This window comes from Drosophila ananassae, chromosome 3R (assembly GCF_017639315.1).
Source record: "Drosophila ananassae strain 14024-0371.13 chromosome 3R, ASM1763931v2, whole genome shotgun sequence".
Taxonomy (NCBI): Eukaryota; Metazoa; Arthropoda; class Insecta; order Diptera; family Drosophilidae; genus Drosophila; species Drosophila ananassae.
The window spans coordinates 25,022,681-25,164,738 of NC_057930.1; the positions used below are offsets into that span (position 1 = coordinate 25,022,681).

Genomic DNA, 142,058 nt, shown 5'->3' on the forward strand with positions numbered 1-142,058 from the left:
AGATGAAATAGTAAGGGTCGTCTTCACGTTTTCCATTTCCGAGAAAGAGCTGAAAACTTTTTTGGTTTAATTAAATATTCCCTACAAAGGGCATCCTGCCTTCTTCGCTCGGCCAGATTATCTTCAATTTCCTTGTACTTCTTGCTCAGCCCGGCTGCTTGATGGGCGCGCTTTTTTCTTGGCTCCAGTTCGGGTGGTGTATTGTATTTTTGGCCTATGCATGTTTAAAATTTTATGTTTGCCAATGTGTTTGGCATAAATGCGCGCCCCTTCCCGACCAGTGGTGTGTGCGCGCTTGTGTGTCTGTTGTTGTCTAAGCAAATGTTTGGCACCATGTGGCATGCGGCAACATGCGCCTTGCATATAAATTCCCCACCAGCTGCCTGACAATTTTTTCAAAGAAGGCTTTCCCCCGAAATCTTCTTTAAATTCCATAGCCGGCCCTGAACCCTGGCAGCTTTGATTTCTCTCACTTAATTTCCCCGGCATTGATTATGCGACCTTTAAGTGGCCCTAATTAAATTTGGCTAATTAATTTCGGCCAACAGCTTTGATATCGCCTGAATGATTCTGACCTACCCTCCCAAACAATATCTCAAAACTGTCAACGCATTCTGACCAGCAAATGCCCGAATTATGATGTCAACTTTCGAGTCAACACACGGCTGAGGGAACATTTGAACATTCATGTGAGTACGTGTGCACCCACCTTACCGCCACCCGCCCACACATGCAGCCATGCCACCCACGCACACGTTCATTAATCATTACCAAAAAGCTGTCCCCAGCGCGAACAAATTTTGTTCGATATAATTGTCATGCATGTGGCATAAGTATCTAAGACAGCAGACAACAAACAGCGCCAGTAGGACGAAAGAATTATATTTCATTTCGTGTTAAATTGCGCATAAATACTTTTATTACGTGTGTGTGTGCATGTTTCTTGTGTTTAGGTTGTGGACAGTAGTGTGTGGTGTGTGGGCTGGGTTGTTAGTTTTTGATGAGGGCAGTGACCCAGTTAAGTAGGGCTTGAGATTAGCTTTTTTATTTTTTCTAAATTATGAAAGGGATTTAAGGACATTCTGGCAAGACATAGTAGTATGGCATGCCAGCTAATGGAAAGTTTAATATTACGTATACGCATATGTCAGGATTCTGAGAAATTATACGACTATGAGATAAAGAATTCTTTGAATATATTTAGTAGCAGAGATAATGTTTCAGGTTTTCTCAAAACTCAAACTATTTTATTATCCTTAAAAAAAATCCGCAAAATGAAGTCTCGAATTCGCTAAATCGACGCCAAAATCGAGACTGACGTTGGACCCGATTTCGGAGGAGGCCGAGGGAAATCGAGGGAGCCGAAGCCGAAACGAGAGCAAGTCCGAAGCCGAGAGAAAGGACTTTCGAGAATCGTTTTCTCTCGCACTTGCTCACTTCATGCTCTGGAGAAGCTTTCGGCGTCGGAAAAGCGCCGAGTTGAAACAAGCGGCATTGAAACGCCACTCGTCTCATATTATCGCGGCTTTCCTTGAATTATCCTTTTTGCCAAAAACAAAAGTCACCTGGAGCCGCAACATTTCTGCAGTTGCACAGCCAAAAAACATGCCACTGTTATGTTGCAACTGGAGAATAAAATGTGGCAAGTACTCAAGGTTTAAGAAGGACATATGAGCTTAGTCTTCTGAAGAATAGAACTCATTTTATTATAATTTTAGTTATACATTATATGTTTTAATTATTATAATGTTTACTATTATGGAGACTTTTTTTAATTCCAGCTTAATTTGTGGTTTAATTCTTCTCCCCATTTTTTTTTCAAGTGATCTGCTGCACGGCAGGTAACCAAGTTTTAGGTTCTTCTTTTCGTTGGGGGCTTGAAATATATTCACTTAATGCACGCCCGTGTCCGTTTTGCTTGATGCGCCACGTTCTCAGTTGGCTGTGTGTCCCACCCCCTGGCCGCCTCTGCTTTTTTATTGGCCCTTGCCCCCTTGCTCCCCTCTTGGCCGGCTGGTGGGGTGTGTTTGTATTTGTGTGCTCTGCCGGTACCGTTAACGCGTGACTTCGAGTGCCCTTAATGCTGTAAATGAATATTTAATGTTAAAAGCACTTGTCGAAAATGCAGCAGTAACGATACCAGTGCCAGTGGTAGCCTCAGCCGTAGGACCAAACACCAGAGAAACAACAACTGCAGTCCGGTTTGGATGACTGGGAAAAGCAAAGGGCCAAAACGGTGCTGGTTGAGGGATGTGGTAAGGGACGCGGGCGCCGATGCGGACGCGGACGCGGACGCGGACACGGACGGAGAGGGCCTGTGTGCCGCTTCACTTAACGAGCAAGTTGATTTTAAATTGTTTTTGCAATTGGAGCATGCGATTAAATATAAATAGTTGCAGTCCGGTCCGGACCAACTTTAAAGGCCCCTTTTGCAAATTAGCCTCAACTTTAACTGCTCCTCTCTTTGGCCAACTGAATCCCAGACTCGCCAGGCCAGGCCAGCTGACATAAATAATGTTGTGTAGGCTCGGAGTTCGGGGCTCGAAACTGCCTTGTGGCACACTACCAGAAATTCCCATAAAGTATCAAGTTACTTGCTTGTGCTAACACTGCGTATACGTAATATTTACCCTTGACATTAAAAAAATGAATAAATTCCAAATGCCAAATCTTTTCACAGAATAAAGGACAAACAAATCCCTTAAATTTAAACGATTCCCTCTTTCCTTTGTTAATTGTTTTCACCCTCTATTCCTTACTCAGGCTGGAATATTTGAATTTCTTAGTGTACTTTTCCCACTTAACGTTGTCTGAGACAAATGTTTATAAACCGCTTAATTATTCACTTGGCCTTTTTCCTTCCTCACCCTCTCTGGGCCGTAAGCAGCGCCTTTTCATACTTTTCTCTTGTTTAGACGGCGGTGCGTGAGTCAGTTACTGTCTTGTGCTGCTCGGTGGCACGCAAAACAAATTGACACAAAGGCTCAGATTTTGCGGTGTTAAGTCGAGGCCGCATAAATCACGGAACTCTCGGGTTCACTGCCTGCTTTTCCTCTTGCTTGTCTTCTGCGACTGCTGCTTAAGCAGTTCTGCTCTATATTTCATAATTTCCCTCCACAAGGCCCCCAACTCGGCCATGTCTTTTTCGGCTAATGAAAAATTTCGCAGTGCTGAAAGGGCACTCATTTGGGCCCATATAAATATATTGCCCATATAAATAATACTGAAGGGAAATTGGCAGGGGAAAAGGGTGCAGGCTAAATGTAGACCATTAAAGTTATCAGTTTGTTCAGGGAAATGTTGTGTCCCTTTTCAGCAAAAAAGTATGCTATGAAAATTTTAGAATCTTGTAAAGTGTGTCGGGGGAGACATTTTTAGTGATGTTCACGGTTGGTTTTTAGAACATGTACATTTTTAATATTTGTTTCTGAATCCTTGAATTTTTTACTATACAAAATTTGATAAAAATGGCAACAAGTGCGTGGGAAGATTGTTTTATTCTCCTCTCTTTAACATTCAGCCATCTTCTTCTCTATCCTGCCTGGGGTCCTTCACTCCCAACCGAGACTCATGCTTATTTGCAAGTTGACCCGATTTTCTGCTGCACATGCATCATATCGTCTTAACGGAACACCAGCTTCACAATGCCTTAATAACTATCTTATAACTATTATCTTTATTATTTTGAGAGCTTTCTTAAAACAACTTCTATCGTTAGAAAAGCAGCTTTTATATATTTGTTATAAAAAAAAGTTATAAGCTGTGTGAACATAGCGTTAAAGTTCCACCGCAGAGGCAGCATCCAGTCAGTCATTGTGTGGTAGACTAAATATAAACTGCACTTCAAATGATGGGGCAACTTCTGTCTGCATTCGCCTCTGTGTGCGTTCCATTTTGCCTCGCTGTCAGCGCAATTGCTGTCATTGCACTTAACGCACTTGCGCCCATTCAGGGGCGGCGGCCAGGGGGCTGGTGACAAAAATTGAGGCGAGGGGTTGCTGACTGGGGGACATCCTCGTGCAGCATCCAGCAGCAACTGGCTGCAATTATGGCGTCTCAATGCGTTTTGTGCGTGGCTTTGGCAGTTAGCCTGGAAGCCTGCCGGTGCATATTTGCTGCACCACCCGAGTTGAGGATTGAGTGAAAAACTACACTGTCAAAAAATAAACATATTTTCATTCTAAAACTACAAATTATTTACAAAATGAACCATTTTATTTCCAAAAACTGTGCCTGGAAAAAGCTTGGAAAACTAGGGATACGCATTTCTGTAAAGAAAAAAGATCGAATCAGAATATTAAATATCGTTATCGATCGTCTTAGTGTTGGAAAGTGATAACACCTACGTATATTTTAAAGATTCAAGGTATACGAAACATATAAAATACAGTTCATTTGCTCACCATGTCCTTCACCATGACTCCTTGTCTTTCTTCCAATAAACCTACGATCCGCAGCTTCCATGAATGCCTGATTGCATGTCCATATATATTCTTCTATTATGTCTTCCGATTTATCAAGGCAACCCCAACCTGGATCACCTAGATTCTGCTTCCATAATCCAGATTATTTACCATACTAATTCTTCTTTTTGCTTATTCCAACTTCGTTGCGAAGTAAAAACTGGAAAGCTTGGAAAGTGGAGATGCACAAAAGTGCACTAAAATAAATCGAATGCAATCGGAATTACTTATGGAAAATCGATTATGTTCTAATTTTAGTGTTGAAAAGGTCTAACACTTTTAATTTGACAGCAATTGTTATAAAGAATAACACTAGTTTTTAGCTTTAAAAAAAGGTATATTAGTATTCTGTGCACATGAAATAGGGATGGCGATATGGGGAGCTGGTATGGGCAGAGGGACAGTGGCGGACAAAAGCGTTTTGCTTAGACACAAAAGCTTTGAATGCCCTCGGGGCAGCCATTAGCCTAATAACGCCATGCACCAACACACAGGCCGACGCACTGACACGCACACTCGTCCACAAACACACCAACCGCATATACCAGACTCCTCCACTTATGCTAGCAAAACTACTCATCAGGCACAGTGGAAAACAGAGCACAAAAGTGGACAACCAATATATTGGTAGAATAGTAACGGTTGGAAAATATAAAACTTTTCAATAAACACAAGAATATTTAATTTTTTAACATTTATATATATTTTTTTAGATTTCCTCGGAAGAATCACGGACCCATTGCCTCGCATTGCGTTTCTGGGCGGCTGTCACGTGTGCAGCCCTGCCACAGTCCTGGCAACAACAACGACAATAATGCCACAATAGTTGCAACAAACAGTGGGTGACAGACACGGGACTGGGAGGAGACTGAGATGGACAGACAGAGCGACAGCGTGATGAACGTCGCCCCAGCTTCGTTACAATTAACATAAATAATAGCCAAGTGGTCGCTTGCTGTCGTTGTTCTCGTTATGCTCTTTGTTCCTGATGTGGTTGTTGCTACTGTTACGCTTATTGTTGTTGTTGCTGAAAAGTGGAAATATATTTTTCACTTTTCATTTCTAATTATGACGCCTGGGACATGCTCCAAATGCCACAAACAAAATGTTTTGTTTTCTGCATTTTGTTGTGCGGTCACAGAGTGAAAGGTGCGTTAAAATTGTAAAACGTATACTGGCATGGTAATTAGTTTTGATAGGCCTCTTATGTCCTGCCGCCCTTTAATTGGCGGTCAAATTTGAAACCGTGTAAATGGACTTTTGGAAAACAGTGCATTGTGGAAGCATTATATTTTACAATTTGGACCGCATGTGCTTCCGCCATATACATAAATTTGAATTTCAAGTTCTATTTTAGGGCGCCCAAACAATGTAGCTCCACTCTCGCACTTCCCATTGACGTCTCGCCTTTTTCCAATTCCGATTTAGCTGTTCGTTCGGCTTAAAGAGACAATTGTGGGCCACACGCCCAAAAACAGTTACTCGAAAGCCGCCCAGAAAAACATTTTCGTCGCTGTCCAAACTCCGTTTGAAGAGTTACCCCAAGCAGTCAAAAGCTTTACTGCTTTTCCCCGTCCTTCGTCCTGATTTTCTCCCAGCCCCTCTGCTCGTCGTCCTGTAATGCCGCTCATTCCTCAAAATGTATGTGGCAACGTATGGTGGAAGCATTTTGTGGCATTCCATTGCTGATGCAGTAAGAGCAGCTTACGTTACGTATACGCAACGTCTGAGGTTTGGCAATAAAATTGCACATTGTTGTCCCCAACTTGTTGTTGCCGCGGCCGCTGCTGCCTTGCTGCCTGCTTTTGCTCCTGCTCCTGTTTCTGCTCTTGTTGTTGCTGTGAAAATTCCAACCATTGCAAGATTTATATGTTCCAGCCCTCTTAAGTGGTAGTCAGACATTGGTTTTAGGACCCCACGCCTTTCTCCCCTGCGTCGTCCTGCGTATTTTGTGCCCTGGATAAGACGACTTTATAAGTCTAGACGAGATGGAGTTGGGTGTGCTTGGTGACATTCAAATGCCGAGTTAAATTTCCCGCCAGCTGCCGAGATTTATGCGGGCTGGCAGCCTCTTCCGAAATCCCAAACCGAATCCCCGTCCAGGGTCAAGCATTTCTGAGGCTGCATAGTTTTCGGGTCGGGTGGCCAATGAACAAGGAAAGCAAAAAAATACCAAACTTTCTGCCAACATTTCCTACATATAAAATTCTGCTGTCTTCTGCTATATTTATATTTATTTCTTTTGGCCAGATTATTGAGCAAGTTTTCTGGTATTTTGAGCACAACTTATGGTGCAAAAATTGAATTGAATTGGGTACTCAGGAGGCAGAAAGGCTCTGCACCAGAAGCGGGTCCAAGTCGGAGTTTCTCGTGCCAACTTCCTACCAACCGAGCGGGCTAAAGGAGCGATTAGGGAGGGCCAGGACATCGGGCCAGAGGAGCGGAGGAGCTAAGGAAGTCGCAGACTGTGCGGACGAAAACTTTTATGCTTTTACACTCAACTTCCGTTCCACACACAAAATTTGTTTAATTAAAATTTTTGTGCAAAATCTGTAAATTGTTTCTGGGTTCGTTTCGTTTGCGCATCGCTTCTCCTGGTTTTCGTTCTTAGTTTTCTTTCCCAAAAAATAGTTTTGACAACACACAAAATTATTGCCACCAACTATGGAAATTGTTTAATTATGGCACAAGGGTCGAAATCAATGAAGTGAACTGCCGAAGGACGAAGGACTAGGACAAAGTCTATAGTTCTACTGAAGGACTTCAGTTTATAAAGTTCGAAGACTCGTTCTCTATTCGATTAATAGATAATATCCCTCTGATTGTCTAACAAATTTCATTGTATCCTTCAATCTGTTGCCCCATTCTCCCCAGTCTGTTTATCAATCCGGGATACCTTCTTCATCAATTATTCACTAATGCGCGCATAATATAGTTATATAATTGTGACACGAACTGCCATTGTTTTTGTTTTGGAAGTATCTCCCCTGCGCCCCACGAATGTCGCAGAAAATCCATCAATTTATCATGCCAAACGAGGGGGAGTTGGACACAGAGACAGAGGTGTGGAAACTATCCACGAATTCCCCCAAAAAGCGACAACGCACAAAATTATTCAAGTCAATGAACAATTTAATTTATCATTAATATAAAATCCGCCACAACCCAGGACCAGGAGTGGGGCGACCGTGGAGGGGAGACGTGTCGCCTTGGCGTGCTGCCATCGCATGGCACTTGAGCTAATCTCATATATCATCATCGCCGGGATCTGGTAACGAATGACAGGAAACCGAACCGAACAGAACAGACCAGAACCAGAACCGAGCCACACTAAAGCGACCCCACTCGCTTCTCGTTTTTCGCATTTCGTCCTGTCTCTCTGGCTCGTCGAACAATTTTTCTAATATGTTTGATTTTACTTTCAAATGGGCGACCTCTGCGCTGAGGCCATATCCGATCCCCCGCACTCAGACCCTCGGTGTGCCATAATTCTGGCCGGGAAAGTTGCTGGCATCAGCAGCAGAACCGGAAAATGCACTGCGAAAATTATGTTTCCCTCCGAGTAAAATGTGAGTAATGTATAGTCATAGATGGGTTAATAAATGTCCTTCATTGCAGGCTACAGGACTAGAAAATTCTACAACTTTGTATATTTAGGAACTATATTTTTTCCAAGTGATGGCAAGCTGGGTGGCCTGCAGAAGTCTGACCATTAATACTCAATTGGCTGTGCTTCCCGTGTGGATTGTGGTCGTGGTTGTAACTGGCCTCGCCCCCAGGACCGCCGGCTCCCCCGCAATTCCTCAATTTCCTCGAGTCTCGCCCTATCTATTCTATAGGATACTCTACTGGGCTGGCTGCCGTCGTCATCTTTGTCGTCTTGTGCTGACACTTGAATTGAATCGAAATTGGTTATTAGCAATTCTTACGAGAATCCCAACGACTCCGGCGACATCGGGAAGAAAACTGGAAGCAGAATGCCGGTGCGAAGACACCGAAGACCGAAGAGGATGGCCGGCTCCTCTTGAAAGGCGAATATGTTGAAAAAATGAAATTGGACAAGTTGGTAGAACGGTGTTTCAATTGGCCACGACCGGAATGGGTGTCCCTTTTGATGGTGGTCCGGAAAATCTTTGAAAATTATTATAAAATTATAATAATATAGGTACTTTTTCCTTTCATCCTTCTTATGTTTAGAGAACGAAACTATGTCTTATGTCACTGAAGCATTGATTATTTTGGGGACACAAGTAACACAGTCTCACCCGATTCATGGCCAACACATAAAGCTGGCAAGGAGCTTGTATGAGGATATATTGTGCCGGATGTGGACGTGTGGGTATCTGCTACGCAATATTTATTTGCCACCTTATTTTTTATAGCCGCAAGTTGATAGCGAGTCGGACGGACGGACAAAGCCTGCCAAAGGCAAGTCAACTTTTGCCAGTTTGATAGCCGCTCCGTGTCAATGCAAACAATGCAGTGGATAGCACGCAGATGGAGGCGTGGCAGTGACAGAGATAGAAACAGAAACAGGGACAGGAGCAGGAGCAGGAGCAGGAGCAGGAGCAGGAGCTGGAGCAGGACCAGACCAGGCCAGGGCAGGATAACAGGAAGCATCGAACAGAGAGCGGACATATCAATGGTTATTTTGGAGCAAAATGAAATCGTTTTTGTGTGCAAGTGGAAGTGTGAGAGTATGTGAATTTCCCGTGGAATGGCAGTCATGTTTACGATTCGATCGCATTCGCACACGATTTTGATTTTGATTTGTTTGCAGAAAACTCACTGTGGCGAAGGAAAGAGTGAGAGAGAGTGCATTCGCTTGGAATATCTAAGTTTTGCTAGAATCCCTCCCATCCTGCCCCCCTGCCAATGGTGGCCCAATCCTCCTTCCTGTACCCACACCCGATGCGATATGCGATGCTCCTGCTTCTGGCTCAGTGGGTTCCTGCTGATGCTCGCACAAAAGCCAGCTTCGAATCGCATGCTTTATGCATAAATAAACAAATCACTGAAATCAAAAACATTGAAAATGACTTCAAAACTCAACGCAATGTGCATCCAAGGACGAGAGCATGCATTCGCATTCGCATATTCCCATCGAATTGCAGCCGTTGGACATGTTTGCTCAACGTTTTTCCGCTTGCATTTATTTTCTAGGGGTTTCGCTTCCTGCCCTGTGATTTACTTTCAGTATGTGGATGTTGGCTTACGCTAGAGTTAAAGCTTTTCTTAAATTCATATGTTTTGGAGAGTTGTTTAAGCTCATATTAAATCTGAATAGAAGTAACTACTTCTGCAGTAAATGATCGAATGAAATTTATGTATTGTTGTCTGGAAATTGGAACTAGTGGTAATGATAACTTTCACTCTCGCCAAGGCTGAATGAAGGTTATGCCTTGGCCTTTTAACTCACACGCCCATTCCTCAAATATCCCGCCCTCGGCGTCTCCTTATCCTCATGCATATTCATGGCCGACACACATACGGCCTAAACGATGTCGGCCCAATCATCATCCAATTAGAACTGTAAAATTATACTAATTACAACTTTGAAATTAGAAATATGCAAATCTCCGGCCCCCGCCCGTCTCTGTTGTGTCTACGGCAAAGTTTGGCCTGATTAAAAATTTCATCAAAACTGTATAATACTCTATGTATTATGTGGTCGTGGGTGCCAGTGAGTGTGTTTGTGTGTGTGGAGGGGTTCGTCCGAGAGAGCTGCATATATTTGCTTAAATTATATTGACATCCAGCGGTCGCCGTGCAAGGTGACGGCTGCAAGACTCCTGATAAGTGAGCAAAGCTCTCCACGGCGAAGGCCTTAAAAAGTCACAGCTTAGAGAGTCAGCCAGGCGAGTCCACATACGGTCAACGGGGAGCGGAGAGATGGGATTGGGGGCTGGGGGAGCCAGAGACAACACTCATGAAAGCCAAGCCAAGACCGTAATGCATAAATTATGACAAAGCGCAAGCTCAAAAGTCACCAACTATATGTGTCACACATAAATATATGAATAAAAATTATAAATGCACAAAGGAAAAATTAGCACATTAAAAAGGAAACAGGACAGGACTCTCAACAGTATCTTCGCCTTCAGAGGAATACCTTAAAAGGTTTGTGGATTAATTCTTCATTCATTTTTTCGATTTTTTCTATATCTTTAGATTTTTTTCCTATATGGCCCACAGGGAAGTCTATATCTTTGTCAGTTTTCATCAGATCCTGGAGCGGAATACCTTAATCGAATTGTTGATTTCCTACCAATCTGCATCAAAACCTGAGGGCGAAATATTTTTTCGATTTTTCTTCCAAAATAAGATAAGCTTGCTTATAAAGTATTAGTTAAAAATTTCCGAATAGTCTTAATTGAAATGTTGGGAATCATGTGACCTTTATATATAGACATATAGTTCTAATGCAAGTGTTGTCAAATTTTTTTAAACTGTAATGTAATGGCTATAAAGACACTTTGTTGGCCAATTAGCGAACCCATTTCGGGAGAGTCTTTCAGAGGTACTTTACAACCCTATCGTGGCATTCATTGCTGGCATCTCAGATATGCCAAACACGCGTCGAAAGGAGTGGCCAGCGTTGGTCACGTGCCCGGAGAGTAAATTCAATCAATTTGCGATGACGACACAAGCTAGTGACAATTGCAGCTAGTCCTGGGAAAGGGCATTCGCCTAATTGGACGCTAATTGTAATGCAATTTACCAGCAGCGCTGAAAGGTCACCTAGGGAGGGCAGTGCGAAGCTTTAAGTCAGGGCTTACAGTGCAAACAAAAATGAAATAGAGTAGTGTGTGAGCTGAAATAGTTTCCAGGATGTCGGGCTCAGATAAGTTTTCCGAACTTCCTTTAATTCTCAGCCTGCCTATTTCCATCTACGCATTACTTGATCATTTTCCAATTGACGGGCCACAGCTGTTCCCTATTCTTTCGACTACTGCCTGACTGTCTGTTTTCGAATTGTCAAATTAAAACGGAAAAATGTTGAATTTGATTAGCGAAGCGTTAAAGGAAAAGACACAGCTCTCTGAAAAGGAAGCTAAGGAGGCAAGGGAACTAAGAAGAGCAGTGGAAGGCCAAGATAATGAGCCAGTGTTGGGGCATCGTTTAAGCGAAACTTTCCCCATCTTTTCGGCTCTGTTCTCAAGGCTGCTCATACATTTTCAGGGATGGAGAAGCAGCTAAAATAATTAATATTATGGGATAGTATTTGGGCATACTCCTACTAGAATTATTTAATACAATGTTCAGACACACAAGGGTCTTGGAATGAGGGTCTTAATTGATACCCAGCCCTAGCAAAATAGTTATTCAGTCAAGTGGGAGGCAGCTATCATTGGCAGCTACAAGCCAAGTACAAGAGCAACTGCAGCTGCTATTCCGGCCACGCCCAAAGGAACCTCCGTTCTAAAAAGAAATGGGTGCTCAGGGGCGGGTAGTCACTCCTTTGGCGGATAATTTTGTAATTATTTAACTTAATGGAAAACAAACTTAATTTCGTGCGGGAGAACGGGATAATAGTGATGAAAAAAGTTTTAAAAATCCAGACTCAAATGCAATTAACTTGGAGCAGCCCTGAAATGGAGAAAACCTGCCAATTGGTTGTAAATAAAAACCATTTCTTCACCGGTTCATTAGATACCAGAAGACTGGCAGCTGGAGCTCATCTCTGAAGAAGGAATTGAATAGTGCATTTGTTTAATTATTTGTTTATTGTTTGGTCTGAGGGCCTGGCTAATTGACAGCGAGAAGCGCTCAAGGAGCGGGAAACAGTGGCATCGAAAAGGGCAAGACTTGCTACCCAACTTATTGTGCAAAGTTCAAAGGTTGCCGAAACGTAGAGCTAACGGAAAATTGATAATCCGTCTGGCCCCCTCGAGTTTCCCCCGACCTGCCGGAGTGGATAAAGTTTTGTGGGCTGTCTGAGAGATCCGGTTATTAAGTGCTGCAAAAGTTGCCAGCCCCGAAAATGATAATTGGGCATTGAGAAGACAACCAAGCGAAGGACACCCACTACCAACCGCCTTTCGATCTGCTCGCCGAAAGAAGCATAATTAACACAAAATAATGATAAAGTTGCTGGCAACCCGCGCTTTCCTATCGCAGCCCATTCAATTACGTAAGTGTTCCCTCCTCGAGTTCCCGGGAGTAAAAGATTTACAGCCAAACTTAGCAGGAGTTGCAACTGCTCCTCTGGCTGGCAGTTGGGGATTTCTACTGACCCTTCAGTGGCTAGTTGGAAAATGGTTAAATAATCCACTTTTGAACAGCTCAAATCTGTGGAAATCGAGCCTGCAGGAGAAAAATATTTAGCTCCAAGAGGAGTTTAAATGAAAAGATTAGTCACTTTTTTAGTCCGGGCCTTTGAAAAACTAATTCCATATGTGCTCTCAACCACTCAGGGTTTAAAAAGAAAGAGTCAAGCCGAAAAAGAAATCCTCATTGCGCAAAAATTCAATTATGGCCAAGAAAAACATAAATGCAAATCTTGTGCAAAAAAAAAGCGCCAACGGCAAAAAAGTCCTGGCAGAAGGAGGTGATGGAAAATATGTTTAGAAAAGTGCGGAATTAAATGAGTTTCTGCACTCCTGCCATGTTTGCACTCATTTGTTCCTTGGCTCGTGCATGTTTATTTAGTCAATGGCAATTAAAGTCGCGCCACGCAAATTAAATGAAAACCATTTGCGAGCATTTCAAGCAGAATAATATAATACAAACTCTAATTTATACGGAGCTGCGTCGTCCTCCTCCGTTTTGTGCTTGTTTTGCCTATTTTATTTTATTTTTTCGTTAATTTTTCTTGCCTTTTTGTAGCAATATTTTATTTTAGTTGGCGCTAGTTTTTTAAATCAAAGTGAGTGAACGTGGGAAGGAGCGTAAGCGATAAGGGGCGAAGCAGCCAAGGAGCGGAGGAGCAGGGCGAGTGCCTGGTTAGGGTCGGGGCCAGTCCATTCCATTTCCAGCTAAATAAATAAAAAGTGAATTTTTAATTAAAAGTTAAGTGGCAACTCATTTAAATTAATGTTGACTCAAGCGTCATAGCAACACAGTTGGAGAGCCAAGCGGGCCACAAGGGGCGACGCAGTGTTTTTGGGTGCTTGGGTTGGGGGTGCCTGCGGAAAGAGGAAAATAGTGCAAGGGGTTTGGGAGGGCTCTGTACTCCTTAATAAGCATAATGCATTGCAGGACCTTGACTGCAAGAACCTCAATTGGAGCTGGAAAAGGAGAGAAAAATACGAAATAGCACAATAGATGTACCAATGAATATTTTCCAAAGCACTTACGATCTGCAGGACATTGAAAAGCAAATTTATGATGGTTAAGCTTTGTCCTAGAAACCCCAAAATACTCCTAATACAACTCCTAATCAACTTAATATATAAACCTTATTATTACCAAGTGATTAATCTCGAATGGAAGTACTAAAGACCTAAAATCTTGCAAATCAATTCTAGACTGCCAATGCCAATATCCGGACGATGAGAGCGGGCTAAATGTTTCTGCAAATTTGTTTGATCACTATGTGTTAATTTTGATTGCCAGACATTGGCAATTAATTACAATTGAAGCTGCCCCACACAACTGCACACTGCCGGTGGCATGCAGGTAAAGTTTGGAACTCGGCCCGAGTTGTCAGGAGTTGTCAGCTCACTGTCCACGCATATTAAATTTGTTTGCCGAGCTTTATTGAACTGTTTGCCATGGTGGGGCGCCTCCAGCCCGCAGGGGGATCGAGGGGCACACACTTAGACCATTGACTGCTCGCCAATTTGAATTGATGTATTTACGTCCGCCTGCAATTTGGAACGTGTGCATGGAATATAGATTTCGCCCCCGAAATGCTCTCCAATGATGCAGTCAACCGATTCCCATTCTGGTTCGAGTACCAGACTCAGCCAGTCGCTCATTTTGCCAGTTGTGTCTCTACATGCACTGTGAGAAAATAAAAAGGGATAATGGTATCATTATTAAATAACTTAAATACTTAAATACAATTTATATCAAACTAGTGACATTTTCATATACTTTTTATATATTTTTATATATACTTTTTATATATTCTGCTTTCTTTAAACGAAGGATAATCTTCTAATAAATACAATACGTTTTCTTGGTGTATGCACACACTCCAGAGTACATCCCAGGGCAGTTGTATTGCTTTAATTTCATCATCACACCCGCTCGTGCCTCGAATGCATGCAAATTTTGCCACCTTTCCACAAATTTTCCCCCAGTCTGGCCGTGTGTGCAGGTAGGTGTGTGGAAGGAGTGTGTGTGCCGGAGAATTCCCACAGCTCAGTCAATATTATTGATCAGGCGTCAGATTTTGTGAGGCCTCAATCGGAGTCAGTTGCACACACCAATTGTGGCAAATTTTCATAGCTCGGTCCTCCTCACAGTCCCCGCTCGTCGGTTGTGCAATTTCCGACTGAAAGCCTTAAGCCATGAGACGGGGCAGTAATCGCCCCCGGCGAGGGACTTACGAGCAATTAGCGTTGGCCCCGATGGGAAGAAATCAATGGACACCAGAATTTATAGAGTTCCCATGGAGGTTTACGTATAAAACGTAAACTAAACGAGTACCTATACGACTATGCTTTCAATCTTGGTATCCAGAATTTTCCTATAGCTACTGAGACTGAGAGTTAAAGCCACCGACGCGATATGAAATAACCTTAGCCCCAACCACCTCCAGTCCACCATTTTTCTCCGGGGGCGTTTCGATTGCGTAGTTGGTAGTAAAAATGAGTTGGCATTTTTTTGCTCTATTAATTTTTGTTGCCCCTAACTAGCGGCAGGCAGAGGCCTAAGCCCGAGGCCTTAAGGCCTGTAAAATTTAATTGAGAGCGGGCCAGAGGCCCAGGGCCTCGGGAAAGTGACGCCGAGGACAAGGCTGGGAAAGTGAGAAATAGAGAAATGGAGAAGAGAAACAGAAATAGAGTAAGCCAAGCCAGACCACTTCCGCACGCACATCTACACACACCACTCGGAATTTGCGAAGGTTCCTTATTAATAAAACAAATACCGGAAGGAACCAGAAAGAATTCGCTTCAGCGTCGAAAGTTTAAATACTCTGCAAAGGATAAAATAAATGATGGGGAAAAATTTACCATTCCTCAGGAAGAATATAAAAAATAGGAAAGAAAACGGAGACGAAGAAAGTAGAATTTTTTCTTGGTATTGCTTTATAAGCCATATTTTCAATAACCCAGAACCGAGAGATGGCAGCACAGAACTGACAAAGTTTCTTGTGCTTTTCGCAACTTTCTTCTACTCATTCAGCCTTAAGCCCACTTTCTCCACCCCCCCAACTGACTGTCTTTTGGCATTCGCCTGGGTTCGCCTATTATTTGCGCATTTTATTTCCATTGAACATTTCATTGACACTTTGACAGCAGCATTGACATTTGCGTGACTCGGGTGATTAGAATATGCGCCTCCCAAGCTCCTTTCTTTCTGCCGTCTCTTTCACTAGCAGTCCTGCCGTCTCTTTCAGCCCATTCGCCATTCAATCTTATTATGCTTCGACTTAGTTTTTCATTGCTGCGCCATTTTATGGCCAAGGGACTTAGTGTGTGCAATTAATTTTATTTCACTAACAATGAAATTTAAGTATGGGGCGAGGGAACTTTAAAATTAACTTTTTTGTTCAAGTAGCTGTCTATAATAGGATGTAGTTTTAAATAACAAAGGTTATCCTTGTAATCTTCTAATAATACATGCCAAAAATTTAAAGCCATTTAAAGTGATTCTTCTTTAAGTTTTTTGTGTCAATAAGTACCCATACCCCTACATAACTTTCCTCAAATCGATTCAGCCTCGAACGCCTCGAGAATACACATCTGCTGTTGTTCTCTGAAATTTATCTGACTTGTAATCCAATTCGCTTTGCATGTCGCCCCGTGTCGCCAATTTAATGGTGCCACATCTATACATTCGTGTAGGTACAACTATATATACCCGGCATATCCCGGAATAGAAGCTGCTTCAACCTGGCCTAGAGATAAACGATTGTCGCTTAGAGTCCTTGATGTGCCAATTTTCATAGCTGATGTCGTTCTTTGGTTGCCACTTCATGACTGCCTGCGAAATCGCCTCAAGATGTTGACAGTCTTTGCATCTTATTGCAAGTTGCAGAGCCAGTCGCTTATGCAGACAAATGTTGTGCTTTAAGGCGAATGACCGACGCGAAAAGGAAACCACAATTTTTCCGGCTTATTTAATTTGTTGCAACAAAGTGTACCTCGAAATCGAGTTATTATAACTCGGTTTCCGGCTGTTGCTTCAGAATTTTATTGCGTTTTTGGCAGGCTGCTTCAAATCTACTTTGGCCGGGCTAACCAAATAAAAAACCAATATGAACTTAATAAATGAAATCAAGAGCGGAATTGTTTGTATTTTACAAACAGCTTTGGTTGCTTTTTTGGGGGAGATGGGTGGCCATCTAAGTCTAAGTTAAATTACTGGACAGAAGCACCCTTATTACCAAAGTTAAATACTTTAGTAATGACTCATTTAACTTTCAGTGCCACCTGACAAGCCATTTTGCCACAATCAGCCAACTAATTGCCCAACTCCCGACTCATTGGAACATTTGCAGATGTGTCATAACCCCAGGACTGTCTTTGTTCTCCACCGACAATACAGAAGCTAATGCAGTGACATAACCAGCCATCCATCCATCCATCTATCCATCCAACCATCATGCATCCATCCAAGCCATTCATCTCTTGTTAACTAAACACAATCGAATGACGGACAAAAGGCGTTGGGAGAATGGAATTGCAATATTACGTATACGCTACGTGGTCTGCCTGGCACACTGACTGACTGACTGACTGCCTGACTGACTATCTGTTTATCTGCCTTTGCACTTTAGTTTTTTATGCTCCAGCCGTAAGCCTGGGGCATTTAATTGAACAAGTGAGCACTTTATTAAAATGTCACTCAACTGTGTTTAGTGAGCTCCGAAAAGCAGGAGGACTGTTGTGGAGCAAGCTGACTTGGGGATTGCCGACGACGTGGTCTGTGCAAATTTTATTACAGCTGTGTCAGGCATTTTGACAGCAGGTTTCACCTACATTTAACACCGGGAGCACAAAAAACAATCATATTTTCAATTTCGACTCAATGGTTACTCTGTACTGTAAGTTTTCATTTAAAATGTTTGAATCTCATTGCTAGAATAAGAATTCCTACTCTTTGTAGCTGACTCTTTGTGCCTTTGGAATACAACTTTTAATAGCACGGCCTGCTGTGACTAATTTCCTTTGAAAACCTGGCATACCCTTGTAGCTTCACGGATTACCTCTTCTAGAAAAAAAAGTGGAAACAACAACTAACCGGAACGGGAGCAGTTGCAGTCACGGATGCCGCAGTCGACTTGGACTGCATTTAGCGTATGCATATTTAATATTTCCCAGGCAAGTTGCAACCAACAACAAATACAACAACGGCTGAAAAAACTCCAGAAACTCTCCAGCCAAAGCCAAGGAACAGTAGCGAAAAAAGGGTTCCAAACTGGAGTACAAAAAACGGGGGGAACACAGCTCATACTCGTATATCATTTGACCCTGCTGGCAGTCACCCTCTCTAGTCCTCCCTCTTCGCGTATCCTTTTTCCTGCTAACAAGAAGCAAACAACAGGAAACCAAAGCGGGAGAGGTGGCGGGCAGGAGCAGGAGCAGGATCAGGAGCAGGAGCGGCTGGGGTGGGACGTGGGAGTGAAAAAAGTTTTGAAATGAAAAAGCAGTCAGCATATGAAATGAGTTTATTACTCAAAATGCTCCGCTGTGTGTGCGTGTGTGTGTGAATGCGGCACGCTTTAAGTGGCATGCATGCACCATGTGATGAAGGGCGTGAGGCAAGGCGCGGGGCGTGGCCGGTGCCAAGTCCCAGCCCAGGAAGGAGCTGACGTCCTACGCCGCTGACGTCGCCACCGCCGGGTTGCAGGCGAATAGTTAGCTGGATTTATTTATAAATAATTTCCAAACATAAATCGCTGCGCAGCTTAATCAAATTTACGGCAGACAGTGAGTGGCAAAGCTACGGGGCCGCGGTGCTACAAAGACACATAATCTGTGCAAGGACATAAGCGAGATTTGCAATTAATATTTCAACTGTCTCTACAGTATTTTCAATATAACAAACCGCCAGGATTTTCTTGTCATCGCGGGAAATGAAAAGGAAATGCTCTAAAAATACCCATTTGTGTTAATTGAGCTCGACAGGACCTGGTACAACAATAACAAATTGCATAATGCACAGTCGCAGGCAACAACAGGAACAGGATGCACTGCAAAGCGGATGGTGCGCCGGAAATTGGCTTATAGATGCCGGGCCATAGATATTTAGCCACGCTTCCCGTTCGGCCAAATGGCAGATTGAAGATGCAAATTCAGACGTGGATTGCATATGTCCCATTAAAGGAAGTGTTGCCTCGAAATGTCTGCGAACTTGTGCTTCTAAGTACCTCTTTAAATGGCTTTCGATGTGGCAAGGTATGCGGCTAATAATGGGTAGTAACCAAACTTGAAAAAAATTTGGGGCAAAAAGTAATTTGTAATTTTGCAGGCCTTACCAACTGTTCTCTAAAATCTAATCTAATAATCAAATTTTCTCAGTCAAATAAATTAATTGCTCAGATTCATGCATTTTCATTGAGCCCTCAAACTCCCCTCTTGACCTTCAAACACTCGAGTAAGCGCATTAGTTTTAGCTTTTAGCATTTTTTGCCTTACCAGCTCTTGGCCAGAGAAAAGAAACTTTCCCGGGTAGGAAGCGCATAAAAGGGGGCCGCTTGGCAGAAGGTCGCCTGGCTGCATTAGCCGGCTTGCTGGCGGCTCAAGTGCAAAATCGAATTTAGGTAACGAAATTTTATCCTGCTTGCCAAGGATCCCCCTGCGAGCCCTATTTTTTTTTTTCTAAACACCTATCAGCCAGCTTCCCACTTGGCTGGCAACATTTTCCCTGGCTGCGTCCTGAAAAAATCCACCTTTTCTAACCACTCTTAACAGCAGTCGACGATGCGACGATGGCGATAAGCGCCTGGAACATGCGTGCTAAAAACACACACACTCGCATCCAAGCAGAGAAAGAAATATTTTATTTTAAATAAAAATAAATTGTATTTATTTTTTTTAGAACTTTAGACTTATAGAAGAGATCCAGAAAACTATAAAATAATATCTAATATTTTAACAAATAAATAAACCTTTTTAGTTCAGTGCACTCATGCACCTGTGCTCGCCCTAATGCTGGTCACAAAAACAAAGGCAAGGACTAGGCTAAAGGGGGTGGAAAGAGGGCCGGGCGGCCTTGGTGGGAGGTGCTGCTTAGCTCGGGGTCAAAGGGTGTTGCAAATTCAGCTGGAGCAGCAGCAGCAACAGCAGCAGCATCAGCACCTTTGCCATTAACCCAACTCGGTTCGTTTTGGTTCGGTTTTTGCTGGATGCAGCTTCTTCCTTTTTGCTATTAGTTTTCGCCACATGTTTGTGTGTGCCATCCCTCCTTTCTGTCCACTTCCCCAGTTCCTAGTCCTCAGTCCCTAGTCCCCAGCCCCTAGCCCTTCACTCCGAGCATACCCGCACTCACCTGTTCGTTTTTTGTTTTAAGTGCAACATGAAATGTGCATACCAAGGAGCAGGCCAACCCGACACGGACATGGGCCTGGACAGACTCCCGGCTCTCCTCATCCGCATTTTGCTTGGCTCATCCTTGGATGGCACCTCCCCCAGCCTTCCAGGCTACCCCCGATCTACCGCAGAGTAATACACTCCCAGTGGCTAAGCCAGGGTGTGCATGTAAGCATGTTACTATTGCCAAGCCCCTCCATGTGCTACCGATGTTTTCGTAGTCTAGTTTTGGGCCTGGAAACTAAGATATATGGCAGCTGCCAAAAGATGCAAAACATGCACACACCCTAGTTGAGTTAGTCAACGAATACCAATGCCGAATACAGCGGACTCTTAGCTAAGATGTAATAATGTATGATTAATGCTTAAATTGTACAATAATCTCTCGAATTCTAAAAATTGATTTTCACTCTGCTCCCACTGATTTACTATTGTTTCTGCTTCTCATCTGGGGTAATAAGGAAATTCCTGACATAAAACTAGACTCGTGAGCTCCCTTTTCCACCGCTGTCAGCCTACGCTCCAGGCGGTCGTGTTCGAGCCGTAGCTTCCTCACGACCTTCCTCTTGTGTTTTGAAAAGTCAACGCACTCATCGTAGTCCTTCAGCAAGGCTGGATAGTGCATCAGGCAGCCCAACCTGCGCAGGTTCTGTTGCTCCTTTTTCAGCTTGTTGTGGTGCAGAACTTCCTTGTGAAGCCGATCCCGGCACTTTTTTCTAACATCTTGCTGCTCGAGGAGCCTGGACGCCAACTGGCTAAGCATATTTCTGGCCATCGTCTCCTTATTCTTCCAGTGCGCCATTGCGTGCATGTTGTAGGTGACGATCTCACTGAGACGCCTCAGTTCGATGTCCTTTTCTTTGGGTGCAAGGATATAAGGAGGGTTTCAAAAATTAAGACTAACTTACCTTGTATTTTGATGAGCAGGGAGTGGTTGTGCGCCTGATTAGACAGATATGCGTTCACCGACAGGCCCCCATCAGTACATTCCATTTTCTCTGCCAACTGAAGGACAACGAATCAAAAACCTATAAGGAAAAATATCGAAAAGGCTTACGGTAGAAAACATCGCGTATCGATGTTGTATGTAGAGCAAGTTTCGCCGCACCGCAGACACCTCGTCCCGGGTCCTGTTCATTTTCTTCATTATGTCGTCGATAACGCCCTTTAGGCGGTCGAAACCATCCTTGAGCAGAGTTTCCTTGACCTTGGACTCGAATTTCCTTTTCTTTTCTTCCATTACAGCCTCGGCGGCCAGTTCTTCCTCCCTCAGTTTGGCTATGAGTTTCTTCTTGGTAGCGTTTAGGGCGCGCATATACTCCAGTCGATAGTCCAGTTCCTCGAGTACGGCCCTATGGCGCATCTGGCTCATCGTCTGGGTTCGTTTTGATTCAGTGATGAAGGGGAGGACCTTTCTACGCGCATAGTACTCAGTGACCAGTCGGTCGAGGCTCTGATTCTTGTATATCTCCTCCTGATAGTCCTGAGCTAGCACTGCCAAGCGCTTGTGCAGTCTTTTCTTGTCCAGATACCGGCGCAAAACGGCATCCGGGTGCTCTTCCAAATCAACAATTTGGTTGATCATGGTGTCCAGGAAGTTTTCGACGGCCTCGAGAGTGGCTACATGCATGCGATATTCAAGTGAACTAGACGTGGAGCCATCGTAGTCTATCCTCGTGTGGCGAGGCTCAATCTTCATCATACTCCGGGACACATCCTCGACAGATGATTTCCCCTCAACTATAACCTCGATATCGCTGTCAGTCAGGCTGCTCAGACTGATTTCCGAGATCTGGCTTGAGCTTCCAGAATACTTGGCAGATTCTGCTTCCGCCTCTAGGTGCCAGTCTGTAGATTCTTCCAATGCGGTGGATTCTCGAAAATCTACCAGCGTGTTCATTGAGACCTGCTTTTTTCGAATGGACTCCTTTTTAGTATATATAGGCACCTCCACACTTGATGAGGACGAAAGTTCCTCTATTTTCGGAACTCTTCTGAATTGCTGCAGAAAATTATATCGCAGCTCTTGTATATCCTCCTCAGCATCATCGTCTTCCGGAATTAGTGACTCGGCTATACTTGGAAGCTCCTCCTCAGTATCCTTACGCGAAGCGGGTGAAGGCCGTTTTGAGCTCTTTGATGAAATCGGTTCAAGATTATCTAAGGATTCTGACAGCTCGTCAAAATGAAGTGGGTCTGCCTCACTAATAGCAGGCGTTTCTTCCGCAAGGTTTTGAAGATGCTTCAAATAATATATTTTGTAGGGTTCCGGATTTTTCGATATTAACTCGTTTCTTTTGCTTTTGCGACCTTTGACACTGGACACCCTGGACGAAGTAGTTGATATAACACTTGGCATTGAGTCCGAACTATCCACACTCATCAAGTCGAAGGGGTATCCTTTAGAGAAACGTGCCCGGTACGATACTCGACTCTGTCTCCGTGACGATTCTTTAGAGCCCTTTGCGGATACCAGGTTGGGTACAGATTTGCGTGAAATTGTAGATCTAGTACTACGTGCTGATCTAGAAGAAGTTACTGATCTAGCAGACACAGATCTAGGTACAGATCTACCTACAGATCTGGCAGAGCCAGATCTAGGTATAGTTCTCGAAGATACAGTTGTTAGATTTGACATCGGTTTTTGGGAGCTGGTCGAGGTTTTATCTTTATTCCCCTTATTATGTTGCATTCGGAGGGGTGGTGCAATCGCGGCGACCACGGTCTTTTTGGGTTCCTTTTTTAGCCCCTTCTTCTTAGTTTTCTTCTTTGTGTGCGCACTCTTCTGGGAGCCTTCGGGGGAAAATGATTTCCTTTGGGAATGGAAGTTAGTAATTTTTTCCTTTAAAGATCTTTCGTCGTGCGAGGAAACTGATTGTGAGCCAGAGTTGGCAGTTACCTCAGATAGTCTTACATTTTGCTCAATATCCGGTTTTGATTCATTTTGCAACACTTCCGGTTCTGTTTCAAAATGCAACATATCCGGTTCTTTTGCATTTTGCAATGCAACTGGTTCTGTTACATTTTGCAACACACCCGGATCTGTTCCATTTTGCATCATATTCGGTTTTGAGCCATTTTGCACCATACCCGATTCTGTTCCACTTTGCAGCATATCCGGTTTTGATCCATTCTGCTGGATAAACGGTTCTGTTCCCTTCTGCATCGTATCTGGTTTTGTTTCATTTTGCAACAACTCCGGTTCGGTTCCACTTTGCAACAGAACCGGTTTTGTTCCATTTTGCATCCCATCCGGTTCTGTTCCTCTTTTCAACGTTTCCGGTTCTGTTCCCTCCTGCAACATATCCGGCAATTCTGGAGCTGTTACGATCTCACTCATGGCAATACTAATAAGCAATCAACACTCAAGGAGAACGAGGAATAATTGCGAAATAAACAGCTAAGGAAAACAAGAACGTCAACCCAACGGATGTGTGAAAGTGTGATATTTGAATGAAAGCCAACTAGTCCCAATACTTTTCCAGCAAACGCTTTCACTTTTAAACTTTTCCGACTTTATTTCGCACCTATAACATCAATTCCAACACCCTGCGCAGGCACTCGGCAGCCTCTTGCGGCTCAGAGCAGTTACCTGGCCAAGAAAAATAGAAAAAAACCCAATATCTGATTCTCCCTTTTTGGCTGACTAACTTGTCTGTGTCGTTCCCGCCTCAGTCCCCTGAGGCAGCTGCCTGTTGTTGGTTAATATCATCACTCATGTATGCCGCATACTAAAGAGAATTTATCATGTCTGTTGCTGCCGCTGCTGCTGCTTCTTCTACTTCTTCTACTGCAGCTATAAAAAATAGAAGGATCTGGGGACGAGTGCCGGAAAATGCGGAAGGGGAAGGGAGTGCGGAAAACTCAGAGGTTCGAGGCTTCTGGGCTTTCGTCTGCATTGCTTGCCCCGGGGCCGTGGCGCCACCCATTGTCGCTCAAGTGTTTCGGCAAACTGGCTTGCCATCTGTAAGGAAAGTGATGGCAAACGAGAGAACTAGTCTGTGGAAGCGGCAGAAGAGGGATTGGCCAGAAGGATATCTGTCTATATGGAGAAAGGGGTAGCCTGCAACAACAGATCATGACGGACTTGAGATTCAGAAATAATGGCAATTGAACCATTAGATGTATTAACTAAAAAGAGAAATAAATCAGAAACGAATCAGGGAACAAATAATATAATAATGTTCTCCTATCACTGGGTAGCTGCCATTCGGTAACGCCTCAGTGACACCTTTTTGTGGCCTTTAGTTTAGTTTGATGCTGCTGCCACGGCTGCTGGTGCATATTCGTAAATTCGTTTACGTTTACCTAGCTCGCTGGCACCCCTCCGTCCGCCCGCGCTGCCGTTGCCGTCCCTTTGGGCCACCGCCATCAGCTAAGTAGATTTGGGCAACCTGCATGCAGCCATGTTGCAGCTGCATCGTTTGAGTGCGATATATATGCGAATATATATAGTGATTTTTTGGGGAAGTGCGGGTGGTGACTGGGCGGTTGGGGGAAGCGGGCAAAGCGATGCAGGGCCAGCTGCCCTCTCTCTGGGATTTTTGGCAAATTGCCTAAAACTTTCTTTATATTTCGTGTAATGAATTCCAGCGAGAGACGGCTGCGGACGAGAGTTTGAAGCGAAGAGAGTAGGAAAACGTTGGTCCTGCTGGCCGCAAAAAAAAAAAGGAAAGTGTAATGGAGGAGAGTGTGGGAAGTGGTGCATACATTGCGTATGCGTAATGTGTAACAGATATTCCACATACGCCATGTGGTCGGGTGGTGTGTGCGAGTTCCGTTTCCGCAATTAAAATGTTGATTACATGAAGTACGACTGCCGCTTGTTTCTTTCCTTTTTGCCACGCCCCTCTCCTCTCGCCCGCGTCACTGAGCTGTTGGTGCCACAAAGGAAAACGGAAATTATGTGTAGATGCGGGCGTTGGCGCTTAGCTAAGCTTTTCATTCAGCATTAACAGCGGCAACAATGAGCAGAACACATAAATTGCAAACATTTGACTGGGACGCGATAAGGAGTCCGATAGGATGGCAACCGCGGGGCGGGAAGTCTGCAGAGGCGGTGGGCGGGTTTAATGACTTACCTCAGTGGCAAAGACGAGACAAACGACAAACAAAAGCCCGTTCCCAAGGATTCGCTAAAGTTGAAAACAAAAATAGCCTGAAAAAAGCGACCAAATTATTTTTAACCACAAGGTATTTAAAAAGAGGCATGGCTAATATTATAAACGGTTGGTTAAATTGTACAATAAACCGAAATAAGAGGTATCTTGTAGAAAAGGGCTCAGGTAGATTTGGAAGATTTTTTTACTCTAGAAGTACATTGTCCTTGCTTACAGGATCTTCCAAGTATAGAGTGGATTGTAGTTAATTTGCAAGATAAAGCCCCAGTGCTGCGTGGAAAAATAAAAATAATGCGTACTTGGCAAAGTTGAATGCTCCAGCGGCTGACAAAAAACATGCCTTACACCGTAATTAAATCAATCATACGACCTGTTGGTAAGGAGCTGAGACAGAAACAGAAGCGAAAGGAGCAGCCAGAAGGGAGCAGGAGCTGGAGCAGGGCTGGGCAGATAGATGGGAGGCAACAGGCGCGACGAAGGCAACGCCCCCGCACACACCTGGAGAAATTCACGGCCCTGCCCCTCACTCAACCCCTCCAGCCACGGTCCACTTTCTGCCCCCTTGTTTAGCATAAATGAATATTTATAATTCAAACGCCTTTGCCCGTGCCAGCTCTTGCCATTCCTTCAGTATGCAAAGCAGTGGCGGCGACTGAAGATCCGCAAAGTGCCTTTTTTTTGGGGGAGGGCAGCGGAGAAAGTATCGAAGAAAGGTAGAAAGAGTGAGAGAAAGGGGGGAAACAGGTGGGTAAGCGTGAAAGAAGGAATAATTTTTTATGAATATTTATTTGTTTTTACGAAATCGAAGTTATGCATTTGCTGTTCGCTGCTCGCTCCTTCATGCTGGAAATAATGCTCTGTTAGACATGTGCCCCGCCCCATCCGACCACCATTTTGCGCCCTTCGAAGTGCCATCAAAGTTTTCCCCTCTTCGACTGCTGAAAGGTGCGTAAGACAATTTAATTTATTTGATGCATTAAAGCAGAAATATTAACGCTATAAATCAATGAGAACAAAAGTTTTTCTTCTCTCTGTTGTTTTTGCCGTCCCACGCCGCTCTTGTTTAAGTGTATTTCGTATTAATTTATGTGTATGCCCTTAACCCTACCCCCTGCTCATATCCTGTCCCTTTGGGCCTGGCCGAAAAATTTTCGCTCCGTTTTTTCCTTTGCGCGTATTTTTTATGACAGCTGCGGGCAAAGTTATGGGACTAAAAGTTGACATTTGGAGGTGGGGTGGGGCTGGATTCTGATTTGGGGTAGGAGAGACGGTCTTCGAAGGCCATCGATACATTTATGAATTCATACGAAGTCCTTACCAAGGACGAGACTTAAATTATTTTAATCTATCAAATATTATTTCCGATTATAATTGCTTATTCATTTAAGAAGGTCTGATATAGATATATATTTTTACTTTACTCGGGATTTGGGCGTTTTAGCCACAAACGTTTTGGTTGCCAAAGGAATCCGATTCAGTTAAGCCAGACTGCACCATTAGCTAAGCAAACAAAATGTGCAGAGTCCTCAGATCTCTGTGCCCCCAACTTGCCTCTTTAACCCCTTATTTTTTGCAGAGACCCTCACTGGTCTTTGCCGAGCTGAGAACCACATATAAGCTTAAAAATTTCAAGTGCTGCACCGATTTCGACCCATTCCCAAAAATGAAGTAAAATGCCACTGACCCAGGACGAATTTTTAGATAGAACACGAGTCGGAGGAGTTAACACTGAAAGAAATTAACCCATATTTTCCATTCCTTACTAGGAATTGTAATATTTTTATAGCCTCTAAGATTTTTCCAGTGTAGAGGGAATGCACAAGCAATGGCAGTGGTCAGCATTTGCATATGGAGGAAGAGAAAGCCCGGAGCAGAGAAAGGATACTAGGTTGAATCCTACCAAAACCTACATTTGAACCCTTAAAGCCTTACCCAGTTGTGAACGAAAAATTGCCTCGACTTTAACTCGATTAATGCACACAAAATGCAATTATTTGCTTTATTTCTCATTTTCAATTTGAAATTGCATTTTAACTCATTGTCATTACAGTTGGGCAAAAAAGTCGCTCAGTTAACCCCCCAACTTTCGGTTGCGTGCATCGCATAGATAAAGTCATATATCAGGGATAATTTTAAAAGTCCTTCCTGTAACCCCACTCCGCCCTATTCCACTGACGTCATCAGTTGAAGTTTGGCTTTCTGGTCTGTTGGTTCATTAAATATTGTGATAATTTTTCATATTTATTTTTAAGTGGTTTACTGTGACAGTTAAATTTACATTTTATTTCATTAAGCAAGGGCCATTTATATTTGATTTTCACATCCACGCTCATTTGTATTTATGTATTCCGCTGCGTTTGTGGATTTGTGTATGCGGGTGTATTCTTTTATTTCGTCTTCCATTTAATTGTGCTTAATTAAGCGCCAAAAATAATATTTTGTTTTTCGTTGTTTTCCTTGAAACTACGGCTGGCCAACAGGGCGGATGTGTGATGTGTGAGGGGTTTAATCAAGTGTCCTTGAATATTTAAAATAATTAAGTGCCGTCTCACTGCAACGTTTAATATTATGGACTTAAATACTCCAGAAACAGTACTCGAAGGTCTTTAATAAAGTTTATGTGTAAAAGGAAGCATTTAAATAGAATCTTAACCAGTTTTTGGATTGTTTTTTAAATTAGCTTTAAGAAATGAACTAAAATTAGTTTATAAAGAAATATGTTACCTAACATTTATAATGGCACTTTTAAATTAACATTGTTCTGGTCATGATACAAGAACTACTGGTATAGGTACTTATATAGTAAAATATCCCATTATTTTTGGGCTTTTATGTTAACTAACCTGCCCAACACAATAACAGTTGTGACTTTGCATAAAAGTAGTTTCTATGAAAAGGAACAAGTATTTATACTATATTATTGCAGGTTCTAATATTTCATGACAAGGGATAGCCAAGGATATCTGCTAAATGAATGTGAATAAAAGACTTGGTTTTTGATTCTTTTGTTCCATATTATTTTTTAAACGCTAACATCCTTTTATGAAACTACCTCTGATTCTGTTAAGTCCTGATAGCAGATCCTAACTGACCTGGGACATGGTCCTGCTAACAGCCCCATCTTAAAGGAACGTTTTGGAAACGAATCAAACAAGAGCGCCAGAAAGCACTGCTCTCCCAGCTTTGTCCTCGAGGACGAGCTTTCTCGCACTTTCTCTCGGTGAAAGGCGCCCCAGCAGGGTAGGTTCCCGCCTTGGCCGTGCGAGGGCGCCACGACGCACAAGGCACTGCGAAGTACCAGTTTTTTTTAGTCAACATTTCAACGCTGAGTCGAACGCACGTCGTTTTTGCCGCGCGCGGACTTGAGGTCCGCTCTTTTGAAAGCGTTTCCCGAATCCGATACGAAACTCAAAACTGAACCAGGCGACGCCACACACTCGGACACACACACACGTGGCCCACAGAGACTGCGGTTGTGTGAGTGGGCACTAAAAGTAATTTCGTGTTTACAAAAAACAAAACCCAGAAGGAGGAAGGCAAAAATATACAAAATAGAAACGAAAAAGTGCAAGTGTGGCAAAAATAATAACAGAATCGTACAAACATACATATTCGAAGCAGTGCTTTGGGAAAATATGCAGGTCCCGAAAATAAAAGTGGACGCGAAATCTGTAGTGGAAATACTTTGAACCTGGCATGCGGCATTTGTTGCGTGCCACAAACATTTGTCAAGCATTTGCTGTTGTTTTTGAAACTGAGAAAACGGTTGCGGTTGCGGTTAATTAAAGCGCAAAAAGTGGAACACAAGAAGTAATCATCAGGCAACCTCAAAGTAACCAAAATTAAAATAATGCGAGCAGAAGCAGGGACTCGGGGAGAATAAATAAAACTTCTAAGCAAAAAAAATTCGGCTTCAGTGGAATTTGAAGCTTATGTTCTTTAAGCATAAAATAGTGTCCAGTTGAGAGACAGTCTTTAGATTCTCAACAACCACAAGCTAACATGGTTAAAAATGCCAACCAGAAATAGCTTCATAAATTCCACTTTCGGCCAAAGAATATTTAATCTTTAATTATATTTTTTCATTTTGTTGGCTTTCTCCTCTCTCTCTCGCTTACTTTCTTTTTTAGCGCTCCTCTTTCTCCTTCCGCTTCAATTTAGGCTAATTATGTTGCTTGGCTAGCTGGGATTTTAAGTCCGCTTAGAGTGGGGGCGAGGCAGGTCACCCTGTCCTATATTTCCTATAAGGCAGGGTCTCGGCCATCCACGTCGTTCTGCATACTTCTGCGGGCAGTCCTGATTTCATTGTCCTTATTTTCGCGAATGCTCTCGCCAGTATTGTTGTAATTATAATAACAGCTCCGGGTGTTGTTGCTTTATTATCTGCACCTGACTTGTTAGCTATTTATTTGTGTTTATTGCGCCATTGTTTGTTTTGAGCCAAATGGAGGGACGCAAAAAACCAGGAGGAGATATTTTTGCTGGTTGTCAGGGTCTGACATGCATATTTATATTTATAAATATTTATAACTATTTGTTAATTGCTCTTGTTGTCGCTAGATTTGTGAATGTCCATAAATAATGTCCGACTATGGCAAAAATCATATTCGCATATTTAACAACGTTTTTTTGTATTAAGGCCTGAAGGCCTTTGTGTAAAAGTAGATCACGTTCATTAATAAAAGTGCGAGTTTTTATCGTTTGCTGCTTAAAAAGATAATTATAAATAATGTTCAAACAAAAAGTTTTTACCGAGGCACTTTATTCTAGATTGTTCAGATGAACAGTCCATTTAAAAAAAATTCAATTATCAAATGAGGTTATAAATTCACTTATTTTATATAAGAGTATAGATGTGTTATTTTCTAGAATATACATAGATCACAAATCATACTTTACTAGGCAGCTTCATGAAGTATGATATAGTGAGAAAAATAAATTGTATCCTCTTGAAAAAGTTGATCCAATTTTGAGTTAAAGTGACCAACCCAATTGCCTGGCAACCGTCTTCCGAAACCCCTAAATCAGGAAAAGGGTTGAGGACCGAAGGACCTTAAATTTATATGGCAAGGTCTCCGTTCCGTTTTGGCGCTTTCCACGCTTTTCCCGCATCGGAACCGAGAAAACGGCTGCTGTGTAATTAATCTTTGCCCGAAATGCTTGAAAATTTATGTCTTTAACTTGACTGCAGCCCAGCTCCATATGATGGAAGGCAGAGCACCGAAGGAAAGTGGCGAAATTTTGGCGAGGGAGAGGAGAGAAGGTCGTTTAATAGTTTTTGCCTTTAACTTTTCCGTTGTTTTCGTTCGCGTCGCGATTAAAAGTGATTAATAGCCAACATTTTATTACCGAACAGAGGCAGCACTAAAAGGGAAGCCCCAAAACAACTTAATGTCCAAATGAAATAAGTGAAATTTTCACACCGAAATTAATAAAGACATTAGTGCGTGTGGGCGTGGCTCATTTAGGGCATTTAACCGAGGCAAAAATGTGCGCACTGGATCCCTACAGCCAGCACCAGCTGCCGCACCACCATAAAACCGAGACCCGCCACCGCCACCACCACGCCTCGCCCCACCAGCACGGGCAGCTGGCGGCGGAGCAACAGGCTCCGGGAACTAGGAAGTCGGCCACGGGACATGGAGCCGGTCGAAGGACAGCGGCGTCAAATCTGCAGATTTGGTATATCCTGCATGTGATACTCGTCCTAATCGGTGAGTTATAAATCTTACTCTCGTTTTACATATTTTCTGGTGAGTCCTGGAGGGCCTGCTCTATTTTTCTCCTTTCTAGGCACATTTTAAATGGCCCATAATTAATGCAGGGCTTTTGGCTAGTTTTTCATTACAAATTTTTTGCAAAAGGGTTCGCCCAAAACACTAATGGGCGCAAGTATGAGGGAATTCATTTTAAGTGGGGTCATAAACACGAGCAAGTTTACCCAAGAGATAATTATATTGTATTTTTAATCGTTGCCCTAACTGGAAAAATCGTTAAACTTTATTACTGAGTCACACTAGCTTTCAAGCAGAATAACAAAGACCTCAAGAGTGGGCCAGGATTTCCCAAAAATCCTACTGCAACCAAGAATTCTACACACTTCATAATCAAATGTTTTTTCAACATCTTTCCGAGAAGGAAACGCAAGTTCCCCCCACAACAAATTCCAACAGAAAATCCCAAGAAAAACAATCAACAAATTGAACGCCAAAGAGCAAAACAATCAAACAGGACCTATGTCCGAAAACAAAGGAGTCGAGTCGTTCAGGACAAATTGTGGAACGCAGACGGAATAGAAATTAATAAATTGAACAAGTCCCTTCTTGGGGCTCACTTTGGTTGTTTTTTTTTTGTACTCTGTACATTTTTGATTGAAAAGTATGTTCGAACATGCTATATTTTGGTATGACATTCATAAAGAAATCTTCCAAAAGTTCTGTTTATAGGAAACTTCCTCTCAGAAGAGGTAGTTGCCACTTCCTAAGACAAAATGTTTCTCTTTTTATCGCATTTTTCGGGGGTTCAAGCAAGTTAAATTGACATTTCCGCCCAGACCGACTCGTGAGGAAGCCACTAATATCGTGGTCTGGTAGGAGGGAAGGACTGTTACTGTCTTTTCATTATTTTCAAATCATATCACAAAGGCAGAGGGAGGACGGCTGCCGGAGATAGAGACTGCTGAGAAGCGGAAACGGATATGGTTCCAAGTGAATGTTTGCACACCAGCGGGAATCTCCTGGTCGTCCCAGTCCCGCCCACTCTCTGATCTGCTGTGTGTGTGTGTGTGTGTGCGTTGGCTTAATTCAACGTCTCATTTGCATACATTAAAATGTCACATTTTACATGTCGTTTGTGCGTCTCGCCTTAAGCCTAACAGCAGGAACAGCATCAGCATCAGCAGTAGCAGTGGCAGTGGCAGAGGCAGGAGCCAACGCCCGTCAGTTAACGTTAAGGATCCTCCCCGGCCTCCGGCCTCCAGCCACCACCACCCACTACTCCCTCGGCCTACACATAAACTACATTAGCAATTGGAGGCGAGCAGCCAAAGGCAGCCATGTAAAAATGGCTTAACGCGCAAATCTTTCAACTAAACATTAATCCTAATGGTTTTCAATTTTGTTGCGCCTTCTGTGGCAAGTCAAGTTTGGTTTTTTTTTTCGCATTTTTTTTTGCTTCGGCAGCCCCTGCCCCCGTTTGCCATCCTCACTCTTCATTTTTGCGCTTTGGCTTCGGTTGTGGGTCCTGCTTTGCATGTTAATACGCTCTTTGATATTGCCGAGTTGCGCCTGCAGCCTGATTGCTTCTGACAGCGTCTCCCCAGTCAAGCTGCTCAGCCGCCAAGCCACGAAGCCACCAAGCCTCCATCGGCCCGCCCCCATCTACAATTCGCCCCTCATCCGCAGGCTAACTGTAAATTTGAAATTCGTTGAAATTTCATTGGAAATTCAGCTCGTTCTCATTGAATTTTGCCAAAAATAATGCAAAACGAAAAGCCAAACACAAATAAAGGAGCTCCACCTGCTCTCACTTTCGCCGGCCAACATCTATATGTGACTATGAATATAGGCCGCTATTTTCCCATTTTTTCCGCATCCAGCTCATTAGCTGGCAACACCAATCGCCATTATTCAAGTCGAGAGGACAGGGGTCAAAATAATCACATAGTATCTGCTTACTTTCATGCACATTATTTTCAAGGATATTGATGGTGAGCCAACTGGACCGAAAAAGTATGCTACGCTTTTTGGCACACACCATGCATCCTTGATTTATCATTTAAACTTATACTTATTTAAAAAGAAATACATTTAATCTAAGCTTAAACTAAGATTTCAGATTCCAAGAACATCTTTTAGTGCTCCGAGAAGAGCACCCGGCAGATGATGCATATGTGGGCATTATGGCCTACATATGTAGGCGCTTAAACGGATACTGTGTGTTTATCCACCGCCCCTCCTACCCACACAAAACACCATTAAATTGTTGCTCGCAAACTGAGCAAAAGCTCAAGTAGGCTTTTGTTTAAATAAAATTGTGTCGCCACAATGGCCGAGGCAACTGAGGCTCTGTGGGCATGCATGCTAGTGTTTTTTCTCCCGTTGTTGTTTATTTTGATTATTCACACACGCATACACAGATTGCTGCCACAGATAAAATACGCACACATACAATATATATAACATACACACTCGTATCAATGTCATGTGTTTGCCAGACAAAAACATTTTGAGCCACTAAGCTTTTGTTGAAGTTTATCTCTACATTTGCCCAATTGATGGAAGCTCCTAGATTGTTTCTATTTTCTTCCTGATGCTTTTTATTTTATTGCCATTGACACAAGGACACGGCAGCCGAGGTGTCTCAAACACAAATAAATAATAAGGAAATGTGGAGCGGGACGTCCATCAACAGTAATCCAGAGCCTTCCGCATATTTCACGACACTCTTCGATAACATCGTTTTGATGAAGCAAATTGCTTAAAACGCATTCGTTGTCAGAAAAATACAGTCATTATTGCAGGTGAGAGGTAAAATCAGTGCTGTACTCTAAGAAGGCCTCCACTAGATGTTTTTGGGAAAAATTGTAGCATTTTAATTAAAAGTAAGAGCCGAAAACCAGACGAAAAAAGCTGAAACGCACAGTAAAGACAAACAAAGGAGGGAAGGTCCGAAGTGACCCATAAGGTCCTGTCCGGTTTTTCACTTCAGTTCGGCCCAATTCAGTCCGATCCGGTCCGAAAACGCCCCTAAGCAAATTGAAACAAAATGAAAGTCTCCGTGTGCTGACTTCTTGCGGCTGTTTTTTTTCTATACGTCTTTATTGAAATCATTAGAGCGAGGACGAGGCAGCAAGTATATATTGGGGCTCGGGCGGGATTGGGCATTAGTGTCTAACGAGGCTCAGACGAACGACCGACGGCCGCCTATTAATCATGCAGACTTCACGTTCCATTAAGCAGTCAACGAGTGAATGGAAGTTTCGGGGGGACTCGTGGCTCGAGCGGCAGGAGTGGTGGATGAGGGGCAGTGTGTTGGTTTGTGCCCAAAAATGTTTGAAGCATAATTCCTCAACTTGATCGGATTACGATTGGGTCAACCTAGGTCATTGCCTAAACAAACTGGGCAAGTCAGAGAGTCTATAGAATTTAAGCGCACTCTGGAAAATATATAAACTAAACAAAAAACAGATGTTTGTTTTATAAATTAAGCTCAATTAATATTTATCTTTTACGAAATAAAAAATAAATTAAAAAAGTGCACTTTTCATGAGTTTATTTATCCCTGATATCCATTAATTTTCAATACTCGATTCACCCGAACAAAAAGGTTGTGCGAACATGTAAATAAAAACCCTGAAGTTCACAGGAGACGTGGCAGGATGGAAAACGAGGGCTGAGAAAGGACATGCTGCTCCTGAAAAGTACAAACATTGCGAGGCAAACAAAGTCAGTGGCCACTGGGTGCACCATTTGCCTGTTTCGAACTTCTGGCTCCTAATGGTGAAAATATTGTATTACAAAAATTTGTGGAGCTATCCCGAAAAAAGAGCAAGTAAAAAAGAGCAACGTCGGAGGGAAGAAAAACACCCTTTAAAACGGATCCAGAAAAGGTCTTGCTTCTCGTGTTTCTCCGACTGCTGCTAACGATATGGAAAATTTATCAAAAAATACAAGGGCCGGCAACAACATGACACCATCTGACCGACCGTCCAGGCATAAAATAATCAGCCCGGCCAAGGATGACCGGGACGGGTGCGGCAAATGGGGCACGAGTGGAGGGCGTAGAAAAGGCAAATGTTGGACTAAAAGGCTTTTCAGGTCAGAACCTGGCAACCTCAACCTCAAGGGCGTTGATGGCCAGCAAATTGATTTGGATTCGCAGTCAAAAATTATCAAATGTGCAAATCGAAAGGAGGAATCTGTGCGGAGTCATTTGATTAATTTGCTTACAAGATCTCCGATGAGATTGAGTTCGATGGGAGCAATAAAGAAACCCAAATTCTCAAGGGAATCTATATTACATTATCAAAATTCCGCTCATCCAATCACTGACCTTCGAAGAGTGTTTTTTTTAAGAAATTTTTTATGCACTCTGTACGGAAGAAAGCACTTGATTAGGAGAAAGTGCAGACAAGCGAGAGAAAAGGCTTGAGACACTCGAGCGGATAAGGCCGTTGTCGGTGTGAGTAAATAAGACTCTCACGCCCACAATCCCACAATCAGAGCTCCGGCTAAGTCGTGTAAGCCGCTCACCAAAGCGTAAAGACAATTCAATCGATGGCCCACACCCGGCAAAGTTTCTTCCACTTCTCCGCCGCCTTCGGGCCAACTATGTATTTGAAATATTTTCACTTGTGTCATTTCCTCGAACACTTTCCCTCGGAATGCGCTTCGGAAGTTTAGGGATGGGCCCGTGTCTGGCCAAGGAAACATTAGTTACATGTGCCTGCAGCTCGGGCTGATTTATTCACGCATCATTTGCCACGCCCCCCGCCTGTCACGCGCCCATCGCTGCCAAGACGCACTCTCGAGCCTGGTCCTGGCAAATGGCAAGTGGCAGCTCAATGTTGGTTTTAAAGTCCACTAAGTGGAGTGTTTTTTTGCTCCTCGAAGGACACAGCCAAACGAATCATTGCGAAAGTATTTTTTCAGATTTAAAATAATATTTAAGAAATATTAAATAAAATAAAATAATATAAGAACTTGCCATCTCGAGGGGCTCTTTTGTTAAAGTGTATTTTGGTCTCCTAGTCTGCTGCCTTTTGTTAGGCGCCTGCAGTGGATTTTTGGCAGTGACTGTGCGGCGCAAATAGAGCGGAAAAATTCCGCCTCCGGCTCCTTCCTTGGCTTCGGCTCCCGCTTCCACGCCCAAAGTGAAAGTTGCAGGCGAAAGTTTGCCATTTGACTGGACCAGAGCTCTGAGTTGTCGTAATTTATTTGGGCCGCTGGTAATCAATGCCTCCACTGAGTGTTCGGATGGGTTAAGCTTATCGCATCCGTTTTTCGGCCCCGTTCCATGGACTTTAACTTGTAAAGGGCCGGAGGGAGTGGGCCGACGGGCAGGACAGTTTTATGGGCGGCAGTTGAAAGGTCACTGCAGATGGTCGATTTGTGGCCCATCCCGCCGCCTTGCCCCTCACGGTTCTGGTACTGGTGCCACTCCAGCCAGAATTTATGACGAACATGCTGCAACATCCTGTTAACATACCCATTTGCATATCCACATGCACATGAGCCCAGTCCGCTGTCCGTTGGTTTGTTTGTTTGCGAAAGATCTGTGGAAGGCCAAAAAAAATAAATAAAGAAGGGAGAAAGTACTGGCACATCCATAACAATAAAGCCGCATTAGCAGCTGGCCCTGCTACAAAACAATGCCAGCCAAATTGTTGGCTAAATTATAACCATCATTTTAATGGTTATATTCGTTTTATTCCGCTTTGGCCCAAAAACCAAGAGCTCAGCACAAAAATCGCCACGCAAATGATGCTCAAGATGGCCAACAACAATAATGGCTGCACAAAAAATGGTTAGAATGTCATTGCTGGTGTTTGGCGCTGGACTAGACCGGACTACGCATCTCCTACATTTTTAATATTTTTTCCAATAGCTTAGAACATAGTTGTTGAAGACTCATGTAGTAAATATTTGATGGACTTCTGTGAACATTGTAAGCTTTTACCTCCTCAGCTCAATGGAATTTTTATTGTCCTTCCTCGAACGCAGTATACCCGGTGGCTTGTGGGTAGGGTATTCATAAATTTATATCAAAATGCGCAGCACTTGTGTGCAGTTGGCGCGGCCACAAAGTAAAGAGAGGGGCGGAGAAAGCAGTGAAAGCGGCGCGGGGGATGAGTGGCATCAGAGAAAAGAGAACAGCGGCATCCCAAACTTCCAATGGCCTGAATGAGTGTTTGAGTGAGCATGTGTGTGTGTGTGTGTGTGAGCTTTAGTGCAATGGCGGTCGTGTGAGTGTGTGAGTGAGCGTGCAGCTGCTTTCATTATGACAGTTGAGTGTCGGCGAATTTTCCACTCCCCCGAAGGGCAAAACTTTCCTTTTCAGGACAGCGTGAAAAAAATATGAAAAAAGCCATGTCCTGAATATAAATGTGGCTTTTTTTCAGTGTAATTCTGGACTCCCTTCAAAGTCGCTGCTTTTTGTTGCTTTGAGCGTATCATAAAATTTTAATTGAATCCTGACATTCGCCATGTGGGCGAATGGGTGGCCGGCGCGTAGAGATTACACCAACTTTACAGTTGTCAATAACTTTGATGTCGCCAAAGTCGCTGTGGCATCTTTTATTTATACGCCTCGTTTCATTATTTTCCATGAAAATGGGCGTACTACTTTTCGGCTTTTGGCGTTGTTAACATTTCATTTCTGCCGCATTTCATGCCCCATCCTCCTCTTGCGATGCGTTTTATGAATTCAGTTATTCTGTTGGCTGCATATTCAATTTTTTATACGCTGTCCCACCGCAGTGCATCTTGTTTTTTCACCACCCCCACCCAACCCAGGGGTTTTCACGGATTAATTCGGATGTGGAAAAAATAGCGTTTCTGTGACATTCTTAATGCAATTTTAATATGCGCGCGCAGCTTGATTAAATATTTAAAAGTCATGCTTCAAAAGTTAATATAATATAATGTACACATGTCTGCGCTGCACTTAATAAATTGAATAAATTCCATTAAGCGATATTTTCCTTCTGCGTGGCTGTCTCAAAGGGGGAATAAACTAATTGTATTTACCTTTCATGAATGGTTTTTGTCGCTTCTCTGATCAGTCTTTCAAGAACATCTTCATTAGATGCTATTTGATGCCTTTTTCCGAATCCAAGTCCCATTTATCTGTTGACATATTCTCGCACACAAGTCCCCCACCCCAAATGGCAAATATCTATTTTATTATGCATTTGGCGCCTAATTAAAATAACGCATGAAAAGAAGGGACAACAAACTCCCGAAGAAGTAATATAAAAATGTAAAATAAGAGCCAAGTAGCAGAACAAAAATCATAAAAACAATAACAAAAAGTAATCAAAAAGTGGAGCACTTTACTTTTGTTTGCCCTTACCACACAGGGAGCATAAAGGGGAAGATAGCGAGTCGAGGAGTATGGGGGATGGGGTAAGTCCGCTCGGGCAGATGTTTTTATAGCTCATAAATTCGTAAGATGCTGTGCGGAATTGCCAAGAACTGGCAAAGAACCGATGGCCAGGGACGAGGGGGATGGAGGACGCGAGGCAGCAACAAAACATCAGAATTCATTGGCTTCTGCCAAGTTTTGTTTATCCTTTCGTTGCCTTGGCATATAAATGCTTTCTCTCCTTAGTCCGACCCGCCAGCTCCCCGCCAGCCAAATCAATACAAAATTGATGAATACAAATGATCATAAAAAACAATAAAAAGCAATGCCAAAAAAGCAGCTGTATCTCCGGGTGGGAGTGCTCGTCCTGATTTGGTTATAAAAATCCCAACCACGTACTCCAAGCTTTGTTCTACTTTCGCCCAACAATGTGGGCAGATATTTTTTGATGGTGCAAATCGGAAAGTGAGAGGCGCTACGATTTCCAGACAAATGCACTCTCATTTATTATTCATATATGAATCTATATAATGCCAGACAGCCACTCATTTAAAATTAATTTCGCGGAATAGCGCAGTAACTCAAAGAGGGGCAATATAAATTATAGGAACGCGGTTCTCGGAAGGAGTAGCACTCCCGGAGATGGTGAAAATTTGGAGTAGGTGGCATCGGGCTAAACAAGTCGTTTGTCTGCACTCAGTGTCTATGACAACCCCAGTGCAGGAATTTCCAAGTTGTGGCAACAGAGAAAGTCTTGACTTCAAGCGTATCGCTATAAACAGTGTTTCTCATACACTGAGAATATTTCAATTGATAAAAGTGTTCTTAAATATTTAAAATTTTCATACAACCTCTAAGGCTGAAATATAAAGATGCATGAGAACTTTTATGAATTTCTAACATTTGTATAACTTTTTGTACTTTTTTCCCAGTGTTTCTATTCCATGGAGTAACCAAGCTACAACAAATATATGCAGAAATACAAACAACCCCAGCACACACACTCCGCCACAACTCACAGATGTCTCTGACGGGAAATTGATTTCAATCAATCAAATGTTGTGATTACTTTGCTAGCGAGCGCCTCCCTTATCGGGATTCTAGACTTTGTGTGAAAGCCATTAGCAATAATTTACTTAAAGGCTTAAAGGGAACTGAGGACACAAGTGTCAACTAGTTAATAGGAGCATTTTAGAGACAGTAATTTTCTTTGCGGTTTGCCAATAGCATGTGAAATGTGGATATACGTTGCGTATGCGCAATGTGTGATATTCATTTCGTATACGCAGTGTGTGACGGATAAAATAGATATTATTTGGTATTTCATTAATAATGCATCCAATTACCCTTCCTTTCGTTAGCTTTTATAAGTTTTCTCCATTGCATTGCAGCCAGAACTGCAGTCTACTCCTTCCTGTTTTCCTGCTTTTGACTAGCGCCGTTGTCGACTCTTCCGGTTCTTTTTATGATAAATTGATTGATATTTGAATTTAATGATAAACGGGGATGCAGTATGGCGGGAAGGGAAGACAGCCAGACGACCAGTTGCCAATTCAATTTTCCTGGCCTTTCATTTTTCAACTTCAACGACAGTAGCAGCCGCGTGTCTTCGGTCTGGGCCTTGTAATATGCAAATTTCTTGCCACATTTTTTTAGAATTTCTTGTTTCCATTCTATCCTGTTGCTGTTGTCGGAGTCATCTTTGATAAGCAAACTTTTGCACTGATAATGATATTTTTATAGTGCGTTGACGAGCTCGAAAGGCATTAGGAGCGTGTCGTGCCTGAATTGGGTGACGAAGAAATATTTTAACATTGATATTTATGGCTCAAAAAAAGTAAAAAACATAAAGAAAAAAGTAGGTATTACTTTTATCCCACGATTATTCAATCAAAACATTTAAAAATCAATGTTTGTTTAGGAACTTTTTTGTTTTCATGGCTATCCAGCTAAACTAGCGCTATTTACGTTGATGCCACCGATTCCGAATCGATTTATAGGCCAATTTGCATAATCATTAAGTTCACATGCCGCCATATGCCACACGCACACACCCCCCCCAAGCACACACTCGCCCGATAACTTTGACTTAAGCTCCAGGAGAAACATCGGCTGGAAAAAAGGTTGGCATACAATTTTTGCCTGAATTTTTTATGCGAAATTGATTTTTGCCAACGCATTGCGGCAGCCTGCCTCCTTGCTTCCCTCGCCCTGGTCTACTTCCGCCCCAGACGGGCCTCGCCCACATTTGGATATGTCATGTATATTTACCTTTATCAGCTACCTTTGCTTTCCACTCAGACTTTCGATCCTGTGGATAAGAGTGAGACACGTACCACCTGAACTTAAAATTTTTTTAAAACGCAAATCTTTGCTCTTATTTGTACCTTTTCAGTGCACATCAGAATAATATTTAATATTTGAGACATTTATTTATTATTTCTCCAAGTGTCATTGTAAAGCACAATCCAAAAAAAAAAGTGAAAGCATTGCCGTGAGTTAAATTTTCATAAATATTTCTACCTTTACCTGGCTACGAAAATTGCTTAAACTCATGATGGCAAAAGTCCGTTTTGGCCTCATTAAAGCGCCTCCGGTCAGAACCGGGCCACTGAATTATTTATAATACTCTGGTCGGTCCAAGACATGGCATGGTAATGTACCAGGGCCAAGTTGTCTTTATAAATATATATATATATATGTCGTAGAATGGTTAGTTTGCCCATTGTACATGTGCGTACAGCTTTGGTGTGGCGACACATTGTCTAGTAGTTGTGCGTCATGTGCGTACAGCTTTGGTGTGGCGACACATTGTCTAGTAGTGTTAGAATGCACAGTAGCTGAGGAAAAGGGACACACTCTGCTGCTGAGCATGGTCTGGTCGGAGAGCGCGGACTGAATGCAAGTAACCGAGATGGCAATAGACTTTGCAGAAATGAGACAGAACTCTGGGTTACGCAGGTCAGTTTGGATGCGTCTCTTGCAACGAGCAGAACTTGCTGTGCAGACAGACTAGAAAAATGGAATCTTTGGAGGAATCTCCGTCATCAGAAGTGGGATCTGCTTTGCCTACTGATCGTGCCACCGATCCGTATTTGTTGGCATTGGAGCTGCAAAACCGCAACCTACTGGAAATCATCAAAAACATGCAGACACCAAGGGCACCGCCAACCGATGGAAAAGTGTCACATGTAACTCTTCCAAAATTCAATCCTGACAGTGCTGGAGCAGATGCTTCCTCGTGGTGTTCAACAGTGGACCTAATTTTTGCGGATAACGTGCTCGAGGGTAGCAATCTGGTGATCGCCCTAAGCAAGGCACTAGAAGGCGGCGCATCACAGTGGCTTTCCCAAATTTGCTTTGCCGGCATCACTTGGGCGCAGTTCAAGGAGCTGTTTATACAACGCTTTGTTGGAATTGAGACTTCTGCCGCCACGCTATTAAGTGTTTTGAATGGTCGACCAAAGCCGGAGGAGGGCTTCGCTGAATACGGTAGCCGTATTGTGACGCTACTTATGTCAAAATGGAAAACCAAGGATTTGGAAGAAATAGCGGTATCTGTGACTCTGGCTCACATGGCACAAATAGATAACAAGTTGACACACTGGATTTTTACAAACAACGTGAAAACTCGCAATGAGCTACAACAACAGCTACACGCACACTCTTTCAAAAAGCGCAGCATGGACGACGATTCAACTGGCTCGGAGCGCAAGAAGTACAAGTTTCCGACCCCGATGAAATGTAATTACTGTGGAAAGGGTGGCCATAAATACGCCGAATGCCGTGCTCGCTTGGAAAAGGGCCAGAGCAAAGGGAAAATCCACAGCGGCAGCAACGTGACTGGACTGAAGGATCGGTCAAGCATTAAATGCTTCAAGTGCGACGAATTGGGACATTTTGCATCTGCTTGTCCAAAAGGCCGAACGTATGAGAAGCGGGTAGATATCTGCACAGTAGCTCCACCGACTGGAATAATAAGGGCATCCGGTGAGTCTGTTCCATTTTGTTTTGATTCGGGTGCTGAATGCTCCTTAGTGAAGGAAAGCGTCGTGGATAAATTTAAGGGAAAAAGAATAAATAACATTGTAAAACTTAACGGTTTAAGTAATGATTCCATTTGTAGTACTCAGCAAGTATTATGTAATATAAATATTGAACAATATTGCTTTGAAATTTTGTTACACGTAATTATGGATAAGTATCTGAAATACGATGTGTTGGTTGGTCGTGAAATCCTTAGCTTGGGCTTTGGAGTAACAATAGACGCCGAAAAATTCCAAATTTATAAAACAAAAAGGGTAGATGTTTTGACTGTAACTGATTACAAAGATATTTTAAATGCGGATATTGATTTAGTCGAATCCGATAAAATGGCCTTAACAAATATCCTAAAGTGTTACTCTGATTGGTTTATCAGCGGTATTCCAAAAACTCGAGTCTCGACAGGGCAGTTGGAAATTAATTTAATAGATCCACTAAAGACGGTGCAACGACGTCCTTACAGGCTAAGTGAAGAAGAGAAAAACCATGTGCGTTGTAAAATTAATGAATTATTGAAAGCTAATGTTATTCGTCCAAGTTCCTCACCTTTCGCTAGCCCTATGATGTTGGTAAAGAAGAAAAACGGCACTGATCGTCTTTGTGTGGACTATAGGATATTAAATGAGAATACCATTGCTGATAGGTATCCGTTGCCCCTTATCGCAGACCAGATTGCCAGGCTTCGCGGTGCCAAATATTTTTCGAGCTTAGATATGGCTAGTGGCTTCTACCAAATTCCAGTACATGAAAATTCGATTGAGCGAACAGCGTTTGTAACACCAGAAGGACAGTACGAGTTTTTGACCATGCCTTTTGGCTTGAAAAATGCACCTTCTGTGTTCCAGAGGGCCATAATAAAGGCATTAGGAACCCTAGCACACACATATGCTATCGTTTATATTGATGATGTGTTGGTTATAGCCGAAACCAAAGAAGAGGCGTTGGAACGGTTGCGTACTGTGCTAGAAACACTAAGTAAGGCCGGATTTTCGTTTAATGTAACTAAGTGCTCCTTTCTTAAAACTCGTATAGAGTATCTGGGGTTCGAAATAAGCAACGGGGAAATTAGGCCAAACCCACGTAAAATAAAAGCATTAATTGATTTACCGCCTCCACAATCTGTGTCGCAGTTACGACAATTTATTGGATTGGCTTCATATTTCAGACAGTTCGTTCCAAAATTTTCGGAAACGCTTAAGCCTTTGTATCACCTAACGTCAAAGAAGATTGCAACTTTCACCTGGCTACCAGAACACGAGCAAATACGAACTAAAATCATATCAGTGTTGACACAGGCCCCCGTTTTGATCATATTCGACCCGCAATACGCAATAGAGTTGCACACTGACGCCAGTTCAATCGGCTATGGAGCTATATTATTGCACAAAATTGACAAAAAACCCCATGTCATCGAGTATTATAGTAAATGTACGTCTCCTGCCGAGTCTAAATACCATTCTTATGAATTAGAGACGCTAGCGGTTGTTAACAGTATCCAATATTTCCGCCATTACTTGCAGGGACGTAAATTTGTCGTATATACAGATTGCAATTCATTGAAGGCCAGTCGCACAAAACTTTATTTAACGCCGAGGGTACATAGGTGGTGGGGATTTTTGCAATCGTTTAAGTTCGACTTAGAATACAGAAAGGGTGAACGAATGGCGCACGTAGATTGTCTATCTCGGAATCCAGTGCCTGAGAAAAATAATGATCAAAATAAAACACCTGTGGAAAATAGTGGTCAGAATAGGATACCTGAGAAGCGAATAAATCTGACTGAGGTAACCGACAATTGGTTAATTTCGGAACAGCAGCGTGATAGCGAGATTTTAGAAATATCAACTAAATTAAGAAATAATGAATTACCAGATAATTTAGATAAAACCTACGAATTACGTAAAGGTATTTTGCATAGAAAAATACAGCGAAATGGTAAAACTAAATGTCTACCGGTAATTCCAAGGTCATTTCGGTGGGCAATTATCAATCATGTCCACGAATCAATAATGCATTTGGGTTGGGAAAAGACATTGGATAAGGTTTATAGCTATTATTGGTTTGAAAACATGTCAAAATATGTGCGTCGGTTCGTAGAAAACTGTATCACTTGTAAATTGTCGAAGCCACCTGTAGGAAAAGTACAGGCAGAGTTACATTCTATTCCTAAAATAGATATTCCGTGGCACACTGTACATATTGACATAACAGGAAAATTGAGTGGTAAAAACGACTTAAAAGAATATGTTATCGTCTTAATAGACGCATTTACAAAATTTGTTTATTTTTACCACACTTTGAAAATAGATACGGAAAGTTGTATTAAGGCCGTAAGATCAGTTGTCTCTTTATTTGGCTTGCCTACCCGTATTATAGCGGATCAAGGTCGTTGTTTTGCAAGTTCAGATTTTCGTGAGTTTTGTTCTTCTCAAAAAATTAATTTGCATTTAATTGCCACCGGTGCGAGTAGGGCCAACGGTCAGGTCGAGCGAGTAATGAGCACACTCAAAAGTATGTTGACGGCTGTGGAAACCGGTCAGAGGTCGTGGCAGGATGCGTTGGCCGAGGTGCAATTGGCAATGAATTGTACGGCGAATAGAGTTACTAAGTTTAGCCCATTAGAATTGTTAATTGGTAAAGAAGCTAGACCTTTTGGCTTACTACCAATAGATGAGGAAGTTGATGACAAAATAGACAGAGAAAATCTAAGAAAAGAAGCAAAACAGAATATGGAAGACGGCGCACGATATGATAAGCGCAGGTTTGATAGTAATAAGGCGAAAATTGTTAAACATAGTTTAGGCGATCATGTTTTGCTTAAGAACGAAGAGCGTCATCAAACTAAGCTTGACCCTAAATTTAAAGGGCCGTTTGAGATTGTCAAAATACTAGATGGAGATAGATATCTGTTAAAGTCTTTAACAAGCAAGCGAACTTACAAATATTCCCATGAATTCTTAAGAGCTTTGCCAAATAATCAGTTAATACACGAAGACAGAGACGGCATGATGGAAAATGCGTCTGACAATGAAGAAAGAGATTCATAAAAAAAAGGGGGGGGGGGGCATAAATTAACGTATAGAGATATTCTGAAAAAGAATTTAATGTTATTGTAAAGTGTTAAAGGAACTACACTAATTTTATTTTAATGTGTTAAAGGAACTACACAAATGTTAAAAAGTGTTAAAGGAACTACACAAATGTTAAAAAGTGTTAAAGGAACTACACTAATGTTATATCGTAAGACGTGTAAAAGGAATTACACAATTGTTAAAATGTGCCAAAGGAAATGCACAAAGGTTTTATTTTACAAAAGAGAATAATGTTATTAAAGAATAACAAAATGAATTAATAAGATTATGTTTAATTGAAGAAATGTAATGAATACAGAAGATTTGATATTTATGTAAGTGATTTTTATTTTTGAAAGCTTTTGTCCAATACATGAAGTAAAAAGAAAGAAAAGAAATATCTGTTTAAGAATAAAGAAAAGTTTAAAGAGAAATTGAGTCTCGTGGTATTGAAAACAAAACACACGAGGACGTGTGAGTTGTCAGGAAGGCCGTGTCGTAGAATGGTTAGTTTGCCCATTGTACATGTGCGTACAGCTTTGGTGTGGCGACACATTGTCTAGTAGTTGTGCGTCATGTGCGTACAGCTTTGGTGTGGCGACACATTGTCTAGTAGTGTTAGAATGCACAGTAGCTGAGGAAAAGGGACACACTCTGCTGCTGAGCATGGTCTGGTCGGAGAGCGCGGACTGAATGCAAGTAACCGAGATGGCAATAGACTTTGCAGAAATGAGACAGAACTCTGGGTTACGCAGGTCAGTTTGGATGCGTCTCTTGCAACGAGCAGAACTTGCTGTGCAGACAGACTAGAAAAATGGAATCTTTGGAGGAATCTCCGTCATATATATATCCCGAAAACGCTCTGCCACTGCTCCCTTGTAAGGTGTAAGCCCATACCCCCGGGCTGGCCGGCAAAAGTTGAATAGGAAGTTCTTCAAATTATGCCAGAAGCAGTCAAAAATACAGAAAAAGGAAAGAGAGAAACGTAAAATAAAGAAAATTGGTTGCAGGGAAGCCAGCTTGTGGGCTTTTATTTTAAATTCTCTTCTATGTATTTAGGCACATATTCTACGGCCGGCTGAAGAACGCCTATGAGCCAATATTTTAGCCAAACTTTGCTCTCGGCCTCGGGGCACATGGAAATTTTTCCGGGCTAGTATTCAAAATGCTGGTATTCAAAGGAGGCTTGAATTGGGAGCGGTAATCAAATATTAATGTGGTCGGAATGGTAGAAGGCCAGCTGTAACGTGGATTTTGGTCAATGATTGCCCAAGATTTAAGCCAGCACAGGATATAGTCTGAATAAATCATATAGGATCAATTAACTAAAGTACAACTGGAGCCTCTCTAAAAATATTAAAGAATATCATATACCATCTCGTATAGCTCAAAACAATTTTCTTACACATTAACCTCTTTAAGAACTTGAACCGATTTTCATCTCGTGTAACTCTCCACACACCCGCCCGGCTTAACTGCATAATTTATACGGCAAAGGGTCGGGTACAAAGTAAAAGTTTCTCTGCCTGCAAGTTGGCTCAAAGAGCCCGGCACTTGGCATCGCCTTAAGCCGCCTTTTCAGTGCCGCAAATTGCATTTAGCGCATTAATTTGACGCCTTCACTGCGCCTCCGGTGGCAGCGGGGTCCAAAGAAAGGAATTAACTCGTACCATTCCTTTAATTATGCCGGAAGATGATCTAGTTCCTCTTCACCGCACATTGTTTTTTTTTTTTCAATTTGCAAAGGGCTGGGTGCCAATTGAAATATTATCATTTAATAATAGGGGGCATTAAGTGCGAGTCAAGGTTATACCACGATCTTATCCTCATTGATTTATAGTCATGGGAATAATATATTTATTTCAATAGAAAATTAATTTAAAGCCAGAATAGGAATAATGAGTTCCCTTTGGCTTGTTTGAAGGATTTTTTTGCAAGGGCTCCTGCTCACTGCCCACGCCGTGGCTTAATCTCTCGTTCCTCACCTGACTCGCGATGACTTTTGGCCCTCGGTGTGTGCGCTTTGATGTCTTGCGGTTGCTTTTCCGCCCCGGAAAATCTCCCGGGAAGGCGGCCGAGGTGGCGACCTGACCCCAACCCGGGCGCGGAAATTGTGCGCCGCAATCTCTTAAGACCGGCGACAAATATACTTGGTCTGGCGTTTGTATTTCAGATTCGGGCGGCGGAGCTGGAGCGGGAGTGGGAGGTGGGAGGTGGCCCGGTGCTTTAGGCATTACCAAGATTTAACAACAACTTCTGGGCTTTTGTCGTCGGCTGTCTGCGGGTTAAACGACGCGAGTGAACTCAGGTAGCAGAGGACACGGCGCTCGTAAATAATTAATCTGCCCGCAAAGTGCGATTATCAAAGTGTTGGAAAAATGTTAAATAGCTCCCCAGGGCTGAGATGCCGCCAACAACATTAAAATGTGGCGACATTTGAAAAAGAGGCACAGGAAAAATTAAGGTAGTTCTATCTGCTATACCACGATGGACATCCGTCCTTAGAACCATTGACAGTTTAATTTTTTAAGTGTATTCCTCTTCTTGTTTTGTCTCCTTGGACATGCGCCCGCCAGCCATTCTGGGGGGCTCTTGAAATTTTTTTTACTGCCGCCGTTGATGTTTTTCAATTATGCAAATAAAGGGATTAATTTGTTGCGGCTCTCTAGAAAGGATGAAGAGGAGCTAGGCGGTGGGTGTGGCAGACACTGGAAATTGTTTTAAAGAATGCGCCGGGCCATGATAAAACTTTGTCCCAGCAGTGCTTACCCCTTTCCAGTTTCCTTTTCGGGGAAGACGGCAACTGCGCGACAACTATAAAAATTTCAATTACAAAAAGGGCGCAGTAGATATTCCGGGGGAGTGAAACAGGATACGCAGGACGAGGTGCGGGAGCTTCGGAGGCAACTTCCAAAATTAACTTCATTAAAGTCGAAACAATTTTTGCTGCGGACAAGTTGTCTCTTTGGACGTGTGAGAATGGCAGCGAAATTGTTCGCCAAGAGGTTATGGGGTGTGTCCTTAGAGGAAGTTTCAGAAAGGAGTTTCAGAATGGCATTCTGGGAAGGAAGAGACTTATAACTAGAGATTTGTTATGGCTGGGATTTAGAATCTGGGATGGTTTTGCTTCGATCTGAATGGTTTCTAGACAACCTGAGCCTTCTTCGATTTGGGGAAATGCTACAAAGGCCCAAGTAAGAAGACTCACAAAGCAACGCTTCATTTAATTTTATTTGCCTGAAAATTTGGCTGGTGTGGATTTCAGCTGTGCTTGTGGGTTGTTGTGCCTCGTAGCCCCAACATTTGTTTTACCCCTTCGGCCCGCCATTTTATTTGCTGTTTCAATTGTCAGCTGAGCTGGAAGTGGCTGTTGAGTATTAGGTCTAAATGGGGAATTACAAACATTCAAACATTCCGGGAGGAGAGCGCAACAAAACACCAAAACAACGAAAGGGTGGAAGTGCCATCCTGGAACTCTTTACGGTGATATGGTGAGAATGGTGGGAGCGGAACGGCAACGGCAGCGGCAACGAGAGGGTTGTGATGGGGGGCGTTGCACAAATTAAACCCGAATGAAAATTAAACGATGCATGAAATTACTTTGCTTCTTTTTTCGACTTTTTTTTTGTAGGCAAAGTTCTTTTACAGCTGCCTCCCGCGCCCCCAGCCTGCTGCTTCGAGTTTGGCTTTAGCTCTTGGCCTTTGACTCCGGGCCACCCTATTCCGGGCTGCCTTCCGAGCACCTCGACTCAAGTTTCCTTGCCGTTTTGTTGGCTTTTTTAATTTTTAATGTGCAGTCAGTTGGCGGTGCCACAGTCTACCGTAAAGAAAAAGGACACACACCATTTACGCAGAGTGTCCTGCACGACGAGCCGGAGATGGAGAGCGTGGAGGAAACTGAGGAGCAAAGTCCCAGGCCAATTTGCCAAGTCAAATGTCAGTCAACTGCAATTATGGGCACTGAAAGCGCCGGGCGTGTCCTTAGACAAGACATAGGAGAGCAGTGGCTTTAAGCTTTATGGGATCATGTTATTAAAGATATGCGAAGGGAACTCTACACCTCGATTAGCACGCGTATCCGTCATCTATTTTAATGGAGTTTATGATTTCTATTTAGCTCACGGCTCAGCTCTTTATTGTCCTGGGCACCTCTCGTGTGCACAATTGAATCCATAAATGGAGCAACTGCCCCATAAAATATTCTAAAACACTAAAATTTATACGACAGGGGCCGCCTTCACTCAGCCCAGCGACACAAATCCTCGGCTTATTAGCACATTTTATTGGGCCATCTACTCTGTTTATTTCCCCTTCTTCTGGTGGGATAACAAAAGTATGCCGACACGAAAATGAATTTATAATGCATGGCTTTTTTTTTGTTTGCTTTGGCAGTTGGGACTATAAAATATTCGAGTCCAAACTGCCGAACCGACTGCATGTACATATGATAGTGATTTTTATCCTTTTTTTGTTGTGTTTTTGGGACAGCAAAAAGGCGCTCCTGGAAAGGCAAACAGCTAACTCATTTTGTGGCTGCCATCGCTGTACCTTCTTCATTTTTTTATGCCAATTGTCTGGCAGCAGCACACACACAGGCCAATACCTATCAGCCCACACACACAGGCACGTGGAAAAACACGCTGAAAGCATTCAACGTATTTTTTATTGAAGGCGCGACTGCCACTGAGACTCTGATTCCGATTGCGACTTCACCCTCTCGTGTCTTTTTCTGACAAAGCCTACACTTGAAAAATATGTTTCAGAAAAAAATACTATGAGGTTTGAAGTTTAAAGGGCGAAAAGCTCACCCACTACCCTTTAAGAACTATTTAATTTGACATAACTATATATTTTAACTACGAGTCCTGGGGATTCGTGCGGAAGGGGGAATTTTTTTTTATATGCACTTCACATTTTCCTCTAACGTTTGTGTGCACATTGTTCAATAGCATAGATGCTACAGTGTCGGTGTGCTGACGTGTCTTTGTGTGCATAACCTCCGGCTTGGCTTTTTTTATAGTTGGTCGTGTGACAACTCAATATATTCGCCATTTGTCGCTGCATGAGCCCCATTCCCATCCACGTCCTCTTCTGATTTTTTTTCTTTGCCACTTAAGGTGTGTTACCCGCTCCGCTTTCCGGCACTGCCACAGCCACCAGTCGTCATATAAATGTGGCTTGCTGAATGTCGCAAAACTGTTGAACGATGCCAAAGACAACAGGAGGTCTACCTGCCGCACTCGGCACCGCTCATCCACAAATCAAACCTCAGGGAGCAGGACAGTGGTTCAAAACTGTGATTAAGTAGTTCTATCATTTTGTGATATTTATGGAGAATAATCCCTAGAAAAAAACCTCCTAATGATAAAGGTACAGTTTTTGATCCTTTAGATTCTTCGAGGAGTTAAGGACTTTTAATATCCAAATAAAATATCTAAACTATTCTCAATGGCTTACCTCACATTACGGCTCCTTAGTTTACCCATTTAAATGATCGTGTAAGTTACACATTTCCGTGTAGTAATTCATTTTCCTTATCAGGTAACCACTGTGCCTCCAGATCCTGCTGCACGAGCTCCTTGCCTTCTCTGCGCCCCCTTCTTCCTTATTCGCCGCCCCTGCTGTGGTTGTAGTTGTAGTTGGCGGAGCAAATGCAGGAAAATCAATTTCGTTCTCCATTTGCAGTTGGCAATTTGCATAATAAGGTCGTTTGGCGCAATTTGCATGTGAATGTGATAAATTCAATGGCGGCGCTGCACGTTACACCGCACACATATGCACTGCCGTCTGCGACAGTGTGCGTGTGACACACTGTCAGTGTAAGAGTGCGCCATGTGTGTGCGTGAGTATTTGTTTTTCCGCTTGCCCACAGAACGAACTCACTTTTTCACGTTTGACGTTTGGAAAAATGAAAAGTGTAGCGGTGTGTTTAATAGGTGGGTGTCCCTCCATCCCAGTTCCACAGTAAATACAACGTTTTCTGTTCTGGCTACTGTCCCCGAATCCTTTTGTAAATTGGGGCACACCGAAAATTTACCAAAATTACCCGAAAAATAAATATGTCAATTAATTTAATTAATTTTCCACTTGGAGCATGACAATCCATAACATCCAGGGAAAACGTTTGTTCAGGTCCTTGGTCAGACACTTTAGATATGATTGTTTCCCAATTTCTTACTGTGTTTCGGTTTTAGTTTTTTCTCCGTGCCACCTTACACGTGAATTGTGGACTGCAGTGACATGGACTGGACGTGGATTTACCGGGATCCGAAAGCCCGGAGTCCAGCAGAACAAGTCAAAATTCATGTGACACGGCCCAAAAGGTTTTTTGTGTTTTCTGGCCAGTAACTGGCCAGGTGTGTACGAGTACATGTGTGTGTGCAGGAGCCGAATGGAATCATAACCGTTGAAATATGAAAGTGGGTTAGAGCATAAGAATTAAGGGGATAGCCTCTGTTGGCGTTGAAATGGAAATGGCCTGGCCAGTGGGTTCACATTAAAAATAATTTCGCCGCACTAACGTCCCAACTTCTATTTCTTTATCCGCTAATTGCAGACATTAGCAGCTCGCTGACAATGACCGAAGTGAACATACCCAATCACATAATGCGCTTGAAGAGCGCCACCCTGGGCTGTCGGTATGCCCTCAACGGAGAGTCCCTCTACTCGGTGAAGTGGTACAAGGATGGCCACGAGATCTACCGCTACGTGCCGAGGGACAAGCCCCCAGGACAGGCGTTCCCTCTGCCAGGAGTCAACATCGATGTAAGTCCACAAAAATATAACACAAAATATATAATACCATGATAATCAAAAAAGGCCAAGGACTTTTTGAAGTTTCCAGGAATCTCTATGGCAGATAAAGCCATGAGTCCCAAATGGACAACAAAAAATATGGCATAAAATATTCTAACGCTTCCTCATTTATGTATTTTTATTTCAACAATGCTGAGATAAGAGAGCAACAGGTGCTGCTTTTCGGAAAAAAAAAGCGGAAGAAGCGAAATTTAATTTAAAATTTTATTAGAATTTATGTTGCTGATTTCAAAAATGGAGTGGTGGGGTATGTGCCCGGGATTTAGTGTTACGACCCGATCATAATGATTATTTTAAAACATGTAATTGCCCCAATGGCAAAGGGAACCCTCGAAGCTTTCAGCGAATCCCTGCTGCAGCCCCGCGTGTCTCGTGCCACACTCTAATGTTTTTCCCAGCTTGTTGCTGATTACGTCGTCGCTGGAATGAAAATTGCTGCCACGTAGTTTTGCCATTTAACTTTAATTTAATGTGGATGTAACCTTCCTTTGTTGCCCATAAAAATGTGTGTCTGTGCGGGTTGCTGCCTTGGCCTGCACCTCCCACTGCTAAGCGCTATCGCTGGCTTGCCATTTCCTGCTCATTTTGGCTTAGCTAAGGTCACGTGTTGGTCTGCTTGCCCTGCGATTGAAAAGGTTAACGGAAATCACTTAAAGCTGTCAATATCCCAGACAAAGTTGATACTCCTCGTCTGGGCCAACAAGCCGTTCTAATAATAATAATTTGCCAGAAGCACTTAAGTACGTCTACTTTGTAGAGCGGCCAGTCGAGGCAGAGTCAGAGAAAAAGGCCAGGACACCGCTAAAAAAAGCTTTTCTAGACTCATAATACACAATTTTATTTACTTAGTCTCAACGTATTTCTCTCTCTGTGCCGTCAAAGTAAATCCCGTCAATTGTCGGGGCTAACGTGGCGTATGAGCAATGTGCCAGCGTATTTTATGGCCTGTGTGCGTGCGGCCAAGCGGCTGGAAGGGGCCTCCGAGGGCAAAACAAGACTTGGGAAAAGGGGAGCCGAGCAGAGTCCTTCGGTGGAAACATAATGCGTAATGCGGCATAATTTTCGTTCGGCTTCAATTTCTGCATTTGGTCTCCGCCCGCTCGAAAAAGGGTTGAAGGCCGGTTCGAGTGGAGGGAAATGATTAGAACAAAAGACGGGCTCTTCTGGAGGTGGGGCGGTGGGTGAGTCACTTACTGAATGAGTGAGTATGCTCTAGTCGGAAAAGGCAAGATAAAGTGGGAATATTTTCATAAGAGCTTTGCGGGTGGCACCGAATAAAGAAATTACTTTGTATAATTGCAGGATTTCAAGAGGAGAACAATTCCCCAAAGGTGGCTTTAAGCTTATGAATAGAGATTTAGGAAGTGTGTATATTATTCGAGTGGCATCACAATTTCCATTTATATTGTATGCCAACTCTTCAGTAGACCAGAGTAATCAGGGCGGCATTAACAAGGTTAGCGCAGATTCTGTTTGGTCAAACCGAATTTTGAATTACAAATAACAACTTGAAGTTGGAGGGACCGAGAAGCAATAAAGGGCGACTGCAATTTGAATTGTGGCTGGATTTGGTTTTTTGGCGAGCTAACAATTCCCTCGCAACTGGCCAACAAGCCCCTTCTTATCCCGCACCACAAACCAGTCGGAAACATTTTTTGAGGGTGTGCTGACAACTTGAGCGTGCCGAAAGAATTGGCAAAAGAACGACGACGAAGACTGAGCTGCTGGCCGGGATGGGGCTTGGGTATGGGGAGAAGAATCAGCTTAAGTACTGCCAAGAAGGCAGCAAACAAAAGCCAGTCCAAAGTCATTGTAAAAGGACGAGGGCCGAGCTGGAGGGCGAGGACTGTGGGGAAGTCAAAAACAAGCAACAAACCAAAAATAATGTTGAACGTGACTTTTGTGATTGTTTACGCCGAAGAAAGGGCCGAAAGGGGCGAATCGGGCGGAGAAATGTGGGCGAGCGAAAGCATAAAGCGAGAGCAAAGAATTTTCATAAAAATTTGCTCGAATCAAATGAAACTTTCTCGTTTCTTACATGCGCGTGTGTGTGGGTGTGTGTGTGTGATAATAAAACTGCAACTTAAGGAACTTGACTGCAATTGTTGCCCAGGGAGAAAGTCAGAAGCCGAACGAACACTTTGAGTGACTTTTACAGCATTCCGCCCTCACATGCGTACGAGAGTATCTTCAATCTTTTATTCCGGGCTCCTCTTCCCTGGGCTTTTATGCGATTGTTTCTACAATCTAGATATTTCATTTGCTTGTTTGGTTTTTCGGGCTTCGCTCTTCAGACTTCTTGGCTTATGACTTTTGTTTTCCTTTCTGTATTCTTCATGTCCTTCTGAAGAAATTAAATTTCTTGCCTGCTGTCAGAAGGACAAGAAGAACCAGGATACCCTAAACTAATAATAAACTGTTTGCTGTGGGCACGGCCTCCTCCATCATCAATCTTCATTTCGTGGCGAATTTGTGAATGTTAAAAATCATCCATAGAAAAATCTCGAACTCTAATTGCGTTTGATTTTCTGCCGATTCATGGACATGCCATTTATTTTGTTTGCTTTCGGCATTTCCAAGATTTGGAAGTGGGGATTGGCAACGAAAGCTTTTTATTTGAAAAAGAATTTGTTTAAGTTCCATTTAAAAATAAGTTTAAACATTATTTTCATATAGATACATATCTCAAAAACATCTTATTTCCTTTGCAGCTGCGTAACTCCTCGGACACACAGATTCTCCTGCGGCGAGTTACGCTCCAGAGTTCCGGACTTTATCGGTGCGAGGTGTCCGGCGAGGCGCCCGCATTCAACACCGTTGCCGAATCGGAGACCATGACCGTTGTGGGTGAGTTTAACATAAAGGGGCGGAGGTATCGGGGCGGGCTGCTGGGCAGTAAAGAAAAATAAAGAGTACGAATACGGCACACTTGGACGACGGGCGACAGCAGAAAATTTAATTAAAATGGTAATAGTGCCGGACGGCCAACAATGTTGTGAATGGCAGTGGCAAGTGATGCGGCATCTGAAGTTGCAAAATGCCGACTGCAGAATACGGAATGCCGGCACAGAGCGATGTGCAACATAATTGTTGGCAGTGGATAAGGAGCGAGGCCAAGAAGAGGCCGGCGACAAGGATTGACAGCGGCAAGTTGAAGGATAACAGGACGAGCAGCAGGACTCCGGCCAGCAGGTCTTCAGGCAGTCGGCAGAACTCTGATTGTAAAAAAGCTTTTAAGAACACATTCGAGAAAACCGAAATCTGAGGCTGCCGAATGCAAATTGCATGCAGGTTGTCAGCTCCTTGTCAAGTAGTCCTTGATGGGGTGGCCCAAACGTCAGGACTTGCCATCGGAAATGCGGGGAGGCTACTGTGGGGATAAAACAAAAGGCAGATTTCTTTAATTGGATAAAAAAACACAAATGGAGGTATTGGATGTTAAACAGTTTATCGTGAAATACTTGAGAATTCCTTTAGGAATATACTTTTAAAAAGGATTATTAAAGCATTCCTTATACTTTTGTGTAATAGGTACATCCTTAAAGGAAATTTGGGCAAAATAGTAATCATTTTAATGAAATTAAACTGCAAACAATTCATGTTTCGGGAAGACATTTTAACTCCCAGCCATTGCGAATTCCGTAGGTGGCGACGCAGGTGACCCCACCTGGTCGAGGTCTCCGGTCTCCGGACTCGGGTCTCAGCTCTCCAGTTTCAGTCGCAGTTGTACTACCGTAAATGGAATTCATGCAACATGGCAATGCGTTGCAAATGGCATTGTCGAGTCGTCTCAACTCCCAGGCTCCTTGTAAACTCAGTCGCTTTTCTCTTGTTCACTGCTTTTTTAAGGATTTCGAGCTGCTCTCGGATTTTTTCTCAGCTTTTCTTTGCGATTCGCCTTGGCAACCCTAGAGCCCGCCTGTATGCCCCGCTCCGTCCGTCCTCCTGCCTCATTTTGTGTGCGCCACCCCACTCTTAATACAACTGCATAATCTAAGCAAACAATTGAAATGGAATTTTTGCAGTCGACGACGCGGCCAGCGTCAACGCAGCCCCAACAAAAGGCACACATGTGGGTACAGTGAAGGGGCGTGGCCGAGGGCCGAGGCGGGGCTGGGCTGGGCTGCCACTGTCATTGCGAAATTGAAGTAAAATTATGTTTTCATGTCCGACTCTCAAATGGGGAAAAACTGGGCTAAGACAAAGCGCCATCTGGCGGAGGCAGGCCGGCAAGAAAAAGCGTTTATCCTATCGCCATTTGCATACATATGTGTGGGAGGGATAAGAAAAGCCGGAAGTACACTTGAAAATAATCCCTCCAAGCAGATTAGAATTCTTTTCAGACAATTTCGCTTTCTTTAAATTTATTTCTGGATTCCATCTCCCAAGATTCTATTCCCAGCATTGTATTCCTGGGAAGTCCTCACGCAACGCAATCAAGTCGGCCGACTGGGCCTGAAGTTAATCACAATTTTATAAACTCATAAAAGAATCAAGCGGTTATCAATATGTGCGGGGGAGCACTGGGGAAATCCCCCTGGGGACAGAGAAAGCACCACCGAACCACTGAGCCACCGAGGAAGGCAGGGCCACCAACCAACATCATCAATAGCTGCCGAGGCCCCGGGGCCAGGAACCTGCATTAACTTATGGCAACAAGGAGCAGGACATCGCCACGCCCCACCCCTTCTCCCTCCAATCCGCCCACGCAGCCAGCACATTTCATGCTGATTTTGCTTTCGGCCATTCCCCAGCGCACCGCCCCTTCGAAGACGCATTGGCATGCCGGGGAAATGGGAAATGGTTTTGCATATTAAACAATGTGTCTGGGCAGCCAAATTGAACGATATTCGAGCCGAGGAGGAAAAGTGGTTGGGGGCAGGACTAGAAGGATACAGTGGTCCCTGACACACGCGACTTTTGGTTTTTAAATTGTGTTTCAAGTAGTCCATAAGCGTCTTTCCTTCTTCTATCCCCCAAAACTTAAGCTTTGAAACATTTCAAAGAAGCTCCTTTATCGGGTTGCTGCTGTGGGACAACTCAGGACGTTGCACATCGCATCGGAGAAAAGGAAGAAAAATTGTGAAAGGAAAACAAAGTGAAGCTGAGTGGGATGAATCCTTCGTCATCAAGAACTGTGTCAGCTTCGCCGGAGAGGCCGACCATAAAGGGAGAGGGGGTGGGTCTAAGGAGCTCCACTAATGCAAGCGAACCATAAAATATGCTCCAGTGAAAGCCGATTGTCCCCAAAGGGAGTTCGCAATGTTAATTTCGCGATCGTAAAGGGCCAGCGGCTGAATTGGAAAGGACACGAAATAGAAAAATATTTCACAAAATATGCAGTTCGAATAATAGGAAAGGACATAGCTGTGTGTTCAGTAGTTTAGTTTTGAATATCCGTGTGCTCATTAAAGAGTTCCTTGAAATGGCCTATTAACGGTGGGAGTCCTATGTGGAAAACTTTAATGAAAGCCTTTGGCCTCCTTTGGATAATTTACAGCTCATTAGGGTGACCAGGCCAAGGAGCAACAATAAATATTATGGCAGAGTGCCCCCCACCCCGGCTTCCTTTGCCTCTCAGTCCCCGCCCCTGAGCCTGCCTCATAGCTCATAAAAATCACATTTAACTTTGCTTGCCAGTGGGAGGCTGTCTGCTGTTGGGATGTCTTCGTCCTTTATGCAGGCAATTGCTTTTTTATATTGTAAAATCGATAAGCGATCACATTATATGTCCTTACGTGTGACTGTGTGTGTCCAATGAGAGAGAAAGAGCCAAAATAAAAGGGAGATAGAAAGAAGAACGAAGAAACTCGCCGGGAAAGTGAGTTATATATGTGTTTGTCCTTTAAAGTGCACTTAACCATAAATTCAGGAACAGGATGAGGACCCAAAGAGACAGAATCAAAGGAAGCAGGAGAAGGAGCGCAGGACATGTGCCCTGTGCTGAGAGCCTTGCGTGCTCATTAATTATAAAAAAAAACGCGATACGCAACAGCTGCACTTGGAGAAAACTTTTAATTGTGTTGCCCATTGTGTGCTTTCAACTACAAAGCCCTAAAATAGCAGCCAAAGATATCTCTCTGTGTACTTCGAAACACGCTCACACACTAAGGACAACAGAGACCGATGCAGATGAGGATACAAGGATACGGAAGAGCCGCGGAAATAACGGTAACAGTAATGTTGTCTTAACTCAAACATGCCGCAACCCGACTGGAGGATCCTGCGGAGGAGCCCGGCCTCTGGTATCGTGCATTAAAAATCGTTGCCATATGCAAAATTAAAGATAACAAACGAGGATTTTCAGGGGTCCTGGGAATGTCGGAAACGAAACGGGGTAGGAGCGAGTGGAGTATATTTTTAAGAGCTATGACGTTGGGAGGTACTTCCCATTTTACAGTCTATCGTACTCCATATTGTAAAAAAACATTCAATCTTAAATTGAAACATTTAGTAAAAAGTCCTTTGAACAGACATATTACTTAAAGAAAGCAAGAAAACTGGGTGGAAATAGGTACTTTACATAATTTTATTACTCTTTTGCCCAGAGTCTACTGTCACCTGCAATTCAATTGAATAAATTTTTTATAACAGAGTGTAAATCATGTCGGGAAATGCTTATTAAAAAAATTCAGTAGCAGATAGCTGCACAAAAAGCCCAAATAATTGGGGGATCGCCCGCCTGGAAGGGGAGCTGGGAAAAACACTTTTGCCAAGGACTCAACATGTGCATAATCCAAACTCGCACACAAGTACATACCCGAAAGCTAAAATGGTTTTGCAAATAGAGCAGGTGGATGCCCAGGGGGTGGTCTTTGCACCTCGCTCCCCCGCCGCGGCCCTTGACAACCCTCATTGCCAAAATCCCAAGCACCTGACCTGGCTTATCGTCTGCCAAGAAGATGCTGCGAAGTGCGCTCCTGGCGAAACGGAGGAGTGGCCGGGGGAGACATTCTCAGGTTGGAGAAAACATACCGCAGCATATTAAAAGAAGACCACCAACGGAGAAGACCCAATGAAAAAAAAAACGTATACAGAACGCCCACTTGGAGTACTTACTGTAGTCCTATTCTTGGTGTCCCACTAAAGCAAACAATTTTTAAAGAGCTTATATCTGGGTTTCTGAGAGGCTCAGAAACTCTATTTTGGTGTACATTTTATTTAAAATATATTAACAATTTGATTCTTATTCTAAAAAACTCCAAAATTTCTAGGGAATCAGAATATTCGGCTTTATTTTCTGGTTTTCAAGGAGCTGTTACTATTCTTGTACTTTTTGTTGCGGCAGACTGCCTCACACAATTGACATTTTTTCCGGCTACTGCAGAAAAAGGTGTAAGCACATACTGCCATCTACTGTACCCTGGCTCCCCTCATTTCCCTTCACCAAGAAAAACTGCTTAGTCATAGGAAAATGCCGAAAATATTCTTGAAGTACTTGGCCATTCGACATTCGGTCATTTCCCTTTCAGCTTTTAGTGCTCGGCTTATTGCAGGTCCTCTGACCGGGGGCTCTCCCAGTCCTGTATTCTTCCCCTCCTCTATGGCATGTCCTTTATCGTTGCGTGCTAAGTCTGGCCAAAATATATTGCCAACTCATACAGACATACGTGTCCTTTTTCATCCGCCGTCATCTCCCCTTCTCTTTACGGCTGTGTCTCTAGATTTATGCCGCAAAATAAAACCCAAGTGCGACAATATGGCGTTGCCTTAAAAAATGTGCACGTAATATATATAAACAATTATACGAACATCGTCCAACACCACAGGCTATCAGAGGGTTAAAAGAGACAGTTTTTTGCGAAAGGATTTGATTGCAAGGCGAATAGGTTGGCAATAAATGCTGACCAAGGATAACACTATATTTTATGGCGGTTCTTCAGGTAAAGATTTAATTTAAGACCGGCCAATATAAAAGGCATTCGATGACCATTTTTAAATTTTAAAAAAAGGTTGTCTTGTTTTTATGCCGATTTGTGGGGAATCGATTAAGGTATTCCAGTTAAGAATCGGATGCGAATTGGCAAAGATATAGCCACCGGCAGGGGTCCTTTAAGGAAATCCAGGAATTCACGATCAGAAAATTCGATCAGAAAAATGTGAAAAAATTTCAAAAAATATTTTGTTCTCAGGTTTTTATGCAGATTTGTGGCAAATCGGCGTACAAATTGATTGAGGTATTCCGCTTGTGAATCGAATGCGAATTGGAAAAGATATAGCCACCGGCAGGGGTCCTTTAAGGAAATCCAGGAATTCACAAGGGGTACCATCAGAAAAAATGTGAAAAAATTTCAAAAATATTTTGTTCTCAGGTTTTGCTGCAGATTTGTGGGGAATCGACGTACAAATTGATTGACGTATTCCGCTTGAGAATCGGACGGGAATTGGCAAAGATATAGCCACCGGTAGGGGTCCTTTATGGAAATCCAGGAATTAACAAGGGGTACGATCAGAAAAATGTGAAAAAATTTCAAAAAATATTTCGTTCTCAGGTTTTGATGCAGATTTGTCGGAAATCGGCGCACAAATTGATTGAGGTATTCTGCTCGAGAATCGGATGCGAATTGGCAAAGATATAGACTTCGCAAGAGGTCATAGTGACGTTAAATTTGAACAAATATGTAAAATATAAAATAAAATAGAGAATTGATATACAAGTCGCTTACATATAAAAATAGTTGGTGTGAGGATGGTCTTCTTAATACATTCTTTTAAATTTCAGAGATTCTTTTCTTCCGATTAAGATTGGAAAAAATTGTAATAGCCTCTGCAAGAGCATAGAGTATAATACAAAATATTTCCTATTTGTTTACAATTTTTTCTTGGGATTCTATTTTTGTGTACCTAGGCGTTAGAAAAGGAAAGAATGAGAAATAGGATATGAAATAATACTTTGAATCTGAAAAAATAGGTTTATCAAAAATGCATTTCATCAAGTTGCATTTTTAGATTACTTCAAGGAAGCCTTTGTGCGTCTCTTTTGCACTCTCCCTCAACGTGCACCCTCCCATTTCTAGTTAGCTAGTAAGCTAGTTGCATGCTGCAAGTAGGGTGGGAAGGGTGGAGAACCAAAGCAAAGTAAACTCCACTTTATAAATTACAAATAAGCAAACGAAGAAGGCAAATCTAATCCAGAAAAAGGGCAAAATGACCGAGAATCCAGTGCCCAACACTCGGAAAAGCTAATAAAGTGAATAAGTATTGTAAACTGTTCTCAGTGTGGCACACATTTTGGGCTGGCTATGAATAAACGGGAATAATTTTTTCAAGTGTATGGACTGGACTCTACTGATTCCATATCCAAGTTCCCATAACCACATGGAAACAAAAGCAAATCCAGCAGAAACACCCTAAGGTGTTCTAAGGGAAATTAATTTTTTGAAAACCATTAAAAATTAATTTTATTTTATGGCACATCCACATGCAGAGGTAAATTCTGTATGATATCCATTCTCTTTCCCTTTTTCTGGTGTGGGCATGAACGAATATTTTTAATGCATACAGAGAATGGCTTGCAGGACGAGGGGCCAAACGATAAAGGGCCATGGGGAAGTGCCTGGAATGGAGTCCTGATGTCGGTGCTGCTCCCAATTGACTTGGTTTTTGTTTTTACACATTCATAGGGAATATTTTAGAGTATGAGGAGAGAATGAGCCCTATTCTATTTCTGTGCTGGTTGGAAAAATAATTACTAGGATATATCTGGCATTACACAAATTACAAGTTTGTTTTCTTTAACTTCCTTCCAATGAAAACAGAAGTAACCTGTGTCTTTCAGGATAACTGAGACATTCCACCTTAAATCATTCATTCCATTAAAGTTTCGTTGTGATACTTCTATTATGGTCCAAAAATAAGCTCGAAAGGGCAGAACCATGAATGAAAACCTGCCCGGAGGTCGTACAGCCCCACCCTCTCTTGAGGGTTTCCGACTCATTCCCATAAATATGCACCCACGGATATGGTACATGTGCCAAAATAAAAACACCCACATGCGCGGGCACACATGGCCAAATAAACTTTGAATAAGCATTTCGTGTTCACAACGAAAGCTGCTTTCTCTCAATGGCTGGCCTTCTTGGACTACACCCTCCACAATGGTTTCCCGACAGACTCACCATAAATCGTTGGACTGTTTGGCCAGCCTCCTCCAGGAAGAAGCCGTCCCGCCTTCCTCCATACTTTAGTTAAGGGGAAGGCAGTGGGCCAAATAAGCGAAGCTGCATATAAAATAATAAAACTGAACCTCTTGGGGGAGGAAAGGCTGTAACGTGGCACAAAATGGCCAGTTAGTTCTCGTCTAGGAAATATTCAATTTCCACGGCTCATTAAAATTAAATAACTAAGCTCGGATGATGGTGGAATAAAGGCATAGCCGTTGTCTGGCTTTATGAATCTGTAGAAAGAGAAACTTTAATTGAAGTATAACAAATCTAGAACACTGTGGCCATAAAAATCATAAATCTGCAAGAGATTCAAATGCTTGAAATTAAAATGAATTAACTACCCCAATTATACAACGTATATCAAAAGAAAAACATAAAACAAATAAATAAAACTAATTATATTGATCATTTTTGCAGTGACTCCCAACCACGGACCGAAAATTACTGGAGGACAGCCCCGATACCAAATTGGAGACACCGTCCGGGTGAACTGCACCTCGTCGCCGTCCAAGCCTGCCTGTCAGCTGAACTGGTTTATCAACGGGGAGCCAGTGCAGAAGATGCATCTGCGGCACTTTGACAAGATTGTGGTTAATCGCGATGGACTGGAGATGTCCCGACTGGGTTTGGAATTTCGGGTGCGAGGCTATCACTTTAAACATGGCGATATGAAGCTAAAAGTATATCTTAGAACCTCCTTTCCCTTTATGAAAAATACTAATGCTATTTTGTTTATAGTGCGTGGCCAAGATCAGTTCCCTGTATCTGCAGAGCAATGAGGAGAGCGTGGAGAGCGATCGTCAGCAGCGGGCACCGGCTCTGGAATCTCGGGAAACTGTAGCAGCCAAGTCTAGCACGATTGGTATACAAAAATTATGATAATAAGACTAACTATACCCCTTAGAACATCTACTCACCACAATTGTCTTCCAGGCGCCGCTACTTCGATGGAGTCTTCTCAACTCGTTTCAATTCTGTCTCCCATCTTTGTGCTGCTGTTGTTGCACATCTGGACCGGGCCCAGGAATAGTTAACTATCTTGCGAATAAGAACCACGAAAAAAATCACTTTAAGCTAAGAGCCGTTTGAAAAAGCAGACATATCCTATGCCAAAATCTATGAGACATAAACCAAAGAGAACACTTTAAATTCCGACTTTGGTTAAATTCAAAAATCAATCGATGTGTGTGCGTGTGCATAAAAGGGGGCGTATTCCCCAAATAAAATATCAAAATGGTAACTACTCAACGCGAGCATTTAAGCAGAGGCTAAGAATTGTACATATTTATCCGTAATCCTAGGAAATTATTACTAGTGTTAAGCATACCGTTGATTAGGCAAAACATTCGTTGATCTTTTGTGATATTTTCTGTATTTTGAAGCAAAGGGAAAGTAAAAAGTAGACACCATCTGGATCTTGTTTCGTTGGCCCCCCACTTGTCCATTCATTTTAAATAAACCCCAACTTCCGGTCATATCAAAAAGAGTATAAGCATTTCGATTTCGATTGTATAAATACATATTAGCTCTTCGACTTAAATATGAAAGAATCTAAGCCTAATCCAAGCAAACGTTGCTTAACTCTATAGTATTGCTAAGCTAAGAACCTAAGTGTACGAAAGTTGTAAAGACTCGAGGAAATCTTAACCGAAGAAGGACGTTAGTAAAATAATAATGACAAAATATCATTCACATTGTAAGCTATGCTAGGTTAAGGCATTAAACTAACTTTAAATTCGCATTTCAAAAATTCCTCAAAGAGAAAGATCGCATGTAAGGTTATTCGACTAGAAAAATGTAAATACTCAAAAATAAAGCCAAGGTTTACATAAGTTAAAAACTTTGAATTTTGGCCAATGTCTCGATGTGAAGGATAAATACTTAATGTGTGTATGGGATAATACTCAAAGCCCAGTCGATTAATGCCAAGCTCCGAGAATATTGATGAGAAACAATTAATTAGCATAACCTCCGAAAAATACTTTACAAAATGTAGTTGACTTTTTCAATTCCCTCAGTTACAATTTGAGTTCAAACAATTACACAAAGAAACTTAAAAAGTTAAAAAAAAATATTTAAAGCATGAAAGGTTACGAGGAGGTGATCTTCACCGACCAGCTGTTGCACCACCGATGTGTGGGCCAACAGATCCAGGCAACTCGAGAAGCCTGGGAAAGAAACTGTGCGTGGTTTCCAGTTGCTCAAAGGAAAATGTATGCCAGGTACCCGGAGATCTATGAAGAGTGTTTGGAAAAGTACGGCAACGATCACTTTGAGTACTATGCGAACCGGATTCGGATGAGAGGCCAGTACCGGGTCAAAACCAAATCGTACTTGGAGCGACAGCTTAAGGAATCGGAGATATCGATGGACCACATAAAAGACTACGTGGTTTCCCCTACGACGAACGGGGAATACGGCAGTATCCTGCCTATGAAGCTCTTCTATTGCTTATAGACCTTTATGTGGTCTATCGGTAGCTTCGAATCCTTTCACTGTCGAATCAAACTGCAACTTCATGCAATAAATCCAGGTTCTCCTGGGGTATTCAGTATCTTTGCGTGTTTCGTACTCATTTCTGAGGAAATTTTAGAGTCAAGATGCTAATTTATTTGTACAAAGTTTAGTAAAATTCTCGTCATTAGTACAGTAAACGCTATAAAAGCCTTTTCGGGCTGAGTCACCTCGACTCGTCCCTTTTAAATGTAACCATGCATGATACTAATCCTTTGGCTTATGCTAATTTTCTCAGAATGAGTCAGGCCCTGTGAGGTCCAGGTCCAACACCCCTTATCCGACCTATTGAGCTGTTTATGGCAAAACGAAAACAGAAGGAGATGGTGAAAATTGTAAGAGACATGCTATAGGAAAAATGCGCAACAAACCGCAACTGAATGCATTCAAGTCCAAACAGAGTTGGCAACAAACAAACAAAAGACCGAAAGCAGTTCATGACTCATGCGAGGGGGTGGCAGGGGCCTTGCATGTCTCTCGGGCTCACCTGGGCGTGAGAAATGCAATCCATTGGGCCCGGCTCATTTGCATACAAAGCCATTCGATTGTGGGCCAACGCCAAGAGCCGGACAAATGGCCAACACTTGGGCTCTGGGTCTTGGCCGAATTTATCTCGGACATGTCTCTGATAGCTGGTGGTCAGCTTGGCATTGATCGACTGCTGGGAGGAGCGCTTTGCCCTCAAACTTAGCCAAACTGAATGTTTTTTGTACATAGCCAGCGGTGTTTGAACTCACACTTACTTAGGATCTAAGCAGGACACCCATGGCAACTCTCTAAGCATAATCTCCATTCGAATCTAAGCAAATCTTGTGCGTGTTGTAAATTAAAGTATGTCACTAAACGAAAAGTTAAACTCAAAGGTTCAACGAGATCTAACAAGTGGCGGAAACAAGTATGTGGAGCCCCTTGTAGGCTAATAGCTAATTCAAGAAACTAAACCTTCCTTCATTAATCTTCATCGAGAAACTGTTATCCATTCATTCTACATTTATTTCTTTTTTTTACTAATCAAATGTTTTAAAAAAGAATAACAAAAATGAATTAGTTTGTACAACTGAACATGAAAATGATAAATAAACTAAGTGGAAAATAAAAACCAAGCCGAGTGTTTGTTTCAAAAAGGGTTATAGTTTGAAGAATCTGAAAAGCAGGCTAGATAATCATGTCGTTAGTACTTTTATTAAAGTAAGCCGAGTCAGTTGGACTCTCAAAAAACACAAAAAATTCAAAACGTAAAAATTACATAAAAACTTAAAAAGTAATGAAATTTCCACGATTTTTATAAAAGCCCTCGTTAATCACCTTTCTTTGATTCAGATTTATATCCCCCGTTGAGTGTTCAAAAAAATAAAAATGAAGGTGTACGATGAGGTGGTTTTTATGGACCAGCTTTTGCACTACCGCTGCGTGGCCAGTCAGATCGAGGAGACTCGACAAACATGGCAGAAGCGGAGCTCATGGTTCCCGGCCGCCCAACGGGAGCACTACTCCCGGTATGCAGAAATCTATAACGAGAGCATAGAGCAGTACGGGGCTGATCGGTTCAAGTTTTACTCAAAAAGAAATCGATTGAACGGCCAATTCAAGGCATCCAAAATAGGCAAGGAAGATTCGGAAGTCAAGGATCGGTTGATACCCATGGATCACCTGAAGGGCTACAGGGTTCCGCTTACCACTAACGCTACGTATGGTCGCGTCAAGCCATCGGCCCTCTTCTATTGCTTCGCAAAACAAGTTTCGATTTAGAATTTTAGTTTGTTGGGGAATAAGCCAAAGACAAATAAATCTTCTTCGTTAAGTGTCCAAATCCATGGATATTGTGGATGTTCTTCGAGTTCTACCCTTCATTTAAATGCCACAACAATACATATATAAAAACGAATTGCGGAAGCATTTAGGCATTTAACGATTCGTTGACAGTAAAAACTACATTAAACGATGGAGTATCCGCTGAAATGGCCTCACAAGCGGAGTCTGGGGTTGGGCCACCCATGTTTTAAATTAATTTTATATACAATACATATTGCCCCATAATACGCCCCCAGGACGGCACTTTGGCGGAACTGCCGAGCAGTGGGCTCGTAAATTGGTAATGTTTGTAAGCCCTGTTTTATGGGTCGGCAATGGCCCAGTCTGTTTACCATAATTACCTGTTTATAATTAATTAAAATGCAATAAGCGTAAATTTGATAAAAGTGCCATGCACATGCTTACGCGGCAGCGATAATTTCGTACATAAAGCCCGACTCCGATTCCATCATCCAGTTTCAGCAGTTTTAATAAATGGAATACCTTTGTTCATAGGTGGACAACAACTAATGAAATATTTCGGTAAATAAATCTTAATACCTCTATCGAATATTTTTATTAAAATAATCCACAAATATTTCAGAGTGTAGTTATGACTACCTGGCGCGAGATGGAAATAAATTGATCAACTAAATTACAATCGAATAGATAAAGCGCAATAATGCGCGGCCGGATAAATGCATAAATTATTCAATGCCCCGGCGGAGAAGGAGTAGCCCTTAACCCCTTCCGGTCCAAAGAGTTGCGGGGGCAACCGCGTGAAATTGCTGCATAAACACATTGGTTAATGCAATAAACCAGCAGTTGGGATTTCGGTGTGTTTGTGTTGTTTTTCGCCCCGTCCGAGCCACGCTTATTGACCATGAATAACTAACGGAAATGCAACACGAACTGTGGTTACTCCGCCCTTGCCCCGTGTCCACGACACGTGCCCCAAATGCTTCCACCCTCAATCGATGATTCATAGAGGGGTTCTGCACAAGTGAAGGTTGATATGTGTGAAGTTTAATTGCGGCGACATTTTGATTTACGACTTCAAAGGGGAAATCTAAATGACTCAACCCGCACTTGGGGTTGTCTTTTGCAATAATTGTTTCAGCCATTTCGCTCACTAATAGGCCAAGAAAACAATATTGTACATTCCAACTGACAAACCTTCCATTTTTTTCGGTGTACTTCTGGCCCACAAATAGATTTTCTATAAACCGCTATCCTTTGTTACATTACACCTAGTTGGTTTGTAAAATCATCAATCTAATCGAGAATCTTACGGTATGGTATCAAGACATTAGGATCTTTTCGGCTCACCTGGCGCACCAGGAAGTAACTTCCATGGATTTCTTTTTCAGTTTCGCAGAATGGACGAATGGGTCAACTGGTTCTTGTGGTCGGCTAGTCTCTATGCACATCGTAGGCCTGAGTAACTTTGACTTCGACTTGAGAACGGGTCGAGTCTACACGACTACAAGGAGTACCCTTCTTGCCATCCTGTCCAATATCCTTTTGGTTGTGCTCCTGGTTGTATACTTTACTTTACGAAAGGATTTAACTACTACCCTTGCGACAGCCACTAAACTACAAGAATATGTTTTTATTGTCACGACAGGACTGCAAATAATGGCCGGTAAATAAGAATCATTTATGTCGCACTCTGATCATCGCAAGACTTCGTTTCAGGACTGCTGACTATCGTGAACAGGTGGCGGCAACGCCGGAAAATGATGCGCCTTGTCAGGTGCGTGATCCGCGTATATCGAGCCAAGCCGCAGGTGAAAAGAATGGTCCGATGGGCGGTTCTTTTGAAGATAGTCGTTACAATTGTCACCCATTCCTCGCTATTGGAACTCGCGGCAAATGCCTCCCAGTATGTTGGCCCTAAGCAGATGTTGGGCCTTGGACTGCAATTCGTGACCATGACAATTATGAATTTGGCCATATCCCAACATTTTCTGATTATGTTGCTTGTTCGGGCCAACTATCGCCTTCTGAACAGGGAGCTTCGACAAATGATCGACGAGTGCAAGCACCTGAGCTATTACTCCCCTCGCAACGGGGTCTTTATGACCAAATGCTGCTTCATAGCCGATCAATTGGACAACCTAGGCAGAATTCGCAGCCATCTACACTCCATTGTCACCCAATTGCAAGAGGTCTTTGGCCTTCAGGCCCTCATGGTCTACACGGAATACTATATAACGACAATAGGTGTAAGCTATTTCCTCTTCAGTATGTACAAGTACGGAGACACGAACCTTCGAGTGACAACCTTGTCGCGAATTCTGGTATTTATTTGGATGGCTTCCTACTACCTAGACGCCCTGATGAACCTTGCCATTATCCTCCAAGTCCAAGGAGATGAACAGAAGATGAGTAGAATTCTGGCGGAACGTACCCTGTTTGCCCCTGGACTGGATGTGCGCCTGGAGGAATCTGTAAGTAATATTATCAGCTTCCAGCCCTATTTCTTCACATCTTCTTCTCTAGTTCGAGAATACTCAGATCCAGCTAGTTCGAAACCCATTAAAAATGAACGTGATGCATCTATTTCCCACCAACTACAGTAATACCACAGCCATGATATCGTCGGTATTTATGAACTCAATATACCTTATTCAGTACGATATGGCAAACTTTTAGGATTGTTACTTCGAAAATAAAGGTTAGGATACAGTGGGCGCTACCTAGAACAGTATACCTAAGTATGGGAGATTATTGCTTGCCCAAAAATCAATCAATCCAGGATAAGATCAGGAGCTAGTCACCCAATAAATTAATTACATGCGTTTGCCAACCATGACAATGCTGGTCATTTTTTCAAAATGTTCGACTGGGACGGTTGGCTACTGAAGGTGGTCTACTACTACGGGTTTCTGGCCGGAATCTCCAACTTTGAAGTGGATTGGAGAAAGTGTCGTGTCTTTAAAACAAAAAGGAGTACCATCTTTGCCGTTTTTCACAATGCACTGGCCTTGGTTCTAGTGATTTTCTATTGGAGAGGTCATGAAAGCTATAACGTGCTCTTTGGCAGAGCAAACAAGCTGCACGAGTATGTTGTCGTCATAATGTCCGGACTTAGACTGTCATCTGGTAAAAATATTAAGGAGTTCAGCAGATGAGCATTAATCCTCAAAGATTTTCTTGTTAGGGCTCCTAACTATGGTGACGAGGTGGAGGCGACGTCGTCCTCTGATGAGGATAATGAGGAGGTTGTTCCGCCTCTACTTGGCCAAGCCACAAGTCAAGAGGATGTCACGTCGGTTGATACTTGTAAAGTTTCTTAATGTTTCCATAAGCGATTGTTTGCAAATAGCACTCGGACTGAACGCCGTTCAACGTATTGGCTCTGACTTGATCCTGGGCTTGGTTCTGCAGTTCTGTATGGTAGCCTGTATGACTTTAGCCATTAGCCAGTATTATCTAGTCATGCTATTCATTCGGACGCAATACGAAATGCTCAACTCGGAATTACGAGGCTTGATCGAAGAGACTAAGGCATTAAGCCATCGGCCACGCCGCAATGGAGTTTTCATGACCAAGTGTTGTGAGCTGTCGGATCGATTGGATGACATTGCCCAACAGCAGGACGAGATCCAGTCCATTGTTGCTAGCTTGGGAGGGGCGTTCGGCACTCAGGGACTGTTGGTTTACACTGCCTACTATTTGTCAGTGGTCTCCACCGCCTATCTGAGCTACAGCCTCGCGAAAAACGGCATCGAAAATCTGGGTATGACATTCGGCAGTTTGGCGGTGTCGTTGACTTGGTGCTTTTTCTATTACACGGATGCCTTAAGGAACCTGTTTGTCGTCCTAAGTATTCAAAATGAGCACAGGACCCTGATTCGTATCATGGAAGAGCGAACTGTTTTTCCTCCGGGCCTAGATATCCGGCTGGAGCTATCGGTAAGAGGTCTAATCTCTGCGGCCCTATTATTACCCTTTTGCTTTTTCAGTTTGAAAGCTTTCAATTCCAGCTGATTCGGAACCCTTTCACTATGAGCGTCATGAATATTTTTCCCATTGATCACAACTTTGCCACCTCAATGTTTGCATCAGTATTTATGAATTCAATATATCTTATTCAATACGATATGGCAAACTTTTAAAAATTATAACTCTGGGAATAAAGAGCGAAGCCGAAGTACGCAGATAGCGCTCTTCTATAAATCAACTTTATCAGGGAGACCTTTGCATTTCACCCATTAAATTAGTTAAATGTGTCTGCTGGTCATTTCAACGAAATGTTCGACTGGGACGGTTATTTATTGAAGTTAGTATACTTCTACGGGTTTCTGGTTGGAGTATCCAACTTTGAAATCGATTGGAGTGCGTGTCGCGTCTTCAAATCTAAGAGGAGTACCATCTTTGCCGCCACACACAATGTTCTTGCCCTAATTCTTCTGATCTACTATCCGAAAGTTATCATCAAATTTGGTTCGTTTTTTGTCGAACGAAACAGCCTTCACATGATTGTAATTTTTCTTATGTCCGGATTAATAATAGCTTCTGGTAAGTAATATACCAATTTTATTTCTGTTTATGAAGAATTTCTATTTTAGGACTAATTACTATACTTAATCGGTGGAGACGGCGTCGTCAACTTATGAGGATAATGAGGGCTCTGTTCCGCGTCTACTTGGTCAAGCCACAGATTATAAGGATGTCCCACAGGGCGATACTTCTTAAGTTTTTGAATGTTTTACTAACCGATGGTCTTCAAATATCACTGGGAGTCATCGTGGGTCTCAAAGGATCGGGAGACTTTTTAGGGATCATTATGCAGTTCTTTATGTCAGCTGTTATGACCGTATCCATTAGCCAGTATTATCTAGTAATGCTATTTATTCGGACGCAATACCTCATGCTCAACTCGGAGCTACGAGGTTTGATCGAGGAGACCCGAGCACTGAGCTACCGCCCACGTCGCAATGGAGTTATGACTAAGTGTTGCGAGCTGTCGGATCGATTGGACGACATTGCCCAACAGCAGGCCGAGATCCAGTCACTTGTGATCAGCACGGAAAATGCATTTGGAGTGCAGGGACTATTTATGTACATTGGGTACTATTTTTACTCCATCTTTACTATTTATTTGACCTACATTCTGTCAAAGCACGGCACTCAGCATGGCAGTATTAATTTACACTTGGTTCTTTTTCTACTACGCGGATGTCTTACGAAACTTGTTGGTCATCCTGAGTATTCAAAATGAGCACAGAACCTTGATTCGTATCTTAGAAGAGCGAACTGTTTTTTCTCCAGGCCTAGACATTCGGCTTGAACAATCGGTACGAGGTCTAATTTCTGCAATTCCCTTGTAATTATTCCTCTGTTATTTCAGTTTGAAAACTTTCAATTCCAGCTGATTCGGAACCCTTTAAAAATGTTCGTCATGAATATGTTTCCCATCGATCACAGCTCTACCACAGCAATGTTTGCATCATTTTTAACGAACTCCATTTATCTTATACAATACGATATGGAAAAATTTTAAAGCGCTTTATTTACGACTCACAAAGCACATTTATTTAATTATTATATGGGAAAGGGCTTTGTCAGCTACTGGTAAGTGCTAGGGGTCAGCTCGTTCATTTGAAGCCCCTGGACATTAATGCAATCTAATCGTATCATCTCCGTCCAGAATTAGGCCAATATCTGCCGACTACATGACTACAATTTAATTACCCCTGACTGACAAGCACCCTTGTGGACATTGTGGTTGAACAAGGATGTCATTTTATCGAAATGTCTGACTGGGTCGGTTGGTTGCTAAAGGGTCTGTACTACTATGGATTTTTAATCGGCGTCTCTAACTTCGAAGTTAATTGGAATACGGGTCGCGTTCACACAACTTCAAGAAGTACGACTCTAGCAGCTTTCAGGAATATTCTGACAATGATGCTATTGCTTGTGTATTTGATTGGCAACACCCACTTGAACATCATCTCTAAAAAGGCAAATAAATTACACGAGCATGTGGTTCATGTGATGGCAGTGCTGAGATCGATTGCTGGTATGAACTTGTGTCAAGCTCAAAAAGTGCAATCGAAAAATATATTTTTCTTGTTATTAGGATTTACTGTTATACTCTATAGATGGCGCCAACGCACCAAACTGATGCTTCTGGTGAGGATGTTGTTCCGACTTTTCCGGCACAGGCCACTAACGATGAGGAAGTCTCGCTGGCTGATTTTCAGCAGGGTCCTTACAGTTTGCATATCCGACGTTCTTCAAGTTGTCCTCACCCTGCAGAGCTTGAATCACCTCGGGTCCAGGCAGATGGTAGGAATGACCTTCCAGTTCTTCATGGCGGCCCTTACGAGTTTCGCCATAACCCAGCATTATCTGGTAATGCTGTTTGTGCGCCTTCAGTACCAGATTCCCAACTCCGAGCTGCAGAAGCTGATTGAGGAGAGTCGCTGGCTGAGCTACCATTCCCCCCGCAATGGAGTGTTCATGACCAGGTGCTGCTACCTGGCAGACCAACTGGAGGATATTGGCAACTGGCAGGACCAGATCCAGTCGATTGTGACGTTTCTGGGAGAGGTGTTTGGTGTGCAGGGACTTCTGGGCTACACTGGAACCTATATTAACACAGTGGGAACCATTTACCTCATCTACAGCCTCTACAAGTACGGATCCGAGGCTTTGGGACTGCCAATGAAGTCCGTAATATTGTTGTTTATTTGGTGCACCTTTGATTACCTCAATGCCCTCAGGAGCCATATCCTTATGCTAAGTATTTTGGACGAGCATCAGAAGACCAAGCGCCTCTTAGAGGAGTGCCCCGTGTTTGCTTCAGGCTTGGACGTTCGACTAGAACAATCGGTAGGATACTTTTCTTACTGTAGATTAACTAAACACTAACTAAAAACACTAATTGCTCTTCCAGTTTGAAATCTTTCAGCTCCAGCTTATTCGGAATCCGTTGGAAATGAACGTATTGCATGTGTTTCCCATAAGTCATACGTTCACCACAGCCATGTTCGGATCTTTAGCAATGAATACAATATACCTTATACAATACGATATGGAACATTTTTAACTATATGATAGAAAATCAGTATGCCCTTGACGCTCGGAATACAAATAGTCTACTACCCTAATGTCGATTGTTTATTTTAAGCTTCTAGAATCTATAATCTAGATATAAAGCCAATATATTTATGTAATCTCCATAAATGATCAAAACAAGGGCTACTACTTCCGTAACAGTTAATGATTCCGGCCAAGCACACATTAGTTTAGAAAAATGTTTGACTGGGTCGGTTGCCTGCTTAGAATGGTCTACGTCTATGGATTTGTAATCGGAGTTTCCAACTTCGAAATCGACTGGAGGGCTGGGCGAGTCTTTAGGTCTATTAGAAGTACAGCTTATGCAGCTTTGATCAACATTTTGATAGTGGTGACTATGAGTTTTCAAGTGGCAACTGACACCAACTTGAATGTGATGTTTGGGAATGCGAACAAGCTTCACGAGTATGTGGTTGTTGTGATGTCGGTGCTAAGAATTATTGCTGGTGGGTTTTTAAAAAAATGGCATTTCCATGAAAATATTAATGGTAGTTTTCCTATTACAGGACTTACTGTGCTACTGATCAGATGGACCCAGCGCTGCAAGGTGATGAAGCTTGTAAGGATACTGATTCGACTCTATTTTGACAAGCCGCAGATTAAGAGAATTTCCCGCTGGGCGATTCTAGCCAAAATTATGACTGTTACTTCTAAAGACTTTCTTCAAGTAGCACTATCTTTGGAAGTCTTGGGTCGCCTTGGGGGCAGACAGGCCATGGGAATGTATATGCAGTTCGGGATGGCGGCCCTCATGAGTTACGCCTTGTCCCAACATTATCTGGTAATGCTCTTCGTCAGAGTGGAATACCAGATACTCAACTCTGAGCTGGAACAGGTGATTGAGGAGAGCTGCTGGTTAAGCTACCATTCCCCGCGCAATGGAGTTTTCATGACCAGGTGCTGCTACCTGGCAGACCGATTGGAGGACATTGGCAAGAGGCAGGACGAGGTGCAATCAATTGTGACGTATCTGGGAGAGGTGTTTGGTGTTCAGGGACTACTAACTTTCACCGAAAACTATATAAGCTCAGTGGGCAACACCTATCTCATCTTTAGTCTCTTTAAATACGGTCGCGAGCGATTGGGGATGCCATTGAACGCCGTCATTTTATCAGCTTGTTGGTTTTTTTTCCATTACCTCGATGCCTTCAGGAGCCATTTAATCATGTTGAGTATTTTGGACGAGCATCGGAGGATGGCAAGTCTTTTGCAGGAGCGCAGTGTGTTTGCTCAGGGACTGGACGTACGACTAGAGCAAACGGTGGGTTATTTGGCTTATTGAGAAATAATGAGTTTTAACTTTTGTCTTACAGTTTGAAACTTACCTATTTCAGCTGGCCAGGAATCCGTTGAAAATGCATGTAATGCATATGTTTCCCATAAGTCATTCGTTCACCACAGCTATGTTTGGATCCATAGCTATGAACTCCATATATCTTATTCAATATGATATGCAATATTTTTAACTTTAAGTGAAAAGTTTTGTGAAGAATTTCGAATCATATTAAAACATAATGAAATAATGAACAAACTAATTCTGTTTTCTAGAGAAAGAAATGACCATCTATGGAGGCAACGCTAATACGCATTAAGCTTAATGCGACCAAATAGCTGAGGCATTACTCTTATTGATTATGCCCCCCCTTCCCAAATAGCATATGCTACCTGAAAATCATTCCACTCACCATAGTCGTTTTAGTTACTCATCTCCAGGGAAAGGACAAGCATGGCAGGTGCAACGATGATAGAACGGGGTCTAAACGTCAGTTTAAGGACTAAAAATAGCAAGAAGCAGCGGCCCATGATGCGGATTTTGGTTTTATGCATCTGCTGGACCACGTATCTCCTCTACCGCGGATGTGTAATGGGAAAAATAAAGTACGATTCGCAGAAGAAAAGATTGATCACCCATCCTCGAAATCCATATACCCGACTTATAGCATTTTTGCTTCAATTATGTTTTGCGTGTTACGATTTCTTTGGGTTTGTGTACATTTCTATGGCCATTATTCCCATACTGTACTACAGGAATTCAGAACTGGCACCCCACAAGTTTTTGGAAAGTCTGATAATTTCGATTGCAATGCTGTTGTTTCTTTCAAAAACGATGCGCCTCATTTGTTGGCTGAGAAGTTTGGAATGGAATCAATACATGGTTCAAGTTACCAATGAAGTGATCAGTCTGACGAGCTCTATGGAAAGCTCTATGGAACCGCTTTCCTGGGAGTGTAGTTACTTTATTATATTTTTCGTGAGCCTGTTTCCAATGATTTTCTTGGAAATATACAATTACCTGACGGGTTCTTTGTATTTATGTGCTTTAAGCACCATGTTGGTGCAGATTATCTACAACGCCTATGCTGTATATCAAATACTGCTCCTGTCATGGATCGAAACATTAAATAGCTTCCTAAAGGTTTGTGCTTTACAATATTAAAATATATTTGTGTCATTTTTTAACCCTATATTGTGTCCTATATTTTGTATTGCAAGAACCATTATCATCCAAGATTAAGTTGTTCTATTCAGCGTCAGACTCTGAAGCTTTTCGAGCTGCGTCGAGTTTTCTCAAGAATCAGCAATATCCACAAAAATATCGAACAGCTCTGGCTACCAGTCTCCAGAATGCTCTTCTCCGATATTGTCCTATTATCATTTTATTGGGGGAAAATCATCCAATGCGTTCTTTACGACCATAGTCAAGATGCGAGAAGTAAATGGCCGTTTCTCCTAGGAAACTGCTTGGGCATTTCCTTAGTTCCCTTGATAAGGATTATTTTTGTATCTATTTGCACCGATCGCCTAGCTCAACTGCAAAGCATATTGCGATTGAATCTTCTCAGAATCGATCTGAGCGAATCTGACAACCATAAACACAACACCTGTGCAACTAGGAAGCTTAGAGGTCTGGTGAGTACTTCTTTTATAACGTGGGCTTATTTTAGTCAATATTTCCCTTCAGAATACTTTTTTGGATTTACAATTGCCTGGAGACAGTCTGAGGAACAACATTGTAAATGTACATCATGCGTGTGGATGTCACTTCTTCATGGAGTTCGTTTTCTGCGTAATGTTAAATGCATTGAGCATTGTACAATACTCTTTTGGCGTCAAAAACATGGTCTCTTTTATATCCTAGGCGTCTGCTTTTGTAATTATATGCTATTTCGCGGATTCGTGATCGGGCCGATAAAGTACGACCGTCGCAGAAAAAGGATGATTACCGAGCCTCGAAATCCGTGGGTTACAAAAATTTATTGACTTAAAAATTGGTATTGTTCTTATAGACTCGTTTGGATTAAAATATGCATTTGTTGCTCTCGTTCCGATGGGGGTCTTAAAATTCGATTTATCATTCGTAAAAATTATCAATTATTTTCCATTTACAATTATGATGTATTTGTTTTTTTGTGAAAAGTATTTGCTTCATTTTATGGACGAGGAGCAAAATAAGGAACCAATCATTTGTTCGACTTGAAAACAAAGTGATCGAGTTAAATATCGCCATTGATCTTTTTATGGGACCGCTATCTCTGGAAGGAAACAACTTTTTGTGAATATACTTGAAGTAGCCTATAACCTGGGAAGGCCCCTGATCTTTTAAGAAACTTAAACTTAACCTAAACTTTAAGAAAAAAACTGAAAGTATTTATTAAATGAATAATTAAATAATACCCACTTTTTTAAAACGTAAGAAACAACGGAAATTCATATTTTCTCCCTCTACAGAGCTTTATGGTCTCTCACTTGATCTATTAATATTTTCATGTTACCACCATTTAAGCGTCGCTGGGTATTCGGACTAGTGGGTTAATTGGCTTATTAAGTAATATTGAGTGTTTCCGCTTTGAAACATATCAGTTTCAGCTGGCCAGGAATCCGTTGAAAATGCATGTAATGCATATGTTTCCCATATGTCATTCGTTCACCACAGCCATGTTTGGATCCATAGCTATGAACTCCATATACATATCTCATTCAATATGATATGCCATATTTTTAGCTGAAGGTGTTAAGTTTTTGTGAAGAATTTCAAATAATATCTAAACACAAAATATAATAAAATAATGAACAAACTAATTCTGTTTTCTAGAGGAGGAAATGACAATATATGGAGGCAATGCTAATATGCATTAAGCATAACACGAGCAAATGGCTACGGCATAACTCTTATTGATTATGCCACCCCTTCCCAAATAGCATATGCTACCTGAATATCATTCCACTCACCATAGTCGTTTTAGTAACTCATCCCCAGGAAAAGGGCAAGCATATTATGTGATACGATGATAGAGCGGGGTCTAAACGTCAGTTTAAGGACTAAAAGTAGCAATAAGCAGCGGTCAATGATGCGGTTGTTTGTGTTATGCATCTGCTGGACCACATATCTGCTCTACCGCGGATTTGTAATGGGAAAAATAAAGTACGATTCGCAGCAGAAAAGGATGATCACCCATCCACGGAATCCGTATACCCGACTTATAGCATTTTTGCTTCAATTATGTTTTGCGTGTTACGATCTCTTTGGGTTTGTGTACATTTCTATGGCCATTATTCCCATACTGTACTACAGGAATTCGGAAGTGGCACCCCACAAGTTTTTGGAAGTTCTGATAATTTCGATTGCAACGGTGTTGCATCTTTTAAAGACATTACGCCTCATTTTTTGGCTGAGGAGTTTGGAGTGGAATGAATACATGGTTCAAGTTACCAATGAAGTGATCAGTTTGACGACCTCGGTGGAACGCTCTATGGGACCACTTTCCTGGGAATGCAGTTACTTTATTATCTTTTTCGTGATCCTTTTCCCAATGATAGTCTTGGAAATGTTCAATTACGTGACATGTTCTATGCGTTTATTTGCCATAAGCACCATTTTGCTGCAGATTATCTACAACGCCTTTGCTGTCTATCAAATCCTGCTTCTGTCGTGGATCGCAACGTTAAATAGCTTCGTAAAGGTTTGTACTTTACAATATAAGAAGATTTTTATGTCACTTTTAACCATATATTTTGTATTGCAAGGACTATAATCATCCAAGATTAGGTCGTTCTATTCAGCGTCAGAAACTGAAGCTTTTCGAGCTGCTTCGAGTTTACTCAAGAATCAGCAATGTCCACAAGAATATCGAAAATATCTGGCTACCAGTCACCAGAATACTTTTCTCCGATATTGTCCTATTATCCTGCTTCTGGGCGACTATCATCCAATGCGCCATTTACGACCATAGTCAGGATGCGAGAAGTAAATGGCCGTTTCTCATAGGGAAGTACTTGGGCATTTCCTTAGTTCCGTTGATAAGGATTATGTTTGTTTCTATTTGCAACGATCGTCTAGCTCAACTGCAAAGGACATTACGATTGAATCTCCTCAGAATCGATCTGAGCGCATCAGACAACCATAAACAGAACACCTGTGCAACTAGGAAGCTTAGAGGTCTGGTGAGTACTTATTTTATAACCTTGGCTTATTTTAGTCAATGTTTTCTTTCAGAATACTTGTTTGGATTTACAATTGCCTGGGGAAAGTCTGAGGAACAACATTGTAAGTGTGCATCATGTGTGTGTGTCATGTGTGTTATAGAACCAACGTGTATTTATTAAAGATATGCATACCATAGATAGGTTACCAATTTCCCAAAGTACAAAAGGAATGGAATCAATTAACTGAACTTTAGCCTGTATCACGGATTCGTGATCGGGCAGATAAAGTACGACCGTCGCAGAAAAAAAATGATATGCGAGCCTCGAAATCCGTGGGTTACAAAAGTTGCTTGTCTCTTAAATATTGAAATTGCTTATATGGAAAAGTTTGGATTTAAATTTGCATTTGTTGCTTTAGTTCCGATGTTGGTCTTGAAATTCGATTTAACATTCGTAAAGATAATCAATTATTTTCCACTTATAATTATGACGTTTTTGATGTATTGTTTTTTGTGAAAAGTATTTGCTTAATTTTTTTGACGAGAAGCAAAATGAGGAATCAATTGTTCGTTCGACTGGCAAACGAAGTGATCGAGTTAAACATCGCCATTGAGCATTCTATGGGGCCCCTATGTCTGGAAGGAAGCAACTTTTTCATCGTATTTAGATTGCAGCTCTTTGTGAATATACTTGAAGTGGCCTATTACCTAGGAAAGCTAATTTAAATGTCCAGGAGCTTGGCTCCAGAATCGTAAATTGTCACAAAAATATATCGACTCTATGGCTACCAGTTTCCCGCTTCATTATCTTCGACGTTGTGCTGATGGTGTCCGAGTTGAAAAAAATCATTTGTTGCTTTTTCTATGATCACAGCATCGATGCGGAAGGCAAGTGGGATTACATGAAAGAAAAAATCGGTGGGGCCTTCAGTCCCCTACTAAGAGTTCTTTTTATTGGTCTGTGCAATGATCGCCTCTTTTAGCTGCAAAAATTTTTGCAATTGCATCTGCTTGAAATTTATATGAATGAAGTACAAAACTATCATGTAATGGACATCAACACTAAAAAGAAAAAGAGAGATTCGGTAGGTACTTTGCATAATTTTTCAAGCCTATTGGACTCAAATTTATCTCGTTTTAAGCATACGCACCGTGATTTACTATTCAGTTCAGTTTTTATACCCTTGCAGAGGGTATTATAATTTTGGTCAAAAGTGTGCAACGCAGTGAAGGAGACATCTCCGACCCCATAAAGTATATATATTCTTGATCAGGATCACCTCCTGAGTCGATATAAGCATGTCCGTCTGTCCGTCTGTCCGTCTGTCTGTCTGTCCGTCTGTCTGTCGGTTTCTACGCAAACTAGTCTCTCAGTTTTAGAGCTATCGAGTTGAAACTTTGCACACATCCTTCTTTTCCTTGCAGGTAGTATATAAGTCGGAACGGCCGGGATCGGTCGACTATATCCTATAGCTGCCATATAACTGATTGATCGGAAATGCCATAACTTTGGTGTTTTTTAAGTTAGAGAGTTGAGACTTTCCACACGTGTTATATTTGACCAAAATATCTTGTGTACAAAATTTCATAAGGATCGGCCGACTATATCCTATAGCTGTCATAGAACGATCGAAATTGACATAACTTTGGTGTTTTTTAAGTTAGAAAGATGGGATTTGGTACAGATTCTATTTTGGGAAAAGCAATCTGATCTGCCAATTTTCATAAGGATCGGCCGACTATATACGATCCGCTATATATCTAATAATATAAGATGCGTGGCGCCACCTAGCGGACTGCGACTGAACTGCAAGGGTATATCAACTTCGGCTCCGCCCGAAGTTAGCTTTCCTTTCTTGTTTGGCAATGAAATAATCATAAACAATGCTTGTGGATGCAGTTTTGTCTTAAATTTTTTTTTTGCGTCCTGGTAAACTCCCCTAGTTTTGTACAGTTTGCCTTATCTACTGGATACACATTTAAAGATAATAATAATATAAAATACTTAGATGTTGATGTTACTTTCATGTACATAAGCTTTATTTTCAATTTTATAGATTAATATAATGATAATTTATAATAAACGGTTAATATTGATGTGTAATTTTGACATCTCATAAAAGATCCCCTTCACTCAGATATGGCATCTACATTACCCCCACATAGATGTACTTTAACAAACAAACTGAAAGTATTTATTAAATGAATAATTAAATAGTACTCACTTTCTTTAAACGTAAGAAACAACGCAAATTCATATTTTCTCCCTCTACAGAGCTTAATGGTCTCTAACTTGATCTATTAATATTTCCATGTAACCATTTAAGCGTCGGTGGAAATCCGGAACTGTGGCTTTATTGGCTTGTTAAGTAATATAGAGTTTTATCTTTTGTGTTTCCGCTTTGAAACATATCAGTTTCAGCTGGGCAGGAATCCGTTGAAAATGCATGTAATGCATATGTTTTCCATTATTCATTCGTTCACCACAGCCATGTTTGGATCCAAGCAATGAACTCCATATATCTCATTCAATATGATATGGAATATTTTTACCCGAAGGTATTGAGTTTTTTGAATAATTTTGACTTATATCTAAATATAAAATATAATGAAATAATGAGCAAACTAATTCTATTTTCTGGAAAAAGAAATGACAATCTATGGAGGCAATGCTAATTTGAATTAAGCTTATTGTGAGCATATAGTTGAGCCATTACTCTTATTGATTATGCCACCCCTTCCCAAATAGCATAAGCTACCTGAATATCAATCCACTCACCATAGTCGTTTTAGTTACTCATCTCCAGGGAAAGGACAAGCATATTAGGTGCTACGATGATAGAGCGGGGTCTTAACGTCAGTTTAAGGCCTAAAAGTGGCAATAAGCAGCGGTCCATGATGCGGATGTTTGTGTTATGCATCTGCTGGACCACGTATCTGCTCTACCGCGGATGTGTAATGGGAAAAATAAAGTACGATTCGCAGAAGAAAAGGATGATCACCCATCCCCGGAATCCGTACACCCAGCTGATAGCTGCTTTTCTTCAAATATGTTTCGCGTGTTACGATCCCTTAGGTTTTGTGTACATTTTGATGCCCATTAATCTCATGCTATACAGGAATTCGGAACTGGCACCCCACAAGTTTTTGGAAGTTCTGATAATTTCGATTGCAACGGTGTTGCATCTTTTAAAGACATTACGCCTCATTTTTTGGCTGAGGAGTTTGGAGTGGAATCAATACATGGTTCAAGTTACCAATGAAGTGATCAGTTTGACGACCTCGGTGGAACGCTCTATGGGACCCCTTTCCTGGGAATGCAGTTACTTTATTATCTTTTTCGTGATCCTTTTCCCAATGATAGTCTTGGAAATGTTCAATTACGTGACATGTTCTATGCGTTTATTTGCCATAAGCACCATTTTGCTGCAGATTATCTACAACGCCTTTGCTGTCTATCAAATCCTGCTTCTGTCGTGGATCGCAACGTTAAATAGCTTCCTAAAGGTTTGTGCTTTACAATATTAGAATATATTTATGTCATTCTTTAACCCTATTATTGTGTATTGCAAGAACTATAATCATCCAAGATTAGGTCGTTCTATTCAGCATCAGAAACTGAAGCTTTTCGAGCTGCTTCGAGTTTACTCAAGAATCAGCAATGTCCACAAGAATATAGAAAATATCTGGCTACCAGTCACCAGAATACTTTTCTCCGATATTGTCCTATTATCCTGCTTCTGGGCGACTATCATCCAATGCGCCATTTACGACCATAGTCAGGATGCGAGAAGTAAATGGCCGTTTCTCATAGGGAAGTACTTGGGCATTTCCTTAGTTCCGTTGATAAGGATTATGTTTGTTTCTATTTGCAACGATCGTCTAGCTCAACTGCAAAGGACATTACGATTGAATCTTCTCAGAATCGATCTGAGCGCATCAGACAACCATAAACAGAACACCTGTGCAACTAGGAAGCTTAGAGGTCTGGTGAGTACTTATTTTATAACCTGGGCTTATTTTAGTCAATATATTCTTATAGAATAATTGTTTGGATTTACAATTGCCTGGGGACAGTCTGAGGATGAACATTGTTAGTGTGAATCATGTGTGTGGATGTCACTTCTTCATGGAGTTCGTTTTCTGCGTAATGTTAAATGCATTAAGTATTGTACAATACTCTATCACCAATTCAATATAAATTCGTTATGGATCCAACGTATATTTATTCAAGACATACACTGATGTGTACCATAGATTAGATAGATTACCAATTACCCAAAATACAAGAGGAATGGAATCAATTAAATGAGCTTTAGCCCCAAAACTGAATCAGTCTGAAATTGCAGCGGAAGGAAAAAACACATGGGATACAGTGGATGGCACTACGAATTGCAGCGGAGGTCTATCCTAGGCGTCTGCTTTTGTACTTATATCCTGTACCGCGGATTCGTGATCGGGCAGATAAAGTACGACCGTCGCAGAAAAAGGATGATTTGCGAGCCTCGAAATCCGTGGGTTACAAAAATTGCTTGTCTCTTAAAAATTGGAATTGCTTATATGGACACGTTTGGATTAGTCTATGTATTTATTGCTCTCGTTCCGATGTTATTAAAATCGGATTTAACAGACGTGAAAAACAGAAATTATTTTCAACTTTTAGTTGTGACGTTTTTGATGTATTTGTTTTTTGTGAAAAGTATTTGCTTAATTTTATGGACGAGGAGCAAAATAAGGAACCAATCGTTTGTTCGACAGGCAAACAAAGTGATCGAGTTAAACATCGCCATTGAACATTTTATGGGACCCCTATCTTTGGAAGGGAACACCTTTTTTATCGTATTTGGATTGCAGCTCTTTGTGAATATACTTGAAGTTGCCTATTACCTGGGAAGGCCCCTGATCTTTTTCGGTTTGAGCTCAGTTTTACTTCAAATCCTCTACAACGTCTATGCAGTCTACCTACTGCTACTGCTCTCCTGGATCGACACCTTGATTCGCTTCTTAGAGGTACGAATTCGATTCATAAGCACTTATTTTTTTAAAAATACTTCAAATCGTGTCTTATAAGGTTTATCGAAAACAGGGATTTCCCAAAACGCAGCGCTCAAAGCTTCTTCAAGTGTCCAGGCTTTACTCCAGAATCGTAAATTGTCACAAAAATATGTATATCGACTCTATGGCTACCAGTTTCCCGCTTCATTATCTTCGACGTTATGCTGATGGTGACCGAGTTGACAAAAATCATTTATTACGCTTTCTATGATCACAGCATCGATGCGGGGGATAAGTGGGTTTACATGAAGGACAAAATCGCTTTGGCCTTGAGTCCCCTACTAAGAGTCCTATTCATTGCTCTGTGCAATGATCGCCTCTTCCAACTGCAAAAATTGTTTCAGCTGCATCTGCTTGACATTGATTTAAATGAAGTTAAAAACTTTCACGTAATGGAAATCAACATTAAAAAGAAAGCTAAGGTAGGTACTTTGCATAATTTTTCAAGACTATTGGATTCAAATTTTCTCGTTTTAAGCATACGCACCGGGATTTACTATCGCCAGTTCAGATTTTTGGCAAAGAAGTATTCATGAATAATACTTGGGGATGTGGATTTGTCTTGAATTTCTTTTTTTGCGTCCTGGTAAACTCCCTTAGTTTTGTGCAGTTTGCCTTATCTACTGGATACACATTTAAAGATTTTCAATAATAATATAAGGAACTTATATTTTACTTACATGTACATTAGCTCAGTTTTCAATTTTATAAAGTAAAATACTGATAATTAAATATAAATGGTACAGAAGTACAGATGGATTGGATTATTTTTGATTTACGGGTATTATTAAGTAGTACCCACTTTCTTAAAAAGTGAAAATCAATGTTACTTTCTCGCAAGCTTTAAATCCTCCCTTCTTCAATAGGTTCGCACTCCTTACGATTGCAATCGATAGTTTCGATAGCAGCTGATCACAAAATGGTGGAATCTTACATAGAAACTTTCATGTTCTTTTCTCTAAATAATTGTCGTAACATTATTACTATTAAGTCTCAAAATCAAAAATTCAATAAATTCTTTTTCGAAGCCAAAGCAAAGGTGCCGCAATTGTAAGGCCAACTTAAAATATAATTTTATTCCATATTAACTATTCCACGTAAGCACGTAAAGCTTCAATAATCCAAGACTGCGGAATCTACAGAGCTACCCCTCTATGGATTTGATCCTTTTCATTTGATATGCAGCCAGCCAATTTTATCTATGTATATTTCCATTTTATCAACATTTAAGCGTCGCTGGAAATCCGGAAATATTTAAGGACCAATACTTCTTGATCCTGTCCGAGCAGACGACACAGCGACGCTTTAGCTCCTAGATCTACGTGGGAAAAAGCCACTTATAATAAGCAAACCAATCATGCTTTGTTTCAAAAAGTCTATTGATCAAGATATTCAATTTATTCAAACTTGAAAAAAAGAAAAACCCGAAATCTTGACATAGACACTGAAAAAGCGTTTGCATTTTCCATTCACCACAATTTCTCGTACCAATTTCACATTAAATTTTGTTTGTGAGAGCTTCAGCTATGGCGCACATAAATTTCAATTAACATAAATTTAATGTTAGCAGACAAAGTTGCGCCACGCTCACACACTCGAATAAATAGCATTTTCAATTATTGTCTGGTGCAGAAAAGTTTGTCTTTCAGCTCCAGTCGCAGCCCCTCAGAAGGGTCTCCATCCATTCGCGCCCTTCGGGTGCAGCTCCTGTGAATCTAAATGCACTTGACTCTGGAGAGGTTAGAGCCTGGCCGGGAGGTGGTGCGTGGCACTTTAAGCCGCATATAGCAAATGGTCAGAGGCAAAGCAAATTGCTGAAAGGCGCTTATGCAAAGCGATCAAAATGCGAGGCGACATAAACCGAAAACAAGAATCGAAAGAGGTTGGATGGGGCGGGAAAGGAAAATCCCAACCCCAAGGCAGTAAAACCAATTTGAAATTGTTATTTTAAGAGAAAGTAAGTCGCAGAGAAAGGATTGTGCGAGGGGTGAGTCGTAAAAAATCAAATATCGGTTGAGTTTGCTGCCTCTGTAGATGGCATCAGCCATTTGTGGCCAGATAAGCAGTCTCCGGGACACACCGCCCCAGCCACCCCTTTGTTTAGATATATGAAAATGGCCCCAACACATTTTCGCATTTCAGCCCATCCGCTGCTGGTCATAAAAATTCCAGGTAACGAAATGTATTTTCTGATGAAATCAGCACTAGATGAGGATGCGTGTATCGGCTTTGGGGTTACACTGTTTTAGGCTCCCAGTTGGAGTCTGAGAGTTGGGTCCGAGCTGCAAATCTTTCGAAGCCAATAAAAATGGCCAACATAATGAGCCCCACAACAGTGGAATCGATAAAATGTAAATTGGGGCAAGCATTCCACACGGAACTGATTTTATTCCTGGAGACCGTGGCTTTGATTGCAAAAGCTGTAGTCCGCACTAAGGTAGGTTCAATTTTCAAATTAGGCTTTAAATGTGATGTAATCTTTTGCATTTATTATTAAACTTTAAGCCATTATCTGCATTGGTAGGCCAAATTGCTAAAACCGCAGCCAGGCTTCCGCAATTGCGATGCTATTTTTCCCAACACGTAACGGCAATGACACGAAATCATTTCCATTTCCCCGGACAAAATGCCTTTTAATGGGCCGGACTCAGCCTCAGACCCGAGTACGGACCCGGCCCGGACCTTCTACACGCTAGATGTGTAGAAATTCTGTCCAGAACCTATGTATATAATTTACGGCCCGGGCAATGGCGTATGATGTGCCAGAAATTGCAGCACCCCAAGGACAGTCGGGCACAAAAAATACATCCGTATATACGGATGCGGACGGGAAGGCAGCAATTTTTTATTTATTTTTATGAGTAATTTTGTTCGTTGCCACGCATTTTTATTGCAATGCAAGAAATATGATTGTAGCCACTGGAATTTGTTGCTTTTCGTCAGATTGCCTCCACAGGAGCGGACTTCCACAGGAATTCGGAAGACCCAATGCGAATGACAATGGCGTTTGGCCAAATAGAATCTGTTGGAATTGATTGAATATTAGGGTTTGTGTTTCTATTTGATTTTGAAAGGCGAAAATTAACTACCGGACTCGGTGCGCACCTGAAAAATTCACAAAAAATAGACAAAAACCAATGCAAAAGGAAGAAAGCACAGTAAACAAAAGGCAATTACGTGACGGCGACAAGGACAATGACAACGCAGGCCCGTCCTGGAGAAGCCGGGACAGGAGCTGAAGTGGCACGTAATCCGGCAATGGGGCGTGGCCAATGGACACTGGCAGACACTTTTATTGCAAATCATTTCAAATGCTGCAAATGATAACAACAACCCAACGAGACGACAACAAAGAATGACAGCCGGCAAAGTGACATTGTGTGGATGACCGCCCAGTTTTCCCCATCAGCTTTGCCGCTCCTGCCCCCGCAGCATGGAAATCGATTCAAGGTGCAATCATCCTGTCTGTCGTCCTGCCACCGATAACTGAAGCGAATCGGGTAATGGATAAACAATATGGACAGCAGTGGAAAGATTGCAGACGTTTAAGGCGGAAAGGTGACAAGGAATGTTCTCACCTCTGGTTCTGATATTGGTTAAAAGGACTTAAAGGATACATTTTCATTTTTCTGAATTTTTTGATTTATAACCTCAATAAGATTCTCAATTAAGACTCTCAAATGAAAGTCAATTCGACAATGAAAACCAATTGACAGCCTCGATTACCTTCAGAAAAACAATGAAACTGAAATTCAACAAGTCTCTTGTGCAATTTGGGGAGCCCTTCATCCATCCACAAAACAAAACCATCGTCAATAGGAATGTGTCTCAGGGTCGGAGACCAAATTGCATATTCCTTCCAATTGAACGAGCTCAATTAAACTTTCGGCCATATCGCCATCAGTTTTTAACAGCTTTCCCCCTCTCATGAGACCACCCACTTCAGTAACTTTCGGCATCCCGATTTGTATGAACTGGAGCTTAACTTATCATTGGCAAATGGGATGCCAGGATGGCAGGATACCTGGCAGGATGGCAGGCAGGATGTCGGGCTGGCAGGTGAGGGGGGCAATCAAAAAGTTTACCTGTGCCGCAAATTGATGCCGTCTTATCTGTGCGAAATCAAACATGAAACTTTTAAGCCCCACACAATTGAGCTTAATATGCCGAAAGTATCTGCCAGATACAGATACACATCGTCGGGCTGGAACTACAGCTTAAGTGGAACTGGAATTATGGCAACCGAAACCAGGAATTAGTCTCATTTTCCTCCCAAATATCCCTACAAAATCTGCTCATGCTCCTGTATGTTCCTTTCTGTTTTCTGGGTGCTGACAAATCAGATTTATGTGACATTTGATAGCTTCGGATAGCAGGTGGGAATTTTTTCCCGACTGCTCATTTGCGGCCATTTGTCGACTGGCTAATAAATCTGGGCAGTCATCTTCTGGTATCCTCGTATCCCTGCATCTCTGGCACTTATAATTTGTTTGGCTTTGTCCTCGGAATTTATCAAATGTTCTTATGGTATTTCGGTGGCAGCTTATTAGTGAAGTCCGGCCAGGACCTTTTTCTTCTTTTTGTCTACGCGGCTGAGGTGCGACTTAGGGATAAGCCGGTAGATATTTTCTATTTATTTTTTGTCTCTGCTGCTAGAGCTTTGGTGAGCAAATGAAATTTGGCAGATTCCTGAGCTACACTAAGAATATTTGTGCCCCCATTTAATAAAAAGGAAATGTATGACCATTTTTCTAGATTGGCCAAATATGTTTAGTACTTTTCACCCCATTTCGTGTACAAGCCATCTGGGGAAATACACATATCTATTCATTGCATTGCTCTCAGTGTCCTTTTTTGTTGTGTAACTGCGCCTTTTTTACTGCTAAATGTTTTGGGGTCCATTCGCACTCCCCCGCCCCAGTGTGCTTTTGTCGTCGAAGGTTGTTGTCACGTTCGCCGAGAACATTTCCACGTATTTGAAATATTTTCTTAAAATTACCCAATTTTCTTTGTGTTGCATTCAGCTAAAATAAAAAGAATCCTGCACCAGGACAAGTTAACTTGCCAGTCTTTTCCCTAGTAATTGCGGAGAGACACCAATGAATAAAGACTCGACACAAGGACTCGATTTTGAAACAAATATGTTTATTAATGAACTTCCACTCGTTAATTCACAATTCTTCAATCGGTTCGATCGGTGGGGCCGGCGAATAAGGATCGCGGGACCCCCTGAACGAGGCTTAAAGATATTTACAGAGACTTGTCCTCCTCGGTCGAGCAACCCGATGGCAGATAAATTCAGTTGAAGTTACTTTATGGCATTTGATTTGAGTTGAGTTGTAAATAATTCTTATTTGCATATTTTGCAGCTTGTTAGGTTTGAATTGTTTACGTTCACATAGATTTAATCGTATAGATTCGAATGCATTCTTGGTTTTATTTCCTTTCATTTGTTTTTTTTTTTATACAGCTAAAAGTTGTTGTTTAAATACACAAATAATTTACACTTACAATTACCACACATTTATGTTTTGTTTTTCGAATTAACGTTTATGCAATTAATAGTTTTTAGTACTTCTGCTTTTTGTTTTCATTTGTTTATTCCATTATTTTTTGTCAATTAAAGTTAATGGCATCGATATTAAATAAGACTTTAAAAACAGTTACAGTTGACAACAATGCAGATTTATATATGTATGTATGTGTGTGTGTGTGTGTTGGTTTTTTAATGTATAATTATATAATTCTAGGCTTAAATTCTCATTCACACTCGCACCCTCACGCAGCCATGCTCTCGCAATTGCACACAATTAGCATTTGAATTACGCTCATCGATATTCAAATTTATAATTCATATTTTTATCTTACTTTTTAAAATTGGCGCTCTTTTTTTATATATTTTTTAATGGAGTTTTTTTGTTTTCGGTTTTTGTTTTCTGTTTTCTGCTGCCGACATGCTGTGGCATCTTAACTCTAATTTAGTTAGCTCGTAATCGTATTTACACACAGAGTTTATGGACATCGAGGGGAAAACAGTATGGAGTTCATGGACAAAGATTCTCCTATTTACACAATACGATTTCAGTTTCAGTTTCATCAGTTGATTTTCAGTTGATTTGATTCTGTTCGATTTCATTTAATTCGAATTCAATTGAATTTTGAATTGAGTTCAACAGTGGTATTAAGGCTTCATCACAATCATTTTGCTATTGTTTGAATTTGTTTCATTTTTCCATTACTTTTCGAGATTGGCTCTTGCCGCTTGACCTTTGCTATTGATCCTAACATTTGGCTAACTAAACAGTTTACAATTGAACCCGGAATGTTATTAGTTTACACAGGGTACGGGGTACGGGGTACACAGGACAATTAAACGTATTGAAGGACACGGACACCTATGCAGGACATTCGCTTTTAGTTAATACCCATTAAGACTTTGGCAATTCATATAAATGTACGATATGTTTTTGTTAGTTTTAAGACTTTTCCAACAGTCACCAAGTTTAAATTTCTAACTTTGATTTCATTTTCTCTCATTCGGTTTTATATTTTCATATTTTATTTAGAACTAAGTGCGTTTTTGGTTTGCATTTCGTGTGTATTCTTAACTACAGATAGCGTTTATCGGATTTAATTAATTACAAGTTCGGATTATTCAATCGGTGCTAGAGAAGAACGAAAATGCTCTTCAAATGATTCCATTTCAAATGCACATTAGTCGATTCTGGCAAATGCTCTTAAGTCCTTAATGGAAAGTGATGCAAAGGTAAATAAAGAGCTATTGTTGGCGAAACATTAAATCCTTATGCGCACTGAACAGATGTTACATTCTAGAAGCTAAGTATATCGTTATGGTTATCTATATTCTTTCCGTTAAACTCGTAATTTATTTCACCAACTTCTTGGAGTTGGAGTTCTTCCAAAACTTTGCTCAACCTTTGTGTGATATTTAATTGCTGTGTGTGTGTATGGTGTGAGAGTGGCTTAAAAATTAATAACATACAATACAGTTACATAAATATATGTATTAAGAATTAACTATTTACAGATTTTGTTTATATCTCATTTCCACAGTGGACGACGTCCACCTCTCAACATTCATCGTTTTCTTCCATTAAAGTTTAAACTTTAAGTAATGTTAATTAGATTCCATTCTTTACAAATTAAATTCATAAAAGCTTTTGTTAAGGGCATAAATGATCTGAATTTAGTTGGCTTTCTTGTTTTGTTTAGCATTTGGGTTCACTCTCTGTGTATCCTTGTTTCTCTATGCGAAGCGAAGACGGAAAATCGGTGAAAAGTGTGTCTGTTGTGGAGGGAAAGCGCCGCCTGCGGCTTAATGCAGCTACCGCGGAGCCACTGCGATTTTTCCCGACTGCGTCGCGGATTTTCCACGGCTCGCCCTTTGATTTTCCTCCTTCCGGCCAGCCAGCAACTCACTCGCCTGCGGCAGGACATCACCTCCCTCCGCTATCCGTGCCACTGCCCCTCCCGGCATCCCGTCTTTGGTATCGTCGTCCTGTTGTCGTCCCCCGGCGGGCCCCGACACGGTGACCACCGCCACCGCCAGTGCCACCAGTACCAGGGCCAGGGATATCGGGCCGGAGGGGCGCGGAGAGGCGGAACTGGCTGCATTTGGATGGACGAAAAGCGATAAGATTTTGGTCACAAACAGTTCCCGATAAGACGTACCTTGGACGGGGTCGGCGCGTGAGTTGCTGGCAAACACGGTCTCCCTCGATTCGAGCACGGGCGCCTTCTGCGGCCGGTCGCCCTCCACGGACTCCTCGTTGCTCCTCCAGTACAAGGTCGACAACGAGGCCACGCACTGCAAGATCCAACAGAGGGGTATTATCTAATTCTGGATTTAACTACAAAGTCGAACTTCCCTAACTGTTGGGTCTATTTAAATGATAATTGAAGGTTTCCCCCTCCTATAGTGTTTCAATGACCATATGGGCCAAAAATAAAGGTATTTTTTAAATAATAAATGAAAAATACTCTAAGTAAATACTAATATCAGGATTCTTATAAATATCATGAAGCCTTTTTCATTTCAAATAAAGACTTTTAAAAGGTTGAAAAGATAAGTAAATTTGGTAACCACCACCTTCTTTATATACTTAACAAAAAATAAACCAATAATCATATAATTTTGAGTTAGACTTTTAAATTTCAGCTCGAGAAGTTCGACAATATTGGATTCAAATACAACAAAGACTAACCTTTAGCTTCATGTCGCCATTACGAAAGTGTTTCTGTTCCACCCGAAACTGGAGGCCCAGCACGGAGGTCTCCAGACCCTCCCGTCCCGAGACAATAGTGTCGTATTTCCGCACTTTCTGGGGTTCCGCGATCTCTCCGTTCACGTACCAGGAAAGCTCCACAGCGGGCTTGGACCGTCCGGCAGTGCAGTTGATGCGGACATAGTCTCCGATCTGGTAGCGTGGTCTTCCTCCGCTGATCTTTGGCGGTCCTTGATCCGGTAGAGCTTTAAGTCGCAGAGAAAAAAAAACATTTAAAAAAACGAAATTTCAATTTTGCAATAACTGCCCAGTGGGAAGAGGTGGGGGAACAAAAAGCGAGGGTGGTGGTAACTGGATTCCATAATAAACCTAAGCGGCCACAGGAAAAACAACGGAGCAATGGGGGAAATTCAAAGGGACAGTAAAGTCAACGGAGCGCAGCCGGAAATTCAATAAAAGTTCCAGCCGCTGATGCACTACGGACATCGGATAAAATTGCAAACAGCACAAAAATAAGAGAAAAATGCGATAAAAATAAGGAGACCCAATAAAAAGCGCCTCGCTGAAGTGTCAACACCCTAACGATAAATGTGAAAAGTTTATTGAATTTCCTTCCATTGGGTTTTATTGCCAGTCCTGATAACCGTCCAGACGCATGTTATATTTATTGAATTTTAAGGAGTCCTCTTAATTATTTTAATATAAGCAATAGGCCATAGCTTGACTTGTCATCTGAGGGACTCTCTTCGCAGAAATCAGGACTCTGCAAAACGGAAGCGGATATGGTTTCGACTTGATGTTGGTTTTCCAGTTGTTGTTTGCCAAAGGGGCCCCGAAAAAGGCGTTTGGCGAATGGGTGGCCAGTGGGTGGCTGCGGGCTGGGGGCTGAGCTGTGGCATATGCCCGGCTCGTTCTGCTGCCGAAGCTTTTAAAAACTTTGATTGAAAGCCAAACAGAAACAGCCGGGACCGCAGCATGAGCAGTAGCAGCAATAGCAACAACACAACAGAAAGCCAGAAAACAAAAGCACAACAAAAGCCCCCGGTTAGAACAAAGACACAGTCCACACTAAACAATAAAAGGGAGACAGTCCTGCCGGACGAAGTGGGATGATGGGTGGTGGCTCTGGCAATGTCCTGGAAGGCGTTGAAGGGCCAGGCTCAGAGCCACGCCCACGCAAAAGTTTTATAATTGAACAAACGAAATGTCAACGCCAGTTCAAAGCGTTCCTCCACACTGCACGTGTATAAATAAGTGGCGACTGAGGCCGGAAAAGGTTATTGTATTACACTGATAAAAACTAAACTTTTATTTTAGATTAACAATAAATGTTGACAAAACAGTGGTCAGGAGTTCTAGGCCAAGGTACTTTATGTGGAAGTAAAACACTTTATTTTTAACAAGAAGTTGCTTCTACTGTCAAGAAAACATTGTTTTGTTTGTATTTCCAGTTAGTGGCAGCGTCTTAAGCAAATTTTTGACATTGCCCCGAAGGATGTTTGGGCCTGACAAGATCCGACGGACAGACAAGTTCCAAAATTGAGTTAAACTGTTAAGCCTCGGCAAGTTCTGCTCCGGGCTGGAGAGTATCAGGACTAAAGGAAGTTCACTAAGCTTATTTGGCATTAGAAGCATGAAATCAAATCAAGCCTGTCAAATGCAGTGCAAATGCTTTTTGACTAAGTAAACACAATTCCGATTGAATAAAGCTGATTGGGTCAGGCTGCTGGCTGCTGGCTGCTCTTCGCCTGCCGAAGGAGCTACAGTGTCAGGTGAAAGTGCGTTGACGCCTTATCCGAGAACCAAGGTCGGTTAAGGAAATCACTTGGCTGGCGATTAGCTTGGCGGAGGAGATTCGCAAACTGATTGGTTTGTGTTCCATTACGGTAGGTATTAGCTGGGATTATATTTTTGAAAGTGTATGTTTATCTTAAATCTCTGAGATTATCTGATAATCTTGTTACACAAACATACAAATGCACCCTTTTATTTAGAGTTAATTTAAAGCCCATTTTGCCACAAAAACTTTCAAGAGTAAATGTCAAAGTCAGTGTTAGCAACCGACAAGCCACTCCCCTCGGACACAGCCGCAGATTCTGGGCCAGCAGCCAACCAGTCGGGGCCAAATGGCCGCAATTTCTAATTAGAGTTATAAGTTTTCGCCCGACTTTCAGCCCTGCTATATACACACTCTTCTGGTGACAGGGATGTGGGGAGGATGGGGGTCATAGGGCTGGGTACTTACACACAACAACCATGTCGCCATGTTCGGTGACCGTTTGGAAGGAGGGTGCCTCGCCAGAAACCTCGCACCGGTAGCGTCCCGCCGACTGGAGATTGACGTTGCGGAGCGCAACAATCGCGTCACTCGAGTTGTGCAACTGCAATTAAAAATGGTAGTGAAAAGTACGGTCAGCACTGGGGGAAAATAAAATGGATAGGTCGACTCACTAAGCACCCTTTAGCAGGTCAATAAATATATATATGTATCTTACTTTTGATTAGTTTCTCTACCCACTTTCCCTTTATATAAAATAATTATTTTCTGGTCCCAGTTGCACTTAAAATTTTCATAATCAAAGGGTATGAGTCAGGAGTCCTATGTTAAAACAAAATCTGTTGAATAATGGCCGCCCAGGAGATGGAAGATGGTTAAAATTAATGTAACGAAAAGTGGGGAAAGTTGCAATTCCCTCTCAGCCGAACCAGGCCCCTTAACCCTTGCTGTTGTCATTGGCAGTTCCAATGGCATCGGCCAGGGTAGTGCGGAAAAGGAAGGCCGAAGAGAGGCGGAGGTCCTGCAGCCACTTTGGACGTTAATGTTACGTAATTGCTTTTGAAAACTGCCGCAGCAGCGCTTGTTTTTCATGCTGCCGCTTCTTTTTTTCTGCGTTTTTTACTTGTTTTCTGTAAATACCTTTTAAATGCCCGAGATGTCCAGTCCCCCGGTAGGGTCAGCGTTGAATATCTGACCAAAAAAGGGTTAGGCAAATATTTCACTTGAACTTTAAGCCATTAAATCCGGGTCTAAAACGAAGGATTTGGGGGGCGATTCGGGTAGGGATTTGGGGGCTAAGGAGATCAGTTGCTTCTTGTTTATCCAACGCCTCCTCCCGTCCCACCCGCACTTTGTTATCTGGCCAAGCAGAAAAGTGCACTTTGTTATCTTTTATTGCGCATTCCTTCCCCCGCCCCTCTGCACCTTGCCCCTTGGCCGTTGTTGCTTTAACCTAATTTATAGTTGGCCACACAAACACACAAATACAGATACACGGACAGGTAGAAGAGCTGAGGCCAGGTAAACCGCAATCTAAGTCCCGTCCGGCCAGCTAGACCAACTATTTCCCAACTGCAATAAAACAAACCAAAACAACAGCAACAGTGGAAGGGGCGGTAGCCGGGAATATATGTTGTATCTCCTGTACCCCTCCTCAGTCACTCAAATCGATTATGCTAAAACAATATCCAGCAAATGGAGCTGAACACACAAGCCCTGGCAATCGCGCCCCAGCACACATTCGCATCAATTGGTTATCGCTAACTGGCATCTTCTGTAACTCCCATGGTGCGATGCCTCCTCTTTCTGTCCGACATCAAAAAGTTCACCGCCGGGCAGCCAAAGGAGCAACTCAGTACAGTGGGGAGAATACTTTACAATAGAGATCAAATACTACTACTACTTGAGACTTTAAATAAATAATAAATAATTTATTTTTCAGTTAAAAACGCCTTGCTTTCATGCCTTAAAGCCTAGAACTGGTTAGGAATTGTACAGGAAAAAAGGATAAGACTAGCATCTGCCACACTCCAAGCCCACTGTACCTCCAAAACGGAAATCGCTTTGCGGTAATGTGCAGCGTGTATGGAGTTTACTGTACGGAATGCACTGCGGCGGCGATGGCGAGGCTAACGCGTTTTATGGACACTCTCTGGGCCACGCCCAATACCGCCAGCAAACGCAAAAGCGCAACTTGAAATATTTATTGCACTTATAGGGCGGCAGAGACGGGAGGAGTTGGAAAAGTAGATTTCACTTTTTCGGTGGCCGATTAGCAAAGGGAAGGGGCAGCATTCGAGGGGGAAAATGCGGAGGAAAGCGTGGCATGTCGAATGCAACCATCAACTGGCGGCGATTGTCTGCTCACGTGCTTATCTAAACTCGCTTTTGCGATTCCTGCCATTTCCCAAAAACCTCGTTTTCAGCCCTCGTCGCCCCAAGCGATCCCGTTTTCCTCCCTTCCCAGGAAGTGCCAGGCGGGGGCAGGGCTTTCCGAGGGAGGAGGGCTTAGTGGGCCAACGTCTAGTGCATTGTTACGTGCCAAAGTTTTAGTGGCAAAAATAATGGAGCAACGCCTGCCCAAGTGCCCCGGACTCATTCTCGTTTTGCGGTCGATTAAACAGTTCGATCGGTGAATGGTTTATCTATCTTAGCATATGTTTGGCATGCCATCTGTATTTGCTCTCGGAATTCGGAGAAGTTTCGGCCAAGTCCATAAAAAATAAAGTTAAACTTTATAGAGAAAGTCTTCTACAGCGATAAGACTGAAGCTCGAAACTTTGTTGCTGGCTTATTAGAAGTAGATTTAATTTGTACTAAAGTATAGGTTGCTCCATCATCCTTGACTGTCCCAAGTACGAGGACACACTTTCGAGTCTAGCTGTGGCTTTGTCTTTCAGTCCTGCAAAGGTAAAGCATTGTCTTCAAAAACAAGCAGTCGCCCACCTTATCCTGACAGACTTTTTCTAGCTCCCCAACACACACGCAGGCCATAAAAAGGAAACATCAAAGCTAAGAATGCACAGAAACAAAAGTGTTTGTCCTTCTGGATAGAGATACTAACTTCTGATAACCCTGTTTTTCCCAGTGCCTCACACAGACAATAGTATCCTGCGCCCTGCATTGTTGTTGCGGCAGTCACCGCAAAAGTATGCTACGTTATTTTTAATGCTTAGTTTTAGTGCGACACCACCCAAACTTTTCATTGTTTTCTTTCCCATTGCGTGGCATGAAGCGGGGATTCCCGGGTATGGTGGCAATACTCACATCAACACTAACACCTGACAGCAGAAAGGTCTGGGCGGGCGGCATGTCCCGGGGCACGTAGCGGTAGAACTCGTTGCCATCCTTGTACCATTTGACGGAGTACAGGGCCTCGCCGTCCAGATCGTAGAGGCACTCCAGCTGCGCCGCGGAGCCCTTAATCACGTACTTCGGAATGCGAACCTCGGCCAGTCTCAGGCCAGCCACGCTGATATCTGCAAAGGAAAAAAGGATACGATTAGAGATTGCAGAGACATTAAGACTTCTTATTAAATATTAAAGAGATTGCATTCGAATTTGGGTTAATCAGATGGGTATCTTTCGTTTTTTAAGCTCATTTAAAGCTTTAATTAACTGAGTGGGTGGCTGTGCAGGTAGCGGCTGATTGATTTATGTTGCTGGCAATTTTTAATTAATTACCAAAGTTTATTTGCACTGGCCGGCCGTGTCAACCGAAGCACAAAATGAGTGATGGCCTCGGCCAGGGACCCTTTATTGCATAATGTATACTTTTTATAATATATAAAAAACACTCTCTTGTTTTCATTTGCCCATTAACTCTTTTTTTCGTTTAATTTGTTGGAGTGCCTGGACCGGAGGGCTGGAGTGGGCTGTGTCCTATATAATATTATAAAGATTAATAAGTCAATGTGCTGACAGGGAATGATGTTTTGGTCGAGCAACATGATTGAGGGAGCGATTGATAAACTGATACAACTATGTATGTATTGAGGTGGGCGGACCACTTGCACGGCCCACTTGGCCTGACTCTTGTAACGTTTTATGGCAAACTTGTTTATTGTCAATATTGACAATGAAACAAGCTCACACACAATGGCTAGAGGACGGGAGAGGCGGGTAGTGATATATTGAAGATGTGCAGGACACACACACTGACAGACACCCATCCACTCCATTGCGAGCGTGTGCCACATTATTACATCGCCTGTGGCTGTCACTCCAAGGAGACGATGCTCACTTGGTTTTCCCCAACTTTCAATCTTCGGCGGGATCCCACCAATCGCTGCCCACATTACAAGTGTAATAAAATGTGAAAGGATATTATTGTATACATAGGCACACACACACGCGCGCACACATCCTCGAGTCCCTATATCCTTATCCGTCAGTATGACTTGCAATTGTTGTCCTCCGATTGACCTAAGTGCAGTGTCATGTCCAGCCGAAGAATGGACGACGAGAGACATTTTAGCAATGAGTTTTTCAGCTCCACATCGTTCAATTAACTTACAGGATAAGCAATCGAAGTGATTGGGTTACAGCAGAAGAAATAAGGTTAAATTTCAAGCCAACAAATGAAAATCAAAAGTAAATAACGCATTTGTTAACTGAATAAAATGTTTCCAGCTAATTGTCGCCTAACTCATCAGAAACCCACGCAAGGAGCCTTAGAGTGGAGCTTACCACAAGGCCGCCTAACAAGCCAACAGGATTGCCAATAAACCATCCTTTCGCAACAGCTAGCGAGGATGTGTGTTCCTGTGTGCAGTTACATTTGCATTTGTATTTGTTGCCAAGGAGATGCCATTTCCCCTTTCCATCGACCACCCGAAAATCCCATTCACGTTCAGGTGAGGCTGCGAACAGTACTTTAACCAGCCACTTGCAGCAAGTACCTTGCCACAATTTGCTGCAAAAGTTTCGCCAAGTGACAGGCAGGAAGGGACTCACCCGAACGAAGGGAGACAGGGACATTAATGAGACTGCATGGATGAAGTTTTTGGTGGAGATTCTCTCCACAACGACTACGTTCTGCGTGCGGAATGAACTCCTTTGGCTCGCATCCAAAACAAAGGAAAAATTGCATAAAAAGGAGAATAGGTTAAATAAATTCAGAAAACGGAAAACAAACAAAAAACTTTCATTTTATTTAGTTTGCAGTGGAATTTAGGTTACAAGCTCCTGCTGCTTTCATTAATTTCGCTTAAGAGTCGAACTGCAAATGGGACTGTGACGCAAAGGCAACAGCATTACAACAAAAGGATATATGCACTGCACAGAGGGTCCTGGCACACAGAACACACCATAGAATGGTACATATTCAAGGTAAGCCTTTGGAGGAGCCACTGTAGTAGCCTAAGCATCAATACAGGCAACAGCCGTTTCAACGAAACTTTCTCTTTTGGGTAATTTCAGTAACTTTGTCATTTGGGCGCCTTGACTCGCTAACAAATACACACCAGAAAAGAACTACATCCACCGACTCACACACACACGTCGCATGCAGAATGTCAACAGGACACACAATGGCTGTTCTTGTATCTTTCGATTTTGGCCAAAATCAAAGTCGGGGCTCGAGGGGAATTAATATGCTCAGGCTGCAACCTTTGGCAAGTGAAAAATCAATTTCCCATCGAGACACACTTTGAAAAATAATATTTTATAAATATATGAAAGTTTTTGTAGTCTTTTAGCTCATATCTCTTGCTATTTGTTGTAGATTTCTGTAGAATTTTATTAAAATATCCTATCTCTCATCATTTTTTTCTTGTGCACTTTTTTCGAATCCTGTTCATCCTTCGCCGTTGCTTCATTTTCCTCTGTCAACTTTTTCTGTGGGCGAGAAAAGTTTCCTTTCATACTTCATTGGGGTTAAGTGATTAAATTTGCAAAGGACGCAAGAATACCGAGAAATGTTCTCAGCCAAAACTAACTAAAGAGCCTGCCTAATGGCGGAGGCGAAAAGTAAAAGAAACTTTTCCACATATGACGCTTAAATTTATTCGAGTCCTGTCCCATCTTCAAGGATATCATTTCTCTGGCTCGCCAAGGATGTTGCACGTGTATAATTGCTAACAAGCACCCAAGTTTTGGTGTCAAATAATTTCGGGAATCGTCTTTCTTGTCTTTGAGAGGTCCTTCAAGAATTCCTGAAGTGTCCTTTGAGCCTGCCTCATCACTGACATTACCCACTGTACCAGTTAATAGGCGACAAATCATGTTCGATTCAAAGTCGCCTTCGGGGACATTTCAAAAAAGCAGATACAAAAAAGTTGTTGCTCCTGGCTCATCTGTTGCTCCCCCTGGCGGGGATTGTTTGAACCGTCATTGGGCAGGATTTTTTGGGTGAGTCCTGCCGGTGGATGGGGTGAGGAGTCCTTGAGGCAGGTCAGGGTATCGCTACACTTTGCCGGACATCTTTAATCTTTGGCAAAAAGTTAGCCTCGTTAGGGAGTTCTGCTCTTCCAAGGCTCACTGCTTTTTTCCACTGTTGATGTCCTTTCTTCTCTAGATCCTATTTTTTTTTTGTTTCGGAGCTCGGGGCCGGTTCAGGCTTAATATCCGCTGCCAGTGCCGGTTTTTGTTGTTGCCTGCCTTTGGTTTATTAGTAGTTCGTGCCAGGACACTAAGGATACAAGGATGCCGGGCAGCCAGGATGCGAGGCCAGGATTTTGCAGCCAGTAGATGAAAGCAGCCAAAAGCCAGGAGCCAGCAGCCTCCAGTCGAAGCTGTTTGCCTATGTAAATGTCTGCACATGAGCCAGGACTCTGGACTGAGGCCGGACCCGGACTGGGCTCCCCATCCTGCCAGCCAGGACCAACAATGGCGGTGCGTGCGTGTGTGCTTTGGTCCTCTTCCTTTGCTCCCACTTTGGCTCGTAGTGTGGCCACTGCCCGAGGTAGCAATATTTGCTTTCTGCGCTCTCATCATTTGCATATAATGGCTCTGTAAAAGTTCATAAGGATCTTGGCCAGGATACGGCTGCAAGGGGCTGCGAAGGGAGGAGGCGAGCATGCAAGGATGCAGGGCAATGGCTGCAATTCGATTGTGGAATTTAATAAAAACACGTTGCGGGCTATCTGCATCCTGGGAGTAAAAAGGACTTCAGTAAAAGTCAAGACTGTGTGGAAGGATAGTACGGCTGGGTCTGAATTATTTGGTCGTTTTTTGGAACATATTTCGAAATGGAGTTTTTTAAATCGGGAAATATATCGGGAATATGCTTCGAATTTTCCGTATTTTGTTTCCACTGTGCCGGAACTATAGTCGGCAAAATTTGATCTAAGCCCTCTAAGCCATAACTAGAAACGGGCCGGAATAAACGATGAAAGGCATTCAACAATTTTTACGGCAAAAATATTTTGACCAGCTCGGATGCGCCGTCCTTTTCGCCCGCGGCCCGCTATCTCTTTCCCACTCCCTCAGCAGCCGAAATGAGAAAATATTCGCGATTCCCGCTTGGCCCGGCTTTAATGTGTCTGGGGGCCGAGGGTCGACGGCGGCAGTGGCTTCTGCCTGGGGGGCGTGGCAGGCAGGGCAACAATTACTTCAGCCCTCCCCGGGGCAACATCAAAAGAGGAGTGGGTGTGCAGATGGCAAGAGGGGGGGAATAAAAACCAGAGGAAAAATTTGTATGGAAAATGAAAAGAAAACAGGGCGAAATGATGATTAGGGGGCAGCACTGGACCCGGAAGCGGGATTCGGATTCCATTGGGCCCCGGTTCAAATGGAGGTTAAACTGGACGCAGGTCCTCCTCTCCCTCCCCCCTTCGACTGCATAAATATTAAATTGCTGAGACAATAAGATAAGAGCACGGCCTGGACTTGATTAGGGCCAAGGAATAAAAAGGAAAGGGGCGTAGTCATAATTTGGAGGAGGCTGGCAGGGATTTAATTTTAATTCAAGGGGAGGGGCAGGCAGGTCCAGTTAATTGCCTGATGTGATTCTAGCTTAGCTAGTTTAAGGACTCCCATCCCTGCTATCCCTTTGTGCCGCATTGCCTTTCGCAACTGATGTCCTTCATCATCACTTTTACGCACATCCTCGTCCATGAATTTCAATAAGCCCTTCGCATATCCATTGCCTTTGTCTATATTTATCGATAAACCATGATTTAGGCACATTATTTGCCTTATCCAGGATCCTTTATCCTGCACACACACACGTAGATGAAGACTATTTGCAATTGTGTTGGTGTTAAGCCATTTTCCCACACATCACTGCCAAAAGCAACAGAGCACGACCGAGCAACAGAATCAACAATGAGAACAACTAGAACTAGCCGTCTTTTGAGTAACGCCATTATATTCATTAGCAAAACACACACACTCTGAGGCACTGACCAAAAATTGATCAATATTCAAAACGAATAAATAATAAATAATATTTGAATGAGCTTTTAGTTAAGCCTAAGTTAGGAACTATTATTGGTCCCTTCTTGTACATAGAAGTCTAAGAAGTGGACTTAAGATCACTTCTAGAACTGTCTAGGTCTTAAGATTTCTTAACAAAATAATCTCTTTGACATCCCTAAATAGCCAACTATTTTTTTCACAGTGTACTTAGCGGCTCGGCAACCAAATTGTTGCTATTGTCATGCACTGCACATTCCTCTGGCGCCCTCTATCTTCGCCCTACAAGTTTTCCATTTATACCACATGTGTGTGTGGGTGTGTGTGGGAGGGCGCTGGTTTTTCCTTCCCTTGACTGTATTTATTTTGGTGCTTTTCCTGCCCCAGCCCCCTCTCTATCCTCCCACTTCCTAGAGTTTGTTTGCTCTACTGGCTTTTTTTTGCTGCTGCTGTTATTTTCGCTGACTGGCGTCAGTAATTTGCTCCTTATTGAGATGTTTGTTTATTTACCGAGCAATTTGTATTCATTGTGCGGCTCACTGAGGAGCGGAGAGTGGGCGGCCGGGGGCTGGTATCCCTCAAGTTTACGATGTGCTTGGTAAGTTATAGTTTCCGCAACTCATTTGGCCGCTTTGGTTGGCTGGAATTGATTTTTATGCCGCCATCAGCTGGTCAGTAGCCCTGTAGCCTCCTCGCCGGTCTATCTCCATTTTGGCCAATTTAATTGTTTATTTTGGTGGTTTTCTCTGCGGGGTGTTGAAGGAGGGTCTGGCCTCCGTTCACAACCATTAGCCAGCTGAGTTAATTTATTTGCAATTAGTGGGATTTTTTCATGGCAAAAAAGGATTAATGGCTGGCTGGGCTTTGGTTGGATATTGTATGGAATATTTTGTGAATTTTTAGGGAACTTACTTCTAAAAGCCGCTGGCTGCACTCTGATTTCAGGGGTTCATTTGGCACAGGACATGGCTGTCCCACCCACTCCTTTTAATTTATATACAAATGAGCTTCGAGCCTTGAGGTAAGTCAGAAGTTCTCCCTTGGAATCGTCCAACAAAAATTGTTGCAACTCTATCATGTAATATGCAGTTCTCATAATACACACCCAAAACTTTTGCTGCACTTGAACTTTGTTCTCCCGCCTCCTGGAGGGGTAGGGAGATGGCCTCTGGCCTGGAGTCGGAACATTTTGCTAATGGAGCTTAAAATTTATGTAAGCTATTGTCGAGCTGTAGCCCCTTCTCGGCTGCCGTCGCCGCCGCCCTTGTCATGCATAAGTGCAGTGGGGCAGGGCATTGGGCCAGGGGGTGGCTACAAAAACATATTGCATACTTTTGTGCATGCAAGCTGAAAATTAAAAGCGCTTACGTTGGCACAAAATAACAAAAAGGACCTCGCCAGGACCAAGACCATCATGAAGCCGAATTACAAACGAAAAGGCAAATGAGAAGGATGCGTAGCCAATGGGCCAAGCTCCTGGCCCCAGAAAGTAAATGAAGCAGTCCTGCTATGAGATTCCTTCGACTTCTGTCCAATTATTGCCCAAAAGGAAGCCGCAGAAAAAAAGGGAAACTTCTGCTTTCCGATCTGATTTTATAATTTGAGAATATTAATGACTGGCGCCGGGACGGAACAAAGGTAAACACAGCATTATTGGCAGTATTTTTGGTCAGTGGCACTTCCTTAATTAAACTCAAATGGTCTGCCAGCTCGGAAGTCGGACTTATAACAGCTTTTGGCTTCCTCCCACGACTTTTGGCACAAACTGCAGCTGCTGCTGTCAATGGTGCTGGAGCTGGAACTGAAGCCAGAGATAAAGCTGATGACGATAATGCCGCCGATTTGCCACATGAATACAGATACTGGAGCAGACACGAGGGAGCAGCAGTCACTGAGCCACTGAGCTCATCCCATTTTTCTGCAACGGGCAGGAATAATTTAGTGCTTTGTAGAATAAATGTTTCTGTTAAAATTTAGCAATTCGTTGGAGATACAAAGACAGTATGGATGGAGAAAAAAATAAGGACAAAGAAGGAGCCAAAGGCAGCAACCCGGAACCAGGGAAATTGTTGAATTTTTCATCCCGGTCTCCCCATTGCCGCTGCCCCAACAGCTGCCGACTCACACACTCGTGGGAGCTATCCTCTTGTTATCCCTGCATCTTTCTTTTGTCCTTGCTCTGGCTTCTTGTTGTAATTACTCTCCGGATCTGGTTTAAGCCATTTGTTTGACTTGAAATTTATCTGGATATTTGCCTGTAACTTTTCTTCTTTCCCTTTTTTTAGTATCGAATTAAATTAGGACTCAAACAGGACGAGAAACCATTATTAATCCATTGGTAGAGACTAATCCGACGTTCGGCAATTGATAGACACTGTTGCGTAAAATTGGGTAAATAAAACTATCTTGTTTGTGTTTCTTTTTATCCCTTGAAATTATAAACTATTTGCCACAAACCTTCGTATTCCGTTTAATTTGAATTGTTTGAAGTTAAGCAATCTCGATGGCAGGCTTTGGTAGTCATAAAAATCAATTGAAATTCCGTTTAACCCGAAACCAAACCGAACTGTTGATGCGATTAAGATTCCTGTTGCTCAGTGTAGGGCGGGGAGGAGGGTCCTGTTGCGGTAACCCCAAGGACTCCAGATAGTCATCAGTGGGACGGCTAAGGAAGGGGCAGGCCATCGAGGAAGTGCGTCTTGTCGCTGGCTGCTTATTGAGGCTTAGATCCGATTTGCCAAAAGACAAGCCGCCCATGAAATTGTTTGTTTATTGAAAAATGATTGTAAGGGGAGACACCCAGAACACGCACAAAGATTCAATATATATATATACATTTTCGTATAAAGAATGGGGAGAGACTGGATCTGGATCTGGACGAGGGAGGATACAAATCCTCCAAGAGCCAGAGACAAGAATCTGAAGCCAAAACAGGCAACAAAAGCAACAGTATCAGGAGTCACTGACTAACAAAGTGCCAGTACAGTGAGAGAAAATACAAACCCCCACCCAGATCCTTATATCTCCTTTTTGCTAATTAAATTATAGCATTTTCTCTCAGTGCCCGAATCCGGGTGGCTGGCAGGCGATGCGATTAAGCGTTAAGATAACCCGACAGCGAACCTTAAGCCGCCAAATGGTCTGTGAATGTTGGAATGCTGCCCGTTTCTTGGCCGCTTTTTTGCCTGTTTTTTGGCCCAGGGCTTTTGTCGGCTTTTGGGGCCCATTATCATTTTTGAAATCAATCTGTTTACAAGGCATAAAAGTTTATGCATACAGATGTATACTCCACTCGAGTCGCCTCGTTTTTGATTGTATTCTGATTGCTTTGTCGCTGTTTGAAAAATCGTTTGTTGATTTTTCCATTTCAGTCTAAGTTTCCCTGCGGTTTTTTTTCTATCCACTTTCGGCTTTTGGTTTGTTTTTCCCACTTTATCTGTGGCACTATAAATTTGTATTTTTTTAGTCGCTTTAGCTATGTTGTGGCTGATGAGTGCTTTATGTGCGAGAGTGTGTGTGTGCGTCTGATTCGAGTGTTTGTGCCACAAAAGGCGGCGACTGTTGCCGTTTGTGTGCATTGATTGAGTGCATTGAGTTGTTGAAGTTTGTTGCCAACAGTTGCCAGTGGCCCACCTCCCTCTCCCCACCCCTCCAGCCCCTCCCCGCCATAAACAACTGTTGGCCAAAAAAGTTTTCTGCCTTTTTGCGGTTCTGTGATATGGCCAACAAACAAAAGCAAGCCAAGGGCTGAGAAGGGTGGGAAAAAAATGTTGACAACAGATTGCACTGGGCCATGTTTAAATGGTTGGGTTTGGCCGGGGAAAGTGGCAGGAAGAGAGAAAAAAGTGGCGGGTAAGGCAGAGATTTCTGCCTGTTGAGCATCCGTGTGGAGAAATAGAAACAAGGGGCTTAGAAAGAGTCCCAAGCAGCTGCCAAACAAAACTACATTATATAGGATCCCTTAATATATAATCCCTCATATTTAAAGTGTCTGCATTTATTATTCTTACATTTTAATTTTATTGCCTTTAAATTCAAACAAAATGTGGCAAGTGTTTTACTTCCCTTCAGGACAAAATATATTAAGAAAATTCATTGAAAGACAGTTGGCAGTTGCGTGGGTCTAGATACTAAATAAAACACAAAAGGTCACACCCACCGGCAGCACCTTATTTACATTAAAAGTTGAAAAGTCGTGGAAAAGAAATCCCCAAAGGCGCTCCTCAGTGTCAGACATTAAGGTAAGTGCCCCGCCAAGAGTCTCAATTACCGCAATCCAACCCAGGCCACCTCTGTCACCTTTTGACTAATTGTATTAGATGAATTGCGAAGCCTTAATCATATAGACGCCTCCGTCTCTACTTGACTTGGGTTTCCATTTCCTTGGGTTTGAGTCCGGTCATCAGGAAAGTGCAGTTGGGAACGAGCATATATATCCCCAGATATATGTATAATTTGGTAAGGGAATGGCGATGGATGGACAGACAGAAACAATGACATTGCTCCCTTGAGGTTTTGGCTGAAAACTTGGCCTGTGCATTGAAAATTATATGTCTTCGGGCCTTCACTCTCAGGGTGGAGTTTGCTCCTGGTTTCCTAGGACATAACCTTTTGAAATTGAAATTTTTTAAAATTATAATATACTTGTTGTATTTTTTTTATTACAGTTTTTATCCACTCTTATTTCACAAAGTATCAATGTATACATTTTATTCATTCGTGACCTGGGACGCACATTTTCTTGAGCTTGTCTTGGTTTTATGTTGCATCCGAATCGCCATTGTCTTTGACTTCTACTTCTGTTTTTGTGTCAGCCACCTGACCCTGCCACGCCCGCTCTGCGCTTGCCGCCTACGCTGCGGGCTTTATTCAATTTCAAGTTTCATTTTACTGCTCGGCTCCTTCGCCTGCGTCCCGCCCAGTTTTTTCTTTGTTTCTGTGCAGGGTTTGTCTTTTCCTGTTTTATATTTAACTTTACGGTTTACCTTTTTTCTTATTTAATTAATTTCACTGTCCGTCTGTGTGCGTATGGTGGTGGGTGGTGGGCTCTGGTCTGGGTGTGGGTGGGCGTGGACGTGGTCAAAAGCCCTTTGGCCTATGCCTGGGAATTCTCAGCTCTGCGGGCCAAAAACGAAATGTATTTAAGCTCCCGTCATTTCTCACTGTCTGCTCTCTTTTTCCACCGCCAGCTTCCCTTTATTTTTTAACGGCTGCCTGTTTTTTCACAGAACTTGTAAACTTTAATGACCGTAGTTGGCAATTATCATTCCGGTAATTATTCTCCCACATGCGATAAAATTTTAATTATGAAATAATATTGTCATAAAATTGCATGCAAATCTGTGGTGTTTTCCCACAACGACCCCCCTCACCACATTTATCATTAATCGCCAGCAGTAGTTGCCATTCCGGGGATTCAATTTTATCTAATGTTACTGCAAAAAATCCATAAATTATGCAAATTTTTAATGGGCAGACCGAGGCGGAGGACTGGAGGACTGGGTAGAGAACAGGAGAGTTGCCAAGGGGGAGGACAGCCTTTTCACTGCCAATTAGAGAGTGTCTCAAGGCTTCCGGCTGTCGCAGCTGTGTGGCATTCAACATCCGCCAACCATTTTGGGGCCACAATTAAAACATAAAAGTCACTCATACGTCATGTAAGCCGCCCCCTGAAATTCGGTGCACGCGTGTGGGTGAGTGTGTCAGAATGGGGGGTGTTCTTTGTGAGCATTTATGGCATTTGTGCACAGCAGGACCCCCCCATTCATGACGTCGCCACCCCTTTGAAATAATGCGGTCCCACGCAGAACAGAAATTGTTGCCTACTTTTGCGGGCCGGGCACCGTGGAAAAGCGGGCCAGAAAATGCGAGGCTCGGAAAAACACACCAAATGTCGAATGCAAATACGAGAGAGTGATGGGGTTCAGAAAAATTACACAGTATAATTTATGGCTATTTGTCTCGACTAAATATTCATTTAATGTTTCTATTTTCGGTGCGGCATGAGCTCGTGGCGAAAATCTCATGGAAATAATTAGTCGAGTATCTAACAATAAATGTATTTTGTTTGCTTTGGCAAGCCATTTTTCATTTTTCACTGCGAGCATTTTAATGAATATTTAACATATTCATACTCTAAGTTCTCGGGACTTGTTTCAATTGTTTATTTTTTTTTTAGGAATTCAATTAGATATGATACCAAAAAGCAATTAGGAAATTTAACAAAATTCATTCAAACAATAAATAAACAAATATCTAGATAAAGGTTTATTGTTCTAAGGTCATATTTAGATTAAATTAATTTCTGGCTCTTAAATATTTATTTTTTTCTCCACTGGCGAGACTCGAGCCATTTCAATTATCCGTGTGGGCTTCATGTGTGTTTTTAATGCATAATTTACACTCGTCTCCCATGGTGCCTGTCCCACATTACGATATTTTATTTATATGCCAGTATTTTTTCACAATTTTGTGTTTGTTATTTGTAATAGCAGCACCGCCCCCACTCCCCCCGGCGTTTGTTTGCCTCTGCCTTACAACGAAATATAATTTTCACATGCTCCCGCCGACTTGCCTCCTTTTTTTCCTGTTTTTCACGTTTTTTGTTAGCGGAGCGACAACTTCTTTCACTTCCGCTATGCCACGACACTTTTCCTACTCCTGGGTGTATGTCTGTGTGTGTGGGAAAGTGTGTTTTCCTATGTAAATGTGTGAAATTGCTACGCGCGTATAAAATTTCCCACATGAGGCGCCACACGAGACCTGGCTGACAGTCGGCAGTCGGCTCCGCCACGAGTCCTGTTTGCCTTTTGTTGTTATTATTCCTTTTTTTATACGCCTTCAACCTTGCCTCCCCCTTGAGTCCTTCGTGGGAGTTGCTTCTGCCAACTACACTTGAAATAAAATACTATTTAAATCATTGCTCAAAAACAAGAAAATAAATCCACTGAACAACCTACAAATTAAATATTTTATAGCTTAAAGTTCAAGTCTAATTAATGGCTGCCTTTGATTTATTAACTGGCACTTTCAAGTTCCGCGCTAGAGTAGTTTCGGCAGAAAACAAAAGTTTTCTAATCCCCGACTTTATGTTTCTGTGTTGCCTGCTCAGCTTTGTTTTATTGTATTTTTAGTCCTTTGTTGTGCTTCTTCCCGGGTTTCTTTGCTTTATGATTATTATTGTTGGCGCTACTTTCCCGGAGAAGTAAATATGAACGTCTCGCCCCGAGCTAAATATGTTGTAACTATAAAAATGCTCGTTGTTGTCTCATTGCTGCTAGAGTTGCTTCTGTTTGTGTGTGAATTATGAACGAGGCAAACTTTTTGCAGTCACTGTGCCAAGGGGGTAAACATCGAAATGCGTTTAAGTCGACTGCACTTTGACTTGGGGCTTCGCTCTTATCTCCTTTGGTTTATTTCCCCTACTTTTCATTTTCATTTTTTTTTATTTTGGCGCCTTATTTAGTTTCCTCCGAAGCTCCTGTCTTGCCTCGGTTATTGCTCCTTTTTATTTTGCTGATCCTGCTCGCCATGCAAAGTCTAAGCGGTTTAGATTGCAACTCGCAACTGGAAACTTGCAGTTGAGGAATTCAAATGAAAGCCGACAACTCGCGACGAGTCAAAGTTCAACAGTCTGTCTCTTCTGAGCTGGGCGGTGGGCGGTGGGCTTAGGGCGTGGCACTTACATTACAGCAGAGCAAACAAAAGGGGCGGGTACTCATGGGAGGGCGTGGAGAGGACATACACTGCAAATCCCCCAGGAAAGACACACAAAATGGAGAGTGGGTGGCTGCCACTCCCGCCTGCTTCTCTAAAAACAGGGACGACAGTGTCTCAAATAAGTACTTCCATATAACAATTCACCCAATGTATGTGTATGGAGGAGCTTCAGCTCATCAAGTGTCTGAAGACAGAGGAGCCAAGTGCTGGAAGAACAGCGAGCTAAGAGAAATGCTGGAACTGGGAGCCCCAAACGCTGTAGGGCGGCATGAAAATTCTCGAGTGTGTAAAATGTTGAAATTGCATAATATTTTTTCACCCACACTGACACACACTCGCAAACCCACAAATACCCACACAGAGCCGCACTTAAAAACAAACGAAAGGATAGACAAGGATCTGACTGCCTTATTGTCGCCCGACTCTTATCGGGTTAAGAAAAGTAATCCCATTTGGGTGAGTCCTGTGGAATCCCAACAAGAAGATACCCTTTTTTTATTCTCCTAATAAGCCAAATAATAACATTCTGAAAGCAAAGTTAAAACACAAAAGGAAAAGGATATGACTTTTGAGACATTAGGTATAAGAAAAAATAAATATTTTGTATATTTCTTTTGTATAAAATATAAATTTATAAACTATCAAATATAGAAAAGAACTTACATTTTCTCAATATTTTTTCTCAATTATCTTTTTTACTCTTAAGCCATATACTCCACCGTAATCCAAATGACAATGGGTGCTCGGTGAGAAAGCAAAACAAGTTTCCAGTTCCAAGCTCCAAGTAACGCTCATAGCTGTGCGACATAATCAGACGATGGCGACACCGCCAGAGGAAAAGCCGAGAGCTTTTTGAAGACAAAGTAAAAAAACAGTGGCGCTGGCGAGGGGGCGTGGCACAAGATTGAGCGGCAGCTGAAGCTGAAGAGCGGAATTGCAGTAAAAAAGGCAGCTGAAGTGCGCAGCCCTTAAATGAGGAAAGTTTAATGCTTTCATAAGCACAACAAATCCTAAAACAAGCTCCGCCGAGCCCCCACCACCAAAGCCATATCGCCAGGCTCTTATTTTTTCCCCCGAACCGACCAAGTGAAAAATAGGCGAACGCTGCGTGGCGCCTGGGAAAACCCTGGCATATCCTGGCGTTTTATGAGCCGCCAGGCTGCTCTATCCCTTTCCTTTCCTTTTGTTGCGGCTGCGGCTGCTGCAGGTATAAAAATCAAGAGTTTGTTGTCTTTGGCTGCGGGGCAATAATTTTCATCCATTTTTGCATTTCTTGCCTCCTTCGAGTCCTTTGCCCCCTTCCCCTCCTAGTCTATGAGGTTCATCCTTTTGCAATGAAAGTGCACAAGTTTTGCGCTTAATGGGTCATTTTTCTTTTTTTATAGGGCTTACGGGTGGGTATTCTCAGGGTGGTATAATGGCCATAGAAGTGGAGTTTCGGGGTATGTCTCAAGGATCTCTAAGCATACCTTGGCCTCCCGCATGCCAAAAACTAATGGATGATGTAATTCCAGTACATTATGAGGTACACTCATAGGTTGAGTGGACCAAAAGGTCTTCAAGGTTCTAAAGTAGAATCACACAACATCGATCGATTAAGGTATCCGCTCCAGGATCCCATGGGGCCTTCCGTACACTTCCCCATTTTCGAAGGGATCCCATCGGAAAAAATGAAGAAAAATCTAAAAAATATTTCGCTCTCAGGTTTTGATGCAAATTAATAGAGAATCGATCCACAAATCGTTTAAGGTATTCCGCTCCAGGATCTGATGAAAACTGCCAAAGATATAGACATCCCAGTGGGCCATATGGGGCCTTCCGTACCCTTCCCCATTTTTAAGGAACTCCTTTCCGAATTTAGGCCTGTCTCACTGAAATTCGAACTATTAAATTCATTGCATTAACACCAGCTCCAGCTTTAAATTCGTGGGTTTTCTGGCATTGTGATTTAATCCTTGGGAAGCAGACACAATTGCATTTCAATTTAGGATTCGAGCCGGAGAGAAAAATGCACACCGAAGCTTTTTAGCCAAATCAATTAGATGCCAGATGTAGAGGTCTTCCACCTAGCCGCAAACAATTTGGCCACGCTTAATGACCGTGGCTCAAAGGGGCGTGGCAGCAGAAGCAGGGGCGGGGTGGAGGTGGGGGTGGCCACAATTAAACGCACGCAAATTGTGGGGCACACACATAAAACAAAAAATGCTGAGCAGAAATTATGGTCTCAAGTAAAAATTAAAGGCGAGCTTAACGAGCTCCTCGGCAGCTCTCTGTTGGGCAGCTCTCTCTCTCTTTCTGCTTCCCTCAGTGTCTTCTCTTTCTGGCCAAGCTGGGAAATTGATGCAGCTGACAGCCGGAAAAAGATGAAGGAGAAGGACCATTAAAATGCAAGGGAGACGGAAAGGCAGAGTCCGGAGGAAGGAACCGGGCAAGACCGAAGTGGATATTAAAAGTACACGCAGCAAAGAGCAAACGAAATAATCATAATTTCTGCTAATAAATTTTATATATTGCCTTTCCCTCCTTGACCCACTCTGTACCACCGAAGCCCCCATTCGCTGACCATCAGAGGTTCAAGTGTATCCTTGTATATCGGCAACCTGCTGAATCAGCTCGAATGCCGCCGCTTATGTGGCCATAAAACTTGAAGAGTCTTCCACCAGTTTCCACATCACGTGAGTGAGCTTGGCAAAAATGAAATTTAAACATTTTCCTCTCAGAAGCTCTGGCAAAAAATTAACTACCAAGAGCCACAAAACTTGGCAACACAAAAAATGAGTTTAAGTGCCTTCACTTACAAGAAATTATAAAGTAAAGAATAAATAAATTTAACGCTTTACTTATAACTAATTATCTATTTTACTTATTGAATAAAAAACATGGCTTGTCTCACACTTATAATACATTGTTATTCATTTACATATTTGCTCTTAAAAGTGAGCTTTTCAGTATCTGTAGTTGTGCATCTGCTGAAGTGTTGGTGTGTCCGTGTTGGCCAAAATGCAAAATGTTACGTTTCATAAATTCCGTTGCTTTAATTACAAAATTTGACTCTGGCTGCTGGTGCACAGATCCCCGCCCTGCCGCCACCCGTCTGGCTGCTACTTTCCTTAAAAACCAGGACATGCCAAACACACAGTGGGGCATGGCGAAGGATGAGGTACGAGGTACGAGGTACGAGGTACGAGGTACGAGGTACGAGGTACGAGGTACGAGGGGGAACAGAAGCAGGAGACTCTCCGGCACTTGGCTGGGCATTCACTCTAACGGCATGTAATTAGTGTGGCTCTATTAAAAAGGCACCGCCTGTGCAGCAGGACGAAAAGGATGCGAGGGGAAGCTAACGTTTTTGCTTCGTTTCATGGAAATTAGTGTTTTAATGTATGCTAAATGCGGCCATTATCCTGTCATGTCCTCGGCTGGGAACTCTCGAGTTAACTCGCCGCGACAACAATTGCCCAGCATATCCAATGCCATTAGTCCCAAATACACTTTATATCTCTGGGATGACACTAATCCCAGCTCACTCATTATAAATAATTTTCAATTAGCAGGTGCTTTGGGCTTCTGCCTCTCAATCTGCAGGATAATTTACTTGATCCACCAACTCAGAGGTGGGTGTGGCTGGGGCTAATTAACCCATTGATTGTCAATTGATTTGGCCGCCTACGTCAGGAGTCAATGCGGTTTGGGGCTTGAGGTCACCGGTTGAGGTTCGGCAAGAAAGCAGTTGCAAATTGCGGCGTGGAAAACTCCTTGAAACCGCAAAGGACTCGAAGACGCTTAAAGATGTCATTTAAAATTTAATAACACATGTCCACATTCCATTGAATATCAGGCACATACGTACTCCATTGTACTGTTCAATATCCCAAAAATCTCAATAGAATTCCCATTGAATGTTATGGCGCATTCAGTGAATTCTAAATTATCTCGGTCTGGTGCTCTATGAAAATGTCACAAAAGAATTTCTCCGTTTTGTCAATATATGACAAGCTGCAACAAGCAACAAGCTGCATCCAGCAGCCAGAGTCTGCAGCTGGGAGACTCCTTGGGGAGGTGTAGGAAAGCAGAAGCCGTCTGCCTGGGAGCTGGGAGCTGGGAAGATGGCCAACTAGCGATAAGCCAGAAAAATCAAGAGGAGAAGCGTGGAGCCATGGCTAAATGAAATATTTATGGAAATGGCCAAGGAACGAGCGAGAGGACCGGGCCAGGGGAGGAGTTCAGGAATGAGGAATGTGTGGCCGTCCAAATCGAGATATCCACTGCAATGTGCCACACAGATGCTGCCACAACAAACGTGCAGCGAAAAACACCATCGAATTGTGAGCAACAATTTTATTTATGAGCCAAAAGTGCCAAACAGAATTATGGACACTTGGCAGAGCGCTTCTGGGACGAGGCAATTGGCCAATAGCTGTCAATATTTGAATGCGATACAGAGTCGGAAGCGCTGAACTTCAAGAGGCAGCCAGCCAGAAGGGATTACACTGAAACACTCTAATGTTTTTAGAGACCTCTGAATGGCGGCAAGTAGGCATCTAATTTTGTTTAGTGCATCGACAATGGAACTGCGACCCTGACTCTGCCACTGATTTCGAGAGTCTGTCCTCCTTTCATGCTTCGCTTCCCTGCCTCGCTGTCTGCTGCAGATAAGATGCTGCACACACTCGCCCACACACACACTCATGCACCCCGAGTACGCACTCTAAGTAGCAAAAACTTCGGTGGCAGCAACTTCTCCAGTTCGGATCATTTCCAGCTACTTCATTCATTACCAAGAAAATGCATTTTTTGCGCTGTCTTTTGTCAGTTGGGGCAGGAAGAACTTTGTGTCTGAAATCAATTTTAATTGATTTATGGCCTGGAGTGTTTTTTCGACTTTCGGTCAGGGAGTCAAGTGCCTGGCACCGAACCGGGACTGCCAATGCGGTTCCTTGATTGACAGCCATCGCTGTGGGGTCTTGCCCGCGGTCACTTGCCCCATCCGATAGCTGGCATCCACCGGAGATTAGTGACGCATAAAGTTGCATCTTAATAGCCCTCCATGCCCGAGGATGGGGATGGGGTGTCTTGGAGATTCGTAAGTGCTCGGGCGCTTGTTTCTTTTATCTCTCTTGGAGCATAAGTGTAAAGAGTCCATTACGATAAGGACGCTGGGACCGGAGATACATTTGATTGAGATTCAATCAAGAATGATCACTCAATGGGCCGAGGGGAGAATATTTTTGAGAGGGTATCCATCCAGCTTCCAAGAAAATCCTCGCACTTGGCAAAGCTCTTCACAGGGACCTTCTGTATTTGCTGCTTTTGTCAGGGCTTAGTCCTTGATGGCAATCACTAGCATAGCTTGCTTTTCAGGATTCGGACGAGGACGGATGATGGCAAAGGATGGAGAGCCACAGAGCCCGAGAAACATTCGTCGCATGTTAACTTTGTTGACAACACAAATTAACACTCATAAAAGTTTTTCTGGGCCTGTTCCCGTGCCAGCCAACATAAACAAGAAGAAACAACAAGAATTTATGTGAATACTTTTTGCGCAACAACAATGGGCCTGAGGAGTGGAACTAGGAATGGGGATTCGAGGTCGAAACACAAAAAATTGACAAGAATAAAGAAAGAACGAGGAAAAGGCGTTGCAGCTCTTGCACTTTCCGACATTGCAATTTCGTCTAATTGACGCATTTCGTGGCCTGACAAGCAGCCACAAGATACTCTCACACAGATACACACACCCATACAGTGACACGCAACTTGATTTGGGAAATGGCACAACAAAAAAAATGGTGCAAAAGGGCTGGGTGGGAAGGAAGGAGGGCCGGTTAGCGGTCATGCTGGCAACTGTAATTGAAAATGTCTTACGCTTGTCGAACCGCAAGACAGAATACGCATACAAGCACACACTGACACACACATACTAGCAAAGCAGATAAACACAGATACAAACAAAACACACACCAGCACAGCGGCTAAGCACACACGGACACATACACTCGGACAAATGCAGCTGCACGTTCTTGTCTGGCATCCTCAGCCATTTGGGGCTTTTGTCCCGGACTGAGACCCAAAAAAGCAGCTATAGCTGGGGAATAAAGCCCATAATGGAACTGGAATATACCCTATAATAGAGGTACTATTCCACTATATATAGAGCTATATTAGTGCTTGAAAAGCTTTATCTTTTCAATAAATTCAAGTAAGAACAGAACTTATATCTCTCTTGAAAAATATTAATATTTTTCTACTTTGTTGTACTTCTTGGATAGTTTAGTAACCCCATTGTAGGGTATCAGATAAACCCCCTAAAAAAATGAGCTCTGGAAGTAAAATCGCTGGTAAAAGCGAAAATGAGCGTGAAGCTTCGCAATGACAGGTCAGAGGCGGACACTGGGAGGGTGGTCCGTGGTCACACGCCACTGGCAGGGCTGCCATACTTGTTTATCTGGCCACGGCAAAAGCATGGCCAGAACTCAGAGAGCCAAAACCCGGACCCGGAGAACACGGACCTCGTCGTTTGTAATTGCCCCAATGGATGGAGACAATCCCAGGACAGAATCAGAATCTGAAGCGGATCCCAGGGAGCAGCTTTGCCAACTTCATTTGCACCGAACCTAAGCCATGTCCTGCCCAGTGGCCCAGTGGCGGCCGCCCTCTCCCGTTCCCCGGGCAGTCACGTCATTTTGATGTCTGCAACAGTTTCCACTCTCCAATTTTTTTTTGCCATCCAGCTCGCTTTCCTGGCAGTTTGGGGGATGCAGCTGCCTTTGGAGATGAGGTCAACTAGTTGACACTTTTTGCGCCTTTGCCTTGTGGCATGTTTTGTGGCAATTTCCTGAATTAGTGGAGTCACGAGGGGGCCCGCGGGCAGGCATCTTGACTGACTGGGGGTCCGTGCAAATATGCGGAACAGTCCGGCGAAGACACCAAATTGATTTCTATCTTAATAAAGTTTAAGAGTAGAGCGACAGATAAATTAAAAGGGGCGTCGCTGATAGACTGAAATAGTATCTTCACTTCAGAAATTCTTAAGGAGACTTTCGTTTAATGACCCCGCCTCCCAAGGGGTTGTGTTTTATTATTCCACGATGCCTAATTCCCAGAAATCGAATCATGAATCAACAGAAATTCCTCAAAAATGTCGAGTGGCCTATAAAAAGGAAAGTACAGGGTATGTAAGTTCTTACAATACCTCGTACGCCAGAGTCAGAATTTCAAAGCCGTTTCCATGGAATTTCATAATTTATTATTAATTGGTTTTGGCCTCCGGTTCGACAGAGCTATTCTTGGGGGAGTTACATGACCGACGAAACCAGTTCACTGAACATTTCAATTAACAGACAAATTCAGAACAAAGGACGGCCCAATCAGGGGCGAACAAGAGGAACATATTGATCAAATCACAATCAAAAGCAAATAAAAATCGAAATTGCACATAAAATGCGATGCAATTTTATGGCCCAAACTGAAAGTCCCCGGGGGGAGTGAAATGGAACACAAAATAGAAAATGGGAAATATAAAAAGGAGGCATTGGGGTTATCCGGGGGATTCGAATTATTGTTGCGTGTGAAAATGAAACAACCAAGTGACCGCAGGATGGGGGAGAGGGCGCTGGGATGGAATTGACATTTACGCTAAATTCGAATGCGACAAGGGGGTCGCCATAGTCCGAAGGGGGTGCAACGCAAAACAAACACTGCATTATAGTTTGTAATCGCTTTTCGATTTAATAGCCAAAGTCCCAGGCATTCCGAATGGTGAACAGGGAGCAGAGTCCTGTGGACAGCTGACAGGAATAAGGACAAACAGACAGGACAGGGGCGTTGCCAGGGGGTGGACGGTAAATAGAAATGTCCCTGGCACGAGACATTTGAAAAACATGATGGACGGACATGGGTTTAGTTTTGTGGGAAGTGAGGCATGCCCCATAGAGGGCCTCTGCAATATCTATTCAAAAGTATTCATTTCGCTTAAGAACGCTACAATAGGTCACTCTTTCCTTTATTTTTTTTCCAGGGTATCAAAGTACTTAACCCCTCCCCTGTAGACCTCCCAGTTGACATCCTTTGGGGCCCGAAAAGCTCTTTGGGGATTCCCGTTTTGGGCCCTAAATGAGTTTGCGTGCGTCTGGCTGGTCTGGACTGTGTGTGTGTACTAACAAGGTCCAAACGCTAATGTATTTCACGCTTGGCTGGACATCGTTCAAATGGCGAGGAGGACCGGCGTGGGAGGGGACTGGCCACCCGGCCGCCTGACCAAATAAAGAGAGCAATTAAAGCGTATTGACCATGAGGAATTTATAATTGAAAGACAGAAGCCAAAGCCAAATACGGCAGCGCCCAGCGTCCAAATCTGGGCGGAAGGTCAGCAATTAAGGGCGAGCCGTAAGGGCTACGGAATTTGATCCGCCTTCCCCGGAATTAAACAACCCCTCCCCCGCCTCTGTTTCCATAATCTGCCCAGTGTCATCTTCTTCATCAGGGTCACGTGTTTGCTTTATTTAGTCCGACTTCGAATATGTTTGTCGGTTATGGTCAACCCCTCGTTCCTAACGTCCCACCCCTGTGACCTGTGACCCCTGAGCCGCTTGACCCCTACTCCTCCCCCGGCCAGAGCCTTTAATGCCATTGGAACAGATGTTTTCAATTCGAATTCGATTTCTTTTGTTCTGTTTGCCTGAGAGCTGAGAGGATGAGGATGAAATTGAATCGCAAACCCGATAGGACTAAGTTTCTGGAAATTAAGACCAAATAAGTTTATCAGAGTTCCATTTTGACTCTTTAACTTTCTGAAATCTATTTATTGATGTTCCAATAGTGAGTTGGGGATAGAGGGAACTCATACCACCTCTTACATAGTTTATTATTATAATAGTTTCTAGAATAATGCACTCTACAGAAACTAATTCTACATCACACAGGACCTCATCAGCCATGAAACTTCGTCAAAGTCTCTCACAGGCACTCTGCTAATTTCACTTTATGCTGAATAGGCACTGTCAGGACATCTAATTTAAACAAACTCGGACAATACTTCAATATTGCAGATATGTGCTAGTATAATTTCTCAATCCAGAACCAAACATTCGGACTGCAGCTGTTTGTTTTCTCCGGACACCTGGAGGCCAACTCGGGGTTTCAGGTAGAAACAGGAGAAAGAGGGACCACGTGCTGATTAATTCATTAAGGATTAATGAGCAGAACACAGGACACGGGAACAGGTTCGATCGAAGAACCAGATGACCGCCGTCGGATGTCCGACAGAGGGACATATGCCGGGACACACAAACACAAACTGTGTAATGCCCGGCTAAATTGTTATTTTATGTGGCATCATCATAATAAGCGCATTACCAAAAGGCAAAGGGAATATTGTGAGTGTGCATTTAAGGATATGTATTAGCAGGCACACACATCACCAAATTCCCAGAGCAGTCATATGGAAAACTACGCACGTCCAACCCGACCAAGGCAGAAGGATATCAGGATGGCATGAGGAATCTCACAGGTCTCGGATGTAGCTGTCATTCAGACGATGCCTTGGGGACATTGAACCCTCTGCTGCCCCGCCCTCCCTAAATTCTGGAAAGCTCGAACTTCATCGGAACGCGTGCCGAGGGTTTCCCAGGCTCAAAGGTGCAGGACGTGTGGCCCAACCGAAAATAGATACTCGACTCTGTCTTCGTCTTCGACTACGTCTCCGTCTCAGGCGAGGGCAAAGTTCGACCCCACGCTAGTGGAGCATGGCATCAAAAATTATAAACATTTTTTAAAACACTTGCCAGAGAATTTATAGTCCCAGCTACGTGCTGCGGCCACGCATCAATATCCTTTTCATCCTGCGAAGACAGTTCACATTTAATAAACTCTGAGCTGGCCTTTTGTGGCTTCCTGTTGCCAGAAGCCAAAGGTCGCACTGCCAAGGATTTCCCCGAGTCTCTAGGTATTTTCGGGCATAATGTGTTTTATATACAAGATGAATTACACTTGTTTTAGGTGCTCTTGAAGGGGATTAGTGCCACAAAAATAGATTACAACTCTATTTCTTCGGGTCGAGTGGTCGCTCCACAGATTACACATTATTACACGGAATCGATGGCCCAGAGAATGGATCTGCCGGCCGCCCAGGTTTATTTACATTAAAACATCATCAACATGTTTATATCAACATCAAACTCATTTTACGCATCACCAAACTTTGCGTAATCCTTTGATCCTATGAGGCCCCACAAAATAAAAAAAAGGGTCACAAAATAAAATCAGATCCAATCCGAAGCCAAAAGGCTCATAAAGAGGCCAGCGAGGATGTGCTGGCGTGGGGGCGGCGGCTCAAAAAGGGTTTCATATGTCCCGACGAGCTCCGGTTGTTGTCACAAATCCGAAATAAATCAGTTAACTTCCAGAGTCGAGGGCTTGTTAATTTGAAATTTATACGAAAAACAATTTAAGCATTTCACCCGAAAATGTTTTCCCCGAAATTGGAGACGAGCCTTTCTCCTGGCTCCTATCTCCTTGTGGGTGACCTTGAGTGGCGCAGAGTGTTGGGGCAGGTCTGTGGCCTGTATCTGATGCCGATTGAAATCTAGTTTTGTTTTCTAGCCTGGCGACACTCCGGTTAGATCTCTGATTAAAATTTACGATGTGGGAATGCCGAAATTCAATTACCATAAATTTAGATTAAAGTTTGAATCAATTGCCAGGCAGTCTGACCTCAAAGTAGGAAAAGTTTCTGGTGATTTTGGGCGAAATACTTTGCACACCGCACGCAATTAAATTCCATGAAAAATGTCAGACTTTTGGCTAACAATTTATCTGTTGGAATGAAAATTACCCTGAATTCCATACTTCCCCCGTGCCTTTCACTTCCTTAATGAACCAACCTCAAACCCTTGCCAGCAAATATTTATCTACAAGATACCAGTCTACCACACATGACATGACGTTCTGCTGGGTGATGGGTGGGAGCAGAAGTTCTGAGGCACCTGGAAGTGACTTGAGCCACAGCCCGGGCAAACTTGACAGTTTCAATTAGCTTCTCCGTCCCGCTCCGGCCGGATAGCCCGTCTCTGTCGCCCTCTGAATCCGCAGACTCATTACGAAATATTTAATCATATTTTAGGGCGGAGAATGCTCAGCCACAGATCCGAACAATGCAAACAAATGCGCAAAACCTCAGCCGACAGATGCAAAAGATGCACAGATACTGGGATAAGCAAGCAGAGATACAGACACGAGATACAAGATACAGATACAACTGTAATGGCTCGAGTGTATTTGCCAGTTGGCAATAATATCAAATTGCACTCGACTTTGCTTCCCCCGGGAAAGTGTATCCAGGGGATACACAAATATCTTGCAAATACCAGCAAATGTGCAAACATGGCCCCTCCTCCCATCCCTCCGCCTGTCGCCCAGGCAAACATTATTCAAGTCCTTTTGCAGTCGGGTTGAGCTGAGCTTCCCGACCCCGTCTTCGCTCCGCCACTGACTTTTCCAGCTCAGCATTTTTCTGTGTTCGTGTTGACAAAGTTTGTTTCTTGTTATTTGATATGGTGCGCGGTTATTTGATAATAACAGCTGTCTGCGTGGCTGGAGGGGCAACCAGGACAGTCAGGAAAGCCAGAAAAGGTCTAGGATCTGGGGGGCACCCTCACAAATAGCTGTCCCATAATATCAATCGAAGTCCTTTGCCGTCTGATGAGGCATTCAATTGTTTGCCAACTGATTGTGACACTGACTGCGGAAATTCCAGAGGAAGGACGAAATGGAATGCTGGGGTCTGATGGCGAAAGTTGTGAGAAATCTAATTCACTTTTGTCATTCGTCTTTGGGAGACGGAATATAAAAATACCTTGGAGTGGCCAGTGCTAGGCCAGTGGCTTCAAAACCAAATCTCACCTCTCCCTAAATAATTGATTTCTAACTTCTCCGGATCTCTAAAATTTTAATGACGCAACCTCAAACACGAACTGCGGCTGTTTGTCAATTAAGTTCAATTGAAATTAATTTCATTTTGAATTTCCACTCTTGCCACACATTTTCCTGAAAGCCAACAAAGACATACGAAGACGGAGAGCCACTTAAGCCCCCAAGTTGGACCAAATATAGAGACCGGACTCGGAGGCCAAAGACAATCCCCAAACCAAAATCAATAGGGCTAAGAGACGGCTTGACTTGGCCTGCCTCACTGCTGACAGCCGACTATCTATTGGCATCGAATTCATTCTCGTCCGAGGTGACTGGAAACTCTCATTTGCACTTTCTGTTTTGCTGCCGTTGCAACATTAGAAATGCATTTGGGTGAGTCGGTATGTAAATAATTCATGGCTGCCACAGGCCGGCAAACATGTGTGTTACTGGGTTTCTGCGATTCTTTGTCTACTGGACAGTGATCTGTGTTGGGGCAAGACTAGTGTCAAGCACTCAATCATATCCGGTTGTTGTGTCGACTGTTTCTGTTTAATTTTCAATAAGATCAAAAGTTCATTAATTTAAATTAGTTATTGGATCTTTAATCAGAGCTCACACTTATTACTTTGTTATTACCTTTCAGTTTCTTTTTCTCATATTAAAACTTTTACTAATTAATATTTTCGAAATAAAGTTGCATATTTCCTATCAGAGTCTCCACTGTTGTCTTGGCCTATTGTATCAGCCCAGAGCTCTCTGCCTCTTGGAGCTCTATGTTCCCTCGTTCTGCCATCGATTGACATACATAGTCCCACTTCTAATGGATTTTTTCACGCCAACGACTACGACAACGACACAGTTTCAAAAGAAGCCGAGTGTTTGCCTTGTTTTCCTTATTTGGGAAGGACTCTGGTTGGGATAAAGTTCTCGGCGACTTACCTGGAAAGACAAAGAAGGCGAAAGAATAAGAGAAATGTTGATTAAAGTTGCCAACACAAAGTTAGAAATTACATTTAAAGTTTGCCTTAAACTACTTTCCTATATAGTATGGTGTATAGTTTGGAGGAACAAGTCTTAAACTAATTATTTTCTAGTTGGGAAGATGAACACAAATATCAAAGAAGAAGTATTATCGGAGAGGTCCATGGCCCCTCAATTGAAATTTTTGATATATTTATGGGCTGGTTGACGGCATTCTGAAGAAGACTTTTATCAGCGCCGGCCATGCTCGGCTGTGAATAATAATTTCTAATTAGAACTGAAACAGAAATAGAAGTGGACTTCCACTGGAAATATGGGATGCACTTTATCGCAGCTGTAATCTGTCAGATGGAAGAGTCACTTGGGGTCGCTTTAAAATAAGTTTAGTCGCAAGTGGAGTGACTTTCTATCTTCGGGATTCCCTGGTCGTTGTTGTTCTCCTCGTTTTGTTATTAAAACTGACAGTTTTATTTGTCAGCAGAGCCCCCCTATCCCATGCTCTTTCGCTCTTATGACACTTTTTTTTTTCCAGTACACCCGTACCCTGTCGCATATGAATATATATTTTATTTTACATTTCCACCCCGACTCCTGGTACTGCTTTTGACACATGTCATGTGCTGGCCACGCCCCCGGCAAGGAAGTGCGGAGGCGGGGATGCACAAGTGTATAAGACAATTGATTTTTTGTTGTCTGCTCTCCGAATCTATAAAAATAAACTCCGATTTCGGTGTGTTCAAAAAACAAGAGGGAAACTGCATGGATGGTGGTTGGAAAACTGAGGGGAACTTAGGGAAAGTGTTGAAAATTTAAAAGTGATTCTTTGGGTGGAGGCTCTGACATTGGCATTTGTAGGGCGATCAGTCTTTTAGCGAGAGTTTTCAATGCTTCATTTTCTACAAGAGAGAATCATTTTTAAAACCCTTTACTTTATTTTCATTCTGTGGAGAAAAGTTCCCTACTTTCTCACTACTTTTCTATAATTTCCAGCTTATATTCGAGTGCTTGTTTTCCGTGCCTTTCTCTGCTTTCAAAACAAAATTATACTGCTCTTTTAATTAAAGTCTGAGTTGTCATTGAGGGATTTGCGTTTCGAAAAGGAGAACCAGAAAGAGTCAGTAAGTACATGAATCAGAAAAGTCGAGGGGCGACCCACCGCCCCACTCCCACGACCTGCTCCTCGCCCCGGACCTCTTGTTTTTATGGTCGGTTTTATGGGAGGCTGCTGCACTTTTTAAATGCTCCACTAATGCCTCCGAGTTCTGGGTTAATTCGACGGGGGAAAATGTTGGAGAATTTAAGGAAAATGGGGAACACTTTTCTCACCTTGCCATCCCATTTGATTTTATTTGTTATTTTTCTTTCACGCTCGTTGGCTTTTATTTTTTCAGTCTTCTGATTGTTGTTTTTTTGGAGTCATGTCTCTGTCGCTGCCTATTAACTTTTTGTGGTCGAAGACATCCGTTGGCGGTTGACAAAATTAGAAAATAGGAGGCACGTGGGCGGGGCGGTGAGACTTTGTGTCAAATGAATTAATAACATAAAAGTGTCAGGCCTTAATTATCATAAATAGGCAAATGACAACAAATATTAGACGACCCATTTGTTGGCTCTTCAATTTTTCCTGAAAAGTGCGAAAAAGAAAGGTCCCTGCCTAATTATACACTTCCCTATATCTTTTAATAGCACCTCATTAGTTGGAATGCTTTCGACACTAATTCGCCGGCGTGACAATCGAATTTATGAAATTACAATGTCCCCAATTTTCCCCTCTTGTTTTTCTGCTTCCCTGACTCTTAATTAATTGGTTGGCGTTTCGATGAATTAATTAATATTGGAAAGTCTTAATAAACTGATTATGGACGAACTAGCATCTCAGTTATTGAGTTTTCAATTATTTTTATGAAAAGTGGTCCCTTAAATAATCCATAAAATGAACATAATTTAGTGATATATTCTGCATATTCCCCATGGGGAATATTCATTAATATTCACTTTGCGCCTGCTTTAAAATCAAATTTTTGGAAGCGAAACGAAAAGTTGGGGAAAGTGTCGGGCAGATGGGGGCATGCTATAGTTGTTGAGCATATGCTGGCCGTTCTGAGAGAATTATGTGGCGCAAAAAACTAAAACAGGCAAATTTATGCGTTGTGAAAAGTTTTTTCCTTTTGGAGTTGGCTGCCAGAAGACACGGCATACTTATGGCACCCACTGTCCGGCCTTTGGAGCGAATTTTTTTTGTTTTTTTGGTGGAGGGGGCACAGAGGCCGGCAAATAAATTTTTCGGCGTTTCCCCACGTTTTTTTCTGAATCTCTCTCTCATTCTCTGGGAGAAGGGGAGACCTTCTCCTTCTCCAGGGCAAAATGAGGCGCAACGAAGCGTATGACAAACAGATTTTTCTCAAACACAAATCTGTGCTCGGAAAAGAAAAGAAAGGCAAAGAAAAGGCGCTGCGCGAAGGAAAGAAAAAGTGTAGGAATTTCCATAAAATTAGAATAACAGCAGACGGAGCAGGGCGGCGAGCACTGGAGCTGGAGCTGGAGCATAGATTCTTTACCGCCGACGGATAGCCCAAAATTTATGAGAAGCGCCAGCGGAAGGCCAAAAAAAGTATGCAAAGAACAAAAACAGCAACGACGACAACGCGGCCTAAAAAATGTCCAAAGTTAAAAAATTACACTGAGCCTAAAGGATTTAAATAATATTTAATCTTAGAAGGGGTTTTTAGAAGAGTTATAATTTTAATAAGTGCCATAACTTCATGGCTCATAAAGTTATTTAAAGAAGTTCTAGACAAGAAAATAGTATAATTCAGACAATTAATTTATAAAATTTGTGTCCCATTTTAACGTCTTATTTATTATTATAAATAATGCAACATAGTTACATAGTATCATATTATATAACAAACAATTATTCTTACAATCAAGGTGAAAACTATCATAAGGGTCGTATACTTAATTTATTTTGAAACACTTTATAAAAATATCACTGTTACTTTTCTGGATAGTTGATTATATTTCTCCCTGTGCATTCACACTAGAAACTATGAAAAAATCCACCATTCCCAGAGACACAAGAAAATTGTGTAAAAAATAATTGAAGTCGAAGCAGGGACAGATTTTACACACGCACTGTTGGCTTGTGACTGGGGTGCTGGGGAGGCGCGTGGCGGGGCAGGCTGCCAAATAAAATATTAGGGCACAAGCAGAACCCTTTTTTGTCATGTCCTCTATGTCCTACCCAGAGATTTTTTTATTTCGCGAAATGGTAAATTTTTTTGGCTGTTTCTTTTCAATTTGTTCAGCGCCAAGTTTCGTGGGAGAACTTACGGTAAGTAATTTATCTTGACAGAGGTGGCTTGGCCGCATACTTGTGTGGGTGAGTGTGGGAAAAAAAGAGCGATTTAATTATATTTTATTTTGTTTGATTTATGATTTACCTAAGGCTCTGTTAGAAAATTAATTTAAAGGTATTTATTAGCCAGATTTTATGCAGTTTTTATTAGAAATATTTTTTATCCCACTTTTAAGGTATCTTTTCTATCTAAAATGGTTTTAGAAACACTTTCGTCCTTTGAACTTTTCATTTTTTGCTGGCACTCCTTGCTTCCCATCGGACTTTCATCCGTTTTTCACTATATTTCTAGTTATTTTATTTTAAGGGATTCTCGTTTTATTGCTACGTTGTTTGTGGTATTTTTTGGTGATATTTGCCCTGGAGCAACTATTTTCCCTCTCACTATATATCTCTTTTTTTTCTGAATTGGAATTACAAATTTTTTATTACTTTGCGGGGAACTCTCCTTTTCCGTTTTCTCCCTTTTTTTTTGGTGGTTCTCTGGTCTCTGGTTTTTTGGCATTCGGATGGGTGTGTGTGGGGTCAGTGTTTTTTCATAAATCTCCAAATTGAGATTTATGTTAGTTTTGCGTATTTTAGCCATGTCCAATAGCGGTTAGCATGGGGCGAGCCAAAAGCTTTAAAACTTTTAGTTCTAGTTTTGGCAGCGAGGTGGAGCGGAAGGGGCTTAATAAATTAGTTTGCGGTCGAATTGTCGCTCTTTCTGGCTCTTAACTTTTTGATTGCCGTTGGCGGTTAGTTGACAGATGACCGGCAATTAGCCGCTTCGAAGTCATAGTTCTCGGATTACAAAAAAATTCCTCTTCGGTGGTCCCAGAAGTCCATCTACAAGCCATAAAAATGATTTCTTTCAAGTCAATAATTTTGATTTCCACTTGATAGCCTTAGCTATTCAAAATGTTTCCAATATTTATGCAAATACTCTTAATCCGCCGCCAGAACTTGAGCTCATCGCATAAACATAAGTATTTCTATTGGGAAGACGCTCCCTTTTCCATAAAATCCTCGAGATGCGGCCAGATGTTTTCCTGACGCAATGTGGCCGGGCCTTCAGAGCCAAAGACAGAGACCGGAGCCGGAGGAGTGGGAGGCCTAATAATCTGTACGATTTGCCTTTTCGCCTTTTGCCAGGAGATTTATTGCCGCCTCGTTGCGGATAAGAGAAGTGCAAAGTCGGCGGGGACAAGATATATATCCGACTTGGAGACTTGTCTCCTTGTTTATGAATATCTTGTGTCGCATCCACTGCAATGAAGTCATTTTGAGACACTTCTGTTTCGGCTGCTGCTGATTTGGTTATTTATCATTATTTCTTTTATGACGCCATGTGATACAATATTTATGCGCTGCGAGGCCTGCCCAAAGAGTTATGGCCGGCATTTGACATTGACACAGTTGCATAAATCAGAGGGGCACATTCTGGGCTATGGGATACGGGGGTAACCCTTTCTTCGACCTCGCCGGAGAAAAATTCAATCTCATTAGGGGCTGTCAGTTGGGCAGGCCAATCAACGATGCCATTCGAATCTAATTCGATGAGAAACCCGCAATCAACTATCGCCTTATCCCCCATTGGCAGATTGATTTAAATACGGAAAGCCCGGTCCCTAGGAATACGGGCTTGACAAATCTTTTGGATGCTCGGAAAACTATTAGCATACGGGGGCTTACATGTGTGAGGAGCGAACCCTCAATAAACCCACTGGAGACCCCCCAAGGCGCTAACAAAAAACTTTCAGACAAGTTAATCATTTGCGGGATATTATCAATCCATTTTTGGGGTTTAGGCCAAACGCTTTTCACTGGCAATGAAGAAAGGAGGGATTTGTGATTTCATTTGGTCTACACTGGAAACAAAAACAGCAAGAGAATGGTGGAAACTTTGTATCTCTGAGCCTCCGGAATCCTTGAAATCTTTAATTCCACTGTACTCCATTGTTTTAGCCACAAGTCTGCTTCTTTTTGGCCCTAATATCCCGGCAGATGGAATTCGGATTATAGCTCGCCTCTGCGTGTGTGGGATTTCGGCACATCATTACTGAAAACTCCCAGAAGTGAACCAGGACTCGTGCCTGGGACCGACCCATATGTGGTGTCAGTGGCGTGAGTGAAAGAATTTTCGAGGCGGAGGCGAAGGCGAGGGGAGCTGCCATGACTGCCACAATAAAGCTTATAACACTTTGCATTTACGACTCGAATGCAAATACTCTAACGAAGTGTCGATGAGAAGGAAGGGCACTTGAAAAAAGGATATTAGTCTGTTAAAAACAAAGGATTATGATAAGTTGTGAATAATAATAATGCAGAAACCTTAAAAAGTATGCTTAAAATAAAATTTGCATTAAACTTTTGGTTCATTCTTCAGTGTAAAGTCTAGTTTCGACTCCAATTATGCTCACATATGCCGGTCGAAGCACAAAATTTGTTCAAGCTTCACTCAGGGATTAAAATTTGCAACTCAACGAGCAGGGCCAGGGATCAGGCTCTAGGACCCTGGGTTCTCGACTACAATTCGAGACCCCTGGCCGGGCATGTGTGGGTGTTGGCTTAGATAGCGCTGGCTGGGCTTTGGGGCCACTTGGTTATTGCGGTCTGAGAAGTTTACTGTGGCCTGACTCTGCGGTCAGGGGCAGCCGTTTCCAGGACGCATAAATCCAAGCCCCAGAGCTGGGGGATTCCCACCAAGGACCTTATGAAGTGGGCATTGGGCTGATTATGCCTAAAGAGATTGAGATTAAAATGGAAACCCTGCCAAAATATTTTGCAACTAATGAATGGTAATTATAATTTTGGGGGGAACTGTGATTTAAGATTCCTTATTCGAGATGTCCTTTAATTAAATAGATTTTGGATGACTTGTTCAGTCCAGTTTGTTCTTCAGTCTTCCAACCCAAAAGCACAAAATATATAATAATGTGATTTGAATTTTCCGCCGTATGCTTGGCACATTTCCTTAACCCCTTTAACCCCCGTGGCCGGCATTTTGTGCTGATTTAACACTTTAAGCCTTTTGCCACTGTGTGGCACTCAACGAGATGATTTATGGCTGGAAACGGAAAAGCGAACGCCGACTCACAAAAGTATGCAACACATACACAAAGTTATAAGTGGGCGGGAGAATGGCTTCGGGGGCGAGTACACGACGAAAAAAACAGAACAATAAACAAACAACTAGCTGGGGTTAAGCATTCTCCGGCATACAAATATTGCACATTATTTTTCTTTGTGCAACAGCCGGCGAAATGTCGACGGCAAGTCACTTAAAAATGGCTGAGCACAAGGTGGGCCAAACACATACATTCATACACAAAAAATGGCAAAAAGTGGGAAAGTGGCAACAGGGCGGATGGGAAGTGCGGATGCAGACCCGTCCGAACTGCACTTAAAATGCAAGGCAGAGCAGCAGAAAAAGAACTGCGGAGCATAAAAAACCAGACAGAGCCAAAAATATCCCAGAAAAAATAAAATAAAATAAAATTACTAAATATGTAGGTAGTTGTAAGACAGTATCCTCGGAACAGAGCGGACGACAAAGCCAAAATAAAATAAACGGAAATATGCTAGGGGAAATAAGAGAGTGGCTTTAAAAATCTCCAACCTGATGCAAAGTGTTTCCCCCGAGAGGTGGCTGCCACTGACGGGGGAGTGTGTGTGTTGGGGCGGGGCAGTGTCGAGTAGCATGAGCAAACACTTTCAAGTGCATTTAAAGTGCGGCACCAACAGCAGCAGCAGCACCCTCGAAGCCACTCTTTTCCCCCACTTGCCCCGCCAGCCGTTAAGTTCAGACACCCACTTGAGGCGCCCATTGTCAGCCTGCCACCTGCCACGCCCCCGCTGCCACTTTCCGTGCTTGTTGCCAATAATATTTACACTAAAAAATGTGCAACGCTTGCAACAGTTGCCGTCCTAGACAAAGTGCACAAGTAGGCAGCAAAAAATGAGAAATCCAAAATCCGGAAACGGATTCCGACTCCGGCCGTGCCGTGCCGGGCTGGGCCAAGTTCTGGGTGCAACAGGGCAACAGTTTGCCGGCGCTTTGTGCCTAAATATTTTCCAGCCCAAAAGATTTCCGGCAAAAGCTGTTACCGTCTGAATTTCAGAACCTTTTCCGCTCTCCGCTTTGGAAAGCTGGCTAATTTTTGGGACCTAATTTGTGTCATCCTGTTCAGGGAAAGTTCGCACCGAAACCTAGTTGAGAGGAGTTTTGTCTCATGTGGTTAGCCAAGAGATAACTGGCCCATGTGGGGGTGTGGCAAGCAATTAAGGAAGCAAGTGATTAGGCTCCAGAGGAGAGTATCAAGAAGTTTAGCCCTCTTACTGTGGCTCCATTAAATAGCACCAAGGTAATATATATGATAACTTTAATACAATATCTTCTGTATCCAATATGGCAGATGTCCTGTATCCTTTATCTCGACTTGATATATGTGCGCTATATGACTCGCCGCGATATCCAGCCAACTCATAACCAGAAAAAATGGGATACCCCCCACCCAACATTTTTCACACGCCATTCGTTTTCAATAAGTTGCAGCCCGAAATTAGGGGAAAGTTGCCACAGCACATTGATGATGCACATGTGTATGAAAATATGTATTTTTTATAAATGTAAATACACAAAGAGTCATGCTGACTCTCACAAAAAAAGAAAGCTTGTGTAATGTGAGGCGTAAATTGTTCGCAGTCAGCTATGAATATCCAACATCCCCAAGCCATTTTTTTGTGCCACCTCCTGGCTAACGAATTGAACTACCAGACAACTCCACCTTTTTCGAGTTCCAAGTTCCGCGTTCCGAGGCAGCCTCAACAGATTGCGGCAACTTTGTGACGTTGCGGAAAGGCACTAGCATCAGAGAAAAAAAAATCCACCATCAACCCCACCAAAAACAAAAAACCCTGGGAGCTGGAAAACCTCCAAGGAGGTGGAAAAAATAGAGGAAAATATAAGTAAAGTATCAGCCATATATGTAAGGCGGAGATGGTGTGTGCGGGAAGATGTCGGCTGCTATAAAAATTACTTTGTTTGCCAGCTCCTTCCTCGTGCAATTTTATTGAGCCTCGAACAGTGGCTGGCAAAAGTTTGCAGCCGAGATTCGGGTCTGAGGGTCTGAGATTTCTCAGTTGTATTGGGCTAGTTTGCCATATTATTTTTCCTCTTTATTGCCAAATATATATATTCTCATATGTGTGTATATAAACCAAAATCGTAAAAGTGATTTTGTGACGATTCAGCGAGTTTTCGCAACTCACAGGTAGCGCAAGGTACAGTTGATTTTGATGGCAGTCAGTGGGTGGGTGGGTGTACAAGTGGTTTTCTTGTGATTCAGTAGAGAGAAATGGTTAAACAAGCTTCCTGGTGATAGAGGAGAAATGACTCTACTCCTGGGAATAGTTTGGCTTAAAGAGTTGCTGAGGTGGGTGAGAAATTGTGGCCATAAAGTCGGAGGTAAAGGAAACCCTATATGCGCTGTTCTTCCACATTTATCCAGTTACTCACTCCTTTGACCTTGACTGGTTGCATTTCTTTGGCGACTCCTCCACGGACTACTAATTAACCCGTTCGGGGTTGAGTCAACTTCATCCCCAAAGCCAAACTGGCTTTGTCTGGCCCCACTTTCTCCCCCGCTTTCGACTCTTTTCACTCTCCGGTCGCCTTGGGTCATGGCACATATGTTTTTAATTATAACTTCTGCACTTCTCGGCCCCTTCGATCCACATCCAGACCCAGTCCCAGTCCAGACATTGCAGAATTCCCCTTGTTTGCTTTTTTATGGTTTCTGGGCCAGAGCTGGAGATGGAGTTGGAGCCTTTGTTCCACATTTTACTCTTTCCGAGCTGATTATACTTCGCGATTCTTTGCCATAATTTTTAGCAAATTTATGTTGCGTTACATTTACAGCCAACGAGACATTTTATAGCAGATCATCAATCAATTTGTCAGCTTTTGGTCCTCGGGGCATCGGGGGCACCACGCCCTTTATATAATTAAACATTTGGCACTGCAGCCAAGCAGCCGTAAAGCTATTTATAGTAGGGCCGGGACGGCAGCCGGAATACGCTATAAAATATCATTTTATGGCAGTGAAAACCACAGGCGCCTCAACCCAAAAATACGGGAAAAAAGAGGAGAAATGTCAAAAGGCCTGGATGATGGAGGTTGCAATTGGCGAGAAAATACGGAAAGGCTGCTTGGCAGCTTGTTGCAGTTGCCATGCGTTGGCAAACTTTTGCCACATTAATTTGCAAAAAAAGCAGCAAAAAATACGAGACTCCCCCTCACACACTATACTATGCAACAACACACCCACTCGCCCCTTAACCCCTTTTGTTGAAGACGTCTGTCAATGTTGCTGCCGCTGTGCATGCTACATGCTGCATGTTGCCGCCGTGACAAAGGCAAATAAAGCGAGTTGTTGCTGCTGCTGCTGTTGCCACCGAATGAAGACAAATGGCAGCCTGCTGAAAGCTGTGCAAAGTGTGTGCCGAGTGTAATTAGACAAACATTTGGCCAGGCCAAGACCGAGGCCAATTGCTAATTGCTTCAATCAACAAAAGTTTTCAAATTTACGCTCGCGACAAACTTCACAAAAAGTGTTTTTTAATATGCAAGCCGAGGGAAAAATATGAGTTTCAAGACACTTGAAAAAATTTCACACAAATGGTAGGTTTATGAGAAGTACTTTCTGTAGATTAAAGACTTCAATTTGAAGACTGTATGTATCTTCTCTTTAGACTTTGCTATTAAATTACTCCATTTGGTAGCATCTAATTATTTTTTTTTTTGAGTGCAATTTGAAATTGCACACTTGTCTGCTTTTCCAGAACTCTGTGGCATTGCCTCTGATCATTTTTGTCGCATTCTGCGTTAATGACAGGCGACGAAGCGCGGCTGTTTCTAATTGTTTTAGCACTTCCCTGCTCGGAAAATATTCGGGAAAGTGGGTGAGGAGGAGGACTTTTCCGGGAGCAGCCATTGTTAATGGATATTTTCCTTGTCTGCGGTCGAGCAAGTTCAATTTTTGGGTAAAGTGTTAATTACACCAGCCAGTGACAAATTTTGAAAGATTCCTCCCAGCCAGCTGACAAACGATTTCGAGGTTTCGGGGTCCAGAGTCTGTGGTCTCGGCCACAGGATACCGAATGGGGAGCATTTAAGGGGGCTGGGTGCCCCGCTGAGGAAGCAAATGAAAATGTTCGGCCGGCTATTTCCCGGCAATTTAATTGCTGCTGCTGATGGAGAAGTTGATGAGCTTGTTGTTGGCCCTCTAATGCTGTTTATGTTGCTGCTGCAACTGTTGCTGAGGTTTCCATTGTTAATGTGTCTGGTCAGCTGGCCGTTCGGTCATGATGTATTTCCCAGCCTTGCTGGAATAACTGATTTCCACTCCCACTGTTGTAAACTACCCGACTGAAAGCCCTTGCTAATGAATACATTTATGATATTTTAGTGCCTCATTGGCCTGAATATTTCACCAGCTCACTGATCAAAATTGTAAAGCCCCACTGCGACTGCAATATTTATAACCCCTGGTAAGTAATTTACCAAAAGTCAGACCATGTATTCTCGGCATTCCGCCTTGTCATGGGGGCCTCAGGACGTAGTCACGTTGCCAACATTGCGATAATTGCGTCTAATAACTTTTGATGGCTGTAATTAATCCCCAGTGGCTGGCAGCCTGCCCCTTTCGGAGAATCCATCGCATCGGCATCAGCATCCGCATCTCTCTGCCGATTCTGTCAGCCATGAAATTGACACGTCTCTGGTATTAAGTGGCACATTGAATAGTCCAAATTAATACCCATGCTCCCTGGTTGTTATCCCCGATAGTCCGTGCTCCTACGATTAGAGCTGCTCGGCGGATTATAAGTGGACAGTGCGGATCATCCTGTGGGTGTTCTTGCAACACCTGCACTTTAAAGCCCCATTAAATGTTAACAAAGACTTTCTAACGATGTTTACAGTAGCTTTCGAACAATGCCTTTGTTCTGAGGAGCGATCTTCAAAGACTCCACTAGCATTTTGCAGCCAGAGGCAATCGAAACGGGGGCGTAACCCCACTCGAGGTGACGGGCTGCCTGGATGGCTGGTGGGTGGGTGGTGCCTCCATCGGGGCAAAAGAAATGAACATAAAGTGAGCAAATGTGCCATAAATTAAAACTAAATGCCGGTCGCCGCTGTCAAAGGCAGAAGAAATGCGAAGACGAGCGGCGACTGCAGTCACTGTGAAGATTAACGCTCGCACACACACACTACTAACGCCCTGCCACGCCCACAGAGGGGCGTTGACACCAACACACACATAGATACCCCATCATAGATGTCAAGCATTGGCCGGAATGATTTACGGCTCGGCATAGGGGGAAAATTGCGCATACGCCGCGTGGCCGCCAAGAAGAATTTGTTCGCCCATTTTTTCTACTGTTGTTCGCTGCTGCTGTGTACCTCATAAATTGTTCTCAGGAAAAGTATTTCAATTCAAACGAGAGGTGACGGTACAAGAAGTCGAAACTGGAGATACTCTGCCCCAGACATATGCCTTCAAAAATTAAAAGTACTTACAATATTGAGATTTCTATTGGATTGTTTGGGGATTCATTGGAAACTTTGTTTCAATTTGCATAAAAAGAAGGAAAGGAGGAGATCCTGGAACAGCCTACGCAGAAACTCTGCCACTTTGGGTGGTCGGCGGCGTCTCTAGCCGCCGCTGTGGTGGCGACACTTGGCAGACATTTGGTCATTTGTTGGCACAGCTTGTTGCTGGCGGAGCAGTGTGGAAAAACGAGGCTGACGTTTGGAAAAGTTTGCGCCACATCATCTTGTTAGCATTTTGTCAGCCAAGTTGTCACACTCGCTTCGGCGAAAGATCTCTACTCGGCTCCCCTGCAACAAGTTGGCAACAAAAAAAGGGCGGGGGACTGAAGGTGGCAAGGGGTTGAGATGGAGGGCCATGGAATGATGGCTGGGTGGCAGAAGTGCTGAGCAGAACTACGGTGCAATGGTTTTCCTTTATACTCCGAGTACACTCGCACCCCTATCCCGCATGCACTTTACGCCTCACTTGACTTACATTCGGGGCACCGACGAGGAGAGATGATGACGCCTCCGCCTTGGACTCCGGCTTCCTCTCGTACACCCCCTTGGGATCTTGTTTGGGGCACCCTTTATCGGGCTGTCGCGCAAAATCTTTAATTGTCGCGCAATTTTCCAGTTACTGCATTTGTCGCTCTCGCCCGCACATCTCGCTCCTTGGACCCACCTCGAAATTGCCAAGACATCCCATGTTTTCATTCACTTGCCCCACAGCCTGCACAGTGGAGCAGACACTCTCTCACGAAAATGAATATTTTTCAACGCTTGAAGCTCTTAAATTTTCTATACCGTTTTGCGCGATAAAAATTCCTATGTTTTTCCATCCAATCCTATGAATATTCTGCAGAATTTTTATTGGTCAAGCCCATAAAATATTCAGATCATATTCAAATATTTATCTATAGCTTTTAATCACCTTCCGCCCATTCAAAGGGTTTAATTTTATGGCATGTGGCAATCAGTGTAGTCTTTATGGTCGCAAACCCAGGAATTTAATAGGAATTTAAGTTCTTTGGATATGGTAATAAAGAAGGTGAGGAAATTCCAATGAGAACATAAAACATTTTAGTTTATTTCCCAGCCACTGTGCACATCCATTGAGGCATTCATTCATTCTCGATTCCCATTCGGGATTCTCATCTTTCGCAACTCGTTTTTCTCTTTTTTCTGCTGGTTGCATTCATTTGGGGCGCCACTTTCCAAGGCGAAGTGATATGCCCCCTGACCCCTGCACCTCCTCTGCAGTGGGCCACGCCCACTGAAACTACCAATTAGGTGGCCAGGAGGCGGCGGCAATTTCAATTAAGGGAATTAATTGCGTGTGCGGCAGTCAGTTTGAAGTGAGTCTCCGCCGAGTCGAGAAGAACTGTCGAAGAATGGGAATTCTTGGCTGGATGGTCTAGATAAGTGTCACTTATCTAAATACATATTTACCTCAAGGAGGTAAGGAGCATGGAGAGGTTCTCTTCCCCGGGTGGGAAACTTTGTATGCAACCCGCATATTGTCAAAAGCGGAAATTGCAGGAAGCTGCAGATTTTTATCGATACGAGTTGACAGGCGCCAGAAGCAGCACTCGAAAGAGTGCTTCCATCCACCTGCACCCCACACCACTGACAGCACCACCTGCACCACTGCACCACCCACAAGTTCTAACTGTAAAAAATCAGAAAAGCTTTCCCAACAATGGCTTCCGTTGGTTTCTGATAGCATAGTTGGGAAACCGGAACTTGAGTTCCTCTAGAATTCCAATTAAGAAAAGATCAAACGATCCAGCTGGGAAAACCTCCAAACTAAACACGGAAAAACAGGCAAATCGGGGAGATGCGGGAAAAGCGAAAAAGAAAAGCCATAAAATTTAGTCAATCGATAAACGGAGTCACAAGTTTTTCATCATCAGTGGTGCAACGGCGGCAGCTCGAAACAATTCCTAAAAAGCCTTCGCCCATAAAAAGTACATTTTACGATCCTCACGCAGCCCCAACTAAACAGCTAACGTTTGGGGAAAGAGATAGCGGTGGAGTGGCCGAGTGAGAGGGCGATAATAAGGCGAAAGAGACGGGGATAGCGGGTGCCAATGCTGATGTAAAGTGTCACTTAAAACGCGCTCAATATTTGATGGCCCGAAGACAAAATTGAGGCACCTCTGCAATGCAAATGAAAAAGAGATACGAAGTGGGGGTACAGTGCGTGTCATGCATGTAAGAACTGTTTCAGGGATGAGGTTGAGTTCTGGATGTACAGAATTTTACTTAAAATTTTACCGTACTTTTCAGAGTTTTCAAGATCCTTACCTGAAAATAAATAAAATGAAAAGGTTAAGTTAGTTGAAGTTTAAAATTCTTTGCAGTCCTGCCATGTACTTTAAGTACTTTAACTACAAAGTAGACTATCTCCACCCCAGCTTATTTTTCAGCCAATTCACACTGCCCCCATCCATCTAGCCTCCAGTCCCCAATCCCCAGGCTCGGAACCGAAAAAACCTCTAAACGATCTTCGGGCGAACAACGTGAACGCATTATAAAAATGTTTTACGATGTCGAGAACCCAAAGCAGCTACGGAAAAACAAAACAGCGGAATAAATGCTGAGAAACCGAAGCGAGTTTTATTATGTCGTCGAACGTACGAGAGATAAGGTCAGTGGGGAAAGGATGGGGACAGAGCCAGAGGAGGAGGAGGAGGAGGAGCTGGCATCCAGAGGCCAAAGAGCAGGGGCCCAGTGGAGTGACCGCTTTGCATGTCGCGGGCTGCATTAAGCGAAGCCAAAAACAAAGCCGATGACAGCAAACGGGGGAGAAATGTGGGGAAAGGCACAGAGAGAAATATATTTAAGTTATAGAAATTAAATTAAAAATAAAATAAAAGTTTATTAAATTAAAAAAACTATGAAACTAACAGTTTAATATTTCTCTATCAAAATAATTCCTGAATAGCAGGCTTTAGAGATCCTTCCTTTTTAATACTTTTCTTATATTTCTATTATTTTCTTTTTATACTTTATGTTCTCTTTAAAATCCTCAAACTTTTTCTCCAAGTGCACCTGCAAGGGACCTACAAAGGAAACACTGGGGGAGCCAGAGCTGAGACCTGAAAAACGACGTCTGGACAAAAGCGCAAACATGAATCGCTGACGGCGGCAGCCTAATGGATGTGGATATGGATTGGATATGTTGTAAATGGATATGTATTCCGAGCGGATTTGCCAACTATGGCTAAAAATTAAAAGTAAAGCAAACAGCTGGCAGCTATACTTTATAAGATGATAGAACTTAATAAATGCTTTGTGCTTTTAATGCCTTTTAAACATAGTTCCACTCTTAAGTCTCATTTTAAATATATATTTTTTTACCATTTGTATATTTTTCAATTTTTTTATAAAGTTCAAAGCCTGGTCCATTTGTCTCAGGGTCTGAAGAATACAAGAACATCGAAGCGTTGGCGTTGACCTTTGTCCCTTTTTAGACTTATCCCCTTATTCCCATTTTAATGTATTTTTTAGCCCGCATATGTGAGGGGCCTTTTAGAGAGCTTGGAGTTTTGTTGTTTCAGTTGTTGTTGGCGATTCAATTGAATGTTTTTTGCGGCTGGAGGACAACTGGCGACTCATCAATGCCGCGTCATCATCCTTATTTCGCAGAGGGATGATTTATGAAGAAACTGCACCGAGAACAAGGAGGGTTGACTCTGAAAAAGTACCGACCTATAAACCCCTTTAACTTGTCTTTTATTGGCTTTTTTTTTCAGTGTAGCTACCCAGCTATAAGTCCACGATTTAACGATGACAGAACATATGCAACAGCAACAACATCGCCAACAATAACAACAGAAAGAAAGATACTTCCACAGTGGCAAATTGAGTTGTTTGTTGTTTCTCGTTGTTTGCATTGAGGTTGTTTCTGTGATGTGGCAGTTGTGTTGTTGCTGCTTCTGCTGCTCCTGTTGTTGTCATTGCCACATTAAGAAGTCTGCCGCAGCTGGCGGAGAACACTGGCAATTGTTGTCATCGATATGGGCTATATATTCCTCAACGGACAGACGACAGAGAGCCCGAGATGCCCGAGATGCGAGATATAAAGATTGAGAAACAATAAAGATGTATGCGAATTAATTACCGGGTCAATAAATAATCAAATATTGATGGTCGCGGCGCATGGGAGTCGCTTTAAAGCTCACATACCCGCCAGCTTAATGGCTGTACATTTTTTGATAATAAACCATTTTGTTTCGGATACATTTTATTCGTTTTTGTGCCATTGACGCATTTTTAACCGCTTAACAAGCACTCTAAATGTAGTGCGACCCGCACTCCTTGTGCCACCCACTCGTGCCACCAATGCCAGCGGTAAGTGCCCAACAATTCGCTGGCCAGCAACTTTCAACAACAGCAACAATGCAACATACAACATACACACACGCAGACAAAGCAGCAGCAGCAACAGCAGCGGCGATAACAACGATAACATTTTAGCACATAAATTACAAATTCATGAAAAATTTTATGCTCGTGTTGTGCACTCCATTTTTTGGCCTTTGTTTTGGCTTTTCGGGTTCCCCGTTGTCTTTTTTTAGTTTTCTGTTTTTGGCGGTAAACGTAACGAATGTTGCTGATGCCATTTATGTTGCTGCTGCTATGTGCCACCACACAGACACACAGATGCATGCAGGAGGCAGGGCGGCAAGGAAGGTGGACAGATATCGCACATATACAGTGCACCTGGAATGGGATTGAGGTTCACCCAGAGTTGTCCGCAAAAGGTGGCGGCAAAGGTGCAGTGCGGTCAATGCGTTATTTGCAATTCATTGCAGCCATGGGAATCCAAATGGGAAACGGCTGCCACAGGGGGTGGCGTGCGGACTTTGGCCAGAGGAGTGGAGAGAAGGGGTGGGTTAAAAACAGATGGAGCCGGCTAGGCGACACACGGAAACACTGGGTGCGCGGGCTGGGGGTTGGGGCATCCAAAGAGACACCGGTTATGGTCCGCTTTCGGGTTTATGGCTTAATTTTTGTTGCTGTTTCTGGCGCTGCTGCTGGTTCTGCTGCTGTTTGTGCCACACATTTCGCAAGCAATTTAAATGCTAATCAATTTGCCGCGTTTCACGCTCCGCCTGCAACAGTGCTCCGCGCCACCGCGGCAATGTGCCCCGTGCTCGCAATCGAAACAAATCCACCCACCGAAAACATCGAGGCCCACAATTCAAACAAACAAAGTCGCCAAGAATTATGAAAAGGCCGAAAAGGAATGTTGCACAGAGGGCCGAATGCCTGTTGGAGGCAGAAAGCCAAATGAAATAATAATCAGAGCCAGGGAAAATAAATATAGAGTGCGGAAAGCGAGATTCCAGGCTAGGTGGGAGATCTACAGATCTATTGAAATATATACTATTTTAAAGATGATTTCTTTCCTTAAAGTACTCCCTAAATACCTTAAATCGTAAACCAGCATAGTTATAGTCTGTTTTTTGCATAACTCTGCTAGTGTTTGCTATTCTAGCCCTGGCCAGAAGGCAGACATTCCACCAAATGGACGGGAAAAAGTTATGACCGATGTCCAGGTTGGAAAAAATGCAACACGTAGCATTTGAATAAAATGTGTGGGGAGCTTCAAGTGGCGCAGTGATAAGGGGAGTGAGTGGAACTCACAGATAACAGCCAAAAAAATATAAAAAAAAGTGGAACAAAGTTTGATTTATGAGTTTCATTCGTAGATTTGTAGAACCGGAACTGAAATCTGTTAGATAGAGGACGGCAGGCATCACAGAAATACTTGAGAAGGCATTTATTCACAAACATTTTCCACTTTCACAATATTTTTTGCCTCCGAAGAGAAGCTTAATTCGATCCAAAGATATCATGGTACAGAATGAAGGTAAGTTGGAAACTTCTTCGCTGATTTTTAAAAACAGCGCCCGAAAAAAAAGCACTTTAATAAGGATGATAAAAAAGGACTTTCAGCAGATGGAGTAGCGAATAGAAGGCAAAAAAAAAAACAGAAAAAAAGAAAAACAGCACCAAGATGAAATTGCATTATGTCGATTTTGTGGATTTTCCTATGCAAAGAGCAAAAACGGATGAAAAAAAATAATGAAAAAATGTAGACGAGGAGGAAGCTTCACTGGTCCACTGCTCCGGCTGCAAGTGGCTCTAAAAAGTGCCTCAAGATGTGGCAACATTGGTCCAGGACAGCAGTTACTTTGCATCTTCTGCTGAAAGGGGACACAAGGATGCGGACAAAAAATGAGCAAAGTCAGTAAAGAAGCAAGGATAGGGAAGTTTTCATTGGTTTCGGCTGCGGACTGATGAAGCTGAAATGGCTGCCAGGTATCCTTTGTCCTTTGTAGCCCGTCTCATAAAAATCATTCATTTGCAAAAAGCCAAATTGCCAAACGGCAGGACCACCTAACTGAACTGATAAAGAGTTTTATGAGATTTTCTGGATCTAAATAGAGTTTCGATTAAAATACTCCAATCTCTCGTTTCAAAGTCCACTGTGTGCTCTACTTTTTATTAATTTCATTTTTATTTCCTGCGCTTTATTGTTATTGAATGCTGATCAATAAAAGTCCCATTAAAGTGTCCAATATTTCTTTGAAGTTGATGAATTGTTTCCAGAGATTAGAGTATTTTATAGCGTAGCCTCTGACAGGCTAATCTTTGGAAATAATTATTTGAATTTGGGTTGAATATTGAATAGAGTTTGAGGCCCTATATTTGTGTGTACATTAGCCCACCCAGGCACTGGATAAGCCACCTCCTTGCCAGCCAACAAGACCACAAAATTCTCCTTGGGCTTATCCAGTTTAAATTTGAGTTCCTCGCCAAATTCCC

At 42.6% G+C, this 142,058-nt stretch overlaps 10 protein-coding genes and 2 long non-coding RNA genes across 19 annotated transcripts in view; 10 read left to right on the forward strand and 2 right to left on the reverse strand.

Annotated features, from left to right (window-relative positions):
- Positions 1-4,743: 4,743 nt before the first annotated feature.
- LOC116654951 lies at positions 4,744-7,003 on the forward strand. Its single transcript, XR_004310113.2, has 3 exons — positions 4,744-5,104; positions 5,177-5,612; positions 6,714-7,003. It is a non-coding gene; the product is annotated as an uncharacterized LOC116654951 (long non-coding RNA).
- Positions 7,004-17,460: 10,457 nt separating this feature from the next.
- On the forward strand, positions 17,461-19,124 carry LOC116654957. The gene is made up of 2 exons (XR_004310118.1): positions 17,461-17,625; positions 17,688-19,124. It is a non-coding gene; the product is annotated as an uncharacterized LOC116654957 (long non-coding RNA).
- Positions 19,125-20,444: 1,320 nt separating this feature from the next.
- On the reverse strand, positions 20,445-23,585 carry LOC6497925. 3 transcript variants are annotated; one of them, XM_044716133.1, is made up of 4 exons: positions 23,204-23,344; positions 21,171-22,926; positions 21,022-21,118; positions 20,445-20,971 (listed from the first exon to the last, which is right to left on the reverse strand). In XM_044716133.1, the coding sequence occupies exons 2-4, from the start codon at positions 22,803-22,805 to the stop codon at positions 20,520-20,522; spliced, it is 2,184 nt and encodes a 727-aa protein (XP_044572068.1). In that variant the 5' UTR covers positions 22,806-22,926; positions 23,204-23,344; the 3' UTR covers positions 20,445-20,519. The 3 variants fall into 3 exon arrangements, with proteins under 3 accessions (XP_044572068.1, XP_001961728.2, XP_014761896.1); XM_001961692.3 differs by having other exon boundaries at positions 21,171-23,585; XM_014906410.3 differs by having other exon boundaries at positions 20,792-20,966; positions 21,171-23,585.
- Positions 23,586-28,546: 4,961 nt separating this feature from the next.
- LOC6497604 lies at positions 28,547-64,970 on the forward strand. Of its 3 annotated transcripts, none has more exons than XM_014906251.3 (7): positions 28,547-29,065; positions 30,590-30,947; positions 51,991-52,199; positions 54,962-55,097; positions 62,834-63,096; positions 63,155-63,278; positions 63,350-64,970. In XM_014906251.3, the coding sequence occupies exons 2-7, from the start codon at positions 30,722-30,724 to the stop codon at positions 63,448-63,450; spliced, it is 1,059 nt and encodes a 352-aa protein (XP_014761737.1). In that variant the 5' UTR covers positions 28,547-29,065; positions 30,590-30,721; the 3' UTR covers positions 63,451-64,970. The 3 variants fall into 3 exon arrangements, with proteins under 3 accessions (XP_014761737.1, XP_014761736.1, XP_032307481.1); XM_014906250.3 differs by having other exon boundaries at positions 28,547-29,043; XM_032451590.2 differs by having other exon boundaries at positions 28,547-28,727.
- Positions 64,115-64,970, forward strand: LOC6497605. The gene has a single exon (XM_001961690.4). It carries the CDS (start codon positions 64,499-64,501, stop codon positions 64,871-64,873), a length of 375 nt encoding a protein of 124 aa, XP_001961726.1. The 5' UTR covers positions 64,115-64,498; the 3' UTR covers positions 64,874-64,970.
- A 1,060-nt stretch (positions 64,971-66,030) lies between these two features.
- LOC6497606 lies at positions 66,031-66,744 on the forward strand. The gene is made up of 2 exons (XM_001961689.4): positions 66,031-66,191; positions 66,251-66,744. The coding sequence occupies exon 2, from the start codon at positions 66,287-66,289 to the stop codon at positions 66,677-66,679; it is 393 nt and encodes a 130-aa protein (XP_001961725.1). The 5' UTR covers positions 66,031-66,191; positions 66,251-66,286; the 3' UTR covers positions 66,680-66,744.
- A 141-nt stretch (positions 66,745-66,885) lies between these two features.
- On the forward strand, positions 66,886-69,823 carry LOC6497607 (putative gustatory receptor 36b). Its single transcript, XM_001961688.4, has 4 exons — positions 66,886-67,264; positions 67,326-68,366; positions 68,420-69,174; positions 69,227-69,823. Exons 2-4 carry the CDS (start codon positions 68,075-68,077, stop codon positions 69,377-69,379), a joined length of 1,200 nt encoding a protein of 399 aa, XP_001961724.3. The 5' UTR covers positions 66,886-67,264; positions 67,326-68,074; the 3' UTR covers positions 69,380-69,823.
- On the forward strand, positions 69,562-70,892 carry LOC6497608 (putative gustatory receptor 36a). The gene is made up of 4 exons (XM_032451552.1): positions 69,562-69,788; positions 69,888-70,009; positions 70,053-70,642; positions 70,869-70,892. The coding sequence occupies exons 1-4, from the start codon at positions 69,562-69,564 to the stop codon at positions 70,890-70,892; spliced, it is 963 nt and encodes a 320-aa protein (XP_032307443.1).
- A 459-nt stretch (positions 70,893-71,351) lies between these two features.
- Positions 71,352-72,420, forward strand: LOC123257392 (putative gustatory receptor 36c). Its single transcript, XM_044716230.1, has 2 exons — positions 71,352-71,800; positions 72,381-72,420. The coding sequence occupies exons 1-2, from the start codon at positions 71,352-71,354 to the stop codon at positions 72,418-72,420; spliced, it is 489 nt and encodes a 162-aa protein (XP_044572165.1).
- Positions 72,421-72,476: 56 nt separating this feature from the next.
- Positions 72,477-73,893, forward strand: LOC116654916 (putative gustatory receptor 36a). The gene is made up of 2 exons (XM_032451553.2): positions 72,477-73,567; positions 73,632-73,893. Exons 1-2 carry the CDS (start codon positions 72,485-72,487, stop codon positions 73,782-73,784), a joined length of 1,236 nt encoding a protein of 411 aa, XP_032307444.2. The 5' UTR covers positions 72,477-72,484; the 3' UTR covers positions 73,785-73,893.
- A 93-nt stretch (positions 73,894-73,986) lies between these two features.
- Positions 73,987-75,405, forward strand: LOC6497610 (putative gustatory receptor 36a). The gene is made up of 3 exons (XM_001961686.3): positions 73,987-74,259; positions 74,320-75,074; positions 75,127-75,405. The coding sequence occupies exons 1-3, from the start codon at positions 73,992-73,994 to the stop codon at positions 75,277-75,279; spliced, it is 1,176 nt and encodes a 391-aa protein (XP_001961722.1). The 5' UTR covers positions 73,987-73,991; the 3' UTR covers positions 75,280-75,405.
- A 14,010-nt stretch (positions 75,406-89,415) lies between these two features.
- The window catches only part of LOC6497924, a 64,542-nt gene continuing 11,899 nt past the window's right edge, over positions 89,416-142,058 (reverse strand). The window contains exons 3-7 of one of the 4 annotated variants that reach the window (XM_001961684.4): positions 97,582-97,793; positions 94,783-94,918; positions 92,517-92,782; positions 91,984-92,119; positions 89,416-91,920 (exon numbers count right to left, since the gene is read on the reverse strand). In XM_001961684.4, coding sequence (XP_001961720.1) covers positions 91,637-91,920; positions 91,984-92,119; positions 92,517-92,782; positions 94,783-94,918; positions 97,582-97,793 — 1,034 coding nt within the window. In that variant the 3' untranslated portion in view covers positions 89,416-91,636. The other 3 variants (XM_014906408.3, XM_044716067.1, XM_014906409.3) reach the window with 3 other exon arrangements.

Excerpts from the sequence above, each read along its gene's own strand:
- LOC6497925 (XM_001961692.3), bottom strand. The coding sequence starts at position 23,453 with ATGAGTGAGATCGTAACAGCTCCAGAATTGCCGGATATGTTGCAGGAG. Across the intron at positions 21,119-21,170 it reads GATACGCGATGTTTTCTACC|TTGGCAGAGAAAATGGAATG; the intron begins GTAAGCCTTTTC and ends GTTGTCCTTCAG. Across the intron at positions 20,972-21,021 it reads CCTGCTCATCAAAATACAAG|AAAAGGACATCGAACTGAGG; the intron begins GTAAGTTAGTCT and ends TTGCACCCAAAG.
- LOC6497604 (XM_014906251.3), top strand. The coding sequence starts at position 30,722 with ATGTGCGCACTGGATCCCTACAGCCAGCACCAGCTGCCGCACCACCAT. Across the intron at positions 30,948-51,990 it reads TGTGATACTCGTCCTAATCG|ACATTAGCAGCTCGCTGACA; the intron begins GTGAGTTATAAA and ends CGCTAATTGCAG. Across the intron at positions 52,200-54,961 it reads TGCCAGGAGTCAACATCGAT|CTGCGTAACTCCTCGGACAC; the intron begins GTAAGTCCACAA and ends TTTCCTTTGCAG.
- LOC6497605 (XM_001961690.4), top strand. The coding sequence starts at position 64,499 with ATGAAAGGTTACGAGGAGGTGATCTTCACCGACCAGCTGTTGCACCAC.
- LOC6497606 (XM_001961689.4), top strand. The coding sequence starts at position 66,287 with ATGAAGGTGTACGATGAGGTGGTTTTTATGGACCAGCTTTTGCACTAC.
- LOC6497607 (XM_001961688.4), top strand. The coding sequence starts at position 68,075 with ATGGATTTCTTTTTCAGTTTCGCAGAATGGACGAATGGGTCAACTGGT. Across the intron at positions 68,367-68,419 it reads AGGACTGCAAATAATGGCCG|GACTGCTGACTATCGTGAAC; the intron begins GTAAATAAGAAT and ends ACTTCGTTTCAG. Across the intron at positions 69,175-69,226 it reads ATGTGCGCCTGGAGGAATCT|TTCGAGAATACTCAGATCCA; the intron begins GTAAGTAATATT and ends CTTCTTCTCTAG.
- LOC6497608 (XM_032451552.1), top strand. The coding sequence starts at position 69,562 with ATGTTCGACTGGGACGGTTGGCTACTGAAGGTGGTCTACTACTACGGG. Across the intron at positions 69,789-69,887 it reads AGAGCAAACAAGCTGCACGA|GGCTCCTAACTATGGTGACG; the intron begins GTATGTTGTCGT and ends TTTTCTTGTTAG. Across the intron at positions 70,010-70,052 it reads TGTCACGTCGGTTGATACTT|CACTCGGACTGAACGCCGTT; the intron begins GTAAAGTTTCTT and ends GTTTGCAAATAG.
- LOC123257392 (XM_044716230.1), top strand. The coding sequence starts at position 71,352 with ATGAGGGCTCTGTTCCGCGTCTACTTGGTCAAGCCACAGATTATAAGG. Across the intron at positions 71,801-72,380 it reads GGACTATTTATGTACATTGG|AATTAGGCCAATATCTGCCG; the intron begins GTACTATTTTTA and ends ATCTCCGTCCAG.
- LOC116654916 (XM_032451553.2), top strand. The coding sequence starts at position 72,485 with ATGTCTGACTGGGTCGGTTGGTTGCTAAAGGGTCTGTACTACTATGGA. Across the intron at positions 73,568-73,631 it reads ACGTTCGACTAGAACAATCG|TTTGAAATCTTTCAGCTCCA; the intron begins GTAGGATACTTT and ends TTGCTCTTCCAG.
- LOC6497610 (XM_001961686.3), top strand. The coding sequence starts at position 73,992 with ATGTTTGACTGGGTCGGTTGCCTGCTTAGAATGGTCTACGTCTATGGA. Across the intron at positions 74,260-74,319 it reads GGTGCTAAGAATTATTGCTG|GACTTACTGTGCTACTGATC; the intron begins GTGGGTTTTTAA and ends TTCCTATTACAG. Across the intron at positions 75,075-75,126 it reads ACGTACGACTAGAGCAAACG|TTTGAAACTTACCTATTTCA; the intron begins GTGGGTTATTTG and ends TTTGTCTTACAG.